Here is a 143,833-nt window from a genome sequence, read left to right as displayed (position 1 = left end):
AGTAGATTTTTAAATTTTCTGGTTGGCAATTGGTTGAGTTTATCTAAAGACCTGAGATCAATAGAAAGGAATGTTTGGATTAAGATAACAGGTTGTAGAGGCCAAATTTCTTATTGGCAGAGGAAGCCTTCAGGTAGTAGGCTTCAGAAAGAATAGCTTGTAAAATGTTTCTTATGAGACTTAAAGTCTGTGTTGATGTTAATGCTGGAAGTATAATGAGACATGGCCAACCACCACTTCCCATCATGGCCTGAAACAGTCTCTCAGGTTAAATTTTAAAAGAGCCCAGGCTGAGGAGGAAGTCCATTCAGGTGGTCGGGGCGTCTTGGAATTTTATTTTTGGTTTACAAAGGGATAATACATTTTGATTTAAAAAACAAAACACCTGAGTGTGGGCTCAGTGGCTGAATCCTATAATCTCAGCATCTTGGGAGGCCAAGGTGGCAGGATCACTTGAGGTCAGCAGTTTGAGACCAGCCTGTGCAACATAGGGAGATCTTGTCTCTACACACACACACACACACACACCACACACACACACACAATCTGAGGATCTTCATTGTTTTTTTCTTCAAAGACAGGCTCTTGCTATGTTACCCAGGTTGGATTTGAACTTCTGGACTCAAGGGATCATCCCATTTCAGCCTTCCAAGTAGATGAGACTACAGGCATGCACCACCACAAGCATTCTCTCGGTTTTGTCATCTGTAAAATGAGTGAGCTGGACCAGTGTGTCCTCAGATTTCCTTCCTTCCGAGCTCTGTTCTGGCTAAATGATTTTTCAAATTCCTTATCTCACTTGCATCCCGTGGAAAACCTGGGGAGGGCGGAAGGGCAGGGGAGATTATTTTTCTTACTTGTCAGATGAGGAAGCCAAGATTCAAGAGGTCCATGCTCACCAGCTATCTTAATCCATTTGAGCTGTTATGACAAAATGCCACAGACTAAGTAACTCATAAAAAATCAATTTATTTCTCACAGTTCTTGAAGCTAAGAATTCAAAGATCAAGGTGGCAGCTGAAGAGGTCTCAGTTCCCCTGCTTCCAAAAGGGGCCTTGGGGCAGCATCCTACAGAGGGGATGAATGCTGTCCCCTCACATGGTGGAAGGGAGAACAACAAAAAAGGACTGAGTGCTATATGGAAGCCTCAGGGCTTTAATCCCATTCACAAAAAATAATCACCTCTTAAATGTCACACTTCTTAATACTATCACATGAACCATTACGTTTCAACCCATGAATTTTGGAGGAAATCACTCAAACCATAGCACCAGGCAAGGAGCCTGTTTAGCACGGGCACTGAACTCCAAGTTTAGTGGCCTTTCCACTGTATCATACTCATTCATTCATCTTTTGACTACAAGGTGCTGGGGATGCAAAACCAAAAAGATAAGACTCCTGCCCTCCGGGGGCTGACAGCGGCTGGAGAAAATGAATGCTTAGAGAACCTCATGGTCAGGTCCCTGCTGGAAAGAGAGATGGAGGAAGGATGACAAAGAGTATCGGCGACAGAGCAAGTTTCCTGGGAGAGGCCCATCACTGAAGCTGAACGAGGAAGGATGAATAGGTGTTTGGTATAAAGGAAGGGAGCGCCTGCGCTCTCAGGAGACAATACTTCATCCTTAAGTGGGATACTTAGGGTGCCATGTCAGTCGTCTGTGGTGGACTGTGAGACAGAAACTTTTGGGTAGAGGGGTCTTTCAACACTTTTCGGATAAGATTGTTTGTCACTACCCTATTAACGTCTGTGTCAGATTTTCAGGGTCATAGGTGCCTTCTAACTTGCTGTTCTGCCATCCCCTATGCGGTCTTTATACAAGAGGCTACATTGTGAAAGACTGAAGCTGGCAGACAAATAACAGGCCATGCCATAACTACTTCTTTGGGTGGTTTATAGTTGGTTTTACTTCCCAGATTATGAAGGGGGATTAACATTCCTCTTGAGATTGTCAGAAGACTCAGTAACTCACCCAAGTTTCAAAGGCAAAACACAAGAGCAAATTTTCACCACCACTTAAAAAAAAAATGTATTGTGGCTACTGCCTGGGCTGAGGGCTCCCTGGAGGGGGACTGGTTGCTTCCAGGTAGCATCAGTGTACCACTTTCTGCAACTCTCTGCGTCAAACCCCAGCCCCTTAAGAAATACACTTTGGAAGCACAGCTGGAAAAATTTCTCTGTTGCCTTTCTCATCCCTGCTCCTTATTTTCTGATAACTTTGGTCAGTGTCACTGAGAGCAGCAGCTAGCTGTCTGGAAGATGTTAGTTGTTATTCTTCAGCTCACACACAGACCTGTAAACACACACACACACACCTTGCACCTCCCTGCTGATGCTGGCAGAACCCATCTTCTGCTACATTCTTTGTATTTCTAACACCAACATGTTATAACATTCAAGGTTCCTAGGCCAAAATTGTATCCATTTCTTCTTCTTTGAAAGAGACTGATAGTAGCTATTCCAGGTCTTATGCACATTCTACAGATCTCCTGTTTCTTTTTCTTTTATGCTAAGAGAGAAAACATTTCATTCACTGGGACCTTTCTTTTTTTTTTTTTTTTTTTTTTTTTATTATACTTTAAGTTCTAGGGTACATGTGCATGACGTTTATATCATGTATAACTCCCCAATGCAATCCCTCCCTCCTCCCCCCTCCCCATGATAGGCCCCAGTGTGTGATGTTCCCCTTCCCGAGTCCAAGTGATCTCATTGTTCAGTTCCCACCTATGAGTGAGAACATGCGGTGTTTGGTTTCTCTTCTTGTGATAGTTTGCTAAGAATGATGGTTTCCAGCTGCATCCATGTCCCTACAAAGGACGCAAACTCATCCTTTTTGATGGCTGCATAGTATTCCATGGTGTATATGTGCCACATTTTCTTAATCCAGTCTGTCACAGATGGACATTTGGGTTGATTCCAAGTCTTTGCTATTGTGAATAGTGCCGCAATAAACAAACGTGTGCATGTGTCTTTGTAGTAGAGTAATTTATAATCCTTTGGGTATATACCCAGTAGTGGGATGGCTGGGTCATATGGTACATCTAGTTCTAGATCCTTGAGGAATCGCCATACTGTTTTCCATAATGGTTGAACTAGTTTACAATCCCACCAACAGTGTAAAAGTGTTCCTATTTCTCCACATCCTCTCCAACACCTGTTGTTTCCTGACTTCTTAATGATTGCCATTCTAACTGGTGTGAGATGGTATCTCATTGTGGTTTTGATTTGCATTTCTCTGATGGCCAGTGATGATGAGCATTTTTTCATGTGTCTGTTGGCTGTATGGATGTCTTCTTTTGAGAAATGTCTGTTCATATCCTTTCCCCACTTTTTGATGGGGTTGTTTGCTTTTTTCTTGTATATTTGTTTGAGTTCTTGGTAGATTCTGGATATTAGCCCTTTGTCAGATGAGTAGGTTGCAAAAATTTTTTCCCATTCTGTAGGTTGCCTGTTCACTCTGATGGTAGTTTCTTTGGCTGTGCAAAAGCTCTTTAGTTTAATTAGATCCCATGTGTCAATTTTTGCTTTTGCTGCCGTTGCTTTTGGTGTTTTAGACATGAAGTCCTTGCCCATGCCTATGTCCTGAATGGTACTACCTAGATTTTCTTGTAGGGTTTTTATGGTATTAGGTCTAACATTTAAGTCTCTAATCCATCTTGAATTAATTTTCGTATAAGGGGTAAGGAAAGGATCCAGTTTCAGCTTTCTACTTATGGCTAGCCAATTTTCCCAGCACCATTTATTAAATAGGGAATCCTTTCCCCATTTCTTGTTTTTGTCAGGTTTGTCAAAGATCAGATGGCTGTAGATGTGTGGTATTATTTCTGAGGACTCTGTTCTGTTCCATTGGTCTATATCTCTGTTGTGGTACCAGTACCATGCTGTTTTGGTTACTGTAGCCTTGTAGTATAGTTTGAAGTCAGGTAGCGTGACGCCTCCAGCTTTGTCCTTTTGACTTAGGATTGTCTTGGCAATGCGGGCTCTTTTTTGGTTCCATATGAACTTTAAAGCCGTTTTTTCCAATTCTGTGAAGAAAGTCATTGGTAGCTTGATGGGGATGGCATTGAATCTATAAATAACCTTGGGCAGTATGGCCATTTTCACGATATTGATTCTTCCTATCCATGAGCATGGTATGTTCTTCCATTTGTTTGTGTCCTCTTTGATTTCACTGAGCAGTGGTTTGTAGTTCTCCTTGAAGAGGTCCTTTACATCCCTTGTAAGCTGGATTCCTAGGTATTTGATTCTCTTTGAAGCAATTGTGAATGGAAGTTGATTCCTGATTTGGCTCTCTGCTTGTCTGTTACTGGTGTATAAGAATGCTTGTGATTTTTGCACATTAATTTTGTATCCTGAGACTCTGCTGAAGTTGCTTATCAGCTTAAGCAGATTTTGGGATGAGACAATGGGGTTTTCTAAATATACAATCATGTCATCTGCAAACAGGGACAATTTGACTTCTTCTTTTCCTAACTGGATACCCTTGATTTCTTTCTCTTGCCTGATTGCCCTAGCCAGAACTTCCAACACTATGTTGAATAGGAGTGGTGAGAGAGGGCATCCCTGTCTTGTGCCAGTTTTCAAAGGGAATTTTTCCAGTTTTTGCCCATTCAGTATGATATTAGCTGTGGGTTTGTCATAAATAGCTCTTATTATTTTGAGGTACGTTCCATCAATACCAAATTTATTGAGCGTTTTTAGCATAAAGGGCTGTTGAATTTTGTCAAAAGCCTTTTCTGCATCTATTGAGATAATCATGTGGTTCTTGTCTTTGGTTCTGTTTATATGCTGGATTACGTTTATTGATTTGCGAATGTTGAACCAGCCTTGCATCCCAGGGATGAAGCCCACTTGATCATGGTGGATAAGCTTTTTGATGTGCTGCTGAATCTGGTTTGCCAGTATTTTATTGAGGATTTTTGCATCGATGTTCATCAGGGATATTGGTCTAAAATTCTCTCTTTTTGTTGTGTCTCTGCCAGGCTTTGGTATCAGGATGATGTTGGCCTCATAAAAAGAGTTAGGGAGGATTCCCTCTTTTTCTATTGATTGAAATAGTTTCAGAAGGAATGGTACCAGCTCCACCTTGTACCTCTGGTAGAATTCAGCTGTGAATCCATCTGGTCCTGGACTTTTTTTGGTGGGTAGGCTATTAATTGTTGCCTCAATTTCAGAGCCTGCTATTGGTCTATTCAGGGATTCAACTTCTTCCTGGTTTAGTCTTGGGAGAGTGTAAGTGTCCAGGAAATTATCCATTTCTTCTAGATTTTCTAGTTGATTTGCGTAGAGGTGTTTATAGTATTCTCTGATGGTAGTTTGTATTTCTGTGGGGTCGGTGGTGATATCCCCTTTATCATTTTTTATTGCGTCTATTTGATTCCTCTCTCTTTTCTTCTTTATTAGTCTAGCTAGCGGTCTGTCAATTTTGTTGATCTTTTCAAAAAACCAACTCCTGGATTCATTGATTTTTTGGAGGGTTTTTTGTGTCTCTATCTCCTTCAGTTCTGCTCTGATCTTAGTTATTTCTTGCCTTCTGCTAGCTTTTGAATGTGTTTGCTCTTGCCTCTCTAGTTCTTTTAATTGTGATGTTAGAGTGTCAATTTTAGATCTCTCCTGCTTTCTCTTGTGGGCATTTAGTGCTATAAATTTCCCTCTACACACTGCTTTAAATGTGTCCCAGAGATTCTGGTATGTTGTATCTTTGTTCTCATTGGTTTCAAAGAACATCTTTATTTCTGCTTTCATTTCGTTATGTACCCAGTAGTCATTCAGGAGCAGGTTGTTCAGTTTCCATGTAGTTGAGCGGTTTGGATTGAGTTTCTTAGTCCTGAGTTCTAGTTTGATTGCACTGTGGTCTGAGAGACAGTTTGTTATAATTTCTGTTCTTGTACATTTGCTGAGGAGTGCTTTACTTCCAATTATGTGGTCAATTTTGGAATAAGTGCGATGTGGTGCTGAGAAGAATGTATATTCTGTTGATTTGGGGTGGAGAGTTCTATAGATGTCTATTAGGTCCGCTTGGTGCAGAGATGAGTTCAATTCCTGGATATCCTTGTTAACTTTCTGTCTTGTTGATCTGTCTAATGTTGACAGTGGAGTGTTGAAGTCTCCCATTATTATTGTATGGGAGTCTAAGTCTCTTTGTAGGTCTCTAAGGACTTGCTTTATGAATCTGGGTGCTCCTGTATTGGGTGCATATATATTTAGGAGAGTTAGCTCTTCCTGTTGAATTGATCCCTTTACCATGATGTAATGGCCTTCTTTGTCTCTTTTGATCTTTGATGGTTTAAAGTCTGTTTTATCCGAGACTAGGATTGCAACCCCTGCTTTTTTTTGTTCTCCATTTGCTTGGTAGATCTTCCTCCATCCCTTTATTTTGAGCCTATGTATGTCTCTGCATGTGAGATGGGTCTCCTGAATACAGCAGACTGATGGGTCTTGACTCTTGATCCAGTTTGCCAGTCTGTGTCTTTTAATTGGAGCATTTAGTTCATTGACATTTAAGGTTAATATTGTTATGTGTGAACTTGATCCTGTCATTATGATATTAACTGGTTATTTTGCTCGTTAGTTGATGCAGTTTCTTCCTAGCCTCGATGGTCTTTACATTTTGGCATGTTTTTGCAATGGCTGGTACCGCTTGTTCCTTTCCATGTTTAGGGCTTCCTTCAGGGTCTCTTGTAAGGCAGGCCTGGTGGTGACAAAATCTCTAAGCATTTGCTTATCTGTAAAGGATTTTATTTCTCCTTCACTGATGAAACTTAGTTTGGCTGGATATGAAATTCTGGGTTGAAAATTCTTTTCTTTAAGAACATTGAATATTGGCCCCCACTCTCTTCTGGCTTGTAGAGTTTCTGCCGAGAGGTCTGCTGTTATTCTGATGGGCTTCCCTTTGTGGGTAACCCGACCTTTCTCTCTGGCTGCCCTTAAGATTTTTTCCTTCATTTCAACTTTGGTGAATCTGGCAATTATGTGTCTTGGAGTTGCTCTTCTGGAGGAGTATCTTTGTGGCGTTCTCTGTATTTCCTGAATTTGAATGTTGGCCTGCCCTACTAGGTTGGGGAAGTTCTCCTGGATGATATCCTGAAGAGTGTTTTCCAACTTGGTTCCATTTTCCCCCTCACTTTCAGGCACCCCAATCAGACGTAGATTTGGTCTTTTTACATAATCCCATACTTCTTGCAGGCTTTGTTCATTTCTTTTTCTTCTTTTTTCTTTTGGTTTCTCTTCTCGCTTCATTTCATTCATTTGATCCTCAATCGCTGATACTCTTTCTTCCAGTTGATCGAGTCGGTTACTGAAGCTTGTGCATTTGTCACGTATTTCTCGTGTCATGGTTTTCATCTCTGTCATTTCGTTTATGATCTTCTCTGCATTAATTAATCTAGCTGTCAATTCTTCCACTCTTTTTTCAAGATTTTTAGTTTCTTTGCGCTGGGTACGTAATTCCTCCTTTAGCTCTGAGAGGTTTGATGGACTGAAGCCTTCTTCTCTCATCTCGTCAAAGTCATTCTCTGACCAGCTTTGATCCGTTGCTGGCGATGGGCTGCGCTCCTTTGCAGGGGGAGATGCGCTCTTATTTTTTGAATTTCCAGCTTTTCTGCCCTGCTTCTTCCCCATCTTTGTGGTTTTATCTGTCTCTGGACTTTGATGATGGTAACGTACGGATGGGGTTTTGGTATAGGTGTCCTTCCTGTTTGATAGTTTTCCGTCTGACAGTCAGAAGGACTGTCTGTTGGTCTGTTGGAGATTGCTTGAGGTCCACTCCAGACCCTGTTTGCCTGGGTATCAGCAGCAGAGGTTGCCGAAGATAGAATATTGCTGAACAGCGAGTGTACCTGTCTGATTCTTTCTTTGGAAGTTTCCTCTCAGGGGTGACGCCACCCTGTGAGGTGTTGGGTGTCAGACTGCCCCTAGTGGGGGATGTCTCCCAGCTAGGCTACTCAGGGGTCAGGGACCCACCTGAGCAGGCAGTCTGTCCGTTCTCGGATCTCAACCTCCGCGTTAGGAGATCCACGGCTCTCCCCAAGGCTGTCAGACAGAGTCGTTCGCGTCTGCACCGCCCCCGCTCTTTCCCCTAATGGGCTGCAGCTGTGCGCTGTCAGCAGAGGTAGAGTCTACAGAGACAGGCAGGCTTCCTTGAGCTGCTGTGAGCTCCACCCAGTTCGAGCTTCCCAGCGGCTTTGTTTACCTACTTAAGCCTCAGCAATGGCGGGCGCCCCTCCCCCAGCCTCGCTGCTGCCTTGCGGATAGATCGCCGCAGACGGCTGTGTTAGCAGTGAGGGAGGCTCCGTGGGCGTGGGACCCTCCCGGCCAGGTGTGGGATATATTCTCCTGGTGTGCCTGTTTCCTTAAAGCGCAGTATTGGGGTGGGAGTTACCCGATTTTCCAGGTGTTGTGTGTCTCAGTTCCCCTGGCTAGGAAAAAGGGATTCCTTTCCCCCTTGCGCTTCCAGGTGAGGCGATGCCTCGCCCTGCTTCAGCTCACGCTGGTCAGGCTGCAGCAGCTGACCAGCACCGATTGTCCGGCACTCCCTAGCGAGATGACCCCAGTACCTCAGTTGAAAACGCAGAAATCACCGGTCTTCTGTGTCGCTCGCGCTGGGAGTTGGAGACTGGAGCTGCTCCTATTCGGCCATCTTGCTCCGCCGGGACCTTTCTTAATTTGCTACATTTGTTTAGGAACCAATCCTTTCAAAACTGCTCCAGGTAGAGCCCTCAGCAGGAGTGCACGTGAAACGCATCAGAGAAAGACTGTGCTGTCCAGGATAAAAGGGAAACAAGAATCATTTTGAAAGAGTGGGGAGGAAGGAAAAAGAGGAAAAAAGGGAGGAGGAAAGAGAAAAGCTGGAAAGGTCAGACTTAGTCCGCAATGGGTGGGTTCTTGGTCTCGCTGACTTCAAGAACAAAGCCGCGGACACTTGCAGTAAGTGTTACAGTTCTTAAACACGGTGTGTCCGGAGTTTGTTCCTTTTGATGTTCGGATGTGTTTCCAGTTTATTCCTTCTGGTGGGTTTGTGGTCTCCCTGGCTTCACGAGCGAAGCCACAGGCCTTCACAAGTGTTACAACTCTTAAGGTGTGGCACGTCTGGAGTTGGTTGTTCCTGTTCCTCCTGTCCAGAGTTGTTCATTCCCACTCATTCCTCCAGGTGGGTTTGTGGTCTCTCTGGCCTTGGGAGTGAAGCTGCAGACCTTCCTGGTGAGTGTCACAGCTCATACAGTAGGCGTGACCCCAAGACGAAAAGAACAAAGCACCCATGTTGCCTAATGGGACCCCAGCGGGTTGCCACTGCTTAGTTTTGGGCAGCCTGCTTTTATTCCCTTATCTGGCCCTACCCACATCTTGCTGATTGGTCTGCTTTACAGAGAGCTGATTGGTCTGTTTTACAGAGAGCTGATTGGTCCATTTTGACAGAGTGCTGACTGGTGCATTTACAATCCCTGAGCTAGACAGAGTGTGCTGATTGGTGCATTTACAATCCTCTAGCTAGACATAAAAGCTCTCCAAGTCCCCACTAGATTAGCAAGACACAGAGCACTGATTGGTGCATTTACAAATCTTGAGCTAGACACAGGGTGCTGATTGGTGTATTTACAATACCTTAGCTAGACATAAAGATTCTCTAAGTCTCCACTAGACTCAGGAGCCCAGCTGGCTTCACCTAGTGGATCCCCACCAGGGCCATGGACGGAGCTGTCTGCCAGTCCCAGACTGCTGCCAGCACTCTTCAGTCTTTGGGTGGTAGATGGGACTGGGAGCTATAGTTCAGGGGATGGCTTGGGCTGCTTAGGAGCCCACAGTGGCGGGGGAGGCTTGGGCATGGCGGGCTGCAGGTCCCCAGCCATGCCCTGCAGGGAGGCAGCTGAGGCCCCCTGAGAATTTGAGCTCAGTGCTAGCAGGCCGGCACTGCTGGGGGACCCGGTGCACCCTCTGCAGCTGCTGGCCCTGGTGCTAAGCCCCTCACTGCACAGGGCCGGTGGCACCGGCCGGCCGCTCCAAGTGCGGGGCCCGCGGAGTCCACGCCCACCCCGAGGTAGCACTGGCCCTCTAGCGCTGGCGCACAGCCCAGGTTCCTGACTGCGCCTCTCCCTTCACACCTCCCCGCAAGTAGAGGGAGCCGGCTCGGTCTCGGCCAGCCCAGAGAGGGGCTCCCACAGTGCTGTGGTGGGTTGAAGGGCTCCTCAGCCACTGCCAGAGTGGATGCCAAGGCTGAGGAGGCGCCAAGAGTGAGGGCTGCTAGCATGTTGTCACCTCTCAAGACCACCATCCTCGCAGACACTCAGGCTTGTAACCTCCTCTACCCTCCTCGCATTTATTTGCCCACCCCAGGGAGTAGGTTCCCAAAGCCTGTCGTTCTTCTCCATCATTGAGTGAAGCCCTGTATTCTGTGTCTACTATCATCTCTTTAACCTAGATGCTGAATACTAAGCTCCCAGAGGATCTTTCTGCCATCAGCTTCTCCACCCTCTGCCACACCCCCATTATCAGACCAGTCTTCTGACAGCGCCACTCTGGACAAAACCTTCAGTAGCTCCCCAGTGCTCAATAGTCTTGGCCTAGAATTCAAGGCTCCCCTCGTTGTGGCCCCAACTTTATTGAGCACTTATCACAAGCCAGGTACTCTGTTAAAAGCATTTAAATGTAATTTGTCCATCCAAAATCCCTTTCCAGGAATGTGCTTTCTCCCCCACCTCCTCTCCCACTCTCTGAAGTGTTGTGCTGCTACTGATGAGAGATGAGCATATGATGCAGGCCAGCCAGTCAGAGCATTTCACAGCCTGGCCACAGGCCAGCCAATCTGAGCATTCTACCCTCTGCCACCCCACCGCCACTCTCACCTTGCTTTCTTTCTTTCTCTCTCTCTTTTTTTTTTTGGGGGGGGGGATGGAGTCTCGCTCTGTCACCCAGGTTGGAGTGCAGTGGCACTATCTTGGTTCACTGAAACCTCTGCTTCCCGGGTTCAAGCTAGTCTCCTGTCCCAGCCTCCCAGGGAGCTGAGATTACAGTCACGTGCCACCACGTCCAGTTAATTTTTGTATTTTTAGTGGAGACGGGGTTTCCCCATGTTGGTCAGGCTGGCCTCGAACTACTTACCTCAGGTGATCTGCCTGCCTCAGCCTCTCAAAGTGCTGGGATTACAGGCGTGAGCCACTGCGCCTGGCCCCATCCTTAGCTTTCTGAAATATGTGTAGGTGTGGTGGAGAGGGGGCTTCTCTCTTTTGGGTTTGAAATCTACACAGAGAAGCAGAGAGGAGAAGTGAGGGAGAATGAGAGAGAAAGGGAGACCTGATCACATTGTCTCTCTGGATCCCATGGCGCGTGGGGCTTGCTCTAGTAGACTCTGGACTTTTCCCAGAGTAAGTCAAAAACATCCCTTGTTTTCTTCAGCCTGTTTGAGTTAGGTTTGCTGTTACTTGCAACTGAAGCCATGAAAAAAGTGTCAGGGGTGAGCGACAACTATCTTGCCGGTGGCAGGGAAGTAAAAGAATTTACTAAGACAGGCCAGGCGTGGTGGCTCACGCCTGTAATCCCAACACTTTAGGAGGCTGAGGCGGGCAGATCACCTGAGGTCGGGAGTTCGTGACCAGCCTGACCAACATGGAGAAACCCTGTCTCTTCTAAAAATACAAAATTAGCCAGACATAGTGGCGCATGCCTGTAATCACAGCTACTCAGGAGGCTGAGGCAGGAGAATTGCTTGAACCCGGGAGGTGGAGGTTGCTGTGAGCCGAGATCGCCGCATTGCACTCCAGCCTGGGCAACAAGAGTGAAACTCCGTCTCAAGACAGTTGTAAGTAGAAAAAGGCAGATTTATTAGAGAAAGTATGAAAATACCTTTCTGTCTGGACGGAGGGAGGGAGGGAACAAAAGAACAAAGGGACGAAAATGGCGCATTTCCGGGTTCTTCATTGTCAACTTTCCCGCGCCCGGGAAAGACACAGGTCGACTGGGCAGGTGCAGTCTGAGGTCTGACGAAGAAAATCGAAACCTACCTAGTGGAGCCTACCACCCCGCCCCTGACCCGCCTATGTCCCGCCCACTGCCCGCCCACTCCCAGGCCCAGGACATAAAAGCCGCTCCCGGCGGGCGCGCAGCGTGAACTTCATCTGCCCCTCCTCCTACGCGGGACCCAGGAACCTTGTCCGAGAAAGCCGGAGCGACTTCCTCGGCCTCCACCACAGGAGACTGGTGAACCTCGCCCCTCCTTCACATTGGCAAGTTAATAAAGTTTTCTTTTACCTGCCTATTTGCCTGTTCTCTGGCACTTACTCTGTTGGTCGTCTGGAGCAAATCACTTTCAAGGAAGCAATGGGCAGGCTCAGCAGAAGAGGCATTGACTGCAAGGAAACAAAGGCTTGCTGGAGGTTTTATAGGATGGTTCTGGGTCTACAGAGTGCCACACTCCGTACTGATTAACGCCAAGGTTGCAGGGAGCTAACCTGGATTTTTTCGAATCAGTTGAAGATCTGGTGATAGCTGGGTGTAGGAAGATTGTGAGTTAGTTGTGCAGCAGGGCTGTGTGTCCTGGAGCATATACAAAGGCAGACTTGTAGCTTATCTGCTTCCTTTTGCTTTCCCCTGCTCCCACCAGCCTGACTCCCTTTCCCTAATTAGGACGCCAGAGAGAGCACTTAAGAGGGCCTATGTCATCTGATCCTCATGACCACTGTGAGGCAAGACTGTTAGTTCACCATTTAGCTGGGGAAGTGACCCCTGAGCGACAAGCCAGTGCCCAAGGTCTCACAGTTTTTAAGTGGTAGAGACAGAATTTACAGCCAGGCCTATGACTCTGAGGCTGCTCTCTTAATGATGAGTTCCAAGGCCTTCCAGGAAAATGTACCCAGTATTTCCTGTGTGCTGGGCACTAGGCTAAGTGCCACACACTTGTCCTCTCCTCATCTGCTGCTGTTCCCAGAGTGTTCCACACGCCCCTCAAACAGGCCCTAGGTTTTCCCACATCTGCATCTTTACCTGGAACATGCTCTTTGCCCCACCTCTGCCTGGCAATATTTACTTATCTTTCCAATCTTGGATCAAATGTCGAGTCTTTCTGGAAGTCTTCAATACCACCCTCAGAAGCAAGTACTTCCTCCCTGGAGTCTTAAGGCTTTTGATTTGACCCCCAGGCCAGTCGGCTGCCTTTGAGTGCTGATGGCACAGGAACTTGTAGGCATTTCTTAGGGAGAGTGGGGAACTGACAGTCTGAAGTTACCAGATTTAGGTTCTAGTTATTTTGATGGCATCTTGGCAAAACACCAAGCTTTGCGATAACAAGAAATGCCACTGTCATGGAATGGGCAGTGGCTTTGGAGTAAGACAGGGCTGGGTTTGAATCTGACTCTGCAACTCTAGAGCTTGGGTGACATTAAAAAGATTACCCATTCTCTCTGAGTCTCATTTTTCTTGTCTGAATATGAGGATGAGAGCAGTGTTGATCTTAGAGAGTTGAGAGAAGTAAGTGGGATAATGAATGCTAAGGGCTTAGCACAGTGTCTGGTGCCATGTATATACGTTTTTATTATAAGGGATTACATCTTAAACTCATTTTTGCCCCTGCATGCAGAGCAGATGCAGGTAACACACATACTTACTAAATGAAGGACCAAATCTTATGAATATCCCTCCTTTAAACCTTCTCCTAGTCTTTGATAGCAACTGGCCACCTGTAGTTGCTTAAAGAAGCTAAAGAGAATTGGAAGCAGCAGGATGGAAGAGAGGTAGAGGGAAATGGGAGTCAGAAAATAAACATCCTTTTAAGAAAGGCCATCATGCCGGGCGTGGTGGCTCACCCCTGTAATCCCAGCACTTTGGGAGGCCAAGGCAGGCAGATCACGAGGTCAGGAGATCAAGACCATCCTGGCTAACATGGTGAAACCCTGTCTCTACTAAAAATACAAAAAAATTAGCCAGGCGTGGTGGCAGGTGCCTGTAGTCCCAGCTACTCAGGAGGCTGAGGCAGGAGAATGGTGTGAACCTGGGAGGCGGAGCTTGCAGTGAGCTGAGATTGCACCACTGCACTCCAGCCTGGGTGACAGAGCGAGACTCCATCTCAAAAAAAAAAAAAAAAAAAAAAGGCCATCATAAGAGCAGTGCAGGTGTTCCAGCAAGGTAAAAACCAGGATTAACTTTATTCCTTAGATGACCCACGCTTCATTCCTTACTTTGTCTTTTCTCAGAGGACACTGGCTGAGATGACCAATGACATAGGCTGCATTGTTCCTTTTGGAATTGTGCAGGGTTCTCAGTTCAATCTTCCTCATAAGCGGGCGTGAGGCAGTGGTGCAGTGGTGGTGCTGCCGTGGTGGTAACAGCAGCTGCCCAGCAGCCTCCTGACCTCTGGGTTGAAACTCTGGAGGTGTGACCTTGAAACCAATACTCATGTTATGACCCCTGACTTCTCCTCCAGCCCTTCCAACAATGTTGAAAGCATACAATTATCTTTCTTATATCTCTCTCTGCTTGCAATACTTAGAGGGGTTTCTGTTTCCACCACTTAGCTCTGATTTATACACATAGCATATAAAAACAAGCATATTAAACATTAGTTTTAAATTGGGCATGGTCACACTCCTATATTCCCAGCTACTCAGGAGGCTGATGTGGGAGGATTGCTTGAGGCCAGGAGTTTGAGGCTGCAGCAAGCTATGATTGCACTGTTACCGGTGGAAGATATCAGAGTTGTGGGGAAAAGAAAGAGAGATCAGCCTGTTACTGTGTCTATATAGAAGGAAGCAGACATAAGAGACTCCATTTGGTTCTGTATTTGAGATGCTGTTAATCTGTGACCTTACCCCCAACCTTGTCCTTGCAAGAGACATGTGCTGTGGTGACTCAAGGCTTAATGGATATTGGGCTGTGCAGGATGTGTCTTTGTTAAACAAGTACCTGAAGGCAGCTTGCTGGTTAAAAATCCTGCCTGTCTCTGGGCAATGGAACATCTCGGTGTAAAACCCATTGTGTGCTTTGTTTACTGAGCAAGGAGAAAACCGCCTTTAGGAATAAGGTGGAACTTGCTGGAGCAATGCTGCTAAAAGGTTTAAGGAGAGTTTGCATATGCATCTCAAGACACAGCATTTTCCTTTAAAGTTATTCATGTTGCAGGATTTTTGTTCATATGTCTTACTGCTGATTTCCTCCCTACAATGATCCTATTGTCCAGCCACTCCCTTATGTTTAAGATGGTAAAGATAATTATCAATAAATACTAAGGGAACTCAGAGACTGGTGCCGGCGTGGATCCTCTGTAAGCTGAGCGCCGGTCCCCTGGGCCCCACTTTTCTTTCTCTATACTTTGTCTCTGTGTCTTATTTCTTTTCTCAAGTCTCTCGTTCCACCTAACGAGAAACACCCACAGGTGTGGAGGGGCAGGCCACCCCTTCACAGAGTTACTGGTGGTGAATCTGTACAGGTCTGCAGCAACCTCAGTTCTTGCTTTTTCAGAAGAATGAATTCAACCGAGGAGCATAAGGCAGAAAAGAAACTGAGGCAAGTTTCAGAGCAGTTTATTAAAAAAGGCTTATTTTTTTAAAACAGACTTTAGAACAGGAAAGAAAGGAAAATTCACTTAGATCCAAGCAGGCACCTGAAGGTCAAGTGCAGTACTGAACCTTAATCCTAGGACTTTATAGGCTGGCCCCTTTCCCATGATTCTTTCCTCAGAGTGGGCTGCCCGCATGCACAGTGCCCTCCTTATCCTTGGGAGGTGAGCATTCGCGGTGTTTAGGAAGTTGTACACGTGCCCATCTAAAGCTTTCTTCCCTTTTCTGGTGGAGTGCCCTTAGAAGGTCTTCCTTTGCCATTTTGTCTCTCTCCTTTTTTTTTTTTTTTTGTGAGACAGAGTTTCACTCTTGTTGCCCAGGCTGGAGTATAGGGCGCGCTCTCTGCTCACCATAACCTCTGCCTCCCGGGTTCAAGTGGTTCTCCTGCCTCAGCCTCCTGAGTAGCTGGGATTACAAGCATGCGCCACCATGCCCGGCTAATTTTGTATTCTTTTTTGGTAGAGGTGGGTTTTCTCCATGTTGGTCAGGCTGGTCTTGAACTCCCAACCTCAGGTGATCCACCCACCTTGGCCTCCCAAAGTGTTGAGATTACAGGTGTGAGCCACCCTGCCTGGCCTCCATTTTGTCTCTTAATGCACATGCCCAGGAAGTTGTGTCTCCCTGGTGCCTGCATTCAATTAACACTTCAGTGCAACAGGTGTGGGCCATCGGGAAATGCCTTCTCCCTGGTGCGGGCTGCCAATGTATCACTTTTAGGGAGGCAATGTGATCATTGCCAAAACATCACCTGACATTCCTAGCGGGTGGGGGAAGAGCCCTCTCCAGCACCACTCATGCTTGTCTAACTACCTGTAACAGTGCTACTTGCACTCCAGCAGCCCGAGTGACAGAGTGAGACGCCATCTTTTTTAAAAAAAGAATTTTTACAATGTGAGTCAATTTATTTAGAAAATTACAGAGATATGACAGTTACGAAGATGGTCATCAGTGGTGGGATGCTGAAGTGTGGGAAACACTGGTCTTATTTCATAATCATAACTGTTATGCCCAGACCGTTTGTTCCCCAAAGAAGACCACCAGAGTCCAGAGTCAAAGCCAAGCGGCAAGGATCTTTAATGCAAGTTCGAACATGGTCCCTCCGTTCCACAACATACAAGAGGGCCCTGAACAATGCGTGCGCTTGCCTTTTATAGCCTAATGTAAACAGGACTTGTAAAGTTGCAGAGGAACGAGGGAATTCTCTAGGTTACAGCATTACAATCGGTTAACATTTTAAGTTTATACATTTAGCAGTTTTTTTTATTGGTTCCCGCGCTCTCACAAACGGCTGTGTTCTTATCGGGGATTTTCCAGGTGGTGTCTTTCTAAAGTTGAGATATATGGTAGTCTTTGAATTGAAAGATATATGGTGGGGAGACATATGGTGGGATGAGCCCAGGAAGTTGAGGGATATATGGAGGGGAGACATATGGTGGGATATGTTTATACTGGGCTCAGGAAGTTGAGAGATATATGGCAAGCACTAGTAATTAGAACAGAAAAAGAACAAGACAGGGACTTTCACATTGCTTGTCTATACAACATCTGAAATCTATAGATAACATTATCGGTTAGGTCCGGTGTCAACTTTTAACTAGGCTCAAGGCGCCGCCCGGGCTGTCTGCCTGTAGGGTCAACTTCTAACTAGGCTCAAGGCGCCGCCCGGGCTGTCTGCCTGTGGATTTCATTTGATCTCTTTCAATAACCAGGTAGGCATTATCGTTACCTTCAAGAGAAAGCGAGGTTAAATGAATCCCTCAGGATGACATAGCTGTTAGGTAGTGTTTCTGACTCCACAGCTCACTTTCTGAAGCTGGAGAAAGGAGTTGGAACTTTATTTAGTTGTCATCAGAGACCAAACATCAAGTGGCACTGTAACTGCGTCCTGAAGAATGAATAGGATTTATCAAGTGAGGTGGGGAGGGATTTCCAGGCTGACATGGACAAAGGTGTGGTGGTGTGAGTGGGCACCCCGCGTCTTGGGAACTGATGGAGCCCTGTAATTCTAGAGCAGAGGAGTTGCATGGAAACGTGACTGGAGGTGATACCTGAAAGGTGAGCAGGAATCTAGTCCTGGGAGTCCTTCAAAGCTATGATGAGGAGATGACACAATTCTGAAAGCCAAAGAGCCATGGAAGAATGTTAGACAGGGTGACCTATTTGCATGGGAATCTTAGAGAGGTTACTTCATCCAGTGGAGAGCTAGGGCTTAGGATCTAAGCTGATGAGGGAGGGGTGGACTGAGGAGGCTGTGGGTGTGTGATAAGAACCGAAACTATTTCCCTCCACACAGCTGGCTTTCTACATTGACATCATTTTACTATTGTGCTGTCTTCATTAACATGATTTTACTATTCCAGGAAACTCTTGCCCAGAAAGATATAAGTTACAAATACCTTGTGGTTCATTTCAAGAACTTCCCAAACTCATTTAGATGAATATCAAATGGTTAAGCTTTTCAGTGTAAAAGAACAGTTTACTCCCCAGAATCTTTTGAACCCCTTGCCTCAAAATCCCCACCTCACTATGTCCTCCAATCCTAAACTCATATCAAGATCCGTATCAAACCCCATTCCAGCCCCTCCGTTGAAATACCTGCCGGGAACCAGACTCCAAAACCTCATCTCCCTTCGTCCTCTGCTTTCTGAACCCTATTAAGACTCTGGCAAGGTTGCTTTCCCTTACTGCTGTGAGGCTTGGCTTTATCAAGTAGTAGTGAAACCGCCTTTGCAAAAATTATGACAGTGAGAGAAATCTGATACAGCTGGCATCATCTTGCTTCTAAAGCCTCACAAGCTGATCCCCTTTGTTAACTTTAAAACAAAGAGGATAACAACCTCTTCCCAAAACGAATCTTCTCCTTGCCCAGGAACTGAAACTGTCTTTGTAAGACTCCTGAAAGTCCCCAGGGTTAGGATTATGGGAGGGGCCTGAATTCTGCTAAAATGTAGGCGTAAATGATTACCAGCTATTGTTTCTTAGCTTGCTTTTCTATAAACCCTTACAGCTCAAAGTCACGTAGCTGGAGGGCACAAGATTTGTAACTTCCCCAATCCCAATTGCTCCTACAGATAACATCATTATTGTCAAAACCTAAAATTGATCTTTGAGATATTTTTCAGACTTTTGTATTCTGGCAACCAACTGACTCCACCTGGACCCGTGACTCATACCAAGGAACATGACACCCACATAGAAACTCCCATCCAGAAATTAACTCAGCCTGCGAAGACACTTTGGACACTTCTATATTTCATTCCCACTCAATCAGCAGTACCCATTTCTTAGCCCCCTACCTGCCAAATTATACCTAAAAGCCCTAGCCTCCAAGCTTTTGGGGAGGTGAATTTGAGAAATGTTTCCTGAACTTCTGCTCGGTTGGTGATAATTAACTTTTTTTTTTTGTTTTGTTTTGAGACAGGCCTCACTCTGTTGCCTAGGCTGGAGTGCAGTGGTGCAGTCCTGGCTCACTGCAGCCTCAATCTTCTGGCCTCGAGTGATCCTCCTTCTTTAGCCTCCCTACTAGCTGAGACTACAGGTGCATGACCACCATACCTGCTTAATTTTGTTACCAGAAAGGGGTCTTAATCCAGACCCCAAGAGAGGGTTCTTGGATCTTGCACAAGAAAGAATTTGAGGCGAATCCATAGAGTAAAATGAAAGCAAGTTTATCAAGAAGGTAAAGGAATAGAGAATGGCTACTCCATAGACAGAGCAGCCCTGAGGGCTGCTGATGGCCCATTTTAATCATTATTTCTTGATTATATGCCAAACAAAGGGTGGATTATTCATACCATCCCTTTTTAGACCACATAGGGTAACTTCCTGACATTGCCACAGTATTCATAAACTGTCATGGCACTGGTGGGAGTGTAGCAGTGAGGATGACCAAAGGTCACTCCCATTGCCATCTTGGTTTTGGTGGGTTTTAGCTGGCTTCTTTACTGTTTTATAAGCAAAGTCTTTATGACTTGTATCTTGTGTTGACTTCCTGTCTCATCCTGTGACTTAGAATGCCTAACTGACTGGGAATCCATCCCAGCAGTTCTCAGCCCTATTTTGCCCAGCCCCTACTCAAGATGGAGTTGCTCTGGTTCAAACATTTCTAATATTTTCCCACTTCCTTTTATAAGAGAACCCTTAGTCCTAAGGGTTACAGAGGGATGAAGATCCATCTTCTGTAACTTCATGCTGAATAGGTGCGATGATATTTCTGCCTAACTATTATTAGGGTCTATTGTATTTGGGGTAGAGAGGAGCTCAGTCAGAAAGGATTGGTATGGCGAGGGTCATTTATAGCCTTTAGGTTCTGACAAAAGGTGATATCCAGAAGATTAATAAGTGTTCAGTTTAAGAGAACATTGTGTAAACTTATCCTGCATTCCTACACATAAGATACAACAGCAATATATTCCACAAGAGTAAAGCTAAATAAGCAATATTATACCAAGTAAATGAAATAAGAAGCCCTTCCATGAACTGGGCAACTGTTGAAACCAAGCTGATATGATACGGGGTTGCTAGATGATTCCAGTATGTGTCCAGAATTAGAATATTGTTCAAGAATTTTACATTACTCATCCTTCTTGTTTCTTCTGAGCAGCAGCCAGAGATCACTAGTTGGTTCACAGAAATAAGTAGAGTTAATCTAGATTGCAGAAAAAAAAAAAAAAACCCTCAAAAACAACTGATGGGTCTAGAATCTAATAACAGGTGTACCATAGTTCTTGAAACGTATTTTTTTCTCACTCCAGTCTCTCACTTTTACTAAAGGCAAATCATGGTATAACTGATTTACTTTATTATACTTGGCCTGATTATTTGTATAAAGTATAGCAAGAATAATTATTTTTCACATAGGCTTTTAAAGTTGGCTTTGTTCTATAAGGAATCTCACATAAGATTTCTTTTTAAAGCTGAGTCCAGCCATGGGTTTGTACCCTCAAATACCTATGAGTTGGGTAAATTCCTCTCCTCTTGAGGTCCCAAGATAACCTGGGGCTCTGAGGCCTGTCCGAAAGTGACATTCTTTACTTACCACAGATCAGGAACCCTATATAGGGGCTGTGTAGACAAGGTATGAGGTCAGTTTTCCCAAGGGGCTTTTATTGACTCTGTAAGTCAAGTTTGATTCCTTAAAGAAAAGCATGCCATTCCAGTCAAAACTCAGTAAAATAAACAGTTTCTCTAATTGTGCCCTTTTACAAATGACCATAGATGTTTATTGCACTTCTGCAAATAACTATATTAACATAAACTAAGAATACTTACAATCTTCAAATTCTAGAGAAATCAGGTAGAAAGAAACAAATATGCTCCAAATTTTGTTCACAGGAGTATACTCAATTGTTAAAAGCTGTAAATAGCTCAAAGGAAAAGTTTTCTTGACTCAGAAACACAAAACAAAGAATCAGCAATTTTTAAAGCAAAAAGTCAAAAATGATTCCAGTCTTCTATTAGTTCATTCTATTCAGTTAACTCCTGTTCTGCTTGATATTCATGAACATTTCAGCTTCTCATGGGTTTTTTTCCTCTGTTCTAATGTCACGATCTCCAAAGTTACCAGAAAACCTACATTTAAGAACATCTTTTAGAATTCTATAGTTGATTATAAACCACCTTCTGAAGAGATTAAAACAAGACAGCAGTTGTCTGTGAATGACAAAAAGTCTTAGGACAGCCACAGTCATAAACACAATTGAGGCCAGGCGCGGTGGCTCATGCCTGTAATCCCAGCAGTTTGGGAGGCCGAGGTGGGTGGATCAGTTGAGGTCAGGATTTTGAGACCAGCTTGGCCAACCTGGTGAAATCCTATCTCTATTAAAAATACGGAATTAGCCGGGTGTGGTGGCATGTGCCTGTAATCCCAGTTATTACAGGAGAGGCTGAGGCAGGAGAATCACTGGAACCTGGGAGGCAGAGGTTGCAGTGCCAAGATCACACCATTGCATTCCAGCCTGGGCAACAGAGCAAGACTCTGTCTCCAAAAAACAAAACAAAACAAAAACAAAAACAAAAAACCATGATTGACAAAGAAATTTGTTACCTCTGTGACACACAATAATTTAACATAACAGTTATTACTGATAATGTACACTAAGTTCTACCAGAATTATAGGAGTTTCACATAACTTTTGAACACATACCAGTAAGATATTTATACAAATACAGCCCAAAGAAAGTCAAACATTATTTCATATTTGACAATGCTTCCTGTATACTTTTTGTGCCAAATAAGCCAAATTATGTTATTTTTGGACTTCAGGAAACCTAGTATCTTAAAAGATTAATTAGGTCAGAAAAAGACATAATTTATAATTTTTGTTAAAGAGCAGATCAGTGCTCTAAGAAAAACCTGTTGTGCTTTTATTACAATATTCAATTTATGGAAAAACTAAAGATTATTCGTTTAACTTTAGCCAATATGTTCACACACATAATTTCTTTTGCAAGACCAATTTTTCACAAACGTTCCAAAAAGTCAAAGAAGCAGTTCATTACCTTAAAGCATTTAGCAAACCTAGTATCTGACCTGCCTAATTTAGTCCAAATGTCTACATTTTTGAAGATATTTTTATTTTACCAATAGTCTTCAAAACCATTTTTATTTCTCAAAGATTCCTCAAGTCATGTGAACTAAAACGCATCACGCTTTTTACTTTTCTGACAAAATGTTTGCTACCTAGTTATTATACACCAAAGTTCTCTCATAACGGGAAGTAATTTTTAATACCCCCAAAAGTAAAAGATGTCAGGTAATGCAATGCAAAACAGTACAAAGCCTTAGGTTTTGAGAGGAATCTATCCACTTTTTAATTCCTGAGGTTCCATAAGGAAAACAGGTTTTTCCCAAAACGGGATCTGTGGCTCCTCCTATGTTCCTCCCAAGGATTTCCAGGCTGTTAGAGCTTGAATAAGCTGACTTAACCACAGTGCTCTTTTAAAAAGTCTTTCAATCTCGTATTACCAGACTTTAGCCAGGCCAAGTGGCCAAGATTCCTGGCTTTCGAACTTTACCAAAAGCAACCTCACGGGTGAAACCAACAAGTCTTAACTAAAGTTATGGCTTAATCACGAGTCTATGAGGTATTTTCAAAGAGGTGGTAAGCAGTTTTTACAAGATCTGGAATCTCCAATGGTAGCTAAAAGAAAGGAAGATTCAAGAAGGGAAACCAGAAGTTGTACATGGAGGGGAAGAGAATCAACAGATGTTAAAGGTCATGCAGAAATCAAACCAGAAAGGAGTCATCCCCTAAGCTGGAACTGAACCCAGGCCATCATTGTAAAATGGCAGAGACCAAGAGAAAGTACTGCCACATGATTACAAGGTCACGCTCCCAAGGACATGAAACAAGATGAAAGGGAAACTTTATCCAGTTTTTTTTTTTTTGTTTCAGAGACCTGCAGCAAAATTTGTAACTGACCGGTTTGCTGGGTCATCTTGAATAGTGGGTTTATAGGGGTCCTAGGCTTGCATTCTATCCTAGGGTACCCATCTTTATGACAGAACAATACAGAAAGACACACAAAGCACACCAGATTCGCTACAGTGTAAGATTACCTCACAAATCCTTTCTCCCATTAATCAAAACTTTAGAGAAGATAAACAGAGATTTTCACTATTCATTCGATCAGTTTGCACAGCAAGAGAGAGAGGTCAGAAGTCTGACTGGTAAGAAATTCTTACCATTTTGCCAGCATGCCAGGCTTCTGGGTTCCCTTTCCCTGAGTGGCCCTAGTGACCTGGCTTGCTGCACCATAGCCCTGGGGGCCAAACCTCAACACAAAGGAAAATTATCTTTTTCCATTCCGGCTGGAGCAAAAGACATGTGACAAAACACAGGCATCAGCCCCTCTGCTTAGCACCCAATATCAAACTGGCAAGCCTCAGACTTTACCCCGTTGGCCCCGTAATTGTTAATCCAACCTCCAACGAGGAGTTTCAACTTGTGGTCTCTGGGGGTAAGATGGTAGCCCTGGGTAATAGAAAAGATAAGAAAGAGAAAGAAGAGAAAAGGAGTAAAGCATTGTCTGCGGTAGGATGGGGAAGGTGAAGAGCTCAGAGAGGTCAGAGAAAAACCCACCCATCCCAGCAACGCTGAATCAAAAGTTCAGGTGGCTGTTTGTCAGTCACAACAGGATCTTTTCCAGCAGTTTCACCACCTCTCAAGTTTCCCCCTTTAGGGAGGAAAAAGCTCCCCATGTCCCATGATCCTGTACATGACTAATTCTGTCACCCATAGCCATAAGCCAAGAGTGCAAGGTACACTAATCCAAAGAAATAGCAGTTAACATCCTGCAATGCCAAACCTGTTCTTAGCAGAGAGGGACTTTGCCAAGACAGGTCTCTAACCCCCTAAATTTTAGGAAGGACTCTAATCTTCCTGCGTTGGGCCTTGAACCCAGGTTTGGTCAAGCATCCTTGCCTTTTATTAAGCGGGGCCTTTAAACCTCTCTGTCTTAGGAGAGACTCTAACTCCTATAAGTTGGGCTTCTAACTCAATCCCATCCTTTACCCGCGTACTCCACCACTTACCCATAGTTAACCAGTCAGTGCCAGTCTATTTCCTTTGGGTGGAGGGTCTCCTCAGTAGAGTCTCTTCATGGCTCTCCAGAAAGATGTTACTGGAAAATGGTCCTGATTCCGACTCCAAGAGAGGGTTATTGGATCTTGTGCAAGAAAGAATTCAAGGTGAGTCTATAGGGTAAAGTGAAAGTAAGTATATAAAGAAAGTAAAGGAATAAAAGAATGGCTACTCCATTGGCAGAACAGCCTCAAGGGTTGCTGGTTGCCCATTTTTATGGTTATTTCTTGATTATAAGCTAAACAAGGGGTGGATTATTCCTGCCTCCCCCTTTTAGACCATATAGGGTAACTTCCTGACATCACCATAGCATTTGTAAACTGTCATGGCGCTGGTGGGAGTGTAGCAGTGAGGATAACCAGAGGTCACACTCCTTGCCATCTTGGTTTTGGTGGGTTTTAGCTGGCTTCTTTATTGCAGTCTGTTTTATCAGGAAGGTCTTTATGACTTGTATCTTGTGCCAACCTCCTGTCTCATCCTGCAAATTAGAATGCCTAACCAGCTGGGAATGCAGCCCAGCAGGTCTCAGCCTTCTTTTGCCTAGCTCCTATTCAAAATGGAGTTGCTCTGTTTCAAACACCTCAGACAATTTTGTTTATTTTTTGCAGAGATGGGGTCTCACTGTGCTGCCCAGGCTGGTCTCAAACTCCCAGGCTCAAGTGATCCTCCTGCCTTGGTCTCCCAAAGTGCTGAGATTACTGGTGTGAACCACCATGCCCAGCTAATTAAACTGTTTATTTGCTGCAACACCTCATGTTCTTAGTGCATTAGCTTTTCTGGACAGTGGGCGAGACGAACACATTAGGTTGTTACAGTTTGGGTGGTATTTTCTGGGATCTGGACCTGGAGAATATACTCAGTCAGAAGAGGGAGCCAGTCGTGGTGGCACCAGCACCTGTAAGTCCCAGCTACTTAGAAGGCTGAGGCAGGAGGATCACTTGAACCCACGAGTTTGAGTCCAGCCTGGACAACATAGTGAGACCTTGTCTCTAATTTTATGAAAAGAGAGAGAGGAACTAGGGGAAGAAGAGCCAGGGATAAGAAATGCAGGGGATGGCTGGATGTGGTGGCTCACTCCTGTAATCCCAGCACTTTGGGAGGCTGAGGTGGGCGGATCAGGAGGTCAGGAGGTTGAGACAAGCCTAGCCAGCATGATTAAACCCCGTCTCTACTAAAGACACACAAAAAATTAGCCGGGTGTGGCGCATGCCTGTAATCCCAGCTACTTGGTAGGATGAAGCAGGAGAATTGCTTGAACCCAGGAGGCGGAGGTTGCAGTGAGCCAGGATTGTGCCATTGCACTCTGGCGACAGGGTGAGACTCCATCTCAAATAAAAAAAAAAAAGAAAGAAAAGAAATGCAGGGGACATCAACATTCAAAGGCAGTGGGGGAGCCAAGGTAATTTTTCGACAGAGAATCCAACGTTAGCCTACATTTCATCTAGATTCACAGGCCCTGAAAAGCAGGACTTTGAGAGATGGAGAGGAGGTAATTTGGAACCAGGAGCCCTCAGCTGGGTAGAACACAGTGGGTGCTAGGTAGGGGTGAGGGTGGCAATTAGAAACCAACCCCAGCCTGGCGCATGGTGGGACAGAGGTGATGGGGTGTCTGGAATTGGAGAGAAGTGTGGGAAGCAGAGAGAGAGGGTGCGGAGACAAACTTGACTCTGGAATTTCCCCAGGCAGGCTCTGACTGGGCTCTCCTGAGGAGGGACTTCGGCTTGGTAGCTGGAGCAGGCTCCCTGGGCCAAGGGGAGGACAGGGTGGGGCAGAACCTATGAGAATGGCTGCAAGACTCTTACTGCAAGAACTCAGTGAGCTGCCATCCTCCCCCTCCCCAACCACACAAACTCCCCTTCCCACTTTGTTGGTGATTTCTTAGCTCTGGACGCTTCGGGTGCATTTATAGCTAACCTTATAATCGGATGCATACTTGTCATTTTATAAGTATAGCTCTGGGTTACTCTTTGCCCATCAATTAACTCAATTATGGTATTTGCTGTCTGTCCTCTTTCTACTTTCTGGATACCTTGCATGGACCTAGACGTGGTTCCCGGGACACTTTGAATAGAAAGGCCAGGCTGAGATGAGGGTTGGGCCTAGAGGCCCCTTGGACGACAGGACATCAGAACATTTACTCACATGCCAGGGAGTCTAAGTCACCCAACTGAACAACTACACCTTCTAGATTTAGAAGAACGCACATACATAGTTTCCTCTCAGGCCCCTGCTTTTTCCCCTCCCTCTCCCCCCACCTCCCTTCCACTCACTGGCAGAAATATGTACACCCTGTATTGTGTTAAGATGACTGTATTGTATTTCTAAAGAGCAAGTGTGTTGTTGATAGGCCTCCCTTTAGGAAGCCGAAAGGCTTGCCTGAGTGGTGGGTGGGGTTAGAGCCACGTGCCCAGTCTTCTTCCATTCACGTGTGGAGAAACTGCTTTTAGGAAATTGCTTACATTTTGTTTTATTATTTCCTATGCTTGGATTATGTCCATTCATTCATTTATTCAACATGTATTTATTGAGCACCTACTATATGTCAAAATGCCTACTCTCGTGGAACTTGTATTTGAGAGTAATGATATCAGAATGTACATATTATATATGTATATTATATATGCATGTATTACATATATATATATATATAAAATTAGATCGAAGAAAAACAAAACCAGGTGGCATGGTAAGGAGCTAGAAAGTGATGAGGACTGATATTTTCGGAGGAGCAGAGAACAGTGACCTGACTGAAGTGAGGAAATAAGCCATGTAGCTCTCCAGGACTAGAAGTTTCAGGCAGAGGAATAGCACATGTAAAATTCAGAGACCAGAGAGGAGGGTGTTTACTGTGTTTGCTGTCTTTGAGGATGGGCAAGGATGCCAGTGTGGCTGGAGTGGAGCAGGAGTTGAGAAAGAGTGGTAGGGAGGTGGGTCAGAGAAGCAGCCAGAGCCGTGGCCGGACTTTGCATTTTGTTCTGAGCATGATAGGAAGCAGCTGAGCAAGGCAGGGACTTGATCGGGATTCTATTTCTGCTGAGCACTTTCCTGCTATGTGGGGTGAGGGAGGAAGCAAGGAGAGGAGCTGGGAGAGACAGAGTGTAATAGAATCAGGGTCTATTATAAAGGAAGAGCAACCAGAATTTTCTAATGGAAAAGGATATGGAGTGTGAAAGCAAAAGAGGAGTAGTAAAAGACACCAAGGTTTTGACCTGAGCAACTCAGGGACAGGGATGTCATTTACTTTGATGGGAAGTGCTGAAGATGTGTGGTGGAGATGTGGAGAAGGTGGAAGTGTTAACCAGTCTAGAGTGCTGGGATGAGGTCAGGTTGGACATGTAAATCTGGGGGTCATCAATGTATGTTTTGAAAGCCATTAAGATTGTCTGTAAAGAACCAGATGGTAAGTGTTTTAGGCATTGTCCCAACCATTCAACTCTGCCATAATACGAAAGCAGCCATAGACCATATGTGAATGAATGATCATGACCATGTTCCAATAAAACTTTATTTTAGAAAGCAGATAGTGGGCCAGATTTGGCCCATAGGCTATAGTTTGCCAACTCTTAGACAAGGTGGAATTACCTAGGTGAATTTTAAAAAGAAAAGATAAGAACTCAGAGCCTTGGGGCACCCAACACTTAGAAATTGGAAAGAGGAGAGGGATCTAAGGGAATGAGATATAGCAAGCAGCAAGGGAACAGGCAAATTAAGAGATTGGGGTGGCATGGGAGATGTAAGATGTTTCAAGAAGGATAAACCAATATTATGGTGTCAATAAACATTGTGAAATACATTGAAATGGACAAAAAAATTGAGTGTTCTGTCTAGTATACCCTTCAGGGTTATATTCATCTTTCATTGCTTTTGAGCTATTTTACAGCTTTGTAAGTTATAGAAAACTGACAATAATGCAAATGATTCTTGTCTATGAAAACAATTACATCCGGTTGAATGCAATTACTTGCACTGGTAGAATTGGTAGAATGCAATTGCCCTGTGAATAAACCAGTTTTGCATCTGTAATCATGTGATGCTTAACCGCAAGGATATGGTCTAAGACGTGTGGTATTGTTAGGCGATTTTGTTGTTGTGCAAACATCATACGGTGTGCTTACACAAACCCAGATGGTATAGCCCACTACACACCAGGCTGTAGGATAGCGCCTATTGCTTCGAGGCTACAAACCTGAACAGCATGTTACTGAACTGAATACTGTAGGCAATTGGAACACAATGGTGAGTATTTCTGCATCTAAACATATCTAAATATTAAAAAGGCACAGTAAAAATACAGTAAAAAAGATTTGAAATGCTACAAGTATGGAGTGCACTTACTTTGAATGGAGCTTACAGGACTGAAAGTTGCCCTGGGGGAGCCAGTGAGTGAGTGATAGTAAATGTGAAGGCTTAGGACATTATTGTACCTGATGGTAGATTTTATAAATACTGTACACCTATGCTACACTAAATATATTTAACACATTTTTCTTTCTTCAATAATAAATTAACCTTAGATTACTGTAACATTTTAATCCCATGAACTTTTAAATTTTAACAATCTTGTTGACTCTTTTCTAATAATATTTAGCTTAACACACAAATGCATTGTACAGCTGTACAAAAAATTTTTGTTTATATCCTTAGTCTATAAACTTTAAAAATTTTTAAATTACATTTTTTTTACTTTTTAAACTTTTTTGTTAAAGATGAAGGCAGAAACACATACATTAGCCTAGGCTACACAGGATAAGGAATATTAATATAACTGCCTTCCACCTGTACTCCTTGTCCCACTGGAAGGTCTTCAGGGGCAATAAGATCCATGGGGCTGTCATTTCCTATGACAACAATGCCATCTTCTGGAGCACCTCCTGAAGCACTTGTCTTAGGCTGTTTTACAGCTAACTTTTTTTTTTTTCTTTTTTTTTGAGGCGGAGTTTCACTCTTGTTGCCCAGGCTGGAGTGCAATGGCATGATCTTGGCTCACCGCAACCTCTGCCTCCTGGTTTCAAGCGATTCTCCTGCCTCAGCCTCCCAAGTAGCTGGGATTACAGGCACCCGCCACCATGCCGGCTAGTTTTGTATTTTTTGTAGAGACGGGATTTCTCCATGTTGGTTAGGCTGGTCTTGAACTCCCAACCTCAGGTGATTCACCTGCCTCAGCCTCCCAAAGTGTTGGGGTTATAGGCACGAGCCACCGTGTCTGGCCTACAGATAACTTTTTACACTCTAAAATAATGATAAAGGTACAGTATAGTAAATACGTAAACTAGTAATACAGTTGTTTATGATCATTATCAAGTCCTATGCACTGTACATAATTGTATGTGCTATGCTTTTATAGAACTGGCAGTACAGTAGATTTGTTTACACCAGCATCACCACAAATGCATTGCGTAATGCATTGCGCTATGATGTTAGGACAGCTATGATGTTACGAGGCAACAGGAATTTTTCAGCTCCATGATACCCTATGGGAATACCAACATATATGGGGTCCGTTGTTGACCGAAATGTTGTTTTGCAATGTGTAACTGTATTAGTAAATTTATAATAGCTTTCCTTATTGCTTTTGTATGTGAGGTTCATGAACTCCTTTAAACTGGTTGTAACATCTTACTGGTTCCCTCATTAGCGAGTAAAATAAAATCATTTACATGTGTTCATTTTATATTTGTATGTAAGTCATGATTTTCCTTTTTGAAATAATTATTATTTGACAGTAGAGATTGAGTAAAATAAATATTAAGAATTAACAATTAAAATTGGCAACATGTAGATCATGGTGACTTTGATAAGAGCTATTTTGGAGTAGGAAGTGAAGACTGATTGGAACAAATTGTATAAAGCTATAATAATAAAGACACATGGGCACAGGGGTAAATAAACAGACCAATGGAACAGAGTTAGAGATCCCAGAATAAACCCACACATAAGTAGAAACTTTATAGATGGCAGAGGTGGTAATGCAGGAAAAGGATGGAGTAGTCAATAAATGGTGCTGGTGCAATTTGTCATCTATATGAGAAAAAAACAAAATTGAATCTCTACCTTGAACAAATCAATCTGTTCCAGTGAATTTAAGACTTTGATATGGTTTGAATCTGTGTCCTCGCCCAAATCTCATGTCGAATTGTAATCCCCAATGTTGGAGGTGGGAGCTGGTGGAGATGACTGATCATGGAGGGAGATTTCTCATGAACAGTTTAGCACCAACCTCTTGCTGCTGTTCTCCATGATAGTGAGTTGTTGTGAGATCTGGGCATGTAAAAGTGTGTAGCACCTCTTTACCTCTCTTGCTTCACTCTGGCCATGTGACATGCCTGCTTCCCCTTTGCCTTCTGCCATGATTATATGTTTCCTGAGGCCTCCCTAGAAGCTGAGCAGATGCCAGCACCATGCTTCCTGTACAACCTACAGAACAGTGAACCGATTAAAATTCTTTTCTTTGTAAATTACCCCATCTCACGTATTTCTTTATAGCAATGTGAAAAGGAACTAATACAGACGTTTAGAAGAAAATAGAAGAGAATATTTTTATGTCCTCATGGTAATGAAAAAATGTTAAAATAAGACACAAAATCACAAACTTTAAAGGAAAATATTTATGAATTTGACACCAATAAAATTTTAAAAACACGTTTGGTTGTCAAAAGACACATTAAAGAGATTGAAAATACAATTACTCATTAACACTTAACTGACAAAAGATAGGTATCCAGATTCTGCAAAGAACACTTACAAATCAATATAAATAAAAATAACCTAATAGAAAAATGTTCAAAAAATATGAATAAGCAATTATCAGAAGAGAAAATTCAAATGATCAATTAACATATGAAAAGATGTAAAACCTCACTGCTAATTAGGGAAATGCAAATTAAAACCCCAACATAATACTATTTTACATCCCCTAAACAGACTAATCTTTAAGAGTCTGATGATACAAGTATTGGCAAAGATGTGGGGAAATTAGAACTTTCATACTCTCCTGATTGGAAGATAAATTGGTATAATCACTTTAGAGAGCAATTTGGCTTTTAAGTTTTTCTAAGGTCTATCTCCAGGAGTTGCTGCGGTATAGGATATGCATATAACACAGCAACTCCTGGAGATATGCCTTAGAAAAACTCACAAATATGTACAGAGGGACAGTTTATAGCAGTGTTGCTGTAGTAAAATTTTGGCTATAACCTGCCTATCCATTAATAAGAAAATGGTGAAGTGAATCGTGGTTTACTGGGACAATGGAATATTATGTAGTAATGAAAAACAAAGGATTAGAGCTGCATGTATCAATATGGATGAATTTCACAAACAGATGTTCAAGAGAAAGAGCAAGTTGCACAATACATGTTCATACCTAGTTTTCAGTGTGCAAATCTCGCATATTTTTGTCAGATTTATCCCTAAGTATATTTTTAGTGCTATTGAAAATGGTATTTTAGGCTGGGCCTGGTGGCTCATGCCTGTAATCCCAGCATGGCTGTAGGAGGCTGAGACAGGAAGATTGCTTGAGCCTAGGAGTTCAAGATCTGCCTAGGCAGCATAGCGAGACCTCCTCTCTACAAAAATAAACAATAAAAATAGCCAGGCACAGTGGATCATGTCTATAATCCTATCATTTAGGGAGGCAGAGGTGGGGGTACAGCTTAAGCCCAGGAGTTTGAGACCTGCTTGGGCAATATAGCGAGACCATATTCTCTACAAAAAGGGGGAAAAAAAGACAAAATACATAAAAATTTACAAAATTAGCTGGGCATGGTGGTACATGCCTGAAGTCACAGATAATCAGGAGGCTGAGGTGGGAGGATCACTTGAGCCCAGGAAGTTGAGGCTGCAGTAGGCTATGATCATTCCACTGCAGTCCAGACTGGACAACACAGTAAGACCCTATCTCAAAACAAAAGAAGAAAACAGTGTTTAAAAAATTCCAATTTCTAATTGTTCCTTAATAGTATATTGAAATACAGCATACTGTTGTATATTAATCTTATATCCTGCAACTTTGCTAAAATCACTTATTCTAGTAGCTATTAAAAATAGATTCCATCAGATTTTCTCTATATATGACCATGTCATCTGTGAATAAATACAGTTTTATTTCTTCCTTTTCAATTTGAATGCCTTTTTCCCACCTAATGCTCCGGTTAGAACCCCCCATACAAAGCTGAATAGAAGTAGTGAGAACAGACATCCTTGTCCAATTCCCAAACTTAGGGAGAAAACATACAGTCTTTCACATGAAGTATACTGTTAGCTGTGGGTTGTTTTTTGGAGATGCCCCTTATGAGATGGATATAATTCCCTTATATTCTTAGTTTGTTCAGTGTTTTTATTATGAAAAGGTGTTGGCTTCTCTCAACTGTGTTTTTTGCATTGATTGGGATGATCATGTTTTTTCATATGGTCTGTTAGTATGATAAATTATATTGCTTGATTTTCGGATATTAAATCACTCTTTCATTCTTGTGATAAATCTCATGTGTTCATGATGTACTGTCCTTTTAAAATGTAAAGAGACATCCAATTTGCTAAAATTTCATTAAGAATTATTATATCTATGTTCATATAGGTATACTGGTGTATAGTTTTCTTGCCTTGTAAGGTCTTTACCTGGTTTTGATATCAGGGTAATGCTGGACCATTCAGTGATTTGGGAGGTATCCCCTCCTGTTCAATTTCCTTCAACAGTTTGTGCAGAATCAATATTATTTCTACCTTAAATGTCTGACTCTGGAGTTTTCTTTCTTTTCTTTTTCTTTTTTCTTTTTTTTGAGGCAGGGTCTCACTCTGTCACCCAGGCTGGAGTGCAGTGGCCCAATCATGGCTCACTGAAGCCTCAACCTTCCAGGCTCAAGCAATCCTCCCACCTCCGCCTCCCAAGTAGGTAGGATAACAGGCATGCACCACGATGCCTGGCAAAATGTTTTGTATTTTTTATAGAGATGAGGTTTTACCATGTCGCCCAGGCTGGTCTCAAACTCCTTGGCTCAAGCGATCCTCCTGCCTCAGCCTCGTAAAGTGTGAGCCACTGCACGTGGCCAATCCTGGGGTTTTCTTTGTGGAAACATGTGTTAGTTTGTTTGCATTGCTATAAAGGAATACCTGAGACTGGATAATTTATAAAGAAAGGAGATTTATTTGGCTCATGGTTCTGCAGGCTGTACATGAAGCATAGTGCCAGCATCTGCTTCTGGTGAGGGCCTCAGGAAGCTTCCAGTCATGGCAGAAGATGAAGCGATGCCTGAATCACATGGTGAGAGAAGGAACAAGAGAGAAAGAGGAGGAAGTTCCAGACTCTTTCAAACAACCAGATCTTGTGTGAACTCATAACTGAGAATTCACTCATTACTGGGGAGGATGGCACCAAGACATTCATGAAGGATCTATGATCCAAACACCTCCCACCAGGCCCCACCTCCAACATTGGGGGCTACATTTCAACGCGAGATTTGGAAAGCACAAACATCCAAACCATATCGTAAAGTTTTTAATTGCATATTCAATTTCTTTAATAGATGTAGGCCTATTCTGGTTATCTATTTCTTCCTGAGTGTTGTCAGATTGTATTTTTCAAGGGATTTGTCCATTTTATCCATATCGTGCCATTTCTACCTGGTGTAATTAGAATAGTGTTCATATCAAAATTCAGTTTCTCCATATCTTTTCCAGGTAACTCTCCCTTTGGTGCTTTGAGGCAATAGGGCATCTTGACTGGCTGCCATGGCCCCCACCTTTCCTCCTAGGCTCAGCCCTTGACAAAAGTACTCCTCACTACTCTCTCATCTTCCCCCACCTTGTATCCCTCTAGCATTCCTCACCTGAAGAACTTAGGCTTTCTTAAGTCTCTTTAGTTAGCAGGAAACTATCTAATTTAAAAACCTGGTCAGGCGCGGTGGCTCACACTTGTAATCCCAGCACTTTGGGAGGCCAAGGCAGGCGGATCACCTGAGGTCAGGAGTTTGGGACTAGCCTGACCGACATGGATAATCCCCGTCTCTGCTAAAAAAATACAAAATGAGCCGGGAGTTTTGGGGCATGACTGTAATCCCAGCTACTTGGGAGGCTGAGGCAGGAGAATCACTCAAACCCAGGGGGCGGAGGTTGCGGTGAGCCGAGATCGCGCCATTGCACACCAGCCTAGGCAACAACAGCGAAACTCCGTCAAACAAACAAACAAACAAACAAACAAAACACTCTCCAAGCTGTTTATTACTTAAGGGTTTAGTCCTTCCAAGAGTATTTATGTTTCAGAAGAGAATGTCTAGATAGGATTGTGCATAACAAAAGTAAGTCAATTTTTAATGGTGTTATTGTAGGCTCTGTGACAAGTAGGGGAGGGAAGCACTTTGGGAGATGGACCCTCCTCTTTTTCAAATACTATTCAAGTACAAGTTTGCTCTTATTACTCTTCTGCTTTAAGACTGTCTACAGGGAGTTCCCTTTGTCCTTTGGTCAAAATAAAATGTTTGACACAGCCTTGCAAGATCCTGCCACTTCTCGAGCCATCAGACCCAGTCTTGCTGCTCTGCTCTGGTGGAGCTCTGTCCTGGCCCTCAAACTGTTGGATTTCTCTGAGAAAGCGATAGTGTGCTCAGATTTTAAGACAGTGTGCTCAGATGAGGTGGAGAAGTTCAAAGAGAGGGCATTTGCTATGGAACTGAGGCTACCAAAGTGACGAAGAAAATGCATCCCTGTTCTCTAGGAGCTCAAGGTCTAGTGGCCTTATAGAGTGGAGTAGCACACTGACAGTGCGACCAGTGACTGCCAGGCTGACTAGAGAAGGCAACTTTTGCTGTGGATATAGTTGGAAACTGGCTTTTCTGCTTCAGCGCTGTGGACCAGCCATTGGCCTTTCTTCCCTAAAGTTCATTCACCTGATACCTTCCAGAAGGAAGGCCACCCCCTGCCTGGGTTGGCCATGTGCCAAACCCCTGCCCACTCCAAAGTGTGGCTTGGAATGATGTGGTCTGCTTATTAAAAATCAGATTCTGGGAGGCCAAGGTGGTCGGATCACGAGGTCAGGAGATCGAGACCATCCTGGCTAACACGGTGAAACCCATTTCTACTAAAAATATAAAAAAATTAGCCAGGCATGGTGGAGGGTGCCTGTAGTCCTAGCTACTTGGGAGGCTGAGGCAAGAGAATGGCATGAACCTGGGAGGTAGAGCTTGCAGTGAACTGAGATCGCACCATTGCACTCCAGCCTGGGAGACAGAGCAATACTCCGTCTCAAAAAAAAAAAAAGAAAGAAAAGAAAAGAAAAGAAAGAAAAATCAGATTCCTGTGCCTCAGGCAGACTGACTCATCAGGGGTGCAGTCTAGAAATAAATTTACATTTATTTATTTTTTATTTTTGTATAGACTAGGTGTCACTATATGATGGTCTCAAACTCCTTGGCTCCAGCAATCCTCCCCCTTCCGCCTCCCAAAGCACTGGGATTACAGGCCTGAGCCACCGCGCCAGCCTAATTGTACTTTTTTTTTTTTTTTTTTTTTTGAGACGGAGTTTCGCTCTTGTTGCCCAGGCTGGAGTGCAATGGCAAGATCCTGGCTTACTGCAACCTCCGCCTCCCGGGTTCAAGCGATTCTCCTGCCTTAGCCTCCCGAGTAGCAGGGATTACAGGCATGCGCCACCATGCCCGGCTAATTTTGTATTTTTAGTAGAGAAGGGCTTTCTCCATGGGGGTCAGGCTGGTCTTGAACTCCCGACCTCAGGTGATCCGCCCGCCTCGGCCTCCCAAAGTGCTGGGATTACAGGTGTGAACCAGTGCGCCAGGCCTTAAATGTACCTTTTAAACCAAGTTCTGCGGTAGATTCTCAGGCATGAAAATCTGAGAACCATGTTTGTGAGGAGCGTCATGCGGAAGGCCATATATTTTTGCGGCTCCCAGACTGAACCTGGACCTTGCATCCCCACCCTGGGCTCTCTCTCAGTGACAACTTTTCCCAGGCCTCGGGGCTTCCCTCGAGCGTGACGACCCCACGGATACAGTGCCAAGAGTCAGGCTGGCGGCGGGGCGGGCGGGAGAGCAGCGGGGCTGGGGGCGCGGGCACGATGCGACCGCGGGCTCCGGGACCACAGCGCGCCGGGGAGGAGGCCGAGGCGGCGGGAAAAAGACGAAGATACTTGAGGGGACGGAGGGGCCAAGCGACGGAGGGAGGAACAGAGTACAGCCTCGCGCTCGTACCGAGCACTGGGACGCGCGGGGAGCGCAGGAGGCCGGGCGGGGAGGTTCGGGGCGGGGCGTGCTACCCGCAGCCCCCGGAGCTCGGCTAACTCTGCGCCCGGTGCACGGCAGCACCATGGGGTCCCGCCACTTCGAGTGGATTTATGACCACGTGGGGCACTTCGGCAGGTAGGGGGCGGGGTGGGGAGGGGGCTCCACGCGGGAGGCGGCGCCAAGGGGTCTGTTTCTTTCGGTTGCGGCAGGGTTCTCGCGCGACGCTCGCGATCCGAAAACATCTCCACTCCCTCCTTTCCCCGCGCAGTCCGGACACAGGCGTCCAGACATCAGCCCCGATCTGGGCTTGTCCCCTAGGACTCTGGCAGCGGGGCCTGGCATGGTGATCAGAGGCGCCGGGCTCGCTCGGGGTGCGCCTGTTGCCGGGCAGGTGGGACCTGGGTGCTCTCCGCGGCAGCCGATGCTGGAGGCCCCCCAGGGCCAGATCGCACGCTTAGGGGGTGCCTGTGCCTGGCCGCCCGTTTCTCTAATTCCTCTAATCCCTTTTCTCACTTCCCTGGATGGCTGCTGCCCCGTTCTGCCCCGCGCCGCCGTAGGGCCTCCCTCTGTGCCTGGCAGGTATTCCCCAGCGACAACCGTTAGTCAGAGTTAGTTGCCGTTTATTAAAACCTAATATGTGCCAGGTACACTGTACCCAGAGCTTACACACAGTTCTTCATTTGATGTTCACCGGGACCTGCAAAGGAGGTGTTCAAATCCCTATTTTAGTGATTGGGAAACTGAAGCTGGCGGGGTCAAGGACTCATAGCCAACGCATGGTGGAACCACGTTTTACCTCCGTACGCCCTCTTTTCATTTGTCAAATGGATTTAAAATTTTTTAAATTATTCATCCGTTCGTTCATTTATGGACAGAGCTCCCTTATCTGACTCAAGAGTGCTTTGAGAAGAGAGGTAGCGGGGTGAGGGGCCATGCAGCGTGATGGCCAGAGATTTGGAGCTGCATCTGAATCCTGGCCTGCTACTTACCTCTGATATGATTCTGGAGATACTTTGTGTCTCAGTTTCCTATCCAGAAAATGGGAATTAGGCTTAGCGAAGAGATGATGTAGTGCTGTGCTTCAAGGTGGAAGGTTGTATGCGTTTTGGTTTTGATTCCCGGTGTCTGCAAAAAAGAGCTGTTAGGACAGGGGAAAGGGGCAAGAAGCCCCAGCTGCTTCCTTCTGATTGCATCATTGAACGCTGTCTTGTGCCTGGCTTGGTCATAAGCCGTTGGTACGTGTTACTTCCTTTAATCTTCACTATAGCCTGATAAGGTTGGTAGTATCACCCTCTTTTCACAGATGAGAAAAACAAGGTTTCTGCCTAAGCATAAATCTAATACTAGCAGGGCAGAATTGGATGCCATTGGATGCCCATCACCTCCACAGCCCACACTCTCAACCATGATGCACTCCTGAGCATGGTTAGGTGATGGCCCCTCGGCTGGGCCAAGCTCTTTATGTATGATCTCATTTCATCCTTTTGGAAGCAGAATAGCAAAGAGGTTAAAAGATCAGTTTTAAGGCTGGATGTCTGAATTCCCATTCTGGCACTACCACACATTAACTATATGGTCTTGAGCATATTATTTACCACTTTCTTATCCGTAAAATGGGGCTAATAATAGCAGTACAAATGTTTTCAAATAGGAGTAGTGAAAATGTGTATATGAGGACTCCGCATGCAGTTTCTCATCCTCACAGTAACTCAATGAGGTAGGTGGTACTAACACCTTAGGTCCCCTGTGTTTTTTAGGGATCAGCTGAGGTAATTATATTAGCTGGTGTTTGACTAAGGTACCCTATCAAACAGATTCCTCAACTGGAAGTTTATAACTCTCCAGTTGAACTGCCCACAGCAGGATCTGTGCCACAAGGCCATTCAGGGGCCCTGGCAGGTGGGGCAGCTCTGCCATCCATGGCATGGGGCTCCCTGTCTGTGCCTGGAGCAGCTGCTCATCCATGGTGACAGCTCACTATGGTGAAGAGGGGGCAAATGGGTTTGAGGAGACAGCTCTTAGCTGGCCACCATAATGTATGCAAAAGTCTTAGTATTCAGTAAGTTCTCAATAAGTCATGGCTATTATTGTTACCTGAGTTCCCATACTGGTGGTCAGGGTTGACTTGTGAAAGCAGCTTACAGGAGGGAAAAGGGTGACAAACCAATGCTTATACAGTAGAAGGTGAAAACAGTGTGACTGTAACACAGTACCCCATTTTTCTCAGATATTTGTTCTAATTGGTCTCTATTCTTTATAAACAGAAAAGAAAGTTATTGTGATGATTGTTTAGTCCTCTTTTTAAGGGAACCTAGTGAAAGTGTTAAGTAGAGTAGTGGCCCCCAATCTTTTTAGCACCAGGGACCCGTTTTGTGGAAGACATTTTTTCCACAGACCTGTGGTGGGGTCGGGGTCATGGTTTCAGGATGAAACTGCTTCACCTCAGATCATCAGGCATTAGATTCTCACAAGGAGCTCTCAACCTAGATCCCTTGCGTGGGCAGTTCGCAATGGGGTTCACACTCCTGTGAGAATCTAATGCTGTGGCTGATCTGACAGGAGGTGGAACTTAGGAGATAATGCTCCCTGGTCACTGCTCACCTCCTACTGTGTGGCCCAATTTCTGCATGGACCAGTACTGGTCTATGGCCCGGGGCTTGGGGACCCCTAAAGTAGACAACCCTGATTACCTCTCATTTCTCATTGATCATTTCTCAAATAAGGAAGCACTATTCTAGTCACCTTGAAAAGGGGGAAAACAGGCCAGGTGCGGTGGCTCACGCCTGTAATCCCAGCACTTTGGGAGGCCAAGGTGGGCAGATTACGAGGTCAGGAGATTAAGACCATCCTGGCTAACACGGTGAAACCCCGTCTCTACTAAAAATACAAAAAATTAGCTGGGCGTGGTGGTGGGTGCCTGTAGCCCCAGCTACTTGGGAGGCTGAGGCAGGAGAATGGCGTGAACCCAGGAGGCAGAGCTTGCAGTGAGCCGAGATCGCGCCACTACACTCCAGCCTGGGCAACAGAGCGAGACTCTGTCTCAAAAAAAAAAAAAAAAAAAAAAGGGAGAAACAGGATACCTGAGAAGAACTAAAATACTATTCCAGGATTTCTCCTGAAACCATATCATAGTTCCATAAACTTCACAGCTGAAGCTCCATATGAAAAGAAATTGAGGAGACTGAGATTTAGGCACCTGTGTTGGGAGGACCTGAACCTGAATCCCTGAGTTAGTTGTCCTGGGATAAGAGGAGAGATGGTTTAAAAGTTTAGAGTTGGAATGTGGAGCCTGTGGCAGACCTTCATGGATGGACAGAGGTAGGGTTTTGTCTTTTGTTTTTTTTTTTTTTCAATATGTAGTTTTTCTGGCTCTTTTTGGACGTCAGCATATGAACATCATAACATCTACCATTTATATACAGCTATGGTGTGCCATACAGTGCTTTCCAGGTGTTAACTCATTTCATTCCCACAAAGCCCATTGTTCAAATGAGGAAACTGAGGCACAGAAAGGATAAGGATCTTGCTCATGGTCCCTGGTGGTAAGTAACAGGGCCAAGATCAAACCTTGGCAGTCTGGCTCCAGAATCCATGCTCTTAACCACGATGGGCTCCACCAGTTATGCTGTTATGCGGAATGATATAATCTAGGACCGAAAGCAATTTTCTTCATCTGTCACCCAGATTGCATGGGCCCACTGCCTGGGGCTTCTGGCCGCCCTTGCTTTCCCTCGCCTCTGGGTTTTCTGCCGATTGTGTTTGTGTGATTCTTTTTCCATTCATATGTGGTATCTATAAGCCTGTTGTCCTGGTGGACCCCTAGGTTGAGTACATGCATGACACCTCTGAGGGCCAAGAACCTTTGTAAAGGAGAGAGTGATATGTTAGAATGCTAGACACCTAAGGACATGGGGTTTGCTTTTTCAAGAAGTTATTCTTGCAACAGGGAAAGGGAACTTTGAATTGAAGGAGTGCTTAGGACCTTTCTAGCACATGGAAAGTGTGTTTATGTGAACTAGCATGGCTTGATTGGGGGCCACTTAGTGGTTAATTATTTTGGGGGTATAAAATATGAGAGTGAGAGAGGCAGGAGGTAAGCTTACAGTCATCTCCACGAGTGTTTTTGTATGTCATGCTGCAGAGTTTGGGTATCAGAAGATTACTTTGCAGTGCAGAGGGTGGATTGGAGGGGCAGCAAGTGGGGCAAGAGGGCCAGTGAAGACCTAGATAAGAGCCCAGGTGAGAGAGAAAGAGGGTCTGGACAGGGGGAGTGTGGGCAGGGAGAACCAGACAGTTTTAGCAGGCGGAGTTGATGGGACCTCTTGGCCCTAAGGCATGAAGGAGAAGTGAAAGGGACCACATGCCCCTCCTAGCCCACCCCATGTCCCGTGCCCAGGATTTCTAGTTTGTGTGGGTGATGGTACCCTAAACTCAGAAAGTTACCCTCCAGGTGGGGCAGGCCTAGATATCGAGCTCAGTTTGAGATTGGTTTACCTTGAGTTCCTTGTGGGAATTCTAGGCAGAGACATCCAGTGGGAAGTTGGATAGATAATCTGTTGCTCAGGGAAAATGCCCCCTTGTCAATATGGATCAGGTGGCCACCCAGGGCTGCAGTCCAGCTGGCCAGTGCCTTGTGGACAGATGAGGCATGCCTTGGCACCTGTTCCAGCTGTGCCTCAGCAGGGGCGTTGCTGAATACTTTTCCCTCTCCCTGGGCCCTGTAGATAGAAAACTTTTAAATTGATATATTGCATATATGCAGAAAAGTGTGCACCATAATCTACAACCTGATGAGTTGTCATACAGTAAACACACCCATGTTACCCCCGCCCAAATTATCTTCTCTTATGCCTTCTCCCAAGCTGTACTCCATCCCTGTCCCCCAAGCTCACTACTGTCCTTACATCAACCGTACTAAATGTTACATAACTGGGGTAAAAAGCACGTGCCCTTTGGCTTCTTTTGTTCCACACTGTGTTTGTGAGATCCACCCATATTGTGTGTCACAGTAGTTAGTCGATTTTCATAGCTACCTAGTATTTAATGGCACGAATATTTCACGGTTCATTCATTTACTGTCAACAGACATTTAGACTGTCTCCAGGTTGGGCTTATTATGAGTTGCCTTTCTCGCATTTGTCTTTTAGGGTATGGTTATGTGTCGCTTAACGACAGAGATACTTCTGAGAAGTTCATCATTAGGTGATTTTGTTGCTCTGCAAACATCACAGACTATATTTACACAAACCTAGATGGTACAGCCTGCTACACACTTAGGCTCTATGGTATAGCCCACTGCTCCTAGACTACAAACCTGTACAGCATGTTATTGTACTGAATACTGTAGGCAATTGTAACATGATGGGAAGTATTTGTGTACCTAAACATGGAAAGGGTATAGTAAAAATATGGTATTAGAATTATAATCTTGTGGGACCACTATTGTATATGTGGTTCATCATTGACTGAAACGTTGTTTTGTGGTGTGGGGGCTCTACTTGTGTGTGCATTTCGCTGGGTATATACCTAGGAGATGATGTCACAGGTGGTGCATGTGGTCAGCTGCCAGATAATTTTGCAAAGTGGTTATAAGAAATGTCACCCTCATAGGCTATTTATTGGTTTTTCAGTTGCTCCACAACAATTATCCAGTATTTTGAATGTCAAACCTTGTATCAGTACATAGTTTAACCAGAAAAGTAGATATCCTGGGGCAATGTTTTCACCCGTATCAGCATCTCCTAGGAAGCTTCTTAAGCTTGTAGAGGCTTTGACCCCACCGTAGACCTCCTGAATCACAGTTGCTAAGAGGGGGGCAGAAAAGACAAATCCTAGCTTCAGAGGCCTGCCAGGGTGGGTGCTGTGTTGGTGTGTGTGTGTGTGTTTGTGTGTGTGTGTGTATGTGTGTGTGCAGAAGAGAAAAAGAGACAAAGAGAGGAGAGGGGAAGAGAAAGAGAATAGTTCTGGTGATGACTGTGGGGGTCAGCTAGCTGAGGAAGAAAAAACTGAGGCCAGAAAGGTAGCAACAAACTGAAGAAGCTGGTAGGATCTGAAGACTGGACATCTGAATGGGGCTGGAAATGGGGTCAGTGGGAAGGACGGGGGAAGTAAGAGGGTGGGAGGTCATCGTCAGAACATGAGCTTTTCAGTGGTGGAGCTGCTCCAGGTAGTGAGACTAGTTAGGGAATAAACCCAAGTGCCTCAGGTAAACTTTAGGCAAATTAAACATGCTGCTGTTTGCAGGGCTGTGTTGTCATTTGCTGAGTTGAAATTTCAGGGATGGGAGTCAAAGAATATAAGTATGTGTGTCATACATACATGATTTATGTTCTGTTTCCAGTCATATTCATATGGGATTGTTATTATAGGATGCTTCTTAGGCCCTCAACAAAATTTAGTTTCAAGAGGATCTGATTTTTCATGCCTGTTATTGCCATGGTGTCTAGTGGGTAGATGGTGGTCCATGACAAGCCACACTGTAATGATCTGGATGGGGTGATTCTCAGACTAGGAATGCTCCTTTAGTTAAAAACTACATGCTACCCTTTCCCTCTGGGATCTCCTAGGAGTATCTATACTTTTATCATACTTTCACCATAATTTCTTTAACCGGTCTCCCACCAATGGACATTTCAGTTTTCTATGTTTTCAGTTATAGACAGTGCTGAAAATGAAATTTATAAATTCACTTTGGGATAGTTGATATCTTTGTGATGTTGACTACTGGTTACTTTTAGGGAAGTCAAGTTTTATTATTATCAAAAGCAGACAGTAACACCCATTAGTGTAATGTCTTTTAGCAAAGCAGAGACACCTAGGTGCTTGATTTTACAAAAAATTAGTGCATATGAACTGTTTTCTTAGGCAAGATTAGTTTTCCATTTTATTTACATCAGCGATTCACTAAGCAAAGATTTTTTTTGTCTGTACAGTTCAGCTAACTCACAAACTCTGATGTATGTTGAGATGATTAAATGAGATAATGAGTGTGAACATGCTTTAAAGTGTGATCCAATGTAAGGTGTTAGTATTTATTTATTTATTTTCGAGACAGGGTCTCTCTCTGTTGCCCAGGCTAGAGTGCAGTGGCGTGATCTTGACTCACTGCAACCTATGCTTCCACGTTCCAGTGATTCTCCTGCGTTAGCGTCCTGAGTAGCTGGGACTGCAGTCGTCCACCACCATGCCTGGCTAATTTTTGTATTTATAGCAGAGATGGGGTTTCACCATGTTGGCCAGGCTGGTCTTGAAATCCTGACCTCAAGTGATCCGCCCTCCTCAGCCTCCCAAAGTGCTGGGATTATAAGCATGAGCTTATAACTGTGCCCGGCCTAAGAGGTTAGTATTATAGAATATGCACAGTGACCAGGACAATGCTGAATAAGCTGCTATGTACAGCACAGGCAGGTGTGAACAGAGTAGAGTGGAGAGGGGAGAATTGGCTTCTGCTGTGTAAGATGAGGCCCATCTACAATCTGTGCAATAGCAGCAGACTGGACTGCACTGTAGGGTCAAGGAGTCTCTTAAGAGAGCCGTTTTTATTGACTGGAAGATTCTTCCTGAGAAAATGCCAGGGAAGGAAGAAACACCTCCTGAATGGACAAGCCTGCTTCCCAAGGGCAGGTGACCCATCAGCCATGCCAGGTGCTCACCCCCTTGAGGCCACAGGCAATATAACAACCCCAAGGCTCTGTGGTGACATGGCAACCAGTGCAGGGGCTGGGGATGAGGGATTCTGGCCTGGAGGTGTGAGGGTCAGCACCACCCATCTTCAAGCCAAGATGTTAGCCTGTGGGGTCTTTTGAGCAAGAGCAACACAAGCCTGTCTTCTTAGCCTACTCTTCCTGCCCAGCCCCTCTGTCTAGGATGGACTGAGGCTGATTTCTTTTTTTTTCTTTATTTTTTATTTTTATTTTTATTTTTTTGAGACAGAGCCTTGCTCACTCACCCAGGCTGGAGTGCAATGGTGCGATCTTGGCTCACTGAAACCTCTGCCTCCCAGATTTAAGCAATTCTCTTGTCTCAGCCTCCTGAGTAGCTGGGACTATAGGCACGTGCCACTATGCCTGGCTAGTTTTTGGTGTTTTTAGTGGAGACAGGGTTTCACCATGTTGGCCAGGCTGGTCTCAAACTCCTGACCTCAGGTGATCCACCTGCCTTGGCCTCCCAAAGTGCTGGGATTACAGGCATGAACCACCATACCCAGCCTGATTTCTGATCATTTTACTGCTGGCAGGGACATGTTAATATTTCCTGGAAAAAACAGAGCTAGCTCCCATTAGCCTATCAAGCACTGGGGCTCCAAGCTCTTCTCTTGGCTGCTCATCCCAAAGAGACCCTAAGAATAGGAATTAGTGTGTTCTCTCTCATCCTGGAGCTAGAAGAACACTATTTACTTCCCACCTGCATTTTGCTTTGTATTTTTCTTTTGTGGACTAGCTAGCTACCAGGGCCAGTGCCACAGATAGAGTTCAGTTTTGAAACTGTGGCCAGCATGACCAGCCTGTGGTGTCCTGATAGCCACAAGACTTGAAATTAATTCCATTCAACCTATTATTTATCTACATGAGGTTCTGTGATAAGTGAGGAGTGGTGGCTGTTCATGCTAGCCTGGCAGTTATCTGTGAGGACTTGGAGAGGTCACTAGGTTGCGATAGTCTCCAAAGTGGGGTATGTTCACCAGTGGAGGGTAGAGATGATCCCTTGGAGTGCCACCAAAAATACACCCATTTTATATATGAATGTGTGTATAAAAGTCAATACGTATAAATGGAAGTTTATATTTACATATACATAATGTGTTAATTTAGCATTATATGAATATGTGTGTATAGATACGTTCACTTTATATGTCGACATGCACATCTGTGCACACACACACTTTTAAAAATTTAACTGATGGGAGACCCGGGCTAAATTTTTGGATACACCGGCCTATTGAACATCTCTCTTTACCAGGGTACTGAGCATGAGTAAATTTCAGCGCTGTTCATTTGCAGCCCAAGGTGTTCTCTAGCATTCTGTAGCCACGGCACTACACACTGTGCTGGGTGCTACAGGAGATACGAAAGTGGCTGAACCACAGTTTCTGCTCTGATGAGACTTTAACTCAACTTTTTATAGGACTTCTGTTGTTGGTTTGGTAGAGAAATAGAAAACATTCAGCTGGTGTTCTTTAAAAAAATCAGCATAAATAACAGAACGGTACTTCAGCTGCATATTGTGTTCATAGAAGAGAAGGAAAAACGGGGACTAGAAAATGCATAAATGAGTGAGCATGGGAAAAGGGGAAGCAAGTAAAAAGACAGGACTGAGAGAAGCTGGCAGTGAAGAATAAAGAGACGGAAAATCGGTATTTAGGTTGGAGGGGAAAAAAAACGTGGAGAGAGAGGAGTGTGAGAGGAATAGGCTAGACCAGTAGGTCTCAAAACGTGAGAGTTCTTGTAGGTCTTTGAAGTCTGCAAGGGCAAATCTTTTTCCTAGCAATACTAAGATATTAGCTGTCTTTTAAAAAACTCTCATTCTCTCATGAAAGTACAGCAGAGTTTTCCAGAGACTAGATGATGTGTAATGACACATCAGATTGAATGCAGACACAGACATGAGAAACCAGCTGTCTTCTATTAATGCAAGTATTAACTGTGAAACAGTGCCACTCTTCTTACTAATTTTGTTTCATTTTGTTTGGAACACTATATGTTATTTAATGTTAATATCTAATGAATTTATTAAATTTAATGGATTACTGAGCATTTAAAAATTTCTCCATTTCCAACCCTTTTTCTTTTGCCTTAGGAATTGAGTTTATTTTTATTTTTGTTATTTTATTTCATTTTAGATTCAAGGGTACATGTGTGGGTTTGTTAAATGGGTATATTGTGTAATGGTGTGGTCTGGGCTTCTAGTGAACCCATCATCCAAATAGTGAACATTGTACCCAATAGGTAATTTTTCAACCCTCATCCCTATTCCCTCTCTTTCTTCTTTTGGAGTCCCCAGTATCTATTATTTCCATCTTTATGTCTGTGTGTACCTATGGTTTAGCTCCCACTTATAAGTGAGAACATGTGGTATTTAGTTTTCTGTTTCTGAGTTATTTCACTTAGGATAATCGTTTCCAGCTCCATCCATGTTACTGCAAAGGATGTGATTTCATTCTTTTTTATGGCTGCATAGTGTTCCATGGTGTGTATATATGCCACATTTTCTTTATCCAGTTAACCATTGATGGATACTTAGGTTGATTCTTTGACTTTGCAATTGTGAATAATGCTGTGATAAACAGACAAGGGCAGGGATCTTTTTGATATAATGATTTCTTTTCCTTTGGGTAAATAACCAGTAGTGGGATTGCTGTATCAAATGGTAGTTCTATTTTTAGTTGTTTGAGAAATCTTGGTAATGTTTTCCATAGGGATTGTACTAATTTATATTCCTTCTAAGAGTGTATAAGTGTTCCCTTTTCTCCACAGCCTCACCAATATCTGTTGTTTTTGACTTTTTAATAATAACTATTCTGAATGGTATGAGATGATATCTCATTGTGGCTTTAATTTGCATTTCTCTCATGATTAGTGATACTGAGCATTTTTTTCCTGTTTGTTGGCTGCTTGTATGTCTTCTTTTGGAAAATGTCTGTTTATGTCCTTTGCCCACTTTTTAATGGGGTTATTATTATTTTTTGTATTAATTTGTTTGAGTTCCTTATGGATTCTGGATATTAGCTCTTTGTTGGATGCATAGTTTGGTTTGCAAATATTTTTCCCATTCTGTAGGTTATGTACTCTATCGATTGTTTCTTTTGCTGTGCAGAAGCTTTTTAGTTGAATTAATTCCCGTTTGTCTATTTTTGGTTTTGTTGCATTTGCCTTTGAGGACTTGGTCATAAATTCTTTGCCTAGGCTAGTGTCCAGAAGAGTTTTTCCTAGGTTTTCTTCTAGTGCTTTTAGAGTGTCAGGTCTTACATTTAGGCCTTTAATTCAACCTTAGTTAATTTTTGTATATGGTGAGAGATAGGTATCCAGTTTCATTCTTCTGCATGTAGCTAGCCAGTTTTCCCAGCACCATTTATTGAATAGGGAGTCCTTTTTCCATTGCTTATTTTTGTTGATTGTGTTGATGGTCAGTTGCTTATAGGTATGTGGCTCTATTTGTGGATTCTCTATTTTGTTCCATCTGCCTGTGCGTCTATTTGTGAACCAGTTCCATGCTGGTTTGGTTACTATAGCCTTGTAGTATAGTTTGAAGTCAGGTAATGTGATGCCTCTGGCCTTGCTCTTTTTGCTTAGGATTGCTTTGGCTATTTGGGCTCTTTTGTGGTTCCATGTGAATTTTAGAATAGTTTTTTCTAATTCTGTTAAAAACAATGCTGATTCTATAGGAATTGCATTGAATTTGTAGATTGCCTTGGGCAGTATGGTCATTTAAATGATATGGATTCTTCTAATCCATGAGCTTGGGATGTTTTTCCATTTTTTGTGTCACTTCTGATTTCTTTCATTAGTGTTTTGTAGTTCTCCTTTTAGAGGTCTTTCACCTCTTTGATTAAGTGTATTCCTAGGTATTTTGTGTGTTTGTGTGGCTATAATAAATGGGATTGACTTTTTGATTTAGTTTGCAGCTTGAGTGTTGTGTAGAAATGCAACTGATTTTTGTACATTAATTTTGTTTGTTGAAACTTTACTGAAGTTGTTTATCAAGTCTAGGAGTCTTTTGGAGGAATCTTTAGGATTTTTCTAGATATAAGATCATGTTATCAGGGAACAGAGATAATTTCACTTTTTAAAAAAAATTTAGATACCTTTTGTTTCTTTCTCTTACCTAATTGCTATGTTTAGGATTTCTAGTGCTATGCTATTTAGGAGCTGTGAGAGCGAAATCCTTCTCTTGTTCTAGTTCTTAAGAGGAATGCATTTTACTTTTCCCCATTCAGTATGATGTTGGCTATGGGTTTGTTATATACGGCTGTTATTATTTGGAGGTATGTTCCTTTGATGCCTAGTTTGTTGAGTTTTTTTTTTTTTTTATCATGAAGTGATGTTGGATTTTATCAAATGCTGTTTCTGCATCTATTGAGATGACCTTATGTCTTTTGTTTTTAATTTTGTTTATGTGGTGAATCACATTTATTGACCTGCATATGTTGAACCATCTTGGCATCCCTAAAATAAAACCCACCTGATTGTGATGGATTATCTTTTTGATGTTCTGTTGGATTCAGTTTGTTAGTATTTTGTTGAGGATTTTTGTATCTATGTTCATCAGAGATATTGGCCTGTAATTTTCTTCTTTTTGTTGTGTTCTTATCAGATTTTGGTATCATTATGATACTGGTTTCATAGAATGATTTATGGAGGAATTCGTCTTCCTTAATTTTCTGGAGTGGTTTCAATAACATTGATTTCAGCTCTTCTTTGTACATCTGATAAAATGCAGCTGTGAATCCATCTGGTCCTGGGCTCTTTTCTTGTCGTAGTTGTTATATTTTTTTTTGTTACTGATTCAGTTTCATTACTCGTTATTGGTCTGTTCAGAATTTCTATTTCTCTTGAGGGGTTGTATGCGTCCAGGAATTTATTCATGTACTCTGGGTTTTCTAGTGTGTGCGCTTAGAGATGTTCATAGTAGTCTCTGATGATCCTTTGTGTTTCTGTGTTATCAGTTGTAATGATACTTTTATCATTTCTGATTGTGCGTATCTGAATCTTCTCTTTTTCTTTGTTAATCTAGCTAGCCATCTAACAGTTTTATCTTTTCAGAGAACCAACTTTGTGTTTTGTTGATCCTTTGTATGATTTTTTTTGTTTCAATTTAACTGAGATCAAATCTGCTCTGATCTTTGTTATTATTCTTTTCTTCTGCTAGTTTCATGTTTGGTTTGTTCTTGATTTTCTAGTTCCTTGAGGTGTGGCATTAGATTGTTAATTTGAGATCTGTCTTTTTGATTTAAGCAATTAATGCTGGCCAGGCGCGGTGGCTCAAGCCTGTAATCCCAGCACTTTGGGAGGCCGAGACGGGCGGATCACGAGGTCAGGAGATCGAGACCATCCTGGCTAACACGGTGAAACCCTGTCTCTACTTAAAAATACAAAAAACTAGCCAGGCGACGAGGCGGGCGCCTGTAGTCCTAGCTACTCAGGAGGCTGAGGCAGGAGAATGGCGTAAACCGGGGAGGCGGAGCTTGCAGTGAGCTGAGATCCGGCCACTGCACTCCAGCCTGGGTGGCAGAGCAAGACTCCGTCTCAAAAAAAAAAGAAAAAAAAAAAAAAAGCAATTAATGCTATTTCCTCTTAGCACTGCTTTTGCTGTATCCCAGAGGTTTTGGTATGTTGTGTCTGTTTTCATTCATTTCAAAACATTTTTTTAATTTCTGCCTTAATTTTATGGTTAACCCAAAAGTCATTCAGGAGTGAGTTGTTTAATTTCCATGTACTTCTGTGGTTTTGAGAGTTCCTCTTAGTATTGATTTCTAATTTTATTCCACTGTGGTCCAGGAAGATCCTAATATGATTTTGACCTTTTCTTTTTTTTTTTTTTTTTTTTTGCATTTATTGAGACTTGCTTTGTGGGCAAGCATATGGTGAAGTTTAGAGAATGTTTTATGCACAGATGAGAAAAATGTATATTCTGTGGTTGTTGGATGGAATGTTCTGTAGGTGTCTCTTAGTCCATTTGGTCAAGTTTGCATAATCAAAGCAACAGATCAAGCTCAATGATCTGTCATCATTGACAGCTTATTCGTGTCAATATGGTATTGAAGTTCCTTTTATATGACTCTTTTATATGACTGTCTATCTCTTTTTGTAAGTCTAGTAGTATTTGTTTTATAAATCTGGGTGCTCTGATACTGGGTGCATATATATTTAGGATAGTTAACTCTTTTTGTTGAATTAGACCCTGTATCATTAGATAATGCTATTCTTTGTCTTTTGAACTGTTGTTACTTTAGAGACTGTTTTATCTCATATAAAAAGAGCAACTCCTGCTCCTTCTTTTCCATTTGCATGGCATATCTTTTTACACCCCTTTACTTTAGGCTATGGGTATCTTTACATGTTAGGTGGTCTCTTGTAGGTAGCAGATTGTTCGGTCTTTTTTTTTTAAAAAAAAATCCATTTTGCTAAACTATATCCTCTAAGTGGAACATTGAGCCTGTTTACATTTAAGGTTAATAATAATATGTGAGGTTTTGTTCCCGTCAGAGTTTTGTTAGCTAGTTACCTTGTAGTCTCAGTTGTGTAATTGCTTTATGGGATCTGTGAACTTTGTACTTATATGTGATTTTACGGTAGCAAGTAGTGTCCTTTCATTTCCATGGTTATAACTTCTTTAAGCATTTCTTATAGAACTGGTCAAGTGGTGATTAATTCCCTTAGAGTTTGCTTGTCTGGGAAATACTTTAATTCTCCTTCCTTTATGAGGCTTATTTGGCAGGATAAAACATTCTTGGCAGGCTTTTTTTTTTTTTTCTTTAAGAAAGCTAAAAATAGGCTCCCTAGGCCCCCAATCTGTTCTGGCTTGTAAGATTTCCACTGAGAAGTCTCATTAGTCTGGTAGGATTTCTTTTATGGGCGATCTGACACTTCCCTCCAGATGCCTTTGAGATTTTTTTCTTTAGCGTTAAACTTGGATAGTATGATGACTATATGCCTTGGTGACATTCATCTTTTATAGTATCTCCCAGATATTCTCTGAATTTCTTGCATCTGAATGTCTACCTCTATAGCAAGATCAGGGAAATTTTCCTGAATTATTCTCTTAAATATAATTGCTTACTTTTTCTTCTTCTCTCTCAGGATTACACATAAGTCATACATTTGGTCCCTTTACATAATTGCATATTTCTCAAAGACTTTGTTCATTAAAAGAATTCTTTTTTCTGTATTTTTGTTTTACTTGTTTAAATAGAAAGAGTGGTCTTCAAGCTCTGAAATTCTCTTTTCTGCTTGGTCTAGTCTTTTACTATAGTTAAAGTTTAATATATCTATTTTATCTTTCATATCCTAAGTTTTTGGGGGTTGATTTTCAACTTTCTTTTGCATCTCAGTGAGCTTTCTTACAATCCATATTTTGAATCCTTTATCTGTCATTTCAGAATTTTCATTTTAGTCGGGATCCATTGCTAGAGAGCTAGTGTGATCCTTTGGAGGTGTCAAAACACTTTGTCTTTTTGGAGAGCCAGAGTTTTTATGCTGATTCCTTCTCATCTGAAGGAGCTTGATATAGTTTGGTTCTGTGTCCCACCTAAATCTCATCTTTTAACTCCCATAATTCCCACGTGTTGTGGGAGGCACATGGTGGGAGATGACTGAATCATGGGGGCGGGTATTTCCCATGCTGTTCTCATGATAGTAAATGTGTCTCACAAGATCTGATAGTTTTAAAAATGGAAGTTTCTCTGCACAAGCTCTCTCTTTGCCTGCTGTCATCCACATAAGATGTGACTTGCTCCTCCTTGCCTTCTGCCATGATTGTGAGACCTCCCCAGCCTTGTGGAACTGTAAGTCGAATAAACCTCTTTCTTTCGTAAATTGCCCAGTCTTGATATGTCTTTATCAGCAGTGTGAAAATGGACAAATACTGAGCTGTTGCTTCCTATTTTTTAATTTGCCAACATTTGAATGAGACTTTTAAAGTCTGTATTCTTTTTTCCCTTGAGGGTGTGGCTGTAATATATATTGTATATGATTGTTTGGCTTTGTTTCTGGGGGCTTTCAGGGGACCAAGGGTCTCTATGGGTTCTTTGGTTATGGATATCATTTGTGTGGTTGCTTTCCCAGATACTGCTTGTTGTAGTGATGTATAGGGTGTATGAGCTGACACAGTTATCTTCTGTAGGGCTAGGAGTGTGGAGGTCTCAAGAAGCTTATCTCATATACTAGCACTGCACTCTTCTGACAGCAGGTTTTTTGTTTGATGATGCAGTTCAGTCTCTAGTCCAGTAAGTGTCGCTTAAGGGTAAGAAGAGCTAGCTCACCCTCAGGTCATCTGATGGTGAGTGGAAACCCCTGCCTTGACGGGTGTGCTGAGGTCTCAGGGGTAGGGGCCAGCAGGGGGCTGCACCAGTTCCTCATCCTGGGCAGGCAGAAACATGATCCACTACCTATCATGTCCCTTTCGCAGCACTTGTAACCCTCAGTTCATATAAACACTGTCCTTTGGCTCCTGGCCACTCCTGAGGTCTGTGAGAATGTTTCCATTGTGGCTACCACCAAAATGGCCTTGGGTCAGAGCCTCTTTCCCCAGTCCAGAACAGTCAGCTCTGTGACTTGTCTGTCCTCTATTGCAGGGACATTGCTACTTTGTGTAGGGAGCAGGAGATGGGCCCTGCTTTTTCTGAAAGACGAGGCAGTACACCTTACTTTCAGTGGGGATGCAGCCACTGTGAAAAGTGCTAGAAAGCCTTTCTTCAATTGCATGAGTGCCAGCTCCCAGCAGGGAAAGCTTCTGCTGCATCTGCAACAGTGAATGGGTGGAGTAGGAAATAGTCCCCTCTCCATGTCCCTTCCTAGCTACTACTACTGCCCCTTTCAGAAATTGGTGCTGTGCCTGCATTTCCTTTGTCCCAAGGAGCACTTTGGTGGCCTGTGCTCCCTGCTCCCCTATAAGCAACTTGCACTGAGGGCTAAATTTCTGGGGTTCCTGCAGCTCCCCAGGGTCCTGCCAGTCCCCCATGGTTGCCAAAGTCAGAGTGATTGTGGGGTATGTTTCTGGGGTATCTGGTGCTACAATATCACAAAGGCTGAGGTTGCTTGGGCAGGGCAGTGGCTCAGAACAGGTGCACAACCAGTATGGTGCCCACCATCTCAGTTCAGGCCTGAGGGGAGTGCCAGCACACCTGCCTGAGTTGGTCACCTGGTATTCTATTCTCAGGAAGTTCCCGAATTACCACTGACAGCATTGCCCAGGGTCACGAAGGCAGAGGGAGCTCTCCCACAATTTGGTATTCAGCAGTTTGTTATGGGGGTGAGGTGAGAAGGGATGCACACCTATCTACCCTTTCTGTAAGACTCCAGGCTCCTCAGGGGTCAGTCTGTGCCCGATTCTTTCTGTTTTCCTTTTCTCTGCCCCAGCTTCTAACTTTGGGCTCCCTGGAAGACCCTGGCCCTTTTTCCTCCTCTCCTTCTCCATTTTAATTTCTAATACATAAATGGAGATAAACATGATCCATATAAAGAAAGGCATTTTGGAATCTTCAAAATTTGTAAAAATATAGAGGCTCCCGAGACCAAAAAGTGTGGGAACTGCTGAGCTGAGGGATGGTCAGAAGCATCTTCCAGTGAGAAGGAGCATCAGGATGCAGTGGGGTGGGCAGGTCTGCAAAGGAAGAAGGGTGATGGAGATTGCATGTGTCAGTGGTGCAATTTGACCTCAGTTTGATCTGACAGGACCTATCTCTTGCCTTCTATTTTAATGGTTTTATAGGAATGTTGGTGATTGCCTGAACTGATTCCGTTTTCAATCTAAATAATTAAGTTACCTGTTCAAAGGTCTGCTATGCTTCTTAATTTCAGGGGTTGGAATTTTGTGAGGTAATCCAAATTTTATCTGTTCTATCCTGTTGTCCTGTGGGCATAATTGTCCTTATGAGGCAATTTTTTATTTCAGAAAATATGTCGCTGTAGGTTTGAGTCTATAAATTTGGTGACTGTATTTTTGAAAATTTTAAATAAACTTTTTATTTTTTGATCATTTTAGATTTATGGAAAAGTTACGCAGATAGTACAGCATCCCCATATGACCCTCACCCAGTTTCCCCTATTGTTAACATCTTACACTACCATAACATATTTGTCAAAACTAAGAAACTAATATTAATACATTACTATTAACTAACTATATACTTCATTTGAATTTCACCAGTTTTTCCAAGTGTCCTCTTCCTGTTCCAGGATCCAGTCCCAGAGCATCACACTACATTTAATTGTCTATAGCAGTTTCTCAATCTTTCTTTATTTTTTATGACCTTGACAGTCTCTAGGTATATTGGCCAGGTAACCTATAGATGACCCCCAATCTGGGGTCTTTTTAAAATTATTAAACTAGGGTTATGGTTTTTGGAAAGAAAACAACAGAGATGAAGTGCCCTTCTCATCAGATCGTAGGAGGGATACAGCATATCCACGTGACGTCACTGGGGATGTTAACCTTCAACACTTAGTGACATTAGTGTTTGCCAAGTTTCTAGGTTCCCCCACTGTAAAGTTCCTATTTTTCCTCTTTTCCTGCTTTGTGTTTTAGAAACAAGTCACTAAGCCTAGCCCATGCTCTAGGAGTAAATTGTGGGAATTAAACTCTACTTCCTGGAAAGATGGAATGTCTATAGATAGTAATTGAATTCTAATGTAAGAAAGATTGGTCTCCTCTCCCCCTTTTATTTTTTCATTCATTTATTTATATGAGTATGGTGTATTGTATTTGTCAGGCTTCTCCAGAGAAAGAGAACCAATAGGATACACACACACACACACACACACACAAACACCACACATACGTACATATATATGAGATTTATTAACAGGAATTGGCTCACATGGTTATAAAGGCTAAGAAGTCTCATGACCTGCTGTCTGCAAGCTGGAGAACTAGGAAACCTAGTGGTGTAATTCAGTCCCAGACTGAAGGCCTGGTGTAAGCCTTGGTCTAATTCCAAAAGTCCAAGAACCAGGAGCTCTGATGTTTGAGAGCTGGAGAATATGGATGTCCCAGCTCAAGCAGAGAACAAATTTGCTCTTCCTTCACTTTTTTGTTCTATTGAAGCCCTCAAGTGATTGGAGGATGCCCACCTCAATTGGTGAGGGTGATATTCTCTACTCAGTCTACTAGTCTGCTAATCTCTTCCAGAGATACTCTCGCAGACACACCTAGAAATAATGTTTTGCCAGCTATCTGGGCTTCCCTTAACCCAGTCAAGTTAACACATAAAATTACCCACACAGTATGGATTCATGTATATTTATTTCATGCTTTGGGATATAAAAGTTAACACATAAAATTACCCACACAGTATGGATTCATGTATATTTATTTCATGCTTTGGGATATACTATGCCATTTATTTTGTTGCTCAAATTGTTTCAGCTTCCATCTGACCATTGGGAACTTTTTCAGGTTGCTACCTGGGCCCCTTTCATATGCCCTTATCCTTTTGTTTTTTGAGTATTTCCTTACTTTCTGGTATTATAAGATATTCCAGGCTTATTTTGTATTCTTCTTGTCCTGGCTTTAGAATCAGCCACTTTTTCTGGCTCCTCTTACTGGAGAATGGTATTTAGAAACTAAGATCTGGGCAATGGGTGTGCTTGTTGCTGTTGTGATGTCATTGCTTCTAGGCCTTCTCAGTAGATGGAGCTAGGTAATATATGTATATGTACTAACTCATAGATATAAATATATCTATAATTATTTCTATATCCATTTGCATATATGTTAAGATAAACATGGTGGAGACCCTTTGAATTTGCTTATGTTCCTTTTCAGCCTATAGACCATATATAATAATTAGCTTTTCTTCTCTTGCAGATTCCAGAGAGTCCTCTATTTCATGTGTGCCTTCCAGAACATCTCTTGTGGTATTCACTACTTGGCTTCTGTGTTCATGGGAGTCACCCCTCGTCATGTCTGCAGGCCCCCGGGCAATGTGAGTCTGGTTGTTTTCCACAATCACTCTAATTGGAGTTTGGAGGACACCGGGGCCCTGTTGTCTTTAGGCCAGAAAGATTATGTTATGGTGCAGCTGCAGAATGGTGAGATCTGGGAGCTCTCAAGGTGTAGCAGGAACAAGAGGGAGAACACATCAAGTTTGGACTATGAATACACTGGCAGTAAGAAAGAGTTTCCTTGTGTGGATGGCTACATATATGACCAGAACACGTGGAAAAGCACTGCAGTGACCCAATGGAATCTGGTCTGTGACCGAAAATGGCTCGCAATGCTGATCCAGCCCTTATTTATGTTTGGAGTCCTACTGGGATCGGTGACTTTTGGCTACTTTTCTGACAGGTAAAATCAAATATTTAGGATTGTTGCATTAGTGTAGGGTTTATTTTCCTATCTGGTTTTCTTGGGAGACAAGGAATTATGTTTAAAACTTGTCGTTTTTATACTTCCTGTCTAAATACCTACCTCTATGCTGACCCATTATTTAGGGATGTATAATGATAAGGATAGGCTCTGAAGACAGTATACCTGGATCCAAAGGCTGGTTCTACCACTTACTAACTGTGAACCCCAGGCAAATTGCTTAACTTACCTGCATTTCAGAATCTTTGTCTATTAGTTGGTGATAAAAAATAGTATCACTTACTTCAAAGGATTATTGCAAAGTTAATACAGAACAAAAGTACCCTGGGCATATAACCACTCAATAGATACTTTGAATATTTTCTTCTCTTTAAGTAGACTTGCTTTTTAATAGGAGTAGCCTGATTCTAAGCAGTGTATCTATAAAATTATGGGCTTGATATAACAGCCTCTTTTAGTCTTTTTGTGCTGCTGTAACAAAATACCACAGACTGGGTAATTTACAAACAATAGAAATTTATTTCTCATAGTTCTGGCAGTTGGGAAGCCCAAGATAAGGTGCCAGCAGTATTGCTGTCTGGGAAGGCTGTTGTTTGCTTTCAAGATGATGCCTTACTGTTGCATCCTCTGGAGGGGATAAATGCAGTGTCCTCACATGGAAGAAAGGATGGAAGGGCAAGAGAGTGCTCCCTTCAACCTTGAGCCCTTTAGTAAAGGTGCTAAGGGCTCTGCTGTCATGACTTTATCACCTCCCAAGGCCACCCCTCTTAATACTGTTGTACTGGAGATTAAGTTTCAACATGAATTTTGGAGGGAATACTATCATTCAAAGCATAACCTGGCCATATATATATATATATTTTTTTTGTTTGTTTGTTTGTTTGTTTGTTTGAGACGGCGTCTCGCTCTGTCACCCAGGCTGGAGTGCAGTGGCCGGATCTCAGCTCACTGCAAGCTCCGCCTCCTGGGTTCACGCCATTCTCCTGCCTCAGCCTCCCGAGTAGCTGGGACTACAGGCGCCCGCCATCTCGCCCGGCTAATTTTTTGTATTTTTTTTAGTAGAGACAGGGTTTCACCGTGTTAGCCAGGATGGTCTCGATCTCCTGACCTTGTGATCCGCCCGTCTCGGCCTCCCAAAGTGCTGGGATTACAGGCTTGAGCCACCACGCCCGGCCCCATATATTTTTTTAAATTTACATTAAAATGAATATGTAATTCTTAAAATAAACAAAGTTTTTATCGCTGTATGAACATGGACTACACCAAAGCACAGAGATGAACTTATTGGGTCTCCATAGTTGTGGATTTTACAGGCATGTGGTGGGCATTGAGGACCTAAAGACAACAGCTTAGATTGGAAATCCCTGCCCTTGAGATATACCAGTCTGATGGGGCTGATAAACATGTCAAAAGAAAAATCATAGGGCTTTGTCATGGTCAGGGCCATACTGCTCATAGTATGTTCAAAGGTGCTAGGTATTAGTGTTTTCATTCAGCAAGCTGTTACACAAATTATCACTTGGGCCTTTTCTGTAGAAATGTGTTCACTGCTTGACTCTTGAAACTCAAAATATTTGCAACTACATGTATGAAATGTACTAAAATACATTTGCTGTATGACAAAAATGGAATATAAATAATGCTTATAACAAGGTCAGAGTACAAAATGCATTAACTGAAAATAAATTTAGTTCCTTTGTCTGAACTTGGTATAGTTATATAGACATATATTGAACACTTACAGTCACTTTGGTAGATGCAGAGGTGTATATATGTATAATAATATATAAATAAGTAAAAATAAAGTAAAGGAATAAAGAAGGGCCACTCCATAGGCAGAGCAGCCAAGACGTATATTTTTTAAAGTCCTTGAGAATTTGCAAACCGTTAACTGGTATTCATTTGGATGTGTAGCTTGCATTCAAATGACTTGGGAGCTCCAGAAAAACCGTAAGCTAAAAGATTGGTTTGACATGGTCCATGACTCCCAGTGTCTGTATTCTCTCAGCGGAACTTGTTGAAAGAGACAGCCTCCTTGCACCTCTTGTAGTCTTCTACACTTCTTGCTGGATGTGCCAAGATGGCAAGTCCCTGACCACTTTTTTCTATGGGTCATTTCTCAGAGCTGTCTATGCAGCCAGTACCTTAAAAGATGAGTGCTATGGTTTAGATATGATTTGTCTGTTGCCACCAAGGCTTATGTTGAAATTTGATCCCCAGTGTGGCCGTGTTGGGAGGTGAGGCCTAGTGGGAGGTGGTTGGGCTATGGGGCGAATCCCTCATGAATGAATTGGTGCTGTTCTCATGGCAGTGAGTGAATGAGTTCTGGCTGTCACAAGACTGGATTAATTCTCACAGGAATTGATTAGTTCCTGCAAGAGTGGATTGTTTTAAAGTGAGGACGCCCCTCAGGTTTCTCCCTGTTTACATGTGTCTGCTTTACGTTTGACCTTCTCTGCCATGTTGTGATGTAGCATGAAAGCCCTTGCAGGAAGCCAGTACCCTTGATCTTCCCAGCCTGCAGAACTATGAGCTAAATAAACCTCTTTTCTTTATAAATTATCCAATATCAGGTGTTCTTTTTTTTTTTTTTTGAGACGGAGTCTCGCTCTGTCACCCAGGCTGGAGTGCAGTGGCCGGATCTCAGCTCACTGCAAGCTCCGCCTCCCGGGTTCACGCCATTCTCCTACCTCAGCCTCCCGAGTAGCTGGGACTACAGGCGCCCGCCATCTCGCCCGGCTAATTTTTTGTATTTTTTTTAGTAGAGACAGGGTTTCACCGTGTTAGCCAGGATGGTCTCGATCTCCTGACCTCGTGATCCGCCCCTCTCGGCCTCCCAAAGTGCTGGGATTACAGGCTTGAGCCACCGCGCCTGGCCCAGGTGTTCTTTTACAGCAACATAAAATTAACTGATATGATGAGATAATGTCCCCTCTCTGCCCCAAAGAGTAGGCTTCCTAACTGCTTGCTACAAACCAGTGAATTCCCCACATGCAATGTTCCCCCTCTCTAATTCAACCCACTATCTGTGAAGTGTCATCTGGGCTTATTGTGGGACTTGGGGATTAGAGGAACTGAGACAAAGATGCTGCTGCCCTGCTGCTTGCTAATGAAGTAAGTAATGAAGTTCTTTGTTTCTGACCCAACCATCTTGTGTTTTTGCCAGCAGCCCTTAAACAGTACAGATTAATGTATTAACTTAGAGTAAAATAAAATTTAATACTCTTTGTTTACCCTCATCTTGGGCTTGAGAGGATTCTCATAAATTATTTTTCAAGGTAAATAAGTAGCTCAGTGAAAACCAAAACACATGGTTAAAAGGGACCATGAGTGAGAATCAGCAGAAACAATTGGCAGCAGAAGCAGACTTCTGCACAAAGACTTCAAATACTAGAATTATCAGGCATAAATAATAAAATAACCACACTTACTATTTTTAAAGAAATAGAAGACAAGCTTAAAAATATTGATAAAAACTAGACATTGTATTAAAACTGACATAAAATTGAAGAATACCTAGGACATCTACAAATAAAAAGTGAAATAGGTGAATAATAAATCACCTGGATAGTTTTAACAACCTGTCATGCACAGCTACAAAAAAATTCATGAAATGGATGATAACTCAGAAAAATTTATCAATATTAAAGCTCAGAGAGACAAAGAGGTGGGAAATATGAGAGATTAAAATTCATGGAGGCTGTAAAGGGAAAAGATCTGAAATTTATTTAATATTAGAAACTAAGCAATGGTGTTTACCACATTAATATATTAGAGAACAAAATTCATATGATCAACTCAATACTTACAGGAAAAGCATTTGATGAATTTCAAAGTCCATTCATGATAAAAACTGAAAGTAGAAGAATGCCTTTAACCTGATAAAAGGTTTCTGCAGTAAGGTTTACCATGAATATCCTAATTGTGAAGTGTAAAATATTAATTTCTTTCTTTCTTTCTTTTTTTTTTTTTTTAGAGACAGGGTTTTGCTATGTTGCCAAGGCTGTTCTTGAGCTCCTGGGCTCAAACAGTTCTCCTGCCTCAGCCCTCCCAAGTAGATGGGATTACAGGCATGCACCACTGCACCCAGCTCTTAATTCTGAAATGTTAAAAAGTTTTCCTTTGAAATTAGGAACAGACAAGGATGTATGAAATACATCTTCTACTTAGCATTGTACTGGATAGTCTAGCCAGTGCTATAAGGAAAAAGAGAGAGAAAGAGGGAGAAGAAAAGGAAGCAAGGAAGGAATAATGATTGGGAAGGAGAAATAAAAAGTCGTTATTTGTAGTCATTACAATTTTGTGTGAAAAAGTCCTACATATGAGTTGTTAGAATTAATGAGCATTTAAAATTAATTATATTTCTATATACCAGTAACAAATAAAAAAAATTTTTAATGTCATTGCAGAAGCCTAAAAATATGAAATATAAATGGTTAAATATAATAAAAAGTGAGGAGGGCCCTCTGTGGAGAAAATTATAAACTTTAAGAATCAAATCATTGAAGTAAATAGATATATCACTAGACAAACAGATTGAGGCTCCTTCAGAGGCTCCTGGAATAGACTTGTGCATTCATAAACCTAAGTATAGACACATACGGCATTGTATATTAGCAGGAAAAGGATCAATCAGTAAGTGGTGCTGGGACAGATGTCTAGCCATATAGAAGGAAATACAATTGGATTCATTTTCTAACATTTTACAGTACAATAGCCGTTCCAGAAGGACTAAACGTGCATATGTGAAAAAGCAAAACTATACGACTTTAGGAAAATAGTTTAGGAGAATATTTTCAGAACGTAATGGAAGGAAGGATGATTTTTTAAAACACAAAAAGCATTGACTATGAAAGAAAAGATGGATAAATTTGACTTCATTACAAGAATTTTTGCCCACCAAAAGACACCATTAAAAGAGGAAAGATATGAATGTGCGCACACAAGAGAGAGAAAATATTTGCTTTACATATAACTAAATTATTAGTGTCCAGAATAATCAAAGGATTGTTGCTTACATCAGTGGGAAAAAGACAACCCAATAGAAAAATGGGAAAAAGATTTTAAGTCACTTCATAGAAAAGAAAATCCAAATGGCTAATGAAAAGATGAACTCTCAGTGATATATAATCACACCATTTACTTTTGACCAGTTGTCAGAAGTCAAAAGTCTTGTAATGCTAAGTGTTGGCAAGAACATGGAGTAATAGGATCTCTCATCCTGCTGGTGTGAATGCAAATTAAGAATCTATGTTGGGTTAACCTTGAAGACTGATTTGATATCATAATGAGTTGGTGATGTGCACAGGCACATGCTCTGGGGCATATACCCTGAGCATGCTCCTGCACAGGTCCACAGAGGTACATGCATAAAAGTGCTCCCACAGCATTGTTTCTAACAGCCCTGCACTCTGAACAACCCAGATGTCCTTCAGTCATCTCGTGGACACATGTATTATAATATATTCTTACAGTAAGATATGTGGGCATAAAAATGAATGAGCCACAGCTACATGAAACAACATAGATGAATCTCCTATATATAATGTTTGGTAAAGGAAGCAAGTCACAAAATAATACATGTGGTATTATCCTGTTATAGAAAATGTAAAATCATAATAGCAAAACTAACCTATACTGTTTATAAACAGTAACCTGTATTGTTTAGCATTGCTTATAAAAGTTGTAAAATGAAAGAAAAAACAAGAGATTGTCACCAAAATTAGAAAAATGTTTCCTCCTAGAAAGGGGAAGGGGATTTGTAGTCACAAGAGAGTTGCAAGAAGCTATCAGGAGGCTGGCAATCATCTCTTTCTTGCCTTAGGTTGTGATTTCTAGACATTTGACTTTTTATTATTCTTGAAGTTGTATATATTTTATGCCTTGTTATATATGTATAAAATATTATAATAAAGCAAAGAAATAAGGTCTGATCCCATCCTTAAGGCACTAACAGTGGAGAATATAGCCTCTTAAACAGATAATTTCAATGAACTGTGGTAAATGCTTTTTCTTTTTCTTTTCTTTTTGAGAAGGAGTCTAGCTCTGTTGCCCAGGCTGGTGTGCAGTGGTGTGATCTTGGATTACTGCAATCTCTGCCTCTCATATTCAAGTGATTCTCCTGCCCCAGCCTCCTGAGTAGCTGGGACTACAGGCATGTGCCACCACGCCTGGCTAATTTTTGTAATTTTAGTAGAATAGGGGTTTCACCATGTTGGCCAGGCTGGTCTTGAACTCCTGACCTCAAGTGATCTGCCTACCTTGGCCTCCCAGCATTCTAAATGTCTTATATATCATCTCATTTAATTATTTAAAGAAGTCTGAGAGATAGACACTATTGTCCCCCTCCCTTTTTTTAACCAATAAGGAAAAGGAAGCATAGAAAGTTCACATGGAAATTAAGGGATGGAGCTGGGATTTGAGCCCAGGCCGGTATCCCCAACTACTGCATCACACTGTTTCTGAATTTCTGCTATGAGACTCCAAGGGATGATCAATGGAAGTTGTCAGATAGAGAAGGCCCCCAAGGGAAAGGAATAGCTTTGTGTCATGAAACAACCTGGCATGTTCAGAGAATTGTGGGAAAGTCAGTGTGGCAGAAGTAGAGAAGGGCAGATTGTTAAAGGAAATGACAAGAGACAAAACCACAATGGGGATTATTTCATTTCTAGGAAGTGTGGGAGGTGTACTGGTGTGAGGTTAGGAAGACCAGCTGGGAAGCTGTTGGGATGAATTATGTAAGAAATGGTGAAGACTTGAGTGAAAATGGGAAAAACAGGGAGGAAAAGATGACATATTTGGGAGGCGTTTCTAAACTGACAAAATTTCATGACCAATATGCAGGAGGGTGCGGAGGAATATATTAAGGTTTAGAAGCCTGATGGAAGGGGATTTTGCTAACCAGTTCAGGAAATACTAAGGAGAGAGCAGCTTTAGAAGAGAAGGGAACACGTTTGGATAGATTCCAATGAGCTTGTCCTATCCTATCCCTATATTAAGAAAAACAAAGTGAAGATGTATTCAAAGTTAATACCAATTACAACAGCAATAAGAGATTGCAGCTCTGCAGGACATTAAAGTGGAGAAGAGCAACTGGGGCCAGATGGTGGGTGGGGAGTTAATAGCCCATACTTAGGAATCCAAGCCAGGGAAGTGGATGAAATTGCAAGGGCAGAGTGTGCAGCAGAGGACTTTAGGAAGTGCCAGCATTGAGGCAGGCGGGTCATCAAGGAGGTACAAGCGGAACCAGATGGGCGGGATATTTCGCAAACCAAGGGTAGGCACAGTCAGTGGCACTAGAGAGGACAGCCAGAAAGGACCAGGAGAGGCAATGTGCAGGTCCCTGGTGACTGCAAAGTGAGCTCAGAAAAGCTGGTTGCACCCGGTCATCATTGGCTGAGGAAACAAGTAGGAGTTGAGGAAATAAATATTCCCTTCCGATAAATCTGTCAAGGGAGGAAATGCAAGGTGGCTAAAGGAGCAATGGGGTCAAGAGAAGATTCTTGTCTTTGGTTGGAGGAGATGAAAACTGAACGGAAGAAGTCAAAGGAGAGGGAAAAACAAAGGAAAAAGAAGTGATGGGTTTCAGAGGAAGTGGGAAGAGGCACAATCCAATACAGAGATGGCAAAATGATATTTGGAGAGAAAGGGGCATGTGTCTTCAGAGAGGCAGGAAGAGAAGGCTGAATGCAAATGCAGGTCGTGTTGGTAAGTGGACAGAGCAGGAAGTTGTGGGGCTTCCTCTCTGATGGTTTCTGTTCTCTCCAGGAGATGGCCATTCATCTACTGAGAGAGAAGACATTGGAGGGGGGAGAGAAGGTCAAGTAGTGATAGGTAAAAATAGTTGTAGGTGGCATTCAGGGCTAAAATTGGATTGGGGAACATTCATATATAGGGCGAAAAATCCCCACTAATGTGCAAAGGAGCAAAGAAGGCTGAAGTGTGAAGAAGATGACGGTTTCTTGTTTATTTGCATATCCTCTGCTGCACCAAGCAAATCTGTTGGTTGTAATCTCCAGACAATATCCTTTTGCCTTAAACTATTTGTCAGAGAGAACTCATAGGTGGAAAATATTCACAAATTATATATCTGATAAGGGCCTAGTATCCAGAATATATAAAGAACCTTACAACTCAATATTAAAAAAGCAATAGACTAATTCAAAAATGGGCAAAGAATTTGGATAAACATTTCTCTAAAGAATATATGCAAATAGCCAATACGCACTTGAAAAGATGCTCAACATCATTAATCATTAGGGAATTGTAAATAAAAACCACAATCAGATACTACTTCACAGCCACTGGGACGGCTATAATAAAAAAGGCAGACAATAACAAGTAGTGGGGAGAATGCAGAGAGATCGAAACGCTCATACATTGCTGGTGGGAATGGAAAAATGGGGTGACCATCTTGGAAACCAGTTTGGCAGTTCCTCAAAATGTTACATATAGAGTTACCATATGACTACCATATAGAGTAGTAGGAATTTAACTACTGGGTACATACCCAAGAGAATTGAAAACATAAGTTCAAACAAAATCTTGTTCATAGATGTTCAGAGCAGCATTATTCGTAATAGCCAAGAAGAGGAACATGAGTGATCAACTGATGAATAGATAAATGTGGCATATCCGTAGAATGGTGCTACTCAGAGAGAAAAAAGGAATGAAGTGCTGATACATGCTACAACGCAGATGAAGCTGGAAAACCTAATGCTAGGGAAAAGAAGCCACACACAAAAAGCCGCATATTGTTTGACTCCATTTATGGGAAATGTCCAGAACAGACAAATCTATGGAGACAGAAGGTAGATGAGTGGTTGTCAGGGACTGGAGGGAGAATGGAATAGGGAGTGGCAGCTCCTGGGCACAGAGTTTCTTTTGGGAGAGATGAATGTATCCTGGAATTAAAGAGTGATGATGATTGCACAACCTTGCAAATATACTAAAAACCACCAAGTTGTCTACTTTAAAAGGTTGAATTTTATGGCATTTGAATTATATCACAATTTTAAAATCTGTCAGAAATAGTATTTGTTTTTTAAACAAAGAGATGCCTCTATCAATTATGAAAAGATAGGACAAGTAAGCACATTATTCTAGAAGCAGAAGGTAGGAAGGCCTCTGTTTATAGAGGGGTTTGGCAAGAGCTGTTATAGCCTTGGTGGACAGGGCCAGCCTGGCAGGGAAGATGATCCCACAGACAGCCAAAGTCCTGGAAGGGAGAGGACAAATTCTCCTCTCTCTTCACCCAATCCCAGGTTAAGGGGTCGTCAGAGTCACTCCGGGGATGACTCAGAGTGATCATGTATGTATATTAGCAACTCAGGTAGAGGTCTCTCCACTGAACAGCTGGTTTTTTAAAGAAGCCATAGAACTTATGTTTTGCTCAAAATAAATAAAAGAAAAACAATCAATACATAAGCTATTCAAGGTATATGGGTAACGCCTATCTTTTATGAATTGGAGTGGATGTTTGAACTGTTACAACTCTACCTTGCCTCTTCCACTGTGTGACTCTTATTTTTCAGGCTAGGACGCCGGGTGGTCTTATGGGCCACAAGCAGTGGCATGTTTTTGTTTGGAATAGCAGCGGCGTTTGCAGTTGATTATTACACCTTCATGGCTGCACGCTTTTTTCTTGCCATGGTGAGTTGTGTTTTTTACCTCTTTAATTCCGCTGCAGTATTTTCATAGGAAACCTTAACTCTCTTCATTTTGCTCATTTAAGATCTAGTGAGCGAAATCAAGGACTAATCTTTGTCCACTCCACTGCAGAGATCTGTCTACAGTATACCAATGCCTTATGTTTAGCATGGAACTCATTAAAGTGAAAAATTGTTGCTGGCTAGGCGAAAGTGTGTTTGCCTCTGTGTCGGCCATGTGGTCCGCATCTCACAATTACTGAGGCATTATTTTATTTCTGAGTAATTATATTGGTCTAGTCAGGGCCTGTTCACTTGAGCAAACAGACACTTAAGGTGTGTAGTTAAAGTCACTTGTATAATGTACAGGAAGAATGAAAATAGGAAGGCATTAGGTCCTTATGTTACCAAGAACAGGAGTCTAGTGGAAAGGGCATGAGATTGAATACCAGCTTTGTCATACATTGGCTTGTTAACTGTATGACTTTGAGCACACTCATTATCCTCTTTGAACCTTAGGTTGTAGTCTGTAAACTGTCCATGTTATTATTATTATTCTTAGGATTCAGAGAGATTAATTATAAACAACTGCAGTACAACACCTGGTTACAATGGTAACTCTTACTAGAAATGGACTGGCCAGCACAGAAGCTGTTTCCATGCTCAGTGAGGCTTCCAGATAGATTTCTTTTTTTTTTTTTTTTTTTATAATTTAAGTTCTAGGGTACATGTGCATAACGTGCAGGTTTGTTACATATGTATACTTGTGCCATGTTGGTGTGCTGCACCCATCAACTCGTCAGCACCCATCAACTCGTCATTTATATCAGGTATAACTCCCAATGCAATCCCTCCCCCCTCCCCCCTCCCCATGGTAGGCCCCGATATGTGATGTTCCCCTTCCTGAGTCCAAGTGATCTCATTGTTCAGTTCCCACCTATGAGTGAGAACATGCGGTGTTTGGTTTTCTGTTCTTGTAATAGTTTGCTAAGAATGATGGTTTCCAGCTGCATCCATGTCCCTACAAAGGACGCAAACTCATCCTTTTTTATGGCTGCATAGTATTCCATGGTGTATATGTGCCACATTTTCTTAATCCAGTCTGTCACTGATGGACATTTGGGTTGATTCCAAGTCTTTGCTATTGTGAATAGTGCCGCAATAAACATACGTGTGCATGTGTCTTTATAGCAGCATGATTTATAATCCTTTGGGTATATACCCAGTAGTGGGATGGCTGGGTCATATGGTACATCTAGATCTAGATCCTTGAGGAATCGCCATACTGTTTTCCATAATGGTTGAACTAGTTTACAATCCCACCAACAGTGTAAAAGTGTCCCTATTTCTCCACATCCTCTCCAGCACCTGTTGTTTCCTGACTTTTTAATGATTGCCATTCTAACTGGTGTGAGATGGTATCTCATTGTGGTTTTGATTTGCATCTCTCTGATGGCCAGTGATGATGAGCTTTTTTTCATGTGTCTGTTGGCTGTATGAATGTCTTCTTTTGAGAAATGTCTGTTCGTATCCTTTGCCCACTTTTTGATGGAGTTGTTTGTTTTTTTCTTGTAAATTTGTTTGAGTTCTTTGTAGATTCTGGATATTAGCCCTTTGTCAGATGAGTAGGTTGCAAAAATTTTCTCCCATTCTGTAGGTTGCCTGTTCACTCTGATGGTAGTTTCTTTTGCTGTGCAGAAGCTTTTTAGTTTAATCATATCCCATTTGTCAGTTTTGGCTTTTGTTGCCATTGCTTTTGGTGTTTTAGACATGAAGTCCTTGCCCATGCCTATGTCCTGAATGGTACTACCTAGGTTTTCTTGTAGGGTTTTTATGGTATTAGGTCTAACATTTAAGTCTCTAATCCATCTTGAATTAATTTTCGTATAAGGAGTAAGGAAAGGATCCAGTTTCAGCTTTCTACTTATGGCTAGCCAATTTTCCCAGCACCATTTATTAAATAGGGAGTCCTTTCCCCATTTCTTGTTTCTCTCAGGTTTGTCAAAGATCAGATGGCTGTAGATGTGTGGTATTATTTCTGAGGACTCTGTTCTGTTCCATTGGTCTATATCTCTGTTTTGGTACCAGTACCATGCTGTTTTGGTTACTGTAGCCTTGTAGTATAGTTTGAAGTCAGGTAGCGTGGTGCCTCCAGCTTTGTTCTTATGACTTAGGATTGTCTTGGCAATGCGGGCTCTTTTTTGGTTCCATATGAACTTTAAAGCAGTTTTTTCCAATTCTGTGAAGAAAGTCATTGGTAGCTTGATGGGGATGGCATTGAATCTATAAATAACCTTGGGCAGTACGGCCATTTTCATGATATTGATTCTTCCTATCCATGAGCATGGTATGTTCTTCCATTTGTTTGTGTCCTCTTTGATTTCACTGAGCAGTGGTTTGTAGTTCTCCTTGAAGAGGTCCTTTACATTCCTTGTAAGTTGGATTCCCAGGTATTTGATTCTCTTTGAAGCAATTGTGAATGGAAGTTCATTCATGATTTGGCTCTCTGTTTGTCTGTTACTGGTGTATAAGAATGCTTGTGATTTTTGCACATTAATTTTGTATCCTGAGACTTTGCTGAAGTTTCTTATCAGCTTAAGGAGATTTTGGGCTGAGACAATGGGGTTTTCTAAATATACAATCATGTTATCTGCAAACAGGGACAATTTGACTTCTTCTTTTCCTAACTGGATACCCTTTATTTCTTTCTCTTGCCTGATTGCCCTAACCAGAACTTCCAACACTATGTTGAATAGGAGTGGTGAAAGAGGGCATCCCTGTCTTGTGCCAGTTTTCAAAGGGAATTTTTCCAGTTTTTGCCCATTCAGTATGATATTGGCTGTGGGTTTGTCATAAATAGCTCTTATTATTTTGAGGTACGTTCCATCAATACCGAATTTATTGAGCGTTTTTAACATGAAGGGCTGTTAAATTTTGTCAAAAGCCTTTTCTGCATCTATTGAGATAATCATGTGGTTCTTGTCTTTGGTTCTGTTTATATGCTGGATTATGTCTATTGATTTGCGAATGTTGAACCAGCCTTGTATCCCAGGGATGAAGCCCACTTGATCATGGTGGATAAGCTTTTTGATGTGCTGCTGAATCCGGTTTGCCAGTATTTTATTGAGGATTTTTGCATTGATGTTCATCAGGGATATTGGTCTAAAATTTTCTTTTTTTGTTGTGTCTCTGCCAGGCTTTGGTATCAGGATGATGTTGGCCTCATAAAATGAGTTAGGGAGGATTCCCTCTTTTTCTATTGATTGGAATAGTTTCAGAAGGAATGGTACCAGCTCCTCTTTGTACCTCTGGTAGAATTCAGCTGTGAATCCATCTGGTCCTGGACTTTTTTGGTTGGTAGGCTATTAATTATTGCCTCAATTTCAGAGCCTGTTATTGGTCTATTCAGGGATTCAACTTCTTCCTGGTTTAGTCTTGGAAGGGTGTAAGTGTCCAGGAAATTATCCATTTCTTCTAGATTTTCTAGCTTATTTGCGTAGAGGTGTTTATAGTATTCTCTGATGGTAGTTTGTATTTCTGTGGGGTCAGTGGTGATATCCCCTTTATCATTTTTTATTGTGTCTATTTGATTCTTCTCTCTTTTCTTCTTTATTAGTCTTGCTAGCGGTCTGTCAATTTTGTTGATTTTTTCAAAAAACCAACTCCTGGATTCATTGATTTTTTGGAGGGTTTTTTGTGTCTCTATCTCCTTCAGTTCTGCTCTGATCTTAGTTATTTCTTGCCTTCTGCTAGCTTTTGAATGTGTTTGCTCTTGCTTCTCCAGTTCTTTTAATTGTGATGTTAGAGTGTCAATTTTAGATCTTTCTAGCTTTCTCTTGTGGGCATTTAGTGCTATAAATTTCCCTCTACACACTGCTTTAAATGTGTCCCAGAGATTCTGGTATGTTGTATCTTTGTTCTCATTGGTTTCAAAGAACATCTTTATTTCTGCCTTCATTTCGTTATGTACCCAGTAGTCATTCAGGAGCAGGTTGTTCAGTTTCCATGTAGTTGAGCGGTTTTGATTGAGTTTCTTAGTCCTGAGTTCTAGTTTGATTGCACTGTGGTCTGAGAGACAGTTTGTTATAATTTCTGTTCTTTTACATTTGCTAAGGAGTGCTTTACTTCCAATTATGTGGTCAATTTTGGAATAAGTGCGATGTGGTGCTGAGAAGAATGTATATTCTGTTGATTTGGGGTGGAGAGTTCTATAGATGTCTATTAGGTCCGCTTGGTGCAGAGATGAGTTCAATTCCTGGATATCCTTGTTAACTTTCTGTCTCGTTGATCTGTCTAATGTTGACAGCGGAGTGTTGAAGTCTCCCATTATTATTGTATGGGAGGAGAGCGACGGGCGGTGTGTGCGTGCTTCACGGCCTAATTCAACTAAGCACTCTATTCTTAGTTTACTACTAAATCCTCCTTGGACTCTTAGGTTTCATAAGAGTTATCGTTGAATTTTCTGGGGTAGAAAATGTAGCCCATTTTTTCCAGCTCATAAGCTACACCTTGACCTAACGTTTTTGCGTGGGCGTTTATGCTTACTTTGTATCTCTTGTTGAGGTTTGCTGAAGATGGCGGTATATAGGCTGAGCAAGAGATGGTAGGGTAGATTGGGGTTTATCGATTATAGAACAGGCTCCTCTAGGGGGATATGAAGCACCGCCAAGCCCTTTGAGTTTTAAGCTGTAGCTTGTAGTGTTCTGGCGAGTAGTTGTGTTATTTTAATTACTGAGGTTTAGGGCTAAGCATAGTGGGGTGTCTAATCCCAGTTTGAGTCTTAGCTGTTGTGTATTCAGATTTTCTAAAGCCACTTTCGTAGTTTATTTTACATTAGCTAGGATTTTACAGTTTAGAGAGAGTTTAGCTTTATTTGGTTAAGATTATCTAAAACACCCTTTACGCCGATGTTTATTAGCTCGGGTCAATCGTATGGCCGTGGTGGCTGGCACGAAATTGACCAACCCTAGAATAGCATAGCTTAGTTAAACTTTCGTTTATTGCTAAATATTAGTCACTGCTGTTTCCCGTGGGGGTGTGGCTAAGCAAAGTGTTTTGAGCTGCGTTTAGCGTACTTGATACTTACTCCTTTTAATCATGATGATTTGCAGGGTGTCTTCACTGGAGTGGGGATGCTTGCATGTGTAATCTTGCTAGAAGCTAATAGAAAGGCCAGGACCAAACCTATTTGTTTATGGGGTTTGTAAACCCGTCTAGGCATTTTCAGTGTCTTGCTTTGTATATGTTAAGCTACATAAACAGAATAGCGGATATTGTGAATAATATCTTTGGGGTTATTCAGGGGTTTGATGGGGAGGTTAAGGGTGGCGAGCAAAAATTTTTTATTAGTTAAGGGGTGACGGTTGGAGCTATGTACACCCTAAAGATAAAAATGTAAACTTCGACCAGGTGACAGGCTTTTGTTTTTGGGGTTTGGCAAAGGCAAATTATAAGGGGGTGGTCGAGGATGGGGGGAGGGGGGGTTTGAGTAGAGCTTGCGTGGTTTATATCACTACGTGACGGGCGTGTATGCGGTTAGTTGTATATATATATATGTGTGTCCCACAAGCATGAATTAAATAACACCTTGTATGATGGTATGCGGAGCTAAAATATGGAACGTAGGTGCGGTTAATAATGGCATGGACTAGGAATCAAAGACAGGCGCTGCGGGACTGATTGTGGCGAGACCAGCATGTTGCGATGGGGTCGCGTGCAGACCAGAGATAAAAGATACCAAATGCATGGAAAGCTCCCGTGACTGGTTAATAGGGTGATAGACCCGTGATCCATCGAGATGTCTTATTTAAGGGGAACGAGTGAGCGGTTATAATGGCATGGCCCTGAGGTAAGAACCAGATGTCCTTTAGATGCCAGCTATAGCTACCCCCACGAGTAATGGGCCCGGTGCGAGGAGAGTAGCACTCTTGTGCGGGATATTGATTTCACGGAGGATGGTGAACAAGGGACACCCAACTGGCGAGAATATTCGTGTTTGCTAGGACTTCTTGGGGATGCTCAACTGTAATGTGCTATGTACGATAAAGGATATAATGTACTATGTACGATAATGAAGTATTAGGTTAGTTGATATTCTAATGGACAATGTCTTGAATGTTCGGGGGTTGGACGATATGTAATACAGTTGATGGTATCCTAGGATGGTTCTTGCTTGTAAGCATGTCTTAAAGAATGATTAGTAAATATGTAAATGTATGTTCTATGGACAATAAAGCAATTATAGTACTATATAATATTCATGCTGACTAGCAGTAATGCACGAATTACATATGGACTTTGTAAGTCTCTAAGGACTTGCTTTATGAATTTGGGTGCTCCTGTATTGGGTGCATATATATTTAGGATAGTTAGCGCTTCCTGTTGAATTGATCCCTTTACCATTATGTAATGGCCTTCTTTGTCTCTTTTGATCTTTGATGGTTTAAAGTCTATTTTATCAGAGACTAGGATTGCAACCCCTGCTTTTTTTTGTTCTCCATTTGCTTGGTAGATCTTCCTCCATCCCTTTATTTTGAGCCTATGTATGTCTCTGCATGTGAGATGGGTCTCCTGAATACAGCAGACTGATGGGTCTTGACTCTTTATCCAGTTTGCCAGTCTGTGTCTTTTCATTGGAGCATTTAGTCCATTTACATTTAAGGTTAATATTGTTATGTGTGAACTTGATCCTGCTGTTATGATATTAACTGGTTATTTTGCTCGTTAGTTGATGCAGTTTCTTCCTAGCATCAATGGTCTTTACATTTTGGCGTGTTTTTGCAATGGCTGGTACCGGTTGTTCCTTTCCATGTTTAGGGCTTCCTTCAGGGTCTCTTGTAAGGCAGGCCTGGTGGTGACAAAATCTCTAAGCATTTGCTTATCTGTAAAGGATTTTATTTCTCCTTCACTGATGAAACTTAGTTTGGCTGGATATGAAATTCTGGGTTTAAAATTCTTTTCTTTAAGAATGTTGAATATTGGCCCCCACTCTCTTCTGGCTTGTAGAGTTTCTGCCAAGAGGTCTGCTGTTAGTCTGATGGGCTTCCCTTTGTGGGTAACCCGACCTTTCTCTCTGGCTGCCCTTAAGATTTTTTCCTTCATTTCAACTTTGGTGAATCTGGCAATTATGTGTCTTGGAGTTGCTCTTCTGGAGGAGTATCTTTGTGGCGTTCTCTGTATTTCCTGAATTTGAATGTTGGTCTGCTCTACTAGGTTGGGGAAGTTCTCCTGGATGATATCCTGAAGAGTGTTTTCCAACTTGGTTCCATTTTCCCCCTCACTTTCAGGCACCCCAATCAGATGTAGATTTGGTCTTTTTACATAATCCCATACTTCTTGCAGGCTTTGTTCATTTCTTTTTCTTCTTTTTTCTTTTGGTTTCTCTTCTCGCTTCGTTTCATTCATTTGATCCTCAATCGCTGATACTCTTTCTTCCAGTTGATCGAGTCGGTTACTGAAGCTTGTGCATTTGTCACGTATTTCTCGTGTCATGGTTTTCATCTCTGTCATTTCATTTATGACCTTCTCTGCATTAATTAGTCTAGCTGTCAATTCTTCTACTCTTTTTTCAAGATTTTTAGTTTCGTTGCGCTGGGTACGTAATTCCTCCTTTAGCTCTGCGAAGTTTGATGGACTGAAGTCTTCTTCTCTCATCTCGTCAAAGTCATTCTCTGACCAGCTTTGATCCGTTGCTGGCAATGAGCTGCGCTCCTTTGCAGGGGGAGATGCGCTCTTATTTTATGAATTTCCAGCTTTTCTGCCCTGCTTCTTCCCCATCTTTGTGGTTTTATCTGCCTCTGGTCTTTGATGATGGTGATATACTGATGGGGTTTTGGTATAGGTGTTCTTCCTGTTTGATAGTTTTCCTTCTAATAGTCAGGACCCTCAGCTGTAGGTCTGTTGGAGATTGCTTGAGGTCCACTCCAGACCCTGTTTGCCTGGGTATCAGCAGCAGAGGTTGCAGAAGATAGAATATTGCTGAACAGCGAGTGTACCTGTCTGATTCTTACTTTGGAAGCTTCCTCTCGGGGGTGTACTCCACCCTGTGAGGTGTGGGGTGTCAGACTGCCCCTAGTGGGGGATGTTTCCCAGTTAGGCTACTCAGGGGTCAGGGACCCACTTGAGCAGGCAGTCTGTCCGTTCTCAGATCTCAACCTCCGTGTTGGGAGATCCACTGCTCTCTTCAAAGCTGTCAGACAGAGTTGTTCGGGTCTGCACAGGCCTCTGCTGCTTCCCCTGCTGTTTTTTAGCTGTGCCCTGTCCCCAGAGGTGAAGTCTACAGAGACAGGCAGGTTTCCTTGAGCTGCTGTGAGCTCCACCCAGTTCGAGCTTCCCAGTGGCTTTGTTTACCTACTTAAGCCTCAGCAATGGCGGGCGCCCCTCCCCCAGCCTCGCTGCTGCCTTGCGGTTAGATCGCAGACTGCTGTGCTAGCAATGAGGGAGGCTCCGTGGCCGTGGGACCCTCCCGGCCAGGTGTGGGTATAATCTCCTGGAGTGCCTGTTTGCTTAAAGCGCAGTATTGGGGTGGGAATTACCCAATTTTCCAGGTGTTGTGTGTCTCAGTTCGCCTGGCTAGGAAAAGGGATTCCCTTCCCCCTTGCGCTTCCCAGGTGAGGCAATGCCTCGCCCTGCTTCAGCTCTCGCTGGTCGGGCTGCTGCAGCTGACCAGCACTGATTGTCTGGCACTCCCCAGTGAGATGACCCCAGTACCTCAGTTGAAAATGCAGAAATCACCGGTCTTCTGTGTCGCTCGCGCCGGGAGTTGGAGACTGGAGCTGTTCCTATTTGGCCATCTTGCTCCGCCCTCCCCAGATAGATTTCTAATTATCAAACAACAGCAGCATGATTTTCGGTTGGAAATCACTGATCTAGGATAATAGAGGGAAGTTTCCATCTGGAGGAGGAGCTTGTGATCTTGCTAAATGCAGAGCAGCAGTTTGGATGGTCTGAGGGTCCAGAGAGAAGCAAAGGGCTTCAATCTCTCTGCACCCCCTCAGATAACAAGATGGAGTGTCAGTTTTGGAGTCTTTTGATGGATAGAAAGGGTTTCTAGCAAACCATACAGATGGCCAAGGATAAGGAAAATGCATAAAAATAAATCTAGGAGACTAGAAGGTGTTGTACCTCATCAAAAAATAAATACATATATTTAGGAATGTAAAGAGTTTTAAATACAAGATAGCAACCAGTAGTTCTGTTTCCACAGAGGACATAACTCTGTGACTATACAGTGAGATTTCATGAGAGAAACCTTCTGGTGGGACTGAAGGTTCCACAAAGACACGGGTACTGAGAAAGTATAAAGGTCATCTTTTGGAAGACTTAAGAGGATATTTCTGAAAATATCTGTTTCAGTCTTGCAAAATACCATGTGTTGGTTTCTAGACCCAAGGAAACAAGGCCACACCCACAGAATACATCTGTGAAATGTGGCCTTAATTTTCTGTGACTATTTCCTTTGATGTTCATGGGAAGTGGATTTGTGGTAGAATTCTGAGGATGGGAGATGCAGGCAGATTCAATTACTTAACGCATTTACTGATCTGTCTACGGAGTGTAATGCTAAGTAAACCAGACTCAGCTGTCTCAGTAAGTCTAGTAAGAAAGGCAAGACATTGATCAGCCATCTTCAAAAATAAATAAAATGTTGACAGTGAGGGCATAACAGCAGTGGGTCTGGAGGGTTCACCAGGGTCTGGAGGGTCAAGGGCTTCCTTGTTGTGAGAGATGGGTGAGAGAAGAACATTCCAGCAAAGATAGAAGCAGATGAAAGGGCCCTGAGATACGAAAGAAAAGCCAGAATGTCTGGAGAACAGAGAGGAGGAGAGACGCATTGATAAGGCTGAAGGGGTCAAGGCGGTTAGTGGGGCTTTGTAGGATTGTCAGGATTTTGCTCCATCTTCTAAAGGCAATGGCAATCCACAAAGGGGATTCTGGGAATTCTGGCTGCTATGATGGGGTGGAGTCTGAGAAGATGTGAGGGGTAGAGTATTATCGGTGGAAGGGATGGGTGTGAGTGGATTCACAGTGTTTCGGAGTTAGTTGTATATGGATTTTCTGAATCCAATGACAGAGGAAGTTGTAGCTGACTCATGAGAAAAAATTAGCATTGAAAAACCTGACAGGGACAAATATTACAGCTTAATTTAACTGGGAAATTTACAGTATTTGAAAGTTATCATAATCTTTGTTTAGTGTAACAGCAGCACTTACCAAAAGCAACTTCTGGATTCTTGGATATAGGGTCCCGATGTTCTGAGTCTTGCCATTACAGAGTTGCACAGGGAAATAAAAGCTGTTGTCACAAAAATGTTAAACTGATTATGAATACAGTAGTACTCATGGAGCACCTCCCTGCCTCCTGCTAGTGTCAACCCTTTCTGACAGTAGGAATATTCTTGTAGGTCGCCTCTTTGTGACTGTCTGATGCAAAGCGAAATTGCAATTATTACAAGGGATATGTGTTTACAAAAAGTCTTTAAAAGCAATGAGGGAACATGGGAACACTGCCTGAATCTTGCCCACAAGATTTGGCCAGTTGGGATTTGGCAGAGAGAGACCTGTTAACTTTTGAAGAAATTAACATCTGCAAGGATAATCACATAGTGAGCCTTTGAAAGAGTATGATTCAAATATCTAATGATTAAGAGAGGCCTTTGGGGAAATCAGTGGTGCTCTCGAATAATTTTACAAAAATTAACTTTATGATTTGTGCTGTAGAAGTCAAATATGAAATAATTTTGTAGAAAAAATTCTTAGCCCCCTCCTCCCAAATAAACCATCATTGGACTCATTCTTTGTTTATTCCAAGAATGGTCACATATCATATTCTAATCACGTATTGTAATCTAATTTTTATTAAAGATAGGCATATTTTCAAAATAAAGTTTTTCCCCAGTGTTCCTTCTTGTGGTAAAGTACACATAACACAAAATTTACCATCGTAACCATTTTTAAGTGTACAGTTCAGTGATATTAAGTGCATTCATTCTGTTGTGCAATTATCACCACCGTGCATCTTCAGAACTCTTTTCGTCTTGCAAACCTGAAACTCTGTCCATTAAATAATAACTCTCTGTTCCCTGTCTCCCTAGCCCCTGACAACCACCATTCTACATTCTTTCTCTATGAGTTTGGCCACTCTGATACCTCATGAAAGTGGACTCATACGATATTTGTCTTTTTGTGACTGGCTTATTTCACTTAGCGTAATATTCATTGTATGCATAGACTACATTTTTCTTATATATTCATCTCTGGACAGACCCTTGGGGGGTGGCTTCCACGCTTTAGCTGTTGTGAATAATGCTATGAGCAGGTGTGTACAAGTATCTCTTCCAGACCCCACTTTCAACTCCTTTGGATATATACTCAAAGGTGGAATTGCTGGATCATGCTGTAATTGTTTTTTAAGCAATCGTCGTATTGTTTTTCCTAGAGGCTGTACCATTATACATTTCTATCACACATTACACATGTGTTCCAGTTTCTCTACATTCCCGCTAAAACGTGTTATTTTGGTTGTTGTTGTTTTCTTTAATTAGCCACCCTAATGAGTATGAGGGGGTATCTCTTTGTAGCTTTGATTTGCGTTTCTCAATGATTGGTAAACATTTGTATTTCTTCTATTTGAAATGTCTATTCAAAGGCTTTGCCCATTTTTGAATTGCATTGTTTGTGTTTTTGTTGTTATTGTTGGGTTTTAGGAGTTCTCCATAAAATCCCTTATCAGATATTTGATTTGCAAGTATTTTATCCAGTTCTGTAGGTTGCCTTTTCACTCCATTGATAGTGTTCTTTGATGCAGTTTTAATTTTCATGAAGTCTAATTTGTCTACTTTTCTTTGTCTGTCAAAATAAAATTTTGATTAAATCTGTTTTTCTTACCACTAGTTAGCGTAAATTTTTTGTCTCCATTTAGCAATTAGGATTTAACAATAGGGACCTCCTGGATACAGATAACTTGATGTGTGCATTTACAAGGAACTGAGAAATACATTCACATTATGATGGAATATTTTGATGAAGCAAAAGGCAATGTCTAACATTTATATCATAAATAATCTCTAAAGTTTTTGCCATTTTGGGCAGGTATGATGAGGGAAGATGAAAGGACCTATAAGAAAAAAAAAGATAGATAGGATTGAATGTCATTTTATACATCTGATAGGGGTTTCAGAAAGCAAGTCTTTGTCATTTTCCTTTTTGCCTATATGTGATTTGCAATGGGGTCAGACTCCTCAATAGTTATAAATGTGATCTTGAATATGATCCCTACTATTTGTTTTTCAGGTTGCAAGTGGCTATCTCGTGGTGGGGTTTGTCTATGTAATGGAATTCATTGGCATGAAGTCTCGGACATGGGCGTCTGTCCATTTGCATTCTTTTTTTGCAGTTGGAACTCTTCTGGTGGCTTTGACAGGATACTTGGTCAGGACCTGGTGGCTTTACCAGATGATCCTCTCCACAGTGACTGTCCCCTTTATTTTGTGCTGTTGGGTGCTCCCAGAGACACCTTTTTGGCTTCTCTCAGAGGGACGATATGAAGAAGCACAAAAAATAGTTGACATCATGGCCAAGTGGAACAGGACAAGCTCCTGTAAACTGTCGGAACTTTTATCACTGGACCTACAAGGTCCTGTTGGTAATAGCCCCACTGAAGTTCAGAAGCACAGCCTATCACATCTGTTTTATAACTGGAACATTGCGACAAGGACGCTTACCGTTTGGCTAATTTGGTTCACAGGAAGTTTGGGATTCTACTCCTTTTCCTTGAATTCTGTTAATTTAGGAGGCAATGAATACTTAAACCTCTTCCTCCTGGGTAAGTAGTTAAAGTATATTTAAATTTGGCAGTGAAGTGAGATTTCTAACATTTGTGTGTGTGTGTGTGTGTGTGTGTGTGTTTCTGTGTGAATTTGAGAAAAAGAGTGCGTTTTTAATAGGCCTTTTAAAACCAGGAACAATACTGCCAACCATATTATTATGATATCTCTTAGCGTTATGTTGTAACACGTGTACATATGAGGGGATTTCAACCAGTTCATGGGAAAAATGGAATTAAAAGATAAAAATTTAAAACATAAACTTTCTCAACATGATTGCCATCAAGGTCAAGACATTTTTGTAAGACATCAGCCATTTAGTCCATCCCTGAAGAACTGAGGGTCCTGAGAATGTACCCATGTCAATGCGATCTTATTTACACTATTAACTGAAGAAAAATGGGTGCCGCGTACAGATTTTTTAAGATTAGGAAACAGAAAGAAGTCAGAAGGAGCCACCATGAGAACTGTAAGGTGGCTGCCTAGTGATTTCTCATCAAAATTCTTGCAAAATTGCCCTTGTTTAATGAAAGGAATGAGCGGGCACATTGTTATGGAGGAGAAGGACTCTCTGGTGATGTTTCCCAGGCATTTTTCTACAAAAGCTTTGGCTAACTCTCTCAAAACACTCTCATCATAAGCAGATATTTTCATTCTTTGGCCCTCTAGAAAGTTAACAAGCAAAATGCCTTGAGCATCCCCAACAAATATTGCCATGACCTTTGCTCTCAACTGGTCCACTTTTGCTCTGACTGGACCACAGCCCTTCTTGGTAGCCATTGCTTTGGTTGGGCTTTGTCTTCAGGATCACAGTGGTAAAACCATGTTTCATCTCGTGTTAAAATTCTCCAAAGAAATCCTTCAGGATATTGATCCCACTAGTTTAAAATTTCCATGGGCAGTTCTACCCTTCTCTGCAGCTGATCTGGGCACAACTGTTTTGGCACCCATTGAGTGGAAAGTTTGCTTAACTTTAATTTTTCAGTCAGAATTCTGTAAGCCAGACTAATTGAGATATTTGTGGTATTGGCTATTGCTTCTGCTGTTAATCTTAGTCCTTGTCAATTAGGGCTTAAACAAGATGTATTTTTTTTCCTTAGTGTGGATGCTCTGCCCCTGTGGTCTTCATCTTCAATATTGTCTTGTCCTTTTCATAAGGCATCAGTGATTTCACCATTCTTCCACCCAAGCTTCACCTTAAATTTGATGTTTGTTCTTGCTTCAATTTTAGCAGAATTCATGTTGCTCTAGTGGGAGCTCTTTTCAAAGTGTTATCTTATTCTTCTTAGTGTCTCAAACTAGCTCCTCTTCGGACATGTTCTAAGAAGTTAGTACAAATTTCTTTGAGTGCAGAAATAAATCTGAAGACACATGCATAGTTTTTTCATAATATGCACTTTCCATTAACTTTTTTTTTTTTTTTGAAACGGAGTCTTGCTCTGTCGCCCAGGCTGGAGTGCAGTGGTGTGATCTCAGCTCACTGCAATATCCGCCTCCTGGGTTCAAGCGATTCTCCTGTTTCAGCCTCCTGAATAGCTGGGATCATAGGCACGTGCCACCATGCCCAGCTAACTTTTGTTTTGTAGTAGAGACGGGGTTTCACCATGTTGACCTGGCTGGTCTCGAACTCCTGACCTCAGGTGATCCGCCCGCCTTGGCCTCCCAAAGTGCTGGGATTACAGGCATGAGCCACAGTACCCTGCCATCCTACCTTTTTGAAAACTCCTTGTATTTTCCATTTGAAAAAAATGCATCAGAAGAATTTAGTTCCTCCCTTTCTGCCTTCTCTCCTTGCTCATCTTTTTCACACCAGTCCTTAACCCAGAGTTCTTCCCAGGGGTAACTTCTATAATGTTTGGGTTGTACCCTTTCAGATCTATTTCTATGCATTTTGTACATGAAGCATGTGCCTGTAGTTCCAGCTACTTGGGAGGCTGAGGTGGGAGGATTGCTTGAGCCCAGGAGTTCTGGGCTGCAATAGCTATGCTAATCAGGTGTCCACACTAAGTTCAGCATCAGTATGGTGACCTCCTGGGAGCAGGGAACCACCAGGTTGCCTAAGGAGGGGTGAACTGGCCCAGGTCGAAAATGGAGCAGGTCAAAAGTCCTGTGCTAATCAGATCTGTTTCTATGCATTTCCGTACATTTGTGCATATAAATGTTTTATATTTTAATATAAATGAGATCACTCACTATATATTATTCTTTGTAAGTTGCTTCCCTTTTAAAATTTAATATGCCTTGGCTATCTGGCATCTCTCAACCTTCAGGTGTCCTTAATTTATAAATTTTAGCTGGTAAAATAACTTTTAAATACATGCAACTATAATTTATGTTGTCATACTTGTTTCATTTTAATGGCAGGTTAAATCACTTTAGATAGCTTGAGATGTGACTCCTAGCATAAACCAAATTTGAACTAAAACGTGAGAGAAATATTAGAAACCTCTTTTTATCCATCTAGTCTTAACTCCTGGTTATTTCTTTGTAGGCTGCCTGTATTTTATATTATCCTCGAAACATCTTACTTCTAAATTTTTATGCGTAAACATCGTGCCATCTCATTAAAGTGCTCTGATGACACATCTGGTTTTTTTTTTTTCCGATTTCCTCAGCAGACACATCTGTTTTTGTTTATTATAGCTCAGCAGGAATTATGAGAGAAGTCGTTTTAAAAAGAAAAGATTTACTCTTTTTTTTTTTTTTTTGAAGCAAACTAACAAGTTTATTGAAAGAACTTGTCTTGACTTCAAACTCATTCTCTATGACAGTTTGAGATGGTGCAGTATCCCTAGAACAGAGTGGCCAATGGTAGGTGTGTGGACTGTGGATGCGGAAGCTTAGGAAGGCTAGAAGTTTAGATCTTCGTGACATAGTTTTTTACTTTTGCCAAAGACATAAATTCTCAAAAAACTGGGCAATCTCATAAATACAAAAGTGTTCCCAAAGACAAACACACATGGTTTTATATTATCTACCATTTTGGAATTTTCATGTCAGTACCCTTCCCACTAGTACTGTTGCAGATGGGTGCTTCTGCTCAATAGTTCTCTGCTGTGAAATTTTTGAACAAGTTTTTATCTCCTGAGATGGTTTGGGGCTGGTGGGAATTTGGGCTCTGGTTTTGTGCCATTTGCAGGTGCCAGAAGGATTATAAACATTAGAGCATTTCACAGGAAATGCTCATCTTCACTGCAGTGAGTTTAAAAGTGGCAGGGCTAACTGCCTCGCAGGAATCCTTACAGAGTTTCTAAAGGCCCTGGAAGTGAGGAGAGGGCTGCTCATGCCTTTTGGGTAGTGGGTTAGAAGGCGGGGTCCCCTCATGCAGTCAGGTGCCTAACCTCATAGAGGGCTGCTTGCTCAATGACAGGTGTAGTGGAAATTCCCGCCTACACCTTCGTGTGCATCGCCATGGACAAGGTCGGGAGGAGAACAGTCCTGGCCTACTCTCTTTTCTGCAGTGCACTGACCTGTGGTGTCATTATGGTGATCCCCCACGTGAGTTATCTTATGTTTTATTTAGGGAATTGTTAGTTATACCGTGACAGTTTGATGGGAAGAATTTAGCTTGTTACAGTTAAGTATGAAGGTCAATTCAGAGTATGATTTGGTCAGAGTATATAATTAAAAACCTGTTTTCTTTAAAACAGTCTCTTTCTGTTATATAAGTAATATATGTTCATTTTAGAAAATTTAAGGAGAAAAACATGAAAAAAAAAAAGCCTAACCTGGGTGCAATTACTCACACTTATAATCCCAACAACTCAAGAGGTTGAGGGTAGGAGGATGGCTTGAGTTCAGGAATTCAAGGCTGCAGTGAGCTCTGATCATACCACTGTACTCCAGCCTGGATGACAGAGTGAGACCTCATCTCAAAAAATAAAAAAAAAAAAAGTTCATAATCCCAATTCCCAGAGATGACCAGTGTTGTATTTTGTAAACGCAATAATCTTGTATGAGGAAAGTCGATCACACTTTCCAGCATCATCATACTGAACATTCACTCATTTATTCATTCAACAAACATTTATCCACCATCTTTTATGTGCCAGGTGCTGGGAACACACAGTGTATCAAGTTTCCGTAAGTCTAACAAGAGGGCATATGGCACCCGTGTGTACTCTTTTGTCTAGGGTGGTCGAGGATGGTGTGCCTCTCAGAGGAGGTGACATGTGATCAGAAACCTCAATGAGGGAGGCAGCCATGGAGACATCTGAAGGATATGAGTCAGATATTCAAGACTGTTGGAGTTTCAATACACTGTTTTTCATCGCAGGAGATTAGTAGTTTCCAATGTCTGGTATGCATACACACCCCGAGGAGCTTGCTTTTAAAAACAGTTTCTTAGTGAGAAACATTACCAAGAAATTCCTGAAATGACGTTCACATTCCTGTATTTTGGCAAACTGCATCCCCGCAAAATACCTCTTGCATCCAGAAGTGCTTCCCCTCTTCCCAAAAAAGATGTTTTCAGACCTGTATTTTAATTCTTGATTTGGAAAATGTCGCTATAACAGTACTTAAAATATTTTATTTAATGTTCTCCTGTGATTATATAATCATTAAGCAATAGTATATCAACATTTAGAGCAAAGCATTTTAAGTTTTGCATATCGTTTGAAATTTCATTTAAGCTAACGAGTGACTTCCTTTTATAGCAGCACTTTACTTAACGATTAGGATCAGTGAGCCAAATATTTTATGTAACGAAATTTCCAGGTGATTGATACCAACTAACTGAATGCAATAAAACTACTCAGGACAAGGCGGTCTCTGCTAATTTGAGGGAACTTCATCCGCACCTTTAAAAAAGTAGTTTGCAGTTAATGGTAGTTGAGTAGATGACAGCTGCCTTTAAGTTGGTGAAGAGTTGGGGAACACCAGAACCTTTGAGTTCTACAGTAATAGGGAAGATGAGAAAGAGGAGATTTCTAGAAATAGAGCATTAACCCACAACCACAAATATCTCCCCTCCAATAAATTTTTCCCCAAATGATAAGGTCAACACAATACAAATATTAATTTAATTAATAATTGTTAATTAATTTAATTTACAATTGTAATTAAGGTGACATTAGCTCTTTAATAGAGGCATCCCAGAATCTCAGTGACTTAACATAAAAGATGTTTGTTACCTGCTCATAGAAATTTCCATGTATTTGTACCTAGTTGGCCAAAGGGGGAGTGGTGAGTGGGTGTTTGGGTCCATGGAGTCATTCAGGGATGCAGACTGACAGAGGCACTGCCGTCCTTAACACATCAGCCCCAAGGCCACCCTGGGTCTCAGCGTCCAGCTGGCAGATGGGGGAGGAGGGAGATTTCAGAATACAAGATGTATTTGTTAGTTACCTTTGGAAGTGGAACACATTAGGGAGAATAAAAACCCAGGTGGAGATAAAGGTTTTGCTGTTGAGGAATGAATCAGCCACAAAGAAACAAATGAACAAAAAGTCTGTACTAATAGTTCAGTTACCACTTTCAAATTATTTTCTGAAGATAATTTATAAGCCAGGGATTACTGCCACAAAGGACACAATTTGTTTTGTTTGTTTGTTTTTTCTAAAATAAATAGATTAAATAGGGACAAGATCTCAGTCTGTTACCCAAGCTGAAGTGCAGTGTTGTGATTATAGCTCTCCGTAATCTCGAACTCCTGGGCTCAAATGATCCTCCTGCCTTAGCTTCTCCAGTAGCTGGGACCATAGGCATGTACCATCACACACAGCTAATTTTTTTGTTTTTCTGTAGAAATGGGGTCTTGCTATGTTGCCCTGGCTGGCCTAAAACTCTTGGCCTCAAGTGATTCTCCTGCCTTAGCCTCCTAGTGCTGGGATTACAGGTGTGAGCCACTGGGCCCGGCCCACAATTTGTTTGTATGGCTCCTTGATTCATTCTGCTGGATCAGTTCCAGAAGGAGTGGGGAAATTCTTGGTGCCACCAGCACTATCTGGTCGTGTCTCCTTCCAAAACAGTCTTCCCAACTGGCTTTTATCACAGTTCAAACCCTCCAAAGTGGATGGGGAGGAGAGACACTAAAACTTTCCTCTACATTTCATAAAGATGAAAAGCTTTCTCAGACTGTGAATAGAGTTTAATATATTCAAACAGAAAAATCAGGCTCTTCATTGTTCTGAAAAAATACTGAAGGATTAGAATGTTTTAAGTAGTGATTTTAAAGATTTTATATTTTCCTTTAAAAATATTACTTGTGATGATCTATTCTGCTAAATTTTTTTCAGAAACACTATATTTTGGGTGTGGTGGCAGCTATGGTTGGAAAATTTGCCATTGGGGCAGCGTTTGGCCTCATTTATCTTTATACAGCTGAGCTGTATCCAACCATTGTAAGGTAAGGATGAATTATTTTCTGGTTGTTTTCCTGTTGTCTTTCACTTGTGTGTCATTTCATTGTATTTGGCCTTTAAATGTAAATGCTTCTTTTTCATAGACGTTACCTGGATCTCTGAGGTGGGAAAATGACATGCAGATACTAATTTTTAGTCTGAGGCTTTGTACCATATTAGCGAGGATATTAAACAAATTATTTTGAAATACCACTCTATTATTCCAAAAACATTTTAAGTTTCAAGTACCATAGACTTCCACCACTGAGTCTCTGTATTGACTCAAAACTAATTTCTCAGGATGTGTCTCTCTATGTTCTGATGCCAATTGTGTTAGTCTGCATAGGCTACTGTAACAAAATACCACAGGCTGGGTGGCTTAAACAATAGAAATTTATTTTCTCACAGTACTGGAGGCTGGAAGTCCAAGAACAAGATGTCGGCAGGTTTGGATTCTCCTGAGGCCTGTCTCCATGGTCTTCAGGTGGCACCCTCTTGCTATGTCCCCAAGGGGTCTTACCTCTGTGTGCACCACTGATGTCCCTCCCTCTTCGTATAAGACACCAGCCATATTGGATTAGGGCCCCACCCTAACAGCCTTATTTTAACTTAATCACCTCTTTAAAGACCTTATCTACAAATGCCATAAAGTACAAGGGGTTGAGACTTCAACACTTGAACTTTGGGAGGCACAACTCAGCCCATAACATCAGTAATCATTGGCTCCCTGAGATTACCTCATCTGGAGGTTCTCAAAGCTGGCAGCTCATCAGAGTCACTGAGGCATTTCATAAAAAATACCAGTCTTGGGTCGTTACACCAGACCTGCTGGATCAATCCAAGAATGAGACTCGGGATTTTTTTTTTTTTCTTTTTTCGAGATGGAGTCTCCTTCTGTCACCCAGGCTGGAGTGCAGTGGTGTGATCTCGGCTAACTGCAAGCTCTGCCTTCTGGGTTCAAGCAATTCTCTTGCCTCAGCCTCCAGAGTAGCTGGGATTACAGGTGCATGCCACTACACCTGGCTAATTTTTGTATTTTCAGTAGGGACGGGGTTTCACCATGTTAGTCAGGTTGGTCTCGAACTCCTGACCAGCCTTGACCTCCCAAAGTGTTGGAATTACAGGCGTGATCCACCGCGCCTGGCCGAAACTCAGGATTTTTAACAAGTCTGCAGGTGACTTAGAGTTGTCACCCCACCTCTTTGGGAATGTCTGATGTGATTCCCACTGATCTGGGAACCTCAGGAACTTTCAGGCTTTTAAAAAGCTTTTCCAAACACATTTTACTTGGAAACTCTTTATGTGGTAAAGAGGACAGAGGTCCTTTATGGAAGCTCTGTTGGGTACCTGGAATCCCCCCAGTGCTCCTGCCTTCTTGCTCCAGGGGGCTGCAGCAGAACTTCCAGGCCTTAACAGTGCATCCTTTGTAAACCACAGTTCTTGTTGCAGCCCTATGTCCAGATAAGACAGCTGAGACCAGGGAGATCAAGTACCTGGTGCAAGACACACAGCTGGGACCCCAGCTATAAAGGGAAGGGATCCTTTCTCTGATTCTCCATTAGATTTTTTTTTTTGAGACAGAGTCTCACTCTGTTGCCCAGGCTGGAGTGCAATAGTGTAATCTTGGCTCACTGCAACGTCTACCTCCCAGGTTCAAGTGATTCTCCTGCCTCAGCCTCCTGAATAGCTGGGATTACAGGTGTACACCACCATGCCCGGCTAATTTTTGTATTTTTAGTAGAGACAGAGTTTCACCATGTTGGCCAGGCTGGTCTCGAACTCCTGACCTCAAGTGATCCACCCTCCTTGGCCTCCCAAAGTGCTAGGATTATAGGTGTGAGCCACTGCGCCCGGCCCATCAGACTTTTTGACTCTTTTTTTCAAAATGATCCTGTATTTTAAAGTGTAAATAGTGATTAGGGTCACACTGCTGCCAAGAGATGCTTGTCCCACAGATCTCCCTCTGTGAAATTCCATAATAGTTTCCTATCTGCAGTCCTCCCTTAAATCCTCCAAGTCGCATTTTCCTAACACCTGCTTTATCAATAGAAGTTTTCATTTTCTTTTCTTTTTTTTTTTTGAGACGGAGTCTCGCTCTGTCGCCCAGGCTGGAGTGCAGTGGCCGGATCTCAGCTCACTGCAAGCTCTGCCTCCCGGGTTTATGCCATTCTCCTGCCTCAGCCTCCCGAGTAACTGGGACTACAGGCGCCCGCCACTTCGCCCGGCTAGTTTTTTGTATTTTTTAGTAGAGACGGGGTTTCACCATGTTAGCCGGGATGGTCTGGATCTCCTGACCTCGTGATCCGCCCGTCTCGGCCTCCCAAAGTGCTGGTATTACAGGCTTGAGCCACCGCGCCTGGCCAGAAGTTTTCATTTTCTAAGGGAAAAAATTTGTTAGTGAGCTTGGATAATTTCTTAGCCTGTTAAAGACCCAATCTTAATGGCAACAAATAAACAAACAAGATATTAAGGTTTTTCACAGGAAACTTTTAAAAAAATCTAACTGCTCAGCTAGTGGGTTCATCCCTTTTAGGAGTATATTATTTGTCATGTGTTACAAGTGTGAAAGGCAAGTGACTTTCTGTAGAGATAAGTCCATATAACACCAGCCCAGAGATGCCTCCTCCTTGTCTCCACAAGCAGGAGGGATGTAGGACCTGGAAAATCCATTAGTCACGAGATAGCATAAATCCTTCCCTAGGAATTTTCCATGCCCACACACCTGCCTGCTGAAATGCTAGGGCAGGCAGCCCTGTGGCCAAGGATGGGTAAGTACATTTATGTTGGCTGTAGATAGATTAATGGATATCTAGATGGATGGATGGATGGATGGACGGATGGATGGACGGATGGATGGATGGGTGGATGGAAGAATGGATAGAGTAGGTACACACATATATCTAAGAAAAAAGTTTATCAGACTAATATGTGACCGGGCTATAGAATAGCAGAGGAATAACTCCCTATGTAATTGTCTATTAGCCCAGTTGTCTGAGAGTAGAGTTTTTCTTCTTCCTCCCTACTTCCCCTCTAGGTCACCCAGAGTGCTTGGGAGAGCAGTCTAATAATAAATACATCTTCTGTCCGTTTTACAGGTTGTGGAACTGGGATTCACACAAGATTAGGGTCATGGTCAAAGGCACTTGGCTAGTCAGTGACCCATCAGAACTCAGATCCACATCTTTTGGCCCTTTCAGATACCCAGTGAAATACATGAGAATTTTTATGGGAGACAGTGCTCAACATTAGCAAGGGATGAGTTGCTGGCGGTAGAGCTTTAGTAGCAGAGGGGAAGAAGGTATTTTGGGGTAAGGGCTGTGTGGGCTCTTCTCAGATCATATTGTGAAAGTGGCAGCCCTGTGCAGATGTACAGTAGCAGACAGGCAGAATAACAGATTACATTCTAGCGCTTACAGGTTGACAATGGTGGAGACTAGTTGAATGCAATAGAGAGTGAAGTTGCATAATTGCAAACTTACGTTGTGGCTTTGGCTCCCTTGTGGCTGACCCAGGGAAGAAGTCGCTCTAAATCAGGGAGAAGATCTTTGGCATGTCCTATGGGACGCTTCTGGCCTCTCAGGTGGATTTCTGCTCAGCCAGGAAAAGCTGCAGATTTTCCCAGTTCAAAATTCAGATTGGACCAGATCCATGCAGTGCCTAGCACATGTTAGACTCTTGACACACATGTGCTGAATGAATGCATGTTATACGCTAAAACGGTGACAATCCAATCAAATAATGTCAATGTGCATTGCAATTATGAATGTTGTAGTATTTTTTAAGATCTTTTTTTTTTGTTGGCTTGGTTGTTGGTTTACAACCTCAGGTACATGACCTCAAAAAAATCCTATATGTAAATATTTAATACAGGAAATCTTTAACCAACTCTATGAGCTCCCTAAACACCCTAACACTGCATGCAAAACTTTACTTATGTATGATTTCTTTCTCAGAAGAATGCCATACTTTTTATCAGTTCTTTATAAATATGTGTGACCCAGAAAAGATGAGGCACCATTAATTTGTAGAGGTACTTACTCACATAAAAGGACAGTCTTTCCTTACTAACATTCTATACATTTTCCCTGAGTAACCTTTAAAGAAAAGCACATTAAGATATTCCTTGACTCTAAAAAAATAGAATAGTCCACAGGTATACAGATACTTTGTTCTCTCAAATTCCCGCGTCCTACCTGAAACAAATCCCTGCTGTAGAAGACCTTATTATTCTCAATGTTAGGCTGGATCAATACACCTGCACAGCAGATGAAGAATGGCTTACCTCCGCACTCCTACCTTTTTGTCTTGAATTGTCTTGAATTATGCGCACGCTTGTATACACCACTGTTTCACACAATGTAGGTGTTGTGATTTTTGAAAAATTTAAGTAAAATTACTTTCAAGCTTACATTTTTTTATGGTCATATGTTGCTTAATGATGGGCATACATTCTGAGAAATGCATCCTTTGGTGATTTCGTGGTTGTCAGAACATCATAGAGTGAACTTACACAAACCTTGATGGCCCAGCCTGCTACACACCCAGGCTGTGTGGCACAGCTTATTCCTCCTCAGCTGTGACCCTCCACAGCATGTTACTGTACTGAATACTGCAGGCAGTCTAACACAGTGGTAAGTATTTGTGTATCTAAACGTATTGAAAGATAGAAAAAGTCGAGTTAAAATGTGCTATTATAATCTCATGGGGCCGCCGAGGTTGACCAAAACGTTGTAATGCGGTGCCTGACCGCCCTTATCCTCGTTGGGGAGGGTGGGAAAGGAGCTGCAGAAAGCAGGTCCCTCAATCCTGGGTCACTTGCACCTTACTTGTCTCGGCCTCTCTCCTCTGTTTCCAGGTCGCTGGCTGTGGGAAGCGGCAGCATGGTATGTCGCCTGGCCAGCATCCTGGCGCCGTTCTCCGTGGACCTCAGCAGCGTTTGGATCTTCATACCACAGGTGTGCTTCCGTTTGCAGACCTTTTCTGAGGTGGCATGGAGGCAGTTTCTAATTGCCTATTAGCGACTTCTCTGTTGTTATTTATTGCAAGCCAGTACCTCATTTCCTAACGGGGTTTGTAAAAACAATCCCCTTACCAACAGCTCGCCAGTCTGTGGGTAGGGTGGTGGCTGCTTTGCGACTGGCTGTTGGTGGCCTTCCATCACTGCTGAGCTGTTCACTACAACTCTGCCTGCCACAAAAGGGCGTGTCTTCACCCTTCCCTGGAAGCCAGGCCTGTCCCCACCCCCTGGCCTGGCATTGCCTCTGTGTTTCCACTGAGTTCCTGCTGGGCAAGGCGAATTCTGGGGGCTGCCTGCTCCGAAAAGATTCTGTGGTGCCTAATGGAGAGGGTTAGGAACCCATGGTTCTCAGTTGACCTGAACCTGAGGGGCTCCATTTCTGGCTCCAGCCGTGTGAGCCATTTGCCTGGCTTCAAAGAGTAAGAGCAGGGACACTTCGTTTGCAGATCCTCCAGTAGGGGCTGAGAGGCCGGGAGGGCACATGAGCACTGCTGCACCTGGTGGACTCTTCTGCTCAGGAAGAAGATGCGGGATGGAAACAAAAGAATCTCCTTTGTGCTAGCACTTGTTTTCCCACAGACCCTCCCTCTCCCTCCCCTCCAGTGCCTCCTTTCTCTTTTCTGATTGCCCCTTAGATAGACTCAGGCTGCAGGATTTCCTCCCGGCCTCCTCCCTGCCCCCTCTCCTCCGGGCTGCAGGCACGGGGTTCCTCCAGCCTCATGGACATTCTCCCTGGATGTCTCACCACAAACTCAATGTCTCCCAAGCAGAACTGGCCAGTGACACCTGTCTCCCACTTTTGGTTAAGGATAGGTCAGTGGCTTCAAGCATGACACTGTGGCATCGGCTTCTTATTCATCCTGTTCTTTCATCACCAAATCCTCACATTCCCCTTCAAAACCACCCCTGCATGCCTGGCTCCAGTGCCTCCCAGTCTTCTCCTTGCTCTTCATCCCCTACCCCGTCTGGGTAGCATAGAAGGCACCACGGCCATGACCCAGTGCCCCTGTCAGCGTCAGAATAAAAGTCCAAACTAAGCTGCTATCCAGGTCCTTTCCTGACTGACCCCCTGCCCAGGTCCCCTATTCTGTTCCTCATGCAGCTTCCCCTCCTCTCCACACTCACCCACACTGCAAGAGTTCCTCTCTCCTCCCTGTCCTCACCCCGCCTCCTCCCCTTCCATGCCACTGCCCAAACGGCCCCTCCAAAGAGAGCGGCTTCTGTTAAGTAGCCTTCCAGGTATCCTCTTTCCAGGAGGCCACCCAGATCTAGTGACCTCGCCTCTCCTTCTCTCAAGTGTGTCCGTACAGCATTTAGTGGGTGCCTCTTTCACAGTTGCTGTCGCAATGTGACTTTATCATTTGCACGGGTGTCTTCATCGCCCCAGTCAGGCTGTTGTGCTTTGCAGAGCAGGACATTTGCATCCCCACAGCTGGCCCTAGCCAAGTGTTTCCCTCAGCTTGTGTGCCACCCATGCTGTTATTCACCTACTATTTTAGATCAAATAGATTGACTGTTGGAAATCAGGTTTGTCCTAAACAATAATATCAGTGAGGTCATGGGTGTTATACTAATTATGTGTTTTTCTGAAAGACATCAACATAATCTCACAAGTAATAAAACAGTGCTTGGCATCCCCTGGAGTTGCCTTGTACACACAGCAGGTACACATACTGCTCTTCCGGAATCGCTGACTTGGCATGACTGTCTCCCGTGTCCCTGGAGCTGGCGCTCAGTAAAGCGCTTGGATGTGCCATTGGGGTGTTAGAGCCCAGCCTCTTTCTCAGGCTGACTCTGAGGTTAAGAAACCATATGGGCTGTGTGGGAGGTGTTTTGGGAGAGTCTACTACCCTTTTTAGGTCATGAACTTTTCTAGAAGAATCTCCTTTGTGCTAGCACTTGTTTTCCTTATTTTTTTTTAAAGATAAAATGGAAAGGTGTTTATTAAAATAATAAGTTGAAACATGCAAATATAAAATAGATAAATTTATAAAAGCTAATTACCAAAAATAAAACCAAATAAATATTTTTTAATGGATATCAGTAAGGCTCAATTAAGGACTACGGACTTAGAAGGGGTCTCTAATTTTATTTAACAGATATTTAAACAAGCTCCTTTTACTTTATTTTATTTTTTATTTTTTTATTTTTTTGAGACGGAGTCTTGCTCTGCCACCCAGGCTGGAGTGCAGTGGCCGGATCTCAGCTCACTGCAAGCTCCGCCTCCCGGGTTTACGCCATTCTCCTGCCTCAGCCTCCCGAGTAGCTGGGACTACAGGCACCCGCCTCGTCGCCCGGCTAGTTTTTTGTATTTTTAAGTAGAGACAGGGTTTCACCCTATTAGCCAGGATGGTCTCGATCTCCTGACCTCGTGATCCACCCGTCTCAGCCTCCCAAAGTGCTGGGATTACAGGCTTGAGCCACCGCACCCGGCCCCGCTCCTTTTATTTTTATTATTTTTCTGAGACAGAGTCTTGCTCTGTCGACCAGGCAGGAGTACAGTGGTCTGATCTTGGCTTACTGCAACCTCTACCTCCCGGGTCAAGCAATTCTCCTGCCTCAGCCTCCCAAGAAGGTGGGATTACAGGCATGTGCCACCAAGGCTGGCTAATTTTTAAAATATTTTTTAGTAGAGATGGGGTTTCACTATGTTGGCCAAGCTGGTCTCGAACTCCTGACCTCAGGTGATCTGCCCATCTCGGCCTCCCAAAGTGCTGGAATTACAGTCATAAACCACCATGCCCTGCCTACACAAGCTCTTTTTTAAAGTGCTTTACAAAAATTAGTCTTCATGTAATGCAGATACTGTTGTTCTCTTCATTTTACAGATGAGGAGACTGATGGACAGAAAGTAATTATTAGCCCGGGGTCACACACCTTAAAGGTGACAGAGCTGGGATTTGAACCCAAATACCATGCTCCCTTGCCTTTTACACAAGGTCCAACAAACAATCTATACAAAAACGAGCACAGAGCAGTCAGCTCCTTGTCCAGCCTGGCCCTGAGTAGCCCGTTCCTCCTCTAAGACGATCTCTGGCCGCAAGGTGTGGTGTATATTTGTGGGAGTAGTCTGTGAATATGCTTCCTTTGGATCTAACAAGTATTGCCTATTGTTTGTAATGGGTCAAAAAAAAAAAATCAAATTTCCCATTAAACTTGTTTATGGATGTCAAACTGCCTGGGGAGCCAGTGTTTTCATTTTGAGAAATGAAAACTCTCATCTGGAAGATGTTTATATTTTCTCTTTTGAAAAGAGGCACATGAAAAATCACTCGCTCTGATGCTTTTATTATCAAGCATTATTTTCTAGTAATCTAAAAAAGGTGGACACGTTAATTAGCTTTTTGTGTGTTCATTAACTCATTTGGCAAATGTTGACTGAGTGTTGGTTTTGAACTAGCCACCCTGCTAGGTGCTAAGGAGCAGATGAAAGCAATAGCCTGTCTTGAGGGACGTGCAGTCTGGTGGGAAGGGCAGGAGAGCAAACAATCACCAGCCCCGAAGAGAAGGGCTGGAGTGGGGAAATGCCAGGTGTGGTGATTTAAAAGATACAACAGTGGTAATCATGGAACATTAAGAAACATCTTGTTGTTCAATATATAATAGCAGTAAGGCAGGAGCGGTGGCTCACACCTGTAATCCCAGCACTTTGGGAGGCTGAGGCGGGCAGATCACAAGGTCAGGAGTTCCAGACCAGCCTGGCCAATATGGTGACACCTCCCCCCCATCTCAACTAAAAATACAACAATTAGCCAGGTGTGGTGGTCTGTGCCTGTAGTCCCAGCTACTCGGGAGGCTAAGGGAGAAGCATCACTTGAACCTGACTGCCTGATTAGTCCTACTACCAAGCTAAGAATATACACACTGCATATATATATATATACACACACACACACTGCATATATATATATATGCTGCATATATATATATACACACACACACAGAGTAATGAGAGCTTACATTTAATTTCATCCTCTCAACAGTCGTTTGCAACAGATACTATCCTTTCATCCATTTTACAGAAAAGGACTCTGAGGAACAGAGAGGTTAAGTAACTTGTCCAAGGCCACACAGGTAGCAGGTGGCAAGTACCCAGGCAATGTGCATATGGAGATTATAAATGGGTCAAGAACATTTCTTTTTCCTTACTTTTTTATTTTTATTTTTATTTTTTTGAGACCAGGTCTCTGTCACTGAGGTTGGAGTGCAGTGGCACAATCTTAGCTCACTGCAACCTCTGCCTCCTGGGCTCAAGCGATTCTCCCACCTCAGCCTCCCAAGTAGCTAGGACCACAGGCACGTGCCACCACTCCTGGCTAATTTTTATATTTTTCGTAGAGAGTTTCACCATATTGCCCAGGCTGGTCTCGAACTCCTGACTTCAAGAGATCTGCCAGACTTAGCCTCCCAAAGTGCTGGGATTACAAGTGTAAACTACTGCACCCAGCCTTTGAGAACTGTTTTTTTTTTTTTTTTTTTTTGAGACAGAGTTTCGCTCTTGTCGCCCAGGCTGGAGTGTAGTGGCAGGATCTTGGCTCACGGCAACCTCTGCCTCCTGGGTTCTAGCGATTCTTGTGCCTCAGCCTCCCAAGTAGCTGGGATTACAGGCATGGGCCACCTCACTCAGCTAATTTTGTAATTTTAGTAGAGACAGAGTTTCACCATGTTGGCCAGGCTGGTCTCGAACTCCTGACCTCAGGTGATCCACCACCTCAAGCCTCCCGAAATGCTGGGATTATAGGCATGAGCCACCATGCCTGGCCCTTTGAGAACTTTTTGTTGAGGGAAAATAGCCAGCAGAAAGGAAAAGGTCAAAAATATGTGAGAAGGAGGTTGGACCATGGATGGAGGGAGATCTCTGAGGAGGAGGTGAGAGGCGATAGGGTCTGAAGAGCGTGAAAGGATCCGCCTGGACAGAGGAGGGAGGGGTGGGAAAGGGGGGACTTATTTCGATGTTTGGTTTGGGGTTTGTGGGCTTGTGGGGAGCTGTCAGGGGAGCAGGAGTGAGGAGGAGGTGGGGAGGTATGATTTGTTTACTGCCTGACTAGTCTTACTACCAAGCTAAGAAGAAAAATTCCATTCTGTTCTGGATCTTCCATTTGATTCTATTTTGCTTTTAGACTGACTCAGTGTTTTTCAGACCCTGACTTAGGGCTCTTCTGGGGTTTCTAGATCACTGGATATAATTCCCATGTCTTGAGAGACCAGAAAACGTCTTTTAAATTCCTTTGGAATGTCACTTGTAATTCCGCTACTGCTTCTGGGTTAAGCTTACTCATATATTTCTAAGAATTAGGTTATCAGTGCTCTGCAAAACAAATAAAAAACTGCCTTCCCAAGTCTCGTCTGTTATGGATGTGATCTGGCATCGCTTCACACTTGCTCTATGTATTTTATGATTCTCATTCTCAGATGCTATAAACATACCGAGTGTGTAGATTTATGAGAAAAGCCATACCTTAATTTATTTTTGTAGGGTCTTTCCAGCAAATATATTTTCCTAAAGGATTTTAAATTAAGTAAGGATGGATTGTGTTTTTACAGATTGCATAGAGATTTAGCTCTGTTAATAAAAACCACCCAGCATCTTCATGATGATAAACAGAGAATAGATATGCAGACTTTAATTTTTAATGTGACCTGCATTTTTAAAAGCAAATACCTTGGCGCTAGTCTAAAAGGCTGCCTTTTATGTGTCAAAATCTGGAAAACAAAGAAATCATACCGAACTGTATAGGAAATTATATGGATCCCTCCCCGATAAAGTGACAATTTGTTTTCACTGCCTTTGGTTAGCTTCCCCCAAATTCCATAGATTCCGGTTGATTGAAACCTGTTTTCATTCATTCATTCCTTATCATTTACTGAACTCTGATAGTGTACTGATTATTGGGGCAGGGACAGGGTTGACTAAGACACGCGTGGCATGTCCTAACCGAGGGCTCAGTTGCTTGTCTCCTCCGCAAGACTCGGGGGTCTGGAAAGATGGGGCAAGGGTCTTTTTTTCGTTGTGACCACAGCTCCTAGGACAGCGCCTTCAGGAGTAATAATGCAGACAGTAGCTGGCAGCTCAGTAGGCGCTCCACAGTGGCTCATGAATGAATGAATGAGTGAGTGATGAGATTAAGCCTCATTGGTGAGGAAAAGAACTCGAAGTCCAGCACAAGTAACCAAAGGTCTCACTGAGTAATCACAGTGACAACTGTTATGTCAAATTCAATTGCATTACCCTCTGAAAACAGTTACGAAATTCTATTCTCCAAAGGGTGCATTCCTTTCTTGATGTGTCACTTATCATTATTTTTAATTCTTTCTAGTTGTTTGTTGGGACTATGGCCTTCCTGAGTGGAGTGTTAACACTAAAGCTTCCAGAAACCCTTGGGAAACAGCTGGCAACTACTTGGGAGGAGGCTGCAAAACTGGAGTCAGAGAATGAAAGCAATTCAAGCAAATTACTTCCCACAACTAATAATAGTGGGCTGGAAAAAACAGAAGCGATTACCCCCAGGGATTCTGGTCTTGGTGAATAAATGTGCCACGCCTGCTGTCTAGCACCTGAAATATTATTTACCCTCATGCCTTTGTATTAGAGGAATCTTATTCTCATCTCCCATATGTTGTTTGTATGTCTTTTAAATAAATTTTGTAAGAAAATTTTAAAGCAAATATGTTATAAAAGAAATACAAACTAAGATGAAAATTCTCATTTTTAAAAACTGCTTTCTTATTGCTGCAAAAATATTTTTCCACATTTGCTTTTCTAGGTCGTTGATTCTCAACCTTTCCCCACCACCCCCCTACCATGCATGCCGGAGGGAGTTCACCTATTTCTATCTGTGCCAGTGCCACCCCTCCACGGCTTCCCAAAAGAAGGGGGCATGTGAGAATGCTTTTCTTTTGACAAAGCTCCTTGCAGATTCTATTTCTGATATTTTTTTCCCTTCTTATGAAAATCATAGCTCTAAAAACAAGTGCAAGTCAGAAATGCCCTCTCAAAAAATGCTTGCCTTCACAATTAAACCATAAAAAATCAGAGCTACGAAAATGATGTCTTGCTTCCCAGAACCTTGAGCCAAGAAGGCTTGAATGTGCAGACAGTCGTGCTTGTGTTTGGTCCAGATAAGGGACACATACCTGCCAGTGTCCAAGAGTGAGCTTTCTAGTCTGGTGTCCTTATTGTCCCAAAGTTACCAAATTCTCCCTATAAGTCTCCTTTACAGCCCAGAGAGACTGTGACTTTTTAACCCACTGCAGCCTTTTTCAGTTGTCAGATCATCCAGGAAACTGACTTTCAGTACCATCTGGATTTGTTGCCAGTGTAAAAATGTTCGTAAGTATTCTCGCCTTTAAAAAAATAATTCACATGAAGACTTTACTGTTTTGTTTTTTTACTATACATTTTTTCCCAACTCTACTTTAAACCATGGTCTTTCAAAAACATTAATATCTTGGACACTTCAAATGCAAATTATGTCATCATCTTATCTGTGGAAGAATGCATTTTAGATTTACAGTCAGTTTCCCGTAGGTTTTGGGTTTTTCCTTACTGTGGTTTCATCATAAGTTCATTATTTTTTTCGTTGCTCTTGAGATTTTGCTATAGGGTAGTATGTCTTATATCCTGCATTTGAACTGGTGAAATACTAGCATTACCTGCAGAGGCAAGTAAAAGAAGGCAGTTATATAGATGTTGTGAGTTTAAAAAGCATTGCCAAGGGGAAAAAAAAGGAGGGATTTAACCTGAATTATTGACTTTTTATATGAGTTTAGTTCCCTGGGTAATTGCTTAGTTCTTCACTTGGTCTTTCCATTAACAAGGAAAAATAAAGCCAAAAACTTTTCTCCCTTTATAAAAGAAAATAACATATGTAGGAGTTTATGGAGAAAAAGGAGGAAGACATTTCTTGAGCCTTTCTCTCATTTCTTATTTTGTCTCTTTTTTCTTTTCCCTCAGCCTATTTTTCTACTGCCATTAAAGTTTTTCCTCTTAGTTAACATTTGATACTTTCTTTCCTTTTTTGAGACAAGGTCTGGCTCTATCCCCAGGCTGTAATGCAGTGGGCTTACTGCAACTTCCGCCTCCTGAACTCAAGCAATCCTCCCACCTCAACCTCCCGAGTAGCTGGGACTGCAGGCACCTGCCATCATGTCCAGCTAATTTTTGTATTTCTTTGTAGGATTTGTTTTTTTTTTTTTTTTTTTTTTTGAGACTGAGTCTCGCTCTGTCGCCCAGGCTGGAGTGCAGTGGCCGGATCTCAGCTCACTGCAAGCTCCGCCTCCCGGGTTTACGCCATTCTCCTGCCTCAGCCTCCTGAGTAGCTGGGACTACAGGCGCCCGCCACCTGGCCCGGCTAGTTTTTTGTATTTTTTTAGTAGAGACGGGGTTTCACCGTGTTCGCCAGGATGGTCTCGATCTCCTGACCTTGTGATCCGCCCGTCTCGGCCTCCCAAAGGATTTGTATTTTTTGACAGGATTTCACCATGCTGCTCAGGCTAGTCTCAAACTCCTGAGCTCAGGTAATCCACCCGTCTCGGGCTCCCAAAGTGCTGGGATTACACAGGTGTGAGACACCAGGCCTGGCAACACTTTCTTGACTTTACTTTTATATTCTGTTAGTTTGCTGAGGTGATCATAGCAAAATACCACAGACTGAGTGGCTTAAACAAGAGAAATTATTTCTTCATAGTTCTGAAGGCTAGAAATTCCAGATCATGGTGCTGGCACGGTTAGTTTCCTCCAACACCTCTCTGGCTAACAGCTGGTTGCCCTCCTGCTGTCTTTTAACATGGTCATCTGTTTGTGTATACACACGCCTGGCTGGTATCTTTCCCTCTTCTTTTTTTTTTGAGACGGAGTCTCGCTCTGTCGCCCAGGCTGGAGTGCAGTGGCCGGATCTCAGCTCACTGCAAGCTCCGCCTCCCGGGTTTACGCCATTCTCCTGCCTCAGCCTCCCAAGTAACTGGGACTACAGGCGCTGCCACCTCGCCCGGCTAGTTTTTTCTATTTTTAGTAGAGACGGGGTTTCACCGCGTTAGCCAGGATGGTCTCGATCTCCTGACCTCGTGATCCGCCCGTCTCGGCCTCCCAAAGTGCTGGGATTACAGGCTTGAGCCACTGCGCCCGGCCTCCCTCTTCTTTCAAGACCATCTGTCATATTGGATTAGGGCTCCTCTCTAATGACCTCATTTTAACTTAATCACCATTTGAAGATCTCAACTCCATATATGATTGCATTCTGAGGGTTGAGATTTCAACATATTAATGTTGAGGCATTTCTTTACATTTTTATTGCCCATTGTCTTTGTCAGTTTGGGCTGCTATTCAAAAAATACCACAAACTGGTCAGCTTAAACAACAGAAATGTATTTCTTACAGCTCTGGAGGCTGGGAAGTCCAACATTAATGTGGCAGAAAAGTAGGTTTTATTCTAGGGCTTTTTCTCTTGACTTTTAGTTGGCTGCTATCTCACTGTGTGCTCACGGGACCATTTCTTTGTGTGCACAGATGTGGAGAGAGAGCAAGCTCTCTAGTGTGTCTCTTATCATAAGGGCACTAATCCTGTACAAGGGCCCCACCCTCAGGACCTCATCTAACTCTAATTACCTCCCCAAAGCCCCATCTTCCAATACCATCACATTGATGGGGGGTAGGGCTTCAACATATGAATTTTCAGATCATGATATCTACATATGTGTGACTGTATCAGTCAACGTCTAGTCAGGAAAACAGAAACCACTGGAAATAATTCAAACAGAGAGGAATTTCATGCATAGTTAGTTACAAAAGTGTAGGAAAAACTGGTGGAACAAAATGGAGAAGTTACCTAGGGATCAGGAAGCCACTACCACGGCTGGGTTGGGAGCCCATAAGCCTACACTTTCTGCTTTCACTGCTCAGGCTGAAACCACATTTCTGCTGCTGACCAGAAACCTAGGAGCCCACATCCCCCACTGATTCTACTGAAACTGCCTATTATGCTTTCAACTGGAAGGGGTTGAATTTTTAGATTAAGTTGGGGAAAATTCACTCTTTTTTCTGGTATTGACTCTTCTATCCATTATCATGGGTTAGTTATCTCTCTCCAGGTACTTGGGTCATCATTAACATGTTTTAATGAAGTATAATTTTCTCCATAAAGGTTGTACCTGTTTTTTGTTATATTCTTCCATGTAAATTTCCATTATAATTAGAAATGAGAAGTTTCTAATAATTATATTCTCTGACTGTATATTGCTGGATAAAAGAGATTGATTTTATATGTTGATTTTGCATCCATCAACCTTGATTAAAGTATTTTTAATTCAAAGGGAAAAATTTTTCTTTACTGGGGCAGGGTGCAGTGGCTTATGCCTGTAATTCCAGCACTTTGGGAGGCTGAGGCAGGTGGATCACCTGAGGCCAGGAATTTAAGACCAGCCTGGCCAACATGGTAAAACCCCATTTCTACTAAAAATACAAAAAAATTAGCCAGGCACGGTGGTGTACACTGTAAGCCCAGCTACTCAAGAGGCTGAGGCAGGAGAGTTCCTTGAACCTGGGAGGCAGATGTTGTAGTGAGCCGAGATCTCACCATTGCACTCCAGCCTGGGTGACTCTGTCTTTAAAAAAAAAAAAAAAAAAAAAAAAGTTTTTTTTTTCTTTACTGGAAGAAAAATTAGGCTTTTTGTTGTAAAAGTTCACAAATGTGTATCACGCAGGAAGCCAAACATACTTTGTTCCTTCAGCATTTCTTAATATGTGCAGCCTTCTGGTTTTATACTTGGAAAATAGTGATGATCTATAATAGTTGGAACCTAGCCGTAACACATCCGATCTGTCTCTGATTGCAAATATTTCAAGGAGTACTTCACCATAGCATTGGAATGATCAGAGAACAAACCACATACAAGTAGGTAAACTTCAAATAGGTGACCTTGTTTCTCAGTTCTGTGTCACTGAGGTTCATGCACTAACTTGACTTTGACAGGCCACAAAGTGTGAGAGGCAATGGAAGCCTGGAAATAAAAAAGCCCTGGCTATAAGCTTCCAACTTAAGCAAACCAACCTCTCTTTACCTCAATCTTCTCATTTGGAAATTCAGGATTATCATACAAGGTCCCTCTGGGAATGGGAAGATTAAATGAGATAATATATCAACATCATTTAATGCCCCTCTGCACAGCCCCGATATTTTACAAGGCTATTTCTCCATTCACTGTATGTGATTCCACCCTCATTAGGTGTCCTGTCCAGTCTTGGTCTTGGCCAGTGGGCAAGGGGGCCCCGTCTGTCAGTGCTCCACATGCTGTCGCTGTCCTGACTGTGCCCTACCACACGCTGTTATCCTCCCTCACGGACTCTGCAGTTTAGCTACCTGGAGATACCTCTGCAGTTTCCCTTGTGCTCTGGTGGTTAGTTTCCGTCCATGATAGCTGCAGGGAAGACTGTGAAGCTAATGACGCATAAACTTCAGGCCCCTTCAGTTGGACAGGCTCCTGTGATGGAGCTTAGTAATAGGTCCACTTGGACATAAGCTTTCACAGAATTTTGTAAATTTTGCAAAAGTAAGATCTAGTCACTACAATCAGCTGAGACCACTGTCTTTTTCCACTTGGTTTTCCCTTCTAGTACATTCCTCCTCTTCACATGGCATCAGAGTGGTCACAGGCATTCTTTTCTTTTGTGACTTTGTATTTTTTTCCTCTAAAGAGGGCTCTTGAAAGTGTACAAACTTCAGACCCCATAAAAGCTGAATCCATCCCCTGAATCACTGTTAAAAGGTGTGTTGTTAGGGAGGTTCACACTCAAAATATGCTCTGAATATACTCAATTAAATGCTCTGTTCTGAGGGGCCCACCTGTGTCCTTTCTCCCACTCCTATCAAATATGTAATGAAAACTTACTAAACGCAAAACGGTGTAGGCAAGGGGGTACTTAACAAATTCTTGTACATGGTGTAGAGGAACATTTTCTTATTGAAGATGGTAAAGTTGACTATGGCAGCCAACGTCTTTGGCAACTTCCCCCAACAGAATATCTGGAAGTTTGGATGTTTGTTGTTTTACTTGAATTTGCCAGAAGTCAATGATGGCTGCTGTTTTTATGTCTGAAGTCTACAGTGCACCAGCGTTTCACTGACAACTGCTTGTTCTCTAAGTAAGTTAATTTTTTAAAAAATTCCCGGCCTCTCTCTGGGTTCACCCATGCCAGTTGGTGTCAGCCATCCTGCTGGAATTGAGGATCTGAAGAACACCTTAAGCAATTCTTGGGAAAAAGATCCACTGTCAGAGATTTTATCTGTAGCAACAAATTGGGGGAGCAGGTGGTCAGCATCAGCATGCTACCTGATTCTTGATTAGTTAGCAGTTTCAGAGAAGCAGTTCAAAAGTACACCAACCCACTCTGGTCAATGTCTAACTAGAATTCTCCCTAAAGCCTGGTGTATAATCTCATTAACCCTGTGAGGATGATTTCACTGTCCTACTTCCCTGCCCCAAACTGCTGTACACATGGGAATCCCTGGCCCCTGAACCTGGTATCTTCAATAGTCTTCCGAAGAAAACAGGCTTAGGTCCTGCATTTACTGGCCACGGACACACCAGCAAGGCTAACACCCTGCAAGCCAAGAACACCCATGGGGAGCACCGCAGGAGGGGGAGAGTGGCTAGGGAAACCCTAAATGTGCTGCAGAGGTGAGGCCCTGGGGACCTCTGCAGCCCAAGTTTAAAAGTCTCTGAAGAAGCGTTGGGAAGATCATGAAGCCCAGCTGCCCTGCAGTCTCAGGGAGATCATGTCAATTCTTTGGACCCCAACCACTCACCTGGATAGCAATAACACTAGATTCTCCCCAGGTGGTTCCTGAGGTTCCTTTTAAAAGTCATCCTCAATGATACCTAAATCAATTTTCCCATCCATTTTCTGAAGGACCCTTCACTCAAGTCATAGTGCTATACCTCTGTGTTAAAAAAAAAAAAGGTTTATTAGTCCTATCTGTATAGACTCTGCACTACTACAGATAAGCTTTCTTTCTGGGTTTCATTTCTGAGTATGTTCTCTTGTTGCTTTTCAGGAAAACATAGAATCCTAACATGGGCCAGGGGAAGAAAGAGCCTTCTCAGATCTCTTCCATGGCTCCCATTGCTTTTTGAACACAGTCTTGCATCCTAGCCAGATTTCCAGCATTTTCACACCCTGGTCTTGCATAAGCCTCCACATGAACCCCCCACTCTTTCCTCAGCTCACTTTGAACTTTCTGCCTCTGGGGCTTTGTCTCTCCAGAGATTTTTCTCCCTCCTCTTCTTTGTCCATCCAAATCCCACTGATTGTTTGGGGCCTTCCTCACTTCCCATTTATGCTCCTGGACTGGCCGCTGGAGTCCACCATACTCCTCTCTCTCCTGATCCTTCACAGCACCTGCAGTATGTGCTGTTGGTTAGAGGACAGTCTTATTCTGCCTTGTTTCCTTTCTTGAGGGAGAAAACATCTCAGAAGTTCTTAAATCTTTTATAGCCCTTGCAGTATGTCTTGGACAAAGTGACTGCTCTGTAAACGTTTGTTGATTGATTTTTATAGTAGGTGCTCAATAAAATATGTACACCACATGTGATACTGGGAAATACGTATTTGATCTTCATTCCCGTTTCCTTACATATGACTCCTAAAACCGTTGGAATCTCCAGAGTGATAAGATTGTCTTTTGTATGCTAATGAGATATCTGGTGGCTGGGGCCCCCTAGTAAGCTTCAGGATGGGAGCTGGTCATCTGGAAACAACAAGACATTATTAGAGCGTGGGGACTTTCAGCCTTATCCCCAACCTCTGGGGAGAAGGAATTGAAGGTTAAGTTGGCCACTAGTGGCCAATGTTTTAACCATTGTGCCTACATAATAAAGCTTTCGTAAAAAAAAAAAAGAAAAACACGACAGTGTTTGGGGAGCTTCCAGATGGCTGAATATGCAGAGGTTCCTGGAGGTGGTGCCCCCAGAGAGGACATGGGAGCTTCTTGTTCCTTCCCACGTGCCTAGCCCTGGCCCTCTCTTCCACATGGCTCTTCATCTGTATCCTTTGTAATATCCATATTAATAAATGGGTAAAGGTAAGCAAAGTGTTCTCTTGAGTTCTGGAGCCACTCTAGCAAATTGAACCATTGTTAATTGAACCTGAAAAGGGGCCTGTAGGGACCCTGATTTTCAGCCCATCAGTCAGAAACCTACAACCTGGGGCTTGTGACTGGCATCCGAAGTAGGGTAAGTCTTGTGGGACTGAGCCCTCAACCTGTGGGATCTGACACTATCTCCAGGTAGCTGGTGTTAGAATTGAATTGAATTAGAGGACATGCAGCTGGAGTGTCTGCTAGGCAATCTGCAGAATGGGATGCTTAGTGTGTAGGGAGACAACACACCCAGTCACAGGAAGTGTTCTGTATTCAGTGACTGTGACAGTATTGAGCATAGCCGGAGAAAAAGCTGCTTTCCCGCACCACCCCTGCTCCAGCCCTCAGACCACTTTACAAAGAATTGTACGTATCTCAACTTATCAGAGACCTACAACACCTTGCAAGGGATTCTTAGTTCATTCTCGGTTTTCAGGTGGGCAATCAAACCCAGAAGTCAGGTGATTTGCTCAAGGTAAAAATGCAGGTCTCCTCACACCAAAGTTTGTGCTTTGGTTAAAAGATTGAGCTTTGGCTGGGCGCGGTGGCTCTACGCCTGTAATCCCAGGACTTTGGGAGGCCGAGGTGGGCAGATCACCAGGTAAGGAGATCGAGACCATCCTGGCTAACATGGTGAAACCCCGTCTCTACTAAGAATACAAAAAATTAGCCGGGCATGGTGGCGGGCACCTGTAGTCCCAGCTACTCAGGAGGCTGAGAAAGGAGAATGGTGTGAACTCAGGAGGCAGAGTTTGCAGTGAGCAGAGATTGCGCCACTGCACTCTAGCCTGGGCGACGGAGCGAGACACCATCTCAAAAAAAAAAAAAAAAAAGCTTGAACCTTGACGTCAGATAGCCAGACTGATTTTACCATTTAAGAGACCCTGGGCCCCTTTCTTACTGTCTTAGAGCCTCAATGTCCTCATCTATAGAATGGGGATAGTGATAATAGTGCCTACTTCATAGAGTGGTTGTGATACTTGATGTCATGCATGTGTCTAGCACGTGGTTAATGCTAAATATACGTTATTGAAAATATTATTGTCACTATTTTGACACATGACACTGCCTCCCTGTAAACAAACTTGTTAACTGATGCCTAGAGCTAAAGCTCATGCCTAGAGCTCAGTAGACACTCATCAAATATTGAATCTCTTCTTTGAATATGTGGGCTAAAGCAGGGATCCCAAATCCCCAACTGGCCTCACAGCAGGAGGTGAGCCGTGGGGGAGCAAGTGAAGTTTCATCTTCATTTACAGCCCCATCATTGGCATTACTGCCTGAGCTCTGCCTCTTGTCAGATCAGCTGAGGCACTAGATTCAATAGGTGCACAAATCCTACTGTAAACTGCACACAAAAGGGATCTAGTTTGCATGCTCTTTATGAGAATCTAATGCCTGATGATCTGTCACTGTCTCCCATGACTTCTAGAGAAAACCATCTAGTTGCAGGAAAACAAGCTCAGGGCTCCCACTAATTCTACATTATGTTGAGTTTTATAATTATTTCATTATTTATTACAACGTAATAATAACAAAAATAAAGTGCACAATAAATGTAATGCACTTGGATCATCCTGAAACCATATTCCCATCCCCAGTCTGTGGAAAAATTGTCTTCCACGAAACTAACCCCTGGTGCCTAAAAGGCTGGGGACTCCTGGGCTAAAGAATCATGTGGTTCTATCCTAGATTATCTCCTGAATAGTGCTTCCAGCTCCAATCAATCAACAACATTACTCAGCCCTCACCCCCTCCTTATTGCTTCGTCACCAGCTGCCCCAGCAGAGCCAGGCACCCGGCTAACTGTGGGCAGCCAAACGAGGTTGGAAGTTGGACAGGCTCACCTATTATTCACCATACCTACAAACCAGCTGGAGAAAGCCCAGGCTGGCGGCCAGATGGAGGGCTCGCGGGCCAGAAAGGGAAGGGCTTGGCTGAGACAGCACCATGGAGATGACAGGTTGAGGTCACTTGCTCCTTTCTCCAGGGCAATGTGTGACAGAGACAGCTGTGCAAGCCAATGGAAAGGAAGACCAGGGGGAATGTCCTGAATCAAGTCACCAATGGGAAGCAGTTTCGCTTTCCATCTGTCTCTCAGGGCACGAGGCCAGCCAGGCACTGCAAAACACGTTTTGGTACCAGAGACTTTGGTGGCTTCCAAGACTGCTTTTTCAGAGACAGGTACTTGAATTCTTGCTTTCAGCTGAGGGGTCGTTCCGTCCGTGCTCTGGGAGTTTGGGGGTGTGAATAAGGTCAGGGGACAGTGATGGACAGGCCACTGTGCCAGGACATACCACGTTACTGGCTCACTCCTCCTCCCTGGCAGCTGGTTATTCTTAGCCACAGATTGCTTGCCCTTTCAACTTAGTTGATTAGAGCTGTTTTGAGAGAGTTTCTGGACACGGGAGGCCAGTAAGGGCATCGGTGGCTGCAGGGCTGCACTCCTCAAGCCAGCCCCCACCAGGCTGCTGCAGCCTGGGCCCCTTCCCTTCTCTTCCCTCAGCCCTGGCAGGCCCGCTCGCTCTCAGCTGACCAGCCCACTGTACAGCAATCAAATTAATGAATCAAATTAACACAGAAATGCATAGACTGCTCGAGGAACAGGAAGAACACACTAAACTTCATTGGAGGGTTTTAAAGTCTCATAATGTGAGAATCTTCAGAACTGGAAGAGAAAGCAGAGGCCACTAACAACCAAGCCCATATTTCTCCTGCCAAGAGGCTGTGCGGAGGAAGCTGCCCTCCCTTCCAGAGGAAAGGTGAATTTCTGTGTGTGGGTGGCCATGGTTTATACCACGTGGCCTCCAGTGCCCTGATTACTGTACTTTAGACAGAGAAGGGCAACTATGCCAGAGGCAGATTCAGAGGCTGGCTGAGCCCAGCAAGCTGGCCTGGTGCTAGAATTTTCTCCAACAGGGGTGGCAATGACCAACTGGGACAATTGCATTTTCTCTCTCTCTGGAGTTTAAACCTGAGCCATACAGAGAGAGTCAGAGCAGGAACAGATGGGGAAAGCCAAGGACAGGGAAGCAAAGGCAGGCGGGGATGCTGACAGTGGAGCAAGGTTCCATGGGCGAGGGGTGGGACACGGGGTGCCAGCCCCAGAACACCCGGCCCGGGCTCCGGGATGTCTGTCCACTGTATTTCCATTCAGACTCTCCCAAGGAGCCCCCTTTATGAGACCACCTCACTAGGTCTCTCCTATTTACCACCCAAAGGAGCAAGGAATCCATCTGTTCTGTGTTACAGATGAGGGAGTGGAGGCTAGGAGACCACGGGCTGCTCCTCAGGTCACAGAACCAGTCCAGGACAGAGAGGGAACTGGTGACAGTGGCAGATGGCAGAGGAGACTGAGTTCAGCTGCTGGAACTTTCTGTAATGTCCTTATTATTAGAAACAAGTTTGTAGACAGAATTGAATTTTGAGTTGCTCATGGATCATGCCCCTCACCACTGTTCCTCAGGTAGTTCTGGGAGCAGAGACTACAGCTCTGTGGTTTTCCATCAGCCTTCCCTAGGTTGTGCCTATAGGGAAAATGGTTTAGGAAAGGGGGATGAGGCCGGGCACGGTGGCTCACGCCTGTGATCCCAGCACTTTGGTAAGCTGGGGCAGGCAGATCACAAGGTCAGGAGTTCGAGACCAGCCTGGCTAACATGCTGATACCCTGTCTCCACTAAAAATACAAAAATTAATCTGATGTGGTGGTGGGCGCCTGTAATCCCAGCTGCTCAGGAGGCTGAGGCAGGAGAATTGCTTGAACCTGGGAAGCGGAGGTTGCAGTGAGCCGAGATCTCGTCACTGTACTCCAGGCTGAGTGACAGAGCAAGACCCCATTTCAGAAAAAAAAAAAAAAAAAAGGAAAGGGGGAAGAATGTTTAGAAAACTCCCTCCAAATGCAGACCTACTTACCACCTGGGTGTTCTAAAGGCAAATCCAAGCCAGTTTTGTGCTACTCTCTAAAAGCCCATGGAGACCTTGTTGCCCATACCCCAATATTTAATGGAAAGCAAGTTTATAGGGATACTCTCTGTATCACATAAGAAACACCGATAGGCTAAGTCTTATTCTGAGTGGCTGAAGACCTAAGGAAAAAACTGTCAAGGCCAAACTTTGTCTGGTTGGGAAAATCCTCAAAACAAGGTGTATAGTCCCCATTTCCCTTGTCACAGGCTCATGGACACAGCACGGATTGCAGTTGTCGGGGCAGGTGTGGTGGGGCTCTCCACAGCTGTGTGTATCTCCAAACTGGTGCCCCAATGCTCCGTTACCATCATTTCAGACAAGTTTACTCCAGATACCACCAGCGATGTGGCAGCCGGAATGCTTATTCCTCACACTTATCCAGGTGAGAGATTTCAGCTCCTCTATCAGATCCAATAGATGGCAGATAGAATGATGTTAGTGGAATTCTGTTGACAAAGACAGCTGGCTATAGGTATAAGTGTAATATGTAGGGTTTTTTCTTTTTTCTTTCTTCTTTCTTTTTTTTTTCTTTTTAGACAGGGTCTCTCTCTGTCACTCAGGCTAAAGTGGAGTGGTGCAATCTTGGCTCACTGCAGCCTCAACCTCCCAGGCTCCAGTGATTCTCCCATCTCAGCTTCTTGTGTACCTGGGACTACAGGTGCACACCATCAAACCTGGCTAGTTTTGGTATTTTGTTTGTTTAGGGTAATTATTATTATTATTATTATTATTATACTTTAAGTTCTAGGGTGCATGTGCATAACCTGCTGATTTGTTACATATATATACTTGTGCCATGTTGGTGTGCTGCACCCATCAACTTGTCAGCATAGTTTTTGTATTTTTGTAGAGACAAGTTCTGCCATGTTGCCCAGGCTGGTCTCCAACTCCTGGCCTCAAGTGATCCATCCCCCTTGGCCTCCCAAAGTGCTAGGATTCCAGCCGCCATGCTTGGCCATAATGAGTGGTTTTCACATCCTGTTGGTTCATCTCTTAGGACAGCCTCAGTTATGCCGCAGGACATAAACAACCTCCAAATCTTAACAGCTTAAAAGACAAAAGTTTGTTCTTGCTCACACTACATGTGGACTGAGCATCAGCAAGGGGCCAGCTTGTCATCAGGGACCTAAGCCGACGGAGCAGATGTCATCCTGATTGTCATCAGTGCGTGTGCCCAGGGATGGAGGGGCGGGGACCTCTGAGGTTCTCGCCTCTGTGATTAAACACTCTACAGGAAGCAACTTTCAACGCTTCTGATGATGGCTCATTGGCGGAGTAGGCCACATGTCTCCACACTCAGCAGGAGGCCAGCAAGTGTGATTCTAAGGCTCCCAGAAGATGGATAGCAGAAGCATGCGTTGAACAGCACTGACGACTACATGATTGGCGGCTCTCTCTTTCCACTGATAACAGTAATGACTATCAAGTCAGAAATTACTTGTAATGGAGCTAAAATTATCCTAACTTCTAAGCCTGTATAAGAACAATTATCAGTATGTTTGTAATCAGTCAATCATAATTACTCAATATGTATTAAGGCCTGAAGATGCATTTATTATTATTATTTTTTAGACAGAGTCTTGCTCTGTCACCCAGGCTGGAGTGCAGTGGCACGATCCTGGCTTACTGACTCACTGCAACCTCCACCTCTGGGGTTCAAGAGATTCTCGTGCCTCAGCCTCCTGAGTAGCTGGGACTACAGGCATGTGGCACCACGCCCAGCTAATTTTTGTATTTTTAGTAGAGACAAGGTTTTGCCATGTTGACCAGGCTGGTCTCAGACTCCTGACTTCCCAAATTGCTGGGATTACAGGCATGAGCCACTGTGCCCCACCAATGCATTGATTTTTGAACATGTCCAGGCATCCTTTCCTTTCCGTATTTTCCACTTGAAATGGAGGAGGAAGAAAATAGCATTCAATAGAAACCAAAATCACGCTGCAGTAATGAGGTTCATACTCACTGTCCCCATTTCCTCATTTCCACTCTCTTTTTCCTCTTTAATTTTATTTTTTTATCAAAGTTATATATGCCCATAGTTTAAACTGTAAAATAGGTTATAACATTGATTACAAACCCCAGCAATCTGGAATATAAAAATTGCCCTATCCTTTTAATCTGGAAACTCATGTTCTTCAACTTAAGAAGCAATCTTTGAGTTACTCAATTGTTAACTTCCTTCCTTCTGAAGTCCTTGTCCCTCTTTCTGGAAATGTTAATATGCTGGACCTCCCAGACTGGTCCTCCAATTCTTTTAGCTTTCTCCGCCTCCTATTTATCTCTCTCTGTTTTACTTTCTGGGAGACTTACTCAATTTTATCTTTTACCTTGTTATTGAATTTTTTGTTTCTACTATAACATTGCTAATATTCCAAAGCTCTTTTTTGTTCTTTGAATTTTCCTTTGTTATAACATCTTATTTGTGTTAGAAGGTTGCAATGTCCTCTCTTATCTTTATGAAGATACTAATAACAGTTTTTAGAAACTTTCTCCCTGAATAGTATCTGAGTATCTGTCATCTCCAAATTGTGGGGTGTTTTTTTTTTTTTTTTTTCTCATTTTTCATGATAGAGGTTTTTCTTGGCCATGTGGTATTCTTTACCAGCCTGCTGATGGTTATGAGTGGGACTCTGAAGAGCAGGTGGGAATTTCTGAGTGTTTGCATAGGGCTTGTCGCCAATGAGCTCACTGGAGCAAGAGGGCAGGGCCATTTATTTGGGGACATCTGTGAGACATCACAGTTTAAGTTTTTCTTCTTGGGCAGGTCATGTTTCCCAGGGAAGAGGCTTCCATGTGCTGCCTGGGGAAGGTGAAGGCCCAGATGCCAGCTGGCATTCTAGAAGGTGACAGGGGAAGAGGCTGGGGTCCTAGCATCCAGTTTGCATGTGTTTCCTTAACTCTCCTGTTTTCAGCATAGCATCCCTGCCTTTGCTGGTGCTTGGTATTTTCCAGTCCAAAGACCCCTAAGAAAGAATAGACACATCTTTTATTAGGGTGGTAATGGCAGTGACCTTGGCATTGCAGGTGCAGGAACTTGGCTGGTCAGCTCCTGGGAACTGCCTCTCAGGAAACAAACATGGGCATCTGGTGTGTCCACCAGATGTCAGCTGATATAGCTTGGCTGTGTCCCCACCCAAATCTCATCTTGAATTGTAGTTCCCATAATCCCTAAATGTCGTAGGAGGGACCTGGTGGGAGGTAACTGAATCATGGAGGCAGTTACCCCCATGCTGCTGTTCTCATGATAGTGAGTGATTTCTCAGGAGATCTGGTGGTTTTATAAGGGGCTTTTCCCCCTTTGCGCAGCTCAGCTCTCATTCTTCTCTTCCTGCTGCCATGTGAAGAAGGACTTGTTTGCTTCCCTTTCCACCATGATCGTAAGTTTCCTGAGGTCTCCCCAGCCATGCTGAACTGTGAGTCAATTAAACCTCTTTCCTTTATAAATTACCCTGTCTCGGGTATGTCTTCATTAGCAGCGTGAGAACAGACGAACACACCAGCTTACACTAAGTGCTTTTCTTTTGATGAGAGTTCTTGGGACCATTTTCCAGGCTCTCCTTTGTCTGCATCAGGTCTAAGTGAGTGTTCAGAAGGCTGCCAGCTAGTCATGGAATCATCCCTCAAAGAGGGTTGCTCATCTGAGTGTTCACAGGGCCATCAAGGCCCGAGATCTCTTTGGCCAGGTGGCTGGGTCCCCTGGACCAGGGTTTTTCTCTCTGTGGTGCTACTAGATAAAGACTTTGGTCTTCTCTTTGGGTTTCTTTCCTACACACTATTCAGATGAGCCAGTTATAACTATCTCCTGTGCTCATAAATGTCAATACCATGTGGAGACCATGCCTGACCTGTAGGGTTGTTGTGGGGATTAAATGAGTTGATATATGTAAAGCATTTAGAACAATACCTGGCACATAGTAAGCACTATATCGGCATTTGCTACTGTTCCCACCATTCCAGCTGTAGTTCTATTTTAGCAGCATTTGAACATGAATTAGGTCACCAGGCTTCCTAGACCCACTGTTGGATGGGAATTGTCTGTTCTTTGGGATGACTTCTGCAGCATGTGAATCTCAGTCGCTATTTTGTTTATAAGGTTTGGGATGAGAACAGGGAGTTGCATTTTGATACAGCCTCACACACTGGCATAGATTGTTGGGCAAAATCTATTTGAGGTCTAATTTAGTTCCCTCTGCAGCTTATTATTTATTTATTCCTTATTTCTAAAGCAGCATCCCCAGTGTGAAATTTTGGAATATAGTGTTAATTTCACATGGGCACATGTTTAAAGATGGCAGTACAGGTTCGCTACTAAAGAAATATTTATTGGCTCTATAACAAGCGAATTATCTGAAAATCCCGCTACTGACATGCCTTCAGTGACCTGGGGGCTTTGCCTGGGAAGCAGGATGTCTCCAAAGGTCTTTCTATCTGTTCCTTGAATTTCAGGGACACCTCTCCAAGTGAAAACCAACTTAGCATCCTCTCTGCCTCAGTTCCCTCGTCTCCTCTGTGGCTTCCCTCATAGCAGTCCCTGAGGCTTATTGTTCCCTGGTCCCTGACCTAACCCTAGCCACTCTCTCCTGATCCTTCCACAAGAATCAGACGGCCACATACTTCAGCCACAGCTGGATTTGTCTGTGATTTTGGGTCATTCCTGCTGTCTCTGTGCCTACACTGGACACTATTATTTTGAGGCTTAAACCTCAAGGCCTCTTGTTTCTTCCCCAACAGGCCTGGCACCCTTCCAAAAGTTGTGTCTGGGTCCAACCCCATGTGTTCTGGCAGAGGTGCCTGGGGATGGTACAGTCCCTGCATGCCCCTGCTGGCCTCAGGAGTGCTACTCTGGCTGGCACCTGATTCCACGGTGTGGAGGGTAATGGCAGCTCCTGCTGGGAAGTCTAGCCTGCAGGGTGCTCGCCTCCAGCATGCAAACTTTGTTTCCTTGTACCAGGAGGCAAGCCCCTGGGACTCCCCATCGAGGTGCAGTCTGTTCTCTGTCCTGGTTGGCCTGGTCCCCATAGACCTGCCCATGTCATCCACTGTGTTTTCAGCCCCCAAGAAAGAGGCCCTCCGTCCTTCGTCCTATTGTCTCAACTGTGTGGCCAGCTGGATCCCGCAGCCATGAACTAAACTCTGCTCAGGTTGGTTATAGATCTGCCAAGGACCTCTGTAATATACCTAGTACCAAAAACCACCTTCCAGCTGCCTCGCACGCCAGGTTTTGCCCTTATTGGCCTGTTTTCCCTCCATTGATTAATCATATGAGCAGATTTGGACAGCGTGTGTCAACATGCAAATCTCTTGTTGCTGACAGATCCTCTGCCACAATGTGGCACTTTATATTAATATTTCTCCCTGCTTCCTTATTTTATTTTTGCCTCCTTAGTTTTTTTCCAAGTTTCTAGGAAGGAGCTTATTTGAAGCACTGTCATTATCATCATTTTCCTTTCTGTTCCACTTTGCTTTTCTCCATGATTACAGACATACCCATTCACACGCAGAAGCAGTGGTTCAGAGAGACCTTTAACCATCTCTTTGCAATTGCCAATTCTGCAGAAGCTGGAGATGCTGGTGTTCATTTGGTATCAGGGTAAGTGAAGAAATTTGAAGTTATTTTAGAATGTAGCATGATCTTAACAGGCATTAGAGTTCAACATAAAATATTTACTGAGTACCTGCTGTGAGCAGAGTGCTGACTTTGATGCAGGAGGATTCAGAAAGAGCATTATAGGCTTTACCCAAAGAACGGAAGAAAGGCAAGTTATGGTATTAGACTTTTTAACAATAAACAACAATCACAGTTTCTCATCACAAATAGGATTGATTTTGGGTTTCCTCAGAGACCATGCAGTGATTTGCAAATTTGGTTTTAAAAAAACACGTAGGAGGTAAATGCTGGGTTTGGGTGACGTGGGGATGGTGCAGCTGATGGAAAGCAAACAGGTATGATGCTGGGATGGCTGCAGAGACCTAAGGGATAGGGACTTCTTATTTATTCGGTGTCCTTGGAGAATGAGATCTTCCAAAGAAGGAAATTTTGTAGGTCACTAAACTTGCCTTTTGAAGTACCATTTGGAAAAAAAATATTTCTGAAACTGTTAGCACACTTCTATTTCATTTTTAATGCATAATTTCAGTAGGCATGCATAATTAAATGAAAATTGGAGAATAAATGCTATTTAACATTTTTATTAGTAAGACTAGCACTTAAAACATGACATCTTTTAATATCTTCCTAGACTGAGATCACTTAATATTCTATCACTTTCAATTTACATCTCAGTTTCATCATATGACATAACATACATGGCATTGGTGCATATTACACATGTAACATACATGTGTTAATCTGTGTGATAACAGTCTTTCTGTGGCCTTCTGAAAAAATGTGTCTTACCTCCTCTTTTGATATCAGGCTGCCCACTGACGTTTTCTGCTAGTCTAGTGTACACACTTGCATTGGGTGAATGTCTACCCTTTTCTCTTCTTGTTTTTCCTGACCGTCACAAACACCAAGACGATGCTGACGTCAGTAATTTCCCAAAAGCCCCTCTTCAAAGTAGTAACTTTGCTTTTCTATCAATCTATGGATTGATTCTTCTGTATAAGTGAATCTAGAGCCAGTTGATGAGCCCAGTAGAAAAAACATTCTCTTTGATTTATGGTTATACTGTCTTTGTCCAAAACCAACATGAGCCAGTCTAATTCACAAATTTTGGCTCTAAGTAATTTTTGGAAACAGCCATGTCCAAAATTCAAATGCCCTGTGCATCTTTGGCATAAGTATATAGGCTTATTCATCTATTTATTCCTTCAAAACAACATATTCAGCATTCTTCAGTATCAGGTTCCTTCTTAGGTATTAGGGATATAGCAGTGAGCAATTTAGTAATACTGCTTGGCATATAGTACATGCTTGACAAATACGTGTTGAGTTAATTTTTAAGGAAGCCAGACACAGAGCTGCCCTTATGTAGCTTATGTTCTGTAGAGAATGCAGTAAATCAAATGAGTTACCAAACTCACTGGGGGCATGAGTTACCAAAAGGAAGAAGTTAGGGTGCTATGGAAGCATATGTCTGGAGAAGAAACTTGCTCTGGGAAGTGATGAGAAGCCATCCAGATCAAAGCGTTTCATCCAAGACCATCAGGAAGAGTGTAAGTTAGTCTGGCGATGTTGCAGAGGTGAAGTAGGGGTGAGGCAGGGTGGGAGACGAAGGAGACAGCATTCCAGATGGAGGAAACAGCATACACCTAGCCCTGAGTCTAGGGCAACTGTGGTGTGTGGGAGGGACTGAAGGAAGTCCAGAGAAATGGGAAGGCATTGAGGGAGTTTACACAGTGAAGTGACTGGTCATAATTGCATTTCAAAAATACGTTTTCTGTAGTGTGGAGAATAGATTTGTGGGAAGACATGATGATGAGATAGATTGGGTGTGGATAATAGAAACAGAGAGTGGATGGACTTGAGAAATGCCTAAGAGGAGATTTGACAGGACTTGTCAGTTGATGGTATGTGAGAGGTGAGTAGGGACAGAGAATTAAGGATGATCCTTGGGTTTCTAGCATTAGCACCTGCATGGATGGGTACCATTTTCTGAGTTAGGTAGGATTGGGAAAAGGGTGGATGTGTGTGCGTGTGTGTGTGTGTGCGTGCGTGTGTAAATGCATGAGACTTCTAAGTAGACTGATCCAGTGGGGAGTAGGTAACACAGGTCTGGATCTATTTTTGGAGCTCAAGAGAGAGAATGGACTGGAGATAGAACCTTCGAAGTGCTCAGGACTGGAAATGCAGCCTTCTAAGTGTCTGGCCTGTAGGTCGTGGTGAAGATATGGAAGAGGGCAGTCTAGCCCAGGGCAAGAGTGGGCCAGCCCAGAGCCCTGCAGTAAAGGACATTTGTACCTTCATGGGGACTGCTCTGAATTAATTACCTACAGATACACATTCTGATGTGGAAATTATTAGCAACTATGCATAGCACTCAAATTATTTTCCTTGCTATTTTTGAGCAATGATGATTTATAACTTTTTTTTTTTTTAGGCAGGGTCTCACTCATCTAGGCTGGAACGCAATGGTCCAATTCAGTTCACTGCAGCCTCGACCTCTCTGGGCTCAGTTGATCCTCCCACCTCAGCCTCCCCAATAGCTGAGACTATATAGGCTTGTGCCTCCACACCCAGCTAATTTTTGTAGTTTTTGTAGAGCTAGGGTTTCACCATGTTGCCCAGGCTGGTCTCGAACTTTGCCTTGGCTTCCTAAAGTGCTCGGATTACAGGTGTGAGCCACCATGCCTGGCATTATAACATTTATTCACATACTGATGAAAACAACCCAATATTTACAAATCTAAACATTTGCATAGCAGCTATTAGGAGTACTATTACAACCTTCTTGTTAACAACCAAATCTAGGCAGGAGCTTTTTAGAAAAGGAGTACTAAATTCCATCTTTAAAAAGCATGTTAGTTTTAAGATGTTTTATTTGCCCAGTCAGCAACAACTGCTATTTAGCTACCGAGTTATCTGAGCCTAAGAGAATAGTAAAATAGATCATTTTCTCTTTGTATTTATAGAAACTAAATTTTTTAAGTGCTCCAGGCCAAGTGTAGTGGATCATACCTGTAATCCCAACACTTTGGGAGGCCAAGGCAGGCAGATCACTTGAGCCCAGGAGTTTGAGACCAGCCTGGGCAACATAGTAAGACTCTGACTCTACAAATAATTTAAAAAATTAGTTGGGCTTGGTAGCACGCACCTGTGGTCCCAGCTACCTGGGAGGCTGAGGTGGGAGGATTGCCTGAGCCCCGGAAGTTGAGGCTGCAGTGAGCCGTGATTGTGCCACTGCACTCCTGCCTGGGTGATGGAGTGAGATTCTGTCTCAAAAATAAAATATAAAATAAAATAAATAAAAGCTCTAAAGAATGTCACGTGAAGTTTACTAGAAATATGTTATTTCACAAATTTCAGGAAAAAAATTTCACTTAATATGTTTGAGTTGGCAGATATTTCAGAGCACTCCTACCGAAGAAGTGCCATTCTGGGCTGACGTGGTTCTGGGATTTCGAAGGATGACTGAGGCTGAGCTGAAGAAATTCCCCCAGTATGTGTTTGGTCAGGCTTTTACAACCCTGAAATGCGAATGCCCTGCCTACCTCCCGTGGTTGGAGAAAAGGTCAGTTGAAATGCTCCCTGCTATTTCCTTATCTGTCATAGCCATAAATTACTTTGTAGCTATTCATAAAATACATACTGAAAAGTCTCTGCCATCCCTCAGAGCTCTTTTACATTGCCTTGCCACTCACAAATGGCTAGTGCTTTGTAAAACAATCTGAGGACAGTGTCTGCGTCACAAGGACTAAGTCACACCATGCTTCTAGTAATTTGTCTTCTATTTTTGGTGTGTACTTTGATGCCTGACTTATTCCCTATCCTTCTTGCCCCAGGTAAAACCCTCTTACTGAACCAGTATCTTAGTTTTCCTCATCTGTAAACTGGAACAGTTTGGAGAATATGTTTCTAGCTATAAAATGATATGATTTACTCTAATTCTTTGGATGAGAGAATCTTTTGCTTATTTTAAATTATTTTTGAATTTTTTCTCATTTGTGTTAAAGAACAAAAGTTTCATTATTTCCTTTTGTCTTAAATAAGAACTCTGAAACTAAGGACCTGTCCAAATTATGCCACTGCTTCCTCACTAAGCTCAGTCCGTGATAGCTTGAACTTGCATTTTGGCTTACTTTTCAGGACTTTCAGGAAACTAGTACCTGGTTTCCAGTTAGGAAACACATCAAGAGTATCTCCATTTGAGATACATCAATAAATCTGTCTTTAGTTTAGTCTGGACTTGCAGGCATGTTGAGAGTTGTGAAACATTGATCCTTTCAATTCCCATAGGTGTATATTTTGGTAAATAGGAGCGATGTAAATTTTTGGGTAAATGCTGGGAAAGTGACTTGAAGTAGACCGAGGCAACAGTGATCTGGTACCAGATGTAGGTTATAGGATAATTGATTCATATAATTCATTAATTACACAACTTTTTATTGAACACTTATATATAGCTGGCATTATGCTAGAAGCTGGTCAAAAAGAAGGATAAAATATGATTTATTTTTAAAACAATTTCATGGTCTATTGGGGATGACTGCATGTGTATGTGTTTGTGTATTAATTAACGATGGCAGTGACACACATGGTAAAATAAACTACAGACTTACGCAGGTTGGAATGGGAGCAGAAAGGAGGAAGCCTAGACCTGCTAGGCACATGTCAGTGGCATCACGATCTAGTTTTGTAGCTTTTCAAGTGCTCTTCTCACTTTTACCTCTTAGCAATTTATATGGGACATTTTGCTTCTGTAAGTCCTAGTTTCATAAAACCCATGCCCTTTTGTGCCTTGTTCACTGGCCCATAAACTGCTGTTTAATTGCCAAGTTTGGACTTGTCTACATCAGCTGATAAACATATATTTTGAGCTATCACATGATGGAGTTGCCCACTGGCCAACAAGCAAATTTTAGCAGGATCTCCATCTTTCCTGAGTGGCAATAGTGTGTAGTGTTGAATTTTCCCCCTTATAAAAATGACTAGAAATATAAAATTGGAAGCATTGATGCTAGTGACAAGGAATTGAGGCATCATATAACTTATCTTAACAAAATCCAGAATAAAATAAAATAAAATAAAACACAAAAAGTTAGAACATGTGGAAAAAGGCAATAAAATAAAATAAAATTTAGGTAAGTGGAAATTATTAGGCATGGCAAAAAATAGTAGAGTTAACTTTAAATGCAATGCATAATTTTTTAGATTATGACCCAAAGAAAAGCTCAAAATGGAAGAACATGTACAAAATATTGTGTATAAAAGGTGAGGTGTCATTAAGGAGTTTAACTTTTTTTGGTATTACTAGTGGTTTGGGTGTTGAAGTTTCATTATTACCCCCAAGTCCATTGTGTGGCTTTCTCATCTTGGATTTTTGTCTTAATGATCAGTAAGGTTTCTAGAAAACTTGGCTGGAGCCCTGTGGTCTCCAGCAGATCAGAAAGAGGCAGATGAGTGAGAACCTAAGAGTGTTGTTCTCCCTCAGAGACATGGTCTAGGGCTGATTAAGGGCTTTCCTGGGTGGGGACGGCCAGGCGTATGTGTCAGGGATGGTAATTGAGAGAGAGCTAAGGGAGGTAGAGAAACTCTAATAAACTCTTCATACAGATTCCTAACATTTTGCTTCATTATTTTTGCTTTCTTTTTTTTTTTTTTTTTTTTTGAGATGTAGTCTCGCTCTGTCGCCCAGGCTGGAGTGCAGTGGCCGGATCTCAGCTCACTGCAAGCTCCGCCTCCCGGGTTCACGCCATTCTCCTGCCTCAGCCTCCCCAGTAGCTGGGACTACAGGTGTCCGCCACCTCGCCCGGCTAATTTTTTTGTATTTTTTAGTAGAGACGGGGTTTCACCGTGTTAGCCAGGATGGGCTCGATCTCCTGACCTCGTGATCCGCCCGTCTCGGCCTCCCAAAGTGCTGGGATTACAGGCTTGAGCCACCGCGCCCGGCTATTTTTGCTTTCTTTTTACTCCTTATACATATTTTCTTTCAGAACCATTTGAAAGTAAGTTGCAGTTTTCCTCTTGTGGCTCAGGCTGGAGTGCAATGGTGTGATCTCAGCTCACTACAACCTCCACCTCCCGGGTTCAAGCGATTCTCCTGTTTCAGCTCTCAAGTAGCTGGGATTACAGGTGCCCGCCACCACACCCGGCTAATTTTTGTATTTTTAGTGGAGACGGGGTTTCACCATGTTGGCCAGGCTGGTCTCAAACTCCTGACCTCAGGTGATCCACCCGTCTCGGCCTTCCAAAGTGCTGGGATTACCGGCATGAATTACCACACCTGGCCCCAGGTTTAAATATTTAAATACTTGTTCTCAGAACAAGGGTGTCCTCTTACATAAACACAGTAGTATAATAAAATCAATATCATTATATTGACACAACACTAAAATCTATGGACCTTATTCATATTCTGCTAATTGTCCAAATAATGTCCACATATGAATATAAATACACACAACCCATAATTTTTTCCAGTCCATGATCTCATTGCAGTCACACATTGTCTTCAGTTGTCATGTCTCTTTAGTCTCTAGTTTGTCTTTGTCTTTTATTACATTTACAAGTGTGAATAGTACAGATCAGTTGTTTTGTATAATAGGATGTCCCTCAGTTGGGGTTTGTGTGATGTTTCCTGGGGATGGGATTGAGGTCCTGCATTTTGGGAGCTTATGGGTAATCAGGGAAGGGAATGCATAGAAGTAATGTTGAATCCTTATTGCATCATAGCAGGAGGCAGACGATATCAGTTTATCCCCTTATTGGGGCTGCTAACTTTCATCACCCAGAATGTCAGGTATCTCTACTGTGAGGTTACTACTTTTTCTCTTTGTAATTACTAAATATTTTGTTGTGATATACCTGAGACTATGTAAATATCCTATTCCCATGAAACGAGTTCCTATGAAAGTAGTACTTTCACCTACGAGTTTTAGTATCCATTGATGATTCTTGCCTGAACTATTTATTACTGTGGTGTTTGCCAAGTGATCATTTCATAACTCCATCTACATAGTTTGCTTTCTACTGTAAAGAAGTTTTCCTTTTCCTATATTTATTTATATCAGCATGAACTCATGGATACCTATTTTATTCAGTGATTTATAACTTACTCCCTCTAATTATTTTGATGTTCAAATTGTCCAAGATTAGCTGAATAGGAGCCCCTTCCAACTGCTCTTGTGTCTTTATGATATGTTCACTTGATTTGCTTTTTTTTAAAGCACTTTTTTACTTTGGGGCACAACAAAATTCCACACACCCCAAATTTTGAGAAGAAAAACGTTTTCTTTTCATGAATATTTTCCACCATCTTTCCCTTAACACAAACCTAATGCAATGCCACAATTTAAATTTATGAATTCAGTGCAGAAAGAAATCATCTTTTCTCTTTTTCCATTCTCTTTTCCTCTGTCCCCTGAAATTTTCACTCTGTTGCAATGTAAATCCTGATTTGAGGTGTAGCTAAAGAACACACTCAGCATCAGACCCACCTCTACCACAACCACCAGGAAGGCCAAGTTGACATTTAGAATTTCTAGATTCCTAAGAGTGCTGCATCTTCACATGGCAGCAAGGGGGCCCAGAGGCATGCCAGGAAGCACCCACGCTCTTTTCATATCTTCCCTGAAGACAGTTGTCCTTGGCCACTCCTTGGGCTCTGGGGTGCACACAGTGGCACAGTCTGCCCCTGGGAGGAAGACAGTGCAGGCCCTGGAAAAGGGCAGGGAATATGGGGATCCTGGGTCCCCAGAAGACGGGCTAGAAGGGAAGGGATAGGACTCTGGCTGGGTGCATGCCCGAGTCCCACACACTCAAGAAGAAGGGCATGGCTGGAGAAGGGCCAGAGCGGGGTCCTCTGGTTGACCAGCTGAAAGAAGGTGCGGCTCAGATGAGCCAGAGTAAGTTTTGAGTCCTAGTGATAGCCTTGAGCTTATGAGTAATCAGGGAAGGGGGTGTGAAGCCTTTCTTCACAAACTTTCTTCACCCAAACTTTCACTGAAGCATTGGCTCTAAAGTCTAGAAGTGAAATGCAAATGCTTAATTCCTCCTGGGAGAGAGGGCTCATTGCTTTCATTTCGCTTTAAGGGGCAAATTTTTGATAAGGCCCTGGGGAGATGAGGAGAGTTCTGATGGGGCAGGGAGGGGGCATGAAGGCCCAGGGCACTTGAAGAGGTGTCACTGTGGGAGGAGGCCGATGCAGGGAGGCCAGCCTCCCCCTCAGCACACAGTCATCTCCTCTGAGGAGTCCTCATAAGTCTCCCAGTTGGCCTGGTGCCGCCCTGCGTCGTGGGCAGGTCTTCCTCTGCAGGGGCTGGGGCTCCCCACGTGGGACCGTGAGTGGGCGCCAGTCCCCGCCCCGGCCCGCTCCTGCGCACCTCCCGGCTCCCACTACTCCGAGAGAGAGTGTTTTAGCTCCCGGCAGCCCGCGTCATTTCCACACCCAACCAAATATTATCTGAATGATTTCTTCCTGCTTCCAAAGCTGGAAGACATGCCCTGTAGTTCCATCATCGCTGTGTTTTCAGGCCTGACCCCTGACGGCGGGAGGAAGGCTTAGGTCAACCCTGCCACCCCGTCCTCAGCTGCGGGCTTGCGGTCAGCATTTCCCGCCACTTAAAATGCTCCCCCGCCAGGGGGCTTCAGGCCGCGGGGACCGCAACGCCATCGGCCTGAGACCGGGGGAGGCGGCAGTGCCTGGGAATACGCCGCCTCCGGACTGTGGGTCGGTTATGGGCAGCGGGGAGGAGAGGCCCGAGGGCTGCCCTTGTCCCCCAGAGTCCTGAGGAGACCTTCTTCAGTCCGTTTGTTTGATATGGGGGCCCGCCAGGAAGGCGGCAGAGACGTGAGTGCCTCAGACAGAAGGCACGGGGTGTGCTGCGAAGGAAGACTTCAGCGCCTCTGCTCCTCAGCCTCTTGTACCCCTGAGACCTGGCTCCCTCCTGACCCCGGTGTGGGGCCTCCACAGACAGCTCCCGATGGCCCCTGCCCATGCAGATTAGCTCCCTGCTGCCTGGAGCCTGCGTCCTACCAGGCTGGTGGAAGAACGCACGTCCCCTTTCCTCCCGCAGGAGGCTTTGCAGCTCCGGACTCCTCTCAGCCCAAGACGGGCCTTTCAGGGCGAGCACTTCAGGCAGAGTGGGCAGCGGGGCCACGTCCCGGTGAGGGAGCAACACCTGGGCCTCGCTCTGGGCTGCTGCCCACTCACCTCCTGCCAGGCGACCCAGATGGGACGCCACACAATCTCTGCTTGTTCCTCACACTTAGGGTCTATTTTGTGGCCACCTACGCCTCTTCCACACAATGTGAGTGTTCAGCCTTCAGTGTTCTCACTCAAAAATAAGCATTTGCTCAGCAAGCCACACAGCAATGGCTTCAACCTAAGCACGATTCTTCTGAAATAATACAAACTTCCGCAAAAAATGTTTTTGTACTATAAATTAGATCGTTATTGTTTTTCAAAAGATAGAAGAGATCATCTCCTTCTCCAACAAAAAATAAAACAATAATGCCCAATAATATACAGAACAAACACAAACAAAAACCCCACAGAGTTTGAGTCACCCATGCAGGTCATATTTTATATCATATTCTGCCAGTAGAGTTAAATTCTACTGCTTTATTACTGGCTCCTTCCAGGAAATGAATCAGCCAGGCATTAAGTCTTCCTCCAGGCAGCCCATCTAAATCAATCCTCCCGGAGGGACCAGGATTGTCCTGCCTTTGATGACATTCAGAAAACTGGGTGGCCCATTTCTGTGCTGGGCCATGGTAACATGGACACACTTATCTCTTTCCAAGAGGCCATGCCTTATCCTGTGTCCCCAGGGAGGCCCCATGCTGACCTCAGCACTGGCCACTGAGCTGGTTGCCTGGTACTTTCCCTGCCCCTCCTCTGATTAGGCCTCTCTGTAACTTTCTCTGGGAGAGTCCTCTAGCGCCCATCTTTTTCTTCTCCTGTATCTTGTGTTCTCCTGCTCGGCCTGACTCACAGTAATGCCTATGAAAGAATCTGGCTTCCTTGGCACCATCATTAGCCCTATTAGACAGCTATGTCTGCCCTGGAGCTCACCAGGAGCTTGTCCTTTCCCCTGTCACGGGCTCTCCACATCACAGCCCCTGCCTCCCTGTTTAGTGCTACCTGAGATTCCTTTCTTGCCATGGCTTCAGCTTCAGTGGAGTATGGGAATTGCCTCTGATTCCAAGAGCACAGAGGGGATGAGGGGACTCTTTGCTCCTGGGAGGTCGAGTGTATGTGTATGTGTGTGTGTGTGTGTGTGTGTACATGTGCATTTAAGATTTGCTTAGTGGACCCTTGTTTTCCTCAGGGGCACAGCCAACTCAATTTACCTCCTTGCTGAAACTCCCAGTGAGGTGAAGGAAAGGCGCTGAGGATGACCATCCTCCATGTCTGTGGATCAGGCCGATGCAGTCCAGCAGAGGGCAAACTTAAGCTTGGGGAAATGGACACTCTTATGTTTTAGGGTGATGACCAGAGGATGTTGGGCTGGGGCTATTTCGTGAGTCCTGCTTCTTAAGTGCCCCCAACCCCATTTCCTCATGGGCGGTTGGGACAATGGTATTCTCTCTCTCTAGGATGAGGTCTTGCTCAGTTGCAAGAAGCCTTAAGAGGAAAGTCACCATGCTTCTTGTACCTCCAACCATGTCCCCCAAACTTGCAGAATAACTACCTCATATGGTCATAAAAGCAGCCTGGTAGGCACTTAGTCACCTAATTTAACATCTGACTTCTGGGTACAGTTTCCTCCTATGCATTGGTGCCATCTTATGCATTGCCCATGGGGTATATAATAATGACCGGGCATCGCTATGTGGTTGCATTACAACAGCATAAAGGTGACCAGTCTCCAGGCACATTTAATGAGTTTTCCTCTGGGATCCAAGGCCTACGAGCAATGCAGCACAGGAAACCTGACAAGGCCTAGCCACTAGGATAGCTTAAGAAGTCACCAGGCACAGGTTGGACTTTTATCAGTAGCTTGACCAGCAGGGAACCTTTGAAATGGAAAAGAAAAGACATTTACACTTATTGAATTCTTGCATAATCATCATAGAAATGCTGTAAGCTAGGCACTCTTATCTCTAGGAAACAATTTCAGTGAGTTTTAAAAATTTGCTGAAATCCCAAGGCTGGCAGATTCTCTTATTCCCCCAAATTACGAAAAATAATTCTGAGTTTTAATTAATTAGGATATCTAGAGCACAGAACATAATGTTCAAATATTAACACATGGAATCTACAATGTAAGAATCAAAAAAACCCACAAAATCAAAATAATGTTCAAATAATGATCAGTTAAAACTTTTCAAAATTGAAATATCATCCTTAATGAAACATAAGTGATATACAGGTATGGAGGGTACGAATACTCATAGATGATGCACTGGGTCTTGCGTTTTACAGTAGCATGAAAAACCCCTAAGCACTTTTTAAAAAATAAAAGGTCTTTATTGAGCAGCTATAGTGTGTTAGGCACAGTGTTATGCTTTTTCCAGACGTTGTCTCATTTCATTTTCACAACGAGCCTAGGGAGTCAGTATTCTTACCCCCATATTACGGATACAGGATGAAAGCTTAGAGAAGTGGAATAATTTGGCCAAGGTCATGTGAATGGTAAAGGGGAGAGGCCTCCTAAGTACTTTTTAAAGGTGTTTTCTTTGTGTTCACCTTTTGAAAGATTATAAACACACTGAAACGTGTTGCTCAGTATTACTACAAAACTCCAATTTACTCTTCTTTCTATGCCAATGTTTAGGTGAAAAACAACCTTTACAGAGTATTTTACCTTTAAAAACATTTATCTATTACTGTTGGGGCCCGTGCCGGGGGTAGTGGAGAATGAACAGACACAGACACAAAAGACAAAGACAAACAGAGAACATGGCGGCCGCGCCTAAAGCCTCCGCCTCACTTTATTTATACCCCATAAATCCCACGTCAGCAAAAATGACATAATACAAAACAAACTTTTTGCACCCAGATATAACCTACTGCTTAGTTCTTTGTTTCTTAGTTCTTTCTTATTTTGTCTGCCTTCTTGGCGCCTACTAGAGTTCATTAAAAGTTCAACTAGAGATAGTATTCTTGACTACTGGAGTTCATTGAAAGTGCAACTAGCTAGAGACACTGTCCTTGAGCCCTATCTATTCTCAGCATATTATTTTCAATGGCCCCTGCATATTACTATATGTTTAAGAACATAATTTAAGTTTCTAAATTGGTTATTCTTACCGAGAGAGCCAAAAAAAGAACAACCTGTCTCCATAAAATTTGCTACATTAAATACTTTTTATCTATGAACAGTTTTACTTATAAAACAAACAAACACAACAGTAGCTCCAGCTTCATTCTCTCTCTTTAACTCCTTTTAGTTACACCAAAAAGTAATCCATTGGCTTTATTGGTTCTCTGTGGCCCCAAAGTGTAGATGCTTGCCCGATTCTTTTCTTTGGTTTCCTCATCTCAGGTAAACAACATACTCCCTTCCTTGGATTTTTAGAATAAAAAGCAACCAAATTTAGGTTCTGTTGTTTGAAGCACTGATGCTGGCAATGCAGCTTGCATTTAATAGGAAGGGCGTTGCAGGTTCATGTGATCTCAGAGCAAGCGGAGCCTCTGAGTTCTTCTTGCCTCCTAAGGGTGCTGGGCAGAGTACAAACCCTCAACAAATATTTGCTGAATAATCAATGAGTCTAATCCAGAGGGTTCAAACTGTTCTTGAAACTGCTCAGTGGAGATACTTCAGAGGTCTCTGCAGAGGGAGGGAGTGTGAAGAGACCGAGCAGATGGAGCTCTGCCCAGCAGCTTGGCCTTCAGTCAGATGAAGAGAACTGCAAAGATGCTGAGACGACAGCCTATGGCTGGTACTTGATGGAATATGACGCTGAGCTATTGGGGTCAGGGTCTAAGATGCCACTGAGTAGCAATGTTGGTCTCTTCTGCACTCATCAACGTGAGGCATTTTCTCTTCCTTCCTTCCTTCTTTCCTTCCTTCTTTCCTTCCTTCCTTCCTTTCTCTTTCTTCTTTTCTTTCTTCTTTCTTTCTTTCTTTCTTTCTTTCTTCTTTTCTTTTCTTTCTTTCTTTCTTTCCTTCCTTCCTTCTTTTCTTTTCTTCTTTTCTTTTCTTTTCTTTTCTTTTCTTTTCTCTTCTCTTCTTTTCGAGATGGCGTCTTGCTCTGTCTCCCAGGCTTGAGCACAGTGGCACGATCTCGGCTTGAACCTCCACCTCCTAGGTTCAAGGGATCTTCCCATCTCAGCCTCCTGAGTGGCTGGAATTACAGGCATGTACCGCCACGAACGTGAGGCATTTTCTAGAAATGCAATTCAGCATCAGAAGGCCAGTTTTCTGCTGATCTTAATACAAGTTTAAATTAAACTTTCCAACCGGGAAGTGGGGTGGAAAGTTAGAATCACTTCAAAGAGACCCTCCTTGCTAAGTTAAAATTAGTTGTCAAACCCATGCCATCATTGACCACCATAGCCACTGCAGAAGTTTCTGACTTTTCTTATTATTTTCCTTCACATTAAACCTGTTTATCTGGCCTTGAAAGTAGATAGTGCTCAGAACTGCTGTGATGATCACTTCTGCTCTCTTAGGGGCAGGCAGGATACAAGCACTCTGCCTCCATTTTCGAGGTCAGCCCTTCCCAGTTTCTCCCTGAAACGGCTTGGATGGCAGCACTCAGAGAAAGAAGATGCCAAAGTTGTGCCACCCTGTATTTTTCTCCAGACAAAAAGAACCAATAGGATGTGTAAGATCGGCGTGGTGAGTTGGCAGGCAAACAGGAGACCCAGGAGAGCCGATGGTGTAGCTCCAGTCCAAAGGCCAGCAGGCTTGAAATCCAGGAAGAGCCAATGTTTTAGTTCCAGTCCAAAAAGAGGAAAAAGCCAACGTCCCAGTTGGAAGGCAGTTCAGCAGAAGGAATTCTTTCTTCCTTGGAAAAGGGTCAACTTTTTTGTTTTATTCAGGCTTTCAACTGATAAGATGAGGCCTACCCACATTAAAGAAGGCAATTAGCTTTACTCTGCCTACTGATTTAAATGTTTTTCTCATTCAAAAACACTTTCCGCAGAAACACACAGAGTATGTTTGACCAAATATCTGAGAACCCATAGCCCAATCAAGTTGACACATAAATTAACCATCACAGGTCCAAATCAGGATTTCATATCGTCTTTAGTATTGGCTAACACTTACTTCCAGTCCACTAGGTATGGGGCACTTAGCTGGGTCATAGGGATGGTAAGAAGCATAAGATACAATCTCTCCCCTTGAGGAATTCGTGATTTATTGATAACAGTCTTCTAAAATGTTTTGTGATTGATGACTGTTCAAAGTAGTGGCCATTATTTTATTGGAACCTCACAACCATCCTGTGAGACAGGCAAGGGAGGTATCCTCCCCACGATGCAGATGAGGAAACTGAGATTTGGAGAAGTGAGGTGAGTTGGCCAAGAGCTCAAAGCTAATGTGAGGCAGAGCTGGGACATAAAGCCAGGCTTTCTGATTTCACACCACTTCTCCTTTAAAACTTAGTCAATTCTGCCAAGCATTTACACTTCTGTCTGCCAGTTCCTCTGTCAGCCCTTGAGGAAGGGCACTGTCACTCACACCCTTCTGGTCCCTCTTAGCAGCGCCCTGCATGCCAGCATTCGGTCTGCATCTATTGAACAGAGCTGCTGATAGTCTCTTTCTCTATTCTACAAGTGATCTGTGAATAAGATTACAGGTCCTGAAGGTTATTGTTTATTGGGTAGACTTTCCGTTTTGTGAGATTAAAAAAGTTCTGGAGGCTGGGTGTGGTGGCTCATGCCTATAATCCCAGCACTTTGGGAGGCAGAGGCGGGTGGATTGACTGAGCTCATGAGTTGCAGACCAGCCTGGGCAACATGGCGAAAACCTGTCTCTATCAAAAATACAAAAAATTAGCTGGGCATGGTGGCACATGCCTGTGGTCTCAGCTACTCAGGAGGCTGAGGTGTGAGGATCACTTAAGCCCAGGAATTCAAGGCTGCAGTGAGCTGAGATCATGCCACTGCACTCCAGCCTGAGTGACAGAGTGAGACCTCATCTCAAAAAAAATAAAAATGTTCTGGAGATGGAGAGCTCATATGGATGGTGATGACGGTTGCACAACAAGGTGAATGTGCTTAATACTACTGAACTTTACACTTAAAAATCATCAAAATTGTAAATTTTATGTTATATGTATTTTACTTCAATTTAAATAAAGACTGCAGGTACTGGATAAGCCATTTCTTTTCATGATTGATATAGTTGGTCCAAAAAACATACCAATTACCAATCACAGATGCCATTTAGCTCATCAGCTACAAATATTTTGTGTTCTTCTCGTGCTAACACACTTGTAGACGAAAAGCTGGTGGGGATATGACCCCTGTACCTTTTAGTTAGGAAGACCAGACTAATACAAAGGAGCATGCAAGAGTTAACAATATGAGATAAAATGTAGCAAATTTAGTGTTAAATAAGTAGTAGAAATAAGAAATGCTTGGACATTTAAAATGCCAAATCAACTTGGCATTTATTCAGCATCTATAACAATATAGGAATTCTACAAAATTTTTAAAGGGCAAAGCATATAATTACCTTTGTTTTGAACTTTCAAGTGGTTTCCATTTAGATTCAACTTTAGAAATCCCCAGTTTCTAGGACGTGAAGCAGTTGATGGCTAGAATTTGGCCTGATTGGGCCCTGGAAGCTCCTGGGGTATTTGTTCATGAGATGATCGCCTAATTTTTGTTCCTGGGTTCCTTTTGTTTACTTCCTGGAAGTAGTTGATCAGAATGCTAACAAAGGTTCACTTCATGACCTCTCTTCCATAGGATAAAAGGAAGTGGAGGCTGGACGCTCACTCGGCGAATAGACGACCTGTGGGAACTTTATCCGTCCTTCGACATCGTGGTCAACTGTTCAGGCCTTGGAAGCAGACAGCTTGCAGGAGACTCGAAGATTTTCCCTGTAAGGGGCCAAGTGCTCCAAGTTCAGGCTCCCTGGGTGGAGCATTTTATCCGAGATGGCAGTGGGCTGACGTATATTTATCCTGGTACGTCCCATGTAACCCTAGGTGGAACTAGGCAAAAAGGGGACTGGAATTTGTCCCCAGATGCAGAAAATAGCAGAGAAATTCTTTCCCGATGCTGTGCTCTGGAGCCCTCCCTCCACAGAGCCTGCAACATCAGGGAGAAGGTGGGCTTGAGGCCCTACAGGCCAGGCGTGCGACTGCAGACAGAGCTCCTTGCCCGAGATGGCCGGAGGCTGCCTGTAGTCCACCACTATGGCCATGGGAGTGGGGGCATCTCGGTGCACTGGGGCACTGCTCTGGAGGCTGCCAGGCTGGTGAGCGAGTGTGTCCATGCCCTCAGGACCCCCATTCCCAAGTCAAAGCTGTAGATGACATAAAATGACAGCAAATAGACTGAGAGACTGTTGATCAAAGCACAGAATAGGTTCAAATGACTTTTCCACTGCATGTAAGTTTAATTAGACATTTCTTTGTTTTCAACATTAGAAGTGGTATAACATGTAAGCCGAGCACAGTGGCATGCCTATAGTCCCAGCTACTTGAGAGGCTGAGGCAGGAGGATCACTTGAGCCCAGGAGTTTAAGTGCAATCTGGATAATATAGCCAGACCCCACCTCTAAAAAAACCAACAACAACAAAAGAAATGATGCAACATGTAGGCTTACTTAGGAAGTCTACCATTGATGACATAGGGCATAAAGCTCTATTTTTTGTTAAAAAATACTTCTTATAGAGTAAAATTTCTTTAGAACTGATGTCCAAGGACCTATGCAGATTTATATGAATGTTGGAAGCTATAGAGATTTTGATATCGTTTGGCTTGTAAATCCACAGGAAGAGATAATGTATGGAAAACACTTAAATCACTGTCAATTGTAGAGCTGCCCATGATCTTCTTAGGTTATAGCCAAGTCAGCAACATAATTCCTCTAAATAAAATTACATGGTGCTCACGCAATGCAGGATTATTACGTTTAATTGAAGACAAATCATGCTTGTTCCTATTACTGGCGGCAACCTTTTCCTCCCCTCAGCTGGTAATGATGGTAGGAGACAGAGATGAAGCTGCCTGTGGATGTCATATCAATTCACTAGCTGCCTGGGGTCAAACACCTAGGGATTGTACATTCCATTACTGTAAATGGTTGAGAGCTGGTTTGCGGTATGGTTGGCTTAAGCATTTTTGAAGATGAACAGCATGTGCAGCCAAAGAACTAATTTGCTAATTAAGGTGAAACAATCATTCTGAATGAAATATAATCAGAGTATTCTGCAGTTTGTTAAGAAGTTTTGGGGAGGAGGGGAATGTGTCTCACAATAAAATGAGTTGCAATTGTTGAGCTAAATGAATTGAACCTGTTTTTTGACTCAGGCCTACTCAGAGCCTTTAATGTGTGCATGTGTAATGTGAATCCTCTCGAGAGCTTGGGTGGATGGAAAAGGACGTGCTGGTATTGAGGTAAAGAGGCTTGAGGAGGCTGGGCACGGTGGCTCACGCCTCCAATCCCAGTACTTTGGGAGGCCGAGGTGGGTGGATCACCTGAGTTCAGGAGTTCAAGACCAGCTTGGCCAGCATGGTGAAAGCTCATCTCTACAAAAATACAAAAATTAGCTGTGCATGATGGCGGGTGCCTGTAATCCCAGCTACTCAGGAGGCTGAGGTAGGAGAATTGCTTGAACCCGGGAGATGGAGGTCTCAGTGAACTGAAACACACCATTACACTCCAGCCTGGGTGACAGAGCAAGACTCCGTCTCAAAAAAAAAAGGCTTGAGGAGAAATAGCTTTAATTTTAATTTTTGGGGAAGATGACTTCTGTTAAATGATACAGTAAGTTCTATTTTGGACATCCTGAGTGAGATGTAGGGTTGCCAATGAAGAAAGTGTGGGAAAGAGAAAGCTCTCAGCACAGCTACAGCTTTACTGTTGTGTTCATTCAGAACTTGCATATGATTTTGTTTGCAGAGAACATTCTGCTGGTAGACAGTGAGAGAAGAGCCCACCAGTGTTCTATGCAATCATAATCATTCCTTGCAGTATTAACATTCTCAAGTAAAATCAAGTGTGGGCTCTTTTCTATAGACTTCCACCAGGGGGTGGTGTTGTATCAGATTCAGATACATTGGCACATTCAAAAATTTAGAAATGACTAGAAATAAAAGATGGATACCAAGTATAGATAGTGTGTGTGCTTCTTTTGAGGTTTTGGAGTTTATATACCCCAAGTGCAACTCTTCTGAATTCTAAGTGTTTGAGAAATGTATAAGTTTAGACAGACTGGAAACACACATATGTATCATACGTAATCTGTGAAAAATAAAAGGTTATGATAAAATGGCATTTTTTAAAGAAGGAAATAATTTTTTAGTAGTTAAAAATAAAAATGAAGGCCACAGTTCAGAATAGGTAGGATTTCAGTCATTTCGAGGCAGCTTTAAGTGTACTTCTTTGTTCACTACGCCTGTGGTTTAGATCCTGTGGCATTTTCATTGTGTGTGGTGGCTCACCTTCTATGACCTTTGCCTATTTGCTACTCTAGTTCAGCTTCACTCTGCATTTTATATTTCTAAAGTGCAACACTACAAGAGTGCAAGATTGGAGGCTTCTTGAGAAAGTGGTCGTGGCTGCATGCCCTGATTTGATTTTCACTAATTGCTAAATATTTGTTCGCAGTGTCTCTGAAATATTATTCATTTCGGTCAGTAGCTGCCAACCTGGGCTGCACCTTAGAATCACCTGGGAAGTTTTTAAACAATGTTGACGCCCAGCAGTGCTTTATGAAATTAAAATCTTTGGTGGGTGAGGCGGAGCTGCTGCATCAGTGTTTACTTAAAGCTCTCCACGAAGTTCTGAGAGCCAGGGCTGAGAACCACTGAGCACTCCTTCCCTCCTCTCCTTCTAGGCCCCCGCTGCTAGCATCACCATCATCCTTCCCTTCCTTCCTCACTATCTTGGTGCAGGGAGCTCAGAGGGATGTGCTCACTCAGGCAAGTGTGTCCTTAGGCACTTCTGGGCAAGCTGGCCTAGAAGAATTAGCTGTCTCCCAAAGTAGCTCTTTAGAAATACTGGAACCACCTTGCTGGCTATCGGTCAGCTGCTCCAAGACAGCTATCTGTCTTTATCTGAAAGACAAGAGACTGAGTGTACAAATGGACAATGGCTAGACCACATATAAAAATAGAACTCTGGCCCACAAGCTGCAGCAACCTGCCCAGGAAACCAATTCCCTTATCTACAATAAACAACACAGGAAGCCAGCCTCCTATGTGAGTATATCGGACTTGCAGGAAGCCAGATTGCTATCTCTAGAAATAATCCAGAAAGATAAACAATAACTTCTGTAACAATTCACACAAAATGGCCAGGACTTGATTAATAACTGACAGCATCCCTAATTTTTGCCCCCACCTCTAATTTAGAACAAATCAGAGAAAAAAAAAAATATTTGCCCCCACTTCTAACTTAGGACCAACCACATAGGATGTTCTGTTTCTAGTTAACTCGCCTGCAGTGTCCCCATGCCTATCAGGACATATATGAAGTCTTCTCTTTTTTCTGTTGTGAAGCTTTCTCACCCCTCTGCCTACCTTTGGATCTCTGCCAAATGTAAGTGTGTAAGTGTGATGGGCTGACTCCCTTGCTATAGTAAAATCTAAAGAAACAGGCTTTGTCTTTCTCATTTGACTGGTGTATTAGTCAGGGTTCTCCAGAGAAAGAGAACCAGTAGGACATATGTAGATACATAGAAAGAAATTTCTTATGAGGGTTGGCTCACACAATTCTGGAGGCTGAGAAATCCCGTGATGTGCTGTCTGCCCGCTGAAGGCCCAGGAGCGCTGGTGTAGTTCTAGTCCAAGCCTGAATGCCTGAGACCCAGAGGAGCCAGTGGAGTAAGTCTGAAGGCCACAGTGCTGAAATCCAGGGACAGAAGAAGACGGATGTCCTAGCTCAAGCAGAGAGCAAATTTGTCCTTCCTCACCTTTTTCTTCTATTCAAGCCCTCAACAGATTGGATGGTGTCCACTTACATTGGTGAACACAATCTTAACTTACTGATTCAAATGCTTATCTCTTCCAAAGATATCCTCATATATACACCCAGAAAGAATGTGTTGCCAGCCAGCTGGACACCCTTAGCTCAGTCCATTTGACACATAAAATTAACCATCACAGCTGATCTTCATTTACTTCAAAGATTTCAATGTTTATATAAGTTGAGGTCTTCCTGGGTAATCGGTGCTACTGCCTGAGAATAGACTGCTTTATTTTTTCTTTCTTGTTTTCTGTTTCAGAACATCTTTTATTTTTTTCTGAACATGAAGAACAACTGATTTCCTTCTTAAATCTCTGCTTTCAAGTGTCTGGCCTTTGTGACTGAGTGTCTGCCTGCTGTGTCTGTGACCCAGAGGAAAGAGGCTGCTTTGAGCCTTGTCAGTGCCACCATGTGTTTCTTCTGCAGGCAAAGGTTATGCACAAACTTTTAGGATTTTTTTTTTTTTTTAACTTTTGGGATTTTATTTGCTTAGGAAGAAAAAATGTTAAACAGAAAGGCCATAGCCCAGTTGGACACAGTTGTATAGAAGAAAGGCTATTTTTAAAAATGACATATATTCTTCTTTTTATTGAATAATGCATTCAAATCAACTGATATTTGAACCAGTTTTTCTCAATCAATTAAAAGCTTTTGGAAAAAAGGAAGAAAAGGATGGTGGAACATGTGTCCACTGGGAGTTGTAGTTCTTAGAAACCTGTTCCAGGACTTACATAACTTGTCAAATATTTGAAATAAATGCAGCATTTTTTTATTTCTCTCATTTTTCTTCTTAAGGGTGTGAATGATGGAGGCACATTTGAAACCTGCTTCCTCAGGATATCATTCACTCAAGAAAAGCCAATTGAGATATTTAAGTGGTCCCTTTCTTCTTGAAAAATCTCAGCAGTTTTCCACCAGGCCTGGGGGTTTTATTATCCTAAGTGACTTTGCTGCCTATAAATCACAGCCCTAAGTAGCCAAAGGGAATGCGTTAACCAGATCTCTTATAAATATAACCAATGTTTCTTCAATTATTAGCAGAACAATTGACTTCCATCTACTCAGAGCACTTGTCAACCTGGCCTGCAGCCATGATTCCCACAATTCCATCTCCCAGAGACTGTTCCCCTTGAATTATAATTTTTTTATCCTGGTGTGTGTTCTATGGTAGGAGTCCAGGACCCAATTTTTCATGTATCCCAGTATTTCTCTTCCTTGCAGATCCAAGTCGTCTGGCAATGGAACTCAACCATTGTGATTGAAACTCCACGGGGTCTTCCTGCTCTGCCCAGGACTCCTTTCCTGGGAAATCTACTCAGACCTGTGGGCAGTGTCCCTCAGGCCCTACCTCTCTGGTCACAGCTTATTGGATCAGAGGAAACTGTCAGGTTTAGGCCCCATTGCAGGTAACAGAAACCCCCTAAATATCTGTTTAAACAAGGTGGGCATGTATTTCACTCACATAAAAGAAGCCTCGATATAGGCAGTTTAGGGCTGTTGTGAGGTCTCCAATGGTCATCAGTGATCCAGGCTCCTTCCAGCTCATACTATGCTATCTCAAGGGTGTGGCCCTTGTGCTCACATCCAACATGGCAGTCAGAGCTCCAGCCATCACATCATTATATCCACCCTCCAAGGACACTTCCTGGAAGGTTCACGTAACATCTTTGCTTGTATTTTACTTCATAGGATTTAGCCCCAGGGTTACACTGAGATTCAAGGGAAACTGGGAATGTAGTCTTTTGTCTTGGTGGCAACGTAAAAGTCAGGGTTTTAGTAGGCTCTGCAAAAGTATCCAACTATAAATTGAGTTAGGTCAGTGTTTGGGCTCAGAAACTGAAACTCCAGAATATGGCACATTGACATGCTGAACTGAAGAAGTCTCGAGGTCTGTCTGACCTCCTCTACCCCAATCCTCTGTCTCTCCCAAAGCACAGGATGCAGCTGTTCTCTGAAGTTCCCTTATCTGCCTGAAGTCCAAACCACCAAAGAAAAAATCAATGACCTCTGGTACCTTCCCTGAGTTTTCATGAACTAAACTCATATGACAGGAAGAAAGACTGAAGTCTGTCAACACACCTGGACAGACTTCTGTCACAAACCATTGTCTGCTCTGCAGACCCAACAAACTTTGTCCCAGGCCATTATATGTTCTTTAAACCCATTGAATTCCCCTAAAGATCATTTACAACTCCACTAAAATCATCCACACTTTCCCATCTTCCTTTCCCCTGTGAAGAAGGGCATAGAACCATCTGTACCCCATTGGATCGTGGGGACTCACTCTGATTCACCCCGTGCACATTAAGAAATTTGTATGCCTTTTCTCCTATTAATCTGCCTTTGATCAGTTGATTTTCAGTGAACCTTTAGAGGGTAAAGAGGAAAATATCCCTTGGCCCCTACACCAGTCACATTAAGAATTTGTACTAAGGATTTCCTGGTGATGGTAGGCTCTGGAGACATGTAGACTGGGGCTTGACAATCCAGGTTGTTTAGGTTTATACAGTGGAAGCCAGGCAAGAGAGAGGAAGAAGAGAAAAGGCAGAGATGGAAGCACCAGGGCCCACGTACTGCTGGGGAAGCAGTGAGAATGACCTCACTTCTGCTCCAGCCCTATTTCTTATCTTCTGTCTCACTAGACAGTCAATTCTATGTTCCTCAGAAACCCCACATTAAAAAAAATGCCTTTAAAACAATTATTGTTTTAAGAAGGTAAAAAAAAAGTGGGAGCTGAAGAATTTCAGGTTCCCAACAAAATAGTGGCTTTTTCTGTAATCATTTCAATAATAAGAATGCTTTTTATAGTTGTAGAGTAAAATCTAAATATCACAGATCAAATCCAGCATTTAGCAACTTTTGCTTACAAATCTTGTCCCTTCTTTTCCTATCACTAATGTGATATTTTACAAGTCCTTTTCTCCTTTATTGTTATAACCCATGGTTAAGATAAATAAGGTCAAAGCTACCCAAACAAAGCCTTTGCATTGCTCAAACAACAGTTTTTGTTTTTTTTTTTCAATTGGTGCTAGCTTCTAAACGTATTATTAGTTCCTAGTCAAGATCTTGTTATAACCAGTGGTGACCTCAGTAATGCAGATTATTTTCTTTAATTAATAGAACTGAGTTATGGCAATTTGTGTGGCAAAACTTATATTTTAGGAGTAATGCCTGTATTTAGTTTCTTGTTCATGGATTCTATTGGGGGAATATTTTACCATAATCCTCCTTTTTCCTTGAGCCCATTAAGTGGATTCTTTCCTTTCAACAAAAAACCCTGTATAAGTCAATTTTAAAAAAAACAAGTGGATCACTGTGATGGGAAAGCAGAGTTCAACTATCCACTAGACCAAAGGTCAGCAAACTGCTTCTGTAAAGGGCCCAATGGTAAATACTTAAGGTTTTGCAGGCTACACAGTTGCATTGCAACCACTCAATTCCTCAACTTCACCATTGTAGTCTGAGAGTGGTCATAGACAATGCATAAACAAATGATCATGGTGTGTTTAAATAAAACTTTATTTAAAAAAGCAGGCAGAGTACCATATTTGGCCTGAGGACTATAGTTCACCTTATATTAGACATAAGCTCCATGTGGTCAGGGAGATGTCTGATTTAGCACTTTATAGCCAGCTCAGGCACCAAGTCTGGTACTTACTTGAATGACTAGGTAAGTGAACTATTAATGCAACATCAATGGATAGATTATCCCAATTTAAATTTGATTTTTTTTTTAAAAAGCAAGCCCCATTCAACAAGCTCTTGTTTTGGCCTGCTGATTGATTTTCCTTAAAACTGTAAAAATCTATCTACTACTAAAATTTCACAGCTTGAATATACCATTGAGAATACATTCATGGCCTAGATTCTCAGGCAGCTGAATTATCAAACCAGCTAGAAGGAACAGGCTGTAGAAAACTTTCTTGGGAGCAAAGCCAGCATGTATGTGCCTTCACCCAGGTCTGCATATCTTCCTGGCACTACTCTACTAAGCCATGAAGTAGGGGCCATGAAGTAAGGTAAGAGGGCCTCTGGTACAGGAGCAGCTGAAAGCCATGTCTCTTCCCTGTTTTCATGCCTTCTGCAGTCTCCAGGCCTGTCGTACCTGGGATTTGGCTACTGCCACAAGAGCAACAAGATAATAGATTTTTATTCTTTATTTCTTCTAAAAAAAATCAGTGCAGAACTTGCACGTTCGTTACAGAGGTACACGTGTGCCATGGTGGTTTGCTGCACCTATTGACCTGTCCTCTAAGTTCTTCCCCTTCAACCCCCACCCCCCAACAGGCCCTGGTGTGTGACGTTCCCCTCTCTGTGTCCATGTGTTCTCAATGTTCGACTCCCACTTATGAGTGAGAATATGCGGTACTTGGTTTTCTGTTCCTGTGTTAGTTTGCTGAGGATGAAGACTTCTAGCTTTATCCAAATCCCTGCAAAGAACATGATCTTATTCCTTTTTATGACTGCGTAGTATTCCATGGTGTATATGTACCACATTTTATTTATCCAGCCTATCATTGATGGGCATTTGGGTTGGTTCCATGTCTTTGCTATTGTAAATAGTGCTGCAATAAACATACATGTGCATGTGTCTTTATAGTAGAATGATTTTTATTCCTCTGGGTACATACCCAATAATGGGGTTGCTGGCTCAAATGGTATTTCTTGTTCTAGATCCTTAAGAAATCACCATACTGTCTTCCATAATGGCTGAACTAATTCACATTCCCGCCAATAGTGTAAAAGCATTCTATTTCTCCACAGCCTCACCAGCATCTATTGTTCCCTGACTTTTTAATAATTGCCATTCTAACAGGCATGAGATTGTAGCTTATTGTGGTTTTAATTTGCATTTCTCTAGTGACCAGTGATGATGATATTTTTTTCATGTTTGTTGGCTACATAAATGTTTTCTTTTGAGAAGTGTCTCTTCATATCCTTTGTCCACTTTTTGATGGGGTTGTTTTGTTTTTTCTTGTAAATTGTTTAAGTTCCTTGTATTTCTGGATATTAGACCTTTGTCAGATGGATAGATTGCAAACATTTTCTCCCATTCTGTAGGTTGCCTGTTCACTCTGATGATAGTTTCTTTTGCTGTGCAGAAGCTCTTTAGTTTAATTAGATCCCATTTGTCAATTGTGGCATTTGTTGCAATTGCTTTTGGCGTTTTTGTCCATGCCTATGTCCTGAATGGTATTGCCTAGGTTTTCTTTTAGGGTTTTTATGGTTTTGGGTTTTATATTTAAGTCTTTAATCCATCTTGAGTTAATTTTTGTATAAGGTGTAAGGAAGGAGTCCAGTTTCAGTTTTCTCCATATGGCTAGCCAGTTTTCCCAGTACCATTTACTGAATAGGAGATCCTTTCCCATTGCTCGTTTTTGTCAGGTTTGTCAAAGATCAGATGGTTGTATATGTGTGGTGTTATTTCTGAGGTCTCTGTTCTGCTCCCTTGGTCTATATGTCTGTTTTGGTCCCAGTATCATGCTGTTTTGGTTACTGTAGGCTTGTAGTATAGTTTGAACTCAGGTAGCATGATGCCTCCAACTTTGTTCTTTCTGTTTAGGATTGTCTTGGCTATACGGGGTCTTCTTTGATTCCATATAAAATTTAAAGTAGTTTTTTCTAATTCTGCAAAGAATGTCAATAGTAGTTTGATGGGAATAGCATTGAATCTATAAATTACTTTGGGCAGTATGGCCATTTTCACGATATTGATTCTTCCTATCCATGAGCATGGAATGTTTTTCCGTTTGTTTGTGTCCTCTCTTATTTCCTTGAGCAGTAGTTTGTAGTTCTCCTTGAAGAGGTTCTTCATATCCCTTGTTAGCTGTATTCCTAGATATTTTATTATCTTTGTAGTGATTGTGAATGGGAGTTCATTCATGATTTGGCTCTCTGTTTACCTATTGTTGGTGTAAAGGAATGTTTGTGACTTTTGCACATTGATTTTGTATCCTGAGATTTTGCTGAAGTTGCTTATCAGTTCAAGAAGCTTTTGGGCTGAGATGATGGGGTTTTCTAAATATAAAATCATGCCATCTGCAAACAGAGACATTTGACTTCCTCTCTTCCTATCTGAATACCCTTTATTTCTTTCTCTTGCCTGATAGCACTGGCCAGAACTTCCAATACTATGTTGAATAGAAGTGTTGAGAGAGGACATCCTTGTCTTGTACCAGTTTTCAAAGGGAATGCTTCTAGCTTTTGCCCATTCAATATGATATTGGCTGTGGGTTTGTCACAAATAGCCCTTATTATTTTGAGATATGTTCCATCAATACCTAGTTTATTGAGAGTCTTTAACATGAAGTGATGTTGAATCTTATCAAAGGTCTTTTCTGCATCTATTGAGATAATCATGTGGTTTTGTCTTTGGTTCTGTTTATGTGATGGATTACATTTATTGATTTGCGTATGTTGAACCAGCCTTGCATCCTAGGGATGAAGCCAACTTGATTGGGCTGGATAAGTTTTTTGATGTGCTACTGAATTTGGTTTGCCAATATTTTACTGAGGATTTTCGCATCGATATTCATCAGGGATATTGGCCTGAAGTTTTCTTTTTTTGTTGTGTCTTTTCCTGGTTTGGTAACAGGATGATGCTGGCTTCATAAAATGAGTTAGGGAGGAGTCCCTCCTTTTCAATTGTTTGGCATAGTTTCAGGAGGAATGCTATCATCTCCTCTTTGTATTTCTAGTAAAATTCAGCTGTGAATCCATCTGATCCTGGGCTTTTTTGGGTTGGTAGGCTATTAATTACTGCCTCAATTTCAGAGCTTGTTATTGGTCTATTCAGGGATTTGACTTCTTCCTGGTTTAGTCTTGGTAGGGTGTACGAGTGCAGAAATTTATCTATTTCTTCCAGATTTTCTAGTTTATTTGCATAGAGGTGTTTATAGTATTCTCTGATGATAGTTTGTATTTCTGTGGGGTCGGTGGTGATATCCCTTTATCATTTTTTATTGTGTCTATTTGATTCTTCTCTCTCTTCTTTTTTATTAGTCTAGCTTGTGGCCTATCTATTTTGTTAGTTTTTTCAAAAAACCAGTTCCTGGATTTGTTTACTTTTTTTTAGGGTTTTTTCATGTCTCTATCTCCTTCAGTTATTCTCTGATCTTAGTTATTTCTTGTCTTCTGCTAGCTTTTGGTTTAGTTTGCTCTTGCCTCTGTAGCTCTCTTAATTGTGATGTTAGGGTATTGATTTCTAATCTTTCTAGTTTTCTGACATAGGCATTTAGTGCTATAAATCTCCCTCTTAACCCTGCTTTAGCTGTGTCCAAGAGATTCTGGTATATTGTCTTTTTGTTCTCATTGGTTTCAGAGAATTTCTTGATTTCTTCCTTAATTTCATTATTCACCCAGGAGTCATTCAGGAGCAGGTTGTTCAATTTCCATGAAATTGTGTGGTTTTGAGTGAGTTTCTTAATCCTGTGTTCTAATTTGATTGCACTATGGTCTGAGAGATTGTTTGTTATGGTTTCTGTTCTTTCACATTTGCTAAGGAGTGTTTTACTTCCAATTATGTGGTCAGTTTTAGAATGAGTGCCATATGGCACTGAGAAGAATGTATGTTCTGTTGATTTGGGGTAGAGAGTTCTGTAGATGTCTACTAGGTCCACTTGACCCAGAGCTGAGTTCAAGTCCTAAATATCCTTGTTAATTTTCTGTCCAGTTGATCTGTCTAATATTGACACTGGGGTGTTAAAGTCTCCCACTATTATTGTGTGGGAGTCTCAGTCTCTTTGTAGGTCTCTATGAACTTGTTTTATGAAACTGGGTGCTCCTGTAATGGGTGCATATATATTTAGGATAGTTAGCTCTTCTTGTGGAATTGTTCTCTTTACCATTATGTAGTGCCCTTGTTTGTCGAATTGTTCTCTTTACCATTATGTAGTGCCCTTCTTTGTCTCTTTTGAACTTTGTTGGTTTAAAGTCTATTTTGTCAGAGGCTAGGATTGCAACCCCTACCTTTTTTTTTTTTTTTTTGCTTTCCATTTGCTTGGTAAATTTTCCTCCATCCCTTATTTTGAGCCGGTGTATGTCTTTGTATGTAAGGTAGGTCTCTTGAATACAGCACACTGATGGGTCTTGACTCCTTATTCAATTTGCCAGTCTGTGTCTTTTAATTGGGGCATTTAGCCCATTTACATTTAAGGTTAGTATTGTTATGTGTGAATTTGATCCTGTCATCACAATGCTATTTGGTTATTTTGCACACTATTTGATGCAGTCTCTTTGTAGTGTCATTGGTCTTTATATTTTGGTGTGGTTTTTGAAGTGGCTGGTAATGGTTTTTTCTTTCCATATTTAGTGCTTCTTTCAGGAGCTCTTGCAGGGCAGGGCTGGTGGTAACAAAATCCCTCAGCATTTGGTTGTCTGTAAAGGATTTTATTTCTTCTTCGCTTATGAAGCTTAGTTTGGCTGGATATGAAATTCTGAGTTGAAAATTATTTTCTTTAAGAATGTTGAATATTGGCCCCCAATCTCTCTGGCTTGTAGAGTTTCTACTGACAGGTCTGCTGTTAGTCCGATGGGCTTCCCTTTGTATATGACCTGGCCTTTCTCTCTGGCTGCCCTTAACAGTTTTCCCTTCATTTTGACCTTGGAGAATCTCATGATTATGTGTCTCGGGATTGATCTTCTCATAGAGCATCTTAATGGTGTTCTCTGTATTTCCTGAATTTACATGTTAGCCTCTCTTGTTAGGTTGGGGAAGTTCTCCTGGATAATATCCTGAAGTGTGTTTTCCAGCTTGTTTCCATTCTCCCCATCTCCTTCTGGTACTCCAGTCAAGCATAGGGTCAGTCTTTTTATAAAGTCCCATATTTCTTGGAGGCTTTGTTCATTCCTTTTCATTCTTTTTTCTCTATTCTTGTCTGCATGTCTTATTTCAGTAAGGTGGTCTTCAAACCTTGATATCCTTTCTTCCACTTAGTCAATTCAGCTGTTGATACTTGTGTATGCTTAACGAAGTTCTCGTGCTGTGTTTTTCAGCTCCATCAGGTCATTTATCTTTCTCTCTAATAGACTGGTTATTCTAGTTAGCAATTCCTCTAATCTTTTATCAAGGTTCTTAGCTTCTTTCATTGGGTTAGAACATGTTCCTTTAGCTCATTGTTGTATTTATTATCCATCTTCTGAAGCCTGCTTCTGTCAATTCATCCATCTGATCCTTTGCCTAGTTATGCGCCCTTGATGGAGAGACACTACAATCACTTGGAGGAGAAGAGGCACTCTGGCCTTTTGGGTTTTCAGTATTTTCTCATTGATTCTTTCTCATCTTCGTGAGTTTGTCTAGTTTCAGTCTTTGAGGATACTGACCCTTGGATGGGGTTTTTGTGGGGGTCTTTTGTTGTTGTTGTTGTTGATGCTGTTGTTGTCACTTTCTGCTTGTTTGTTTTTCTTTCAATAGTCAGGTCTCTCTTCTGTAGGGCTGCTGCAGTTTGCTGCAGGTTCACTTCAGGCCCTATTCATCTGATTTGCTCCTGTGCCTGGAGATGTCACTCAAGGAGGCTGAAGAATATTGAAGATGAGTGCCTTCTCCTTCTTCTGGGACCTCTGACCTCGAGGGGCACCAACCTGATGCCAGTAGTATCATTCCTGTATAGGGTATCTGACAACCCCTGTTGGAGGGTCTCACCCAGTTGGGTGGCACGGGGAGCAGGACCCATTTAATGAAGCACTTTCTCCCTTGGTGGAGAAGGTGGGCTTCGCTTCGGGAAACCCACTCGTCTGGGCTTCCCAGATTCCTCAGAACTACCAGGACTCCAGGAGGCTAAGTCTGCTGGTCTGCAGAGACTGGGGACACTTCTCCCTCTAGGGTGTCAG

General features: G+C 42.8%; 2 protein-coding genes and 1 long non-coding RNA gene across 9 annotated transcripts; 2 read left to right on the top strand and 1 right to left on the bottom strand.

The window, feature by feature from the left end:
* Positions 1-33,241: 33,241 nt before the first annotated feature.
* LOC117097206 lies at positions 33,242-35,087 on the bottom strand. The gene is made up of 2 exons (XR_004442854.1): positions 34,321-35,087; positions 33,242-34,007 (listed from the first exon to the last, which is right to left on the bottom strand). It is a non-coding gene; the product is annotated as an uncharacterized LOC117097206 (long non-coding RNA).
* Positions 35,088-36,370: 1,283 nt separating this feature from the next.
* On the top strand, positions 36,371-96,919 carry SLC22A16 (solute carrier family 22 member 16). 4 transcript variants are annotated; one of them, XM_033234884.1, is made up of 8 exons: positions 36,371-36,484; positions 55,871-56,350; positions 65,905-66,022; positions 78,310-78,841; positions 82,213-82,340; positions 85,082-85,191; positions 90,042-90,141; positions 96,521-96,903. In XM_033234884.1, the coding sequence occupies exons 1-8, from the start codon at positions 36,432-36,434 to the stop codon at positions 96,731-96,733; spliced, it is 1,734 nt and encodes a 577-aa protein (XP_033090775.1). In that variant the 5' UTR covers positions 36,371-36,431; the 3' UTR covers positions 96,734-96,903. The 4 variants fall into 4 exon arrangements, 3 of the variants coding, with proteins under 3 accessions (XP_033090775.1, XP_033090774.1, XP_033090776.1); XM_033234883.1 differs by lacking the exon at positions 36,371-36,484 and adding an exon at positions 36,568-36,928 and having other exon boundaries at positions 96,521-96,919; XM_033234885.1 differs by lacking the exon at positions 36,371-36,484 and adding an exon at positions 36,619-36,720 and having other exon boundaries at positions 96,521-96,919.
* Positions 96,920-106,204: 9,285 nt separating this feature from the next.
* On the top strand, positions 106,205-135,132 carry DDO (D-aspartate oxidase). 4 transcript variants are annotated; one of them, XM_033234881.1, is made up of 6 exons: positions 106,207-106,519; positions 108,508-108,683; positions 113,783-113,891; positions 117,298-117,474; positions 129,775-129,910; positions 134,265-135,132. In XM_033234881.1, exons 1-6 carry the CDS (start codon positions 106,359-106,361, stop codon positions 134,301-134,303), a joined length of 798 nt encoding a protein of 265 aa, XP_033090772.1. In that variant the 5' UTR covers positions 106,207-106,358; the 3' UTR covers positions 134,304-135,132. The 4 variants fall into 4 exon arrangements, with proteins under 4 accessions (XP_033090773.1, XP_033090772.1, XP_033090771.1 ...); XM_033234882.1 differs by lacking the exon at positions 117,298-117,474 and having other exon boundaries at positions 106,205-106,519; XM_033234879.1 differs by lacking the exon at positions 134,265-135,132 and having other exon boundaries at positions 106,208-106,519; positions 129,775-131,320.
* The last annotated feature ends 8,701 nt before the right edge of the window (positions 135,133-143,833 follow it).

This window comes from Trachypithecus francoisi, unplaced genomic scaffold (assembly GCF_009764315.1).
Source record: "Trachypithecus francoisi isolate TF-2019V2 unplaced genomic scaffold, Tfra_2.0 Lachesis_group15, whole genome shotgun sequence".
NCBI lineage: Eukaryota > Metazoa > Chordata > Mammalia > Primates > Cercopithecidae > Trachypithecus > Trachypithecus francoisi.
Note: the sequence above shows the minus strand (reverse complement) of the source record. Positions and strands in the feature narration are given on the sequence as shown.

Bases quoted from the DNA above. Each gene is read 5' to 3' on its own strand.
- SLC22A16 (XM_033234883.1), top strand. From the start codon at position 36,690: ATGGTGATCAGAGGCGCCGGGCTCGCTCGGGGTGCGCCTGTTGCCGGG. The intron at 85,192-90,041 runs GTAAGGATGAAT...CTCTGTTTCCAG, and splicing joins CTGTATCCAACCATTGTAAG to GTCGCTGGCTGTGGGAAGCG. The intron at 90,142-96,520 runs GTGTGCTTCCGT...AATTCTTTCTAG, and splicing joins TTTGGATCTTCATACCACAG to TTGTTTGTTGGGACTATGGC.
- DDO (XM_033234879.1), top strand. From the start codon at position 106,359: ATGGAAAGGAAGACCAGGGGGAATGTCCTGAATCAAGTCACCAATGGG. The intron at 108,684-113,782 runs GTGAGAGATTTC...CCATGATTACAG, and splicing joins TATTCCTCACACTTATCCAG to ACATACCCATTCACACGCAG. The intron at 117,475-129,774 runs GTCAGTTGAAAT...TCTCTTCCATAG, and splicing joins CTCCCGTGGTTGGAGAAAAG to GATAAAAGGAAGTGGAGGCT.